Consider the following 121,896-nt stretch of genomic DNA (forward strand, 5'->3'; position numbering starts at 1 on the left):
CACAAATGCCTACTCCAGTGCCTCTTTCTTACTATTTTATAGGAATTTCTGCAACAAAAGTTGAACCTGCCTCAACTCAGCCAACCTGTTGGATTTGCATGTGTTTGAACCATTTTTTAGAGCAGTCTTTCCACTCTTTCATTCATGTAACTCCAAAACATTTGATACGAACGCATGAACCTCTTCTTCAAGTGTCAACAAATGTTGGCCTCGTATTTTTTGTTTCATTCTGCTAAAAAAAATCGATTATTGAGAATATGCACTTGTTTTTTGGTTGTTACGAACTAAAGAATGCAAGCGGTAACAAAAGTTTTTAATTCATAGAAAAATATGTATTGTTAATATTTCTTAGTTTTTTTAGAATTCTGAAAGTGTGTTGCACGTTATGAACGTTAACATTTAGTTTAATATTTACGGATAAATCATTCGTATGAACAATTTTAAGATGAATATGCGCATAAGAATGTAAGTGAACTATTAGCCAAGCATGACTCCATCCTACTTACATGTGATATGACAATCTTGCCTATCTAACTGGCGTAAATTAGTGAATAGACGTGTGCCAATGTATGTTGTGGCATTCCATTATTATTATTTTTCAATAACAATGCCTTCTATAAAAATAAAGAATGCAGATTTTTTTGCCAATTTTCTTCTTTTGTTTTTGCACAGTAGTGGATGGATTGTATTTACTATTGTAACATCGCGTTTTTTTTTTTTTAATTTGACGGTTTTGGCTATTTTCTTCCACATAAAAAAATTCAAGCACTCGCTTTAGGGAGAAAATGCACAAGACCGCCCCTGAAAGTACATGGTTCAGAAGTTTGAAGTTTTAATAAAAATTGGTGGAATCTTTAAATGGAACAAAGTTTGAAACTTGGATTTATATGGGCTTCGTAGTAGAATAAAAAAAAAACATTAAAATTGAATAAAAAACAAATACTTTGTAAAAATTTGTTTATAACAAATAAGCCCCTCGGGTATAGTAATGTATGAGGCCGAAAAAGTAATTATGGTGAAATATAGGAGGGAAATTTTCTCCCTTGAGAAGCTTTGTTCGCTGACCACTTGAAATATTAATATTGAGAAATGCGGGTGTCAGACAAAGATAGATACATGCTCGCAATATTTTGTACTCCTTTCGTGTAGGCAAAATATATGACGTTCAGATGGTGTGACCCAAGATAGATCATAGATTACAAGGCTTGGCCATCCGAAGCAAAATTGTTAGATTAACTTTGGTTGCCACGTCACCGACGACGTTGCAGCAGAATTTTGCTCGCCCATTCATACGTATTCAAAGCACACGTCCAATCAGGCAATTTTCAGAAGGTGACAAAGTAACATGGGCGGAGGCTGCTTTAATTTTTTTCGTGTCACATTCCACACAATCTCAGTTTTTTCGCAAGCAAACCGCCGGAAGCAATCGGCTGATGGATTCAAAATCGCTGAGAGCCAGTTAACGGTCTGATGTTGGCCACACGTCTGCATTCTGTACATCGCGGGTAAACCAACGTCAGACCGTTTTGAAGGAATCATCTGATTTGCTGACATCTGAAAACTACTGATGGGAAGAGCGTAAGAATACATGTGAAATGAGCGGACACAATTCAGTTGCCAAGTCCCCGATGACGTGGCAGCCGAAGTTACTCGCACAATCTTGTAACCTCGTAATCTATAATCCTTGCTTTTTACATATTTGATGCAACGTTGCACAATTTGTACACCGTCAACTAAACGGTTTGCGGGCTATCTACGGTTTCCGTACAATTTCTTATACGCTTCTTTTGTCAATGCAGGACTAATCATGGTAGACATTTTGGCAAAAGAAATGCAGAGATTATATATAAAACTAGCCTATTCCAACGCTAGAGCAAAGCGTTAAGGTATTTTAATAGAAGAACGGCATCGTTCAATCACCCTCTAGTAAGACCGATGAAACAGATCACCTGAGGGTAGACGGTAATTCCTTTCAGGGCACGAGTTATTTCGAAAATAAATCCACAGACTTGGCCATGAGAATTTCCCAAACTGTCCAACTTGCACGGATAGTGAAGAAATTTTAATCACGTCTTGTTCCAATGCCCACGCTATGCTCTCTTAAACGGAGAAAATACCATATTCGGCCGCCGTAGCCGTACCATTCGGAATTCACAGAGAGAACGTTGGTTCGAATTTCGGTGAAACACAAAAATTAAGAAAAACATTTTTCTAATGGCGCTCGCCCCTCGGCAGAGAATAGCAAACCTCCGAGTGTATTTCTGCCGTGAAAAAGCTCCTCATAAATATATCTGCCGTTCGGAGTCGGCTTGAAACTGTAGGTCCCTCCATTTGTGGAACAACATCAAGACGCACACCACAAATAGGAGGAGGAGCTCGCCCAAAAAGGGTGTACGCGCCAATTATATATGTACATAGAGGCGAATCTATTTAAGGTGGTATCGGTAAATCAGCTGATTTGTTTTTTTTTTCTTTCGCCGTGTCTATGTGGCTTTCAGCTCAGAATGAAACAAGGCGAATTCATTATTTGTTTTCTTCTTGGCCAATACTTTACTTTGACAATCAAAGGTACAAAAACATTGTTGTTGGTCTAGTGACACCACCTTTAATGAATGCGTCTTGTGTTATGGTGAAATCAACTGATAACTGATATAGAATTTGCGTACATGTAAAACATATTCATAACGATTGAAAGAGCGCGAAGTTTCGTAGACGCCAACAATAATTTGCCTGTGAGTTAAATAACTAAATAACAAACTAAATAATTACGGAAGCACTGTAATATATACCTATGTACATAAAAATATTTGTACGCTTCATGGCGAAAATGTGATTAGCTCGGGAAGAAAATATAATATTATTGAAAATAGAAAGTTATTGATATTGTTATTCGTTAACCTAATTTGAGTGAGTTAAGATGTTGAAGCAACAGTTCGAGAGGTTGAAAAGTTAGCGAAATGAAGAAGAAGGCGTGTGAAATTACATATGAAATTACTTTTCCCTTTCGATATATTTCCGATTTTTCATAAACTGTTTCGAAGCCACATCAATTCACGTTCTTGAACGGCTGCACTGCCGTACGAAAGAAGTGCACCCTCGAGACCATTTTACCTTCCTTTTTCCTTACTGGCACACTAAGGTTTCTCTGGAATTATAGTATAATGTGAAATATGGAATATATTCAAAATTGTCGTGGATAATACTCCAACCATTTCTGTGATGTGTGCCTTGCATTTTCCAGAAGTGGACTTTTTCTGTGATATCTGAGGAAGAGAGGCGGCCTGAGTAAGCACTGATCGTCTTCAATTTACTTTCAAACTTGTGTCAGTCAACTGCACCACTAATAAATTATTTCACAATTCAATTAACCGATTTGAGTACAGAGCAGTATACGAAATCGCGAAGGCAATGTTGATCGCAATCGATATCGATTGGGGCATCATGCATTACAAATAAGTTTATGTCGTACAGATAGTGACTGGACAGAAGTGCGCGTTTACGCATTTCCTGTGTGCCATTCAAATCCCGAAGAGCTCCAGGATTTTACCCCGATACAACGCGCCAACCCATTCCTCGTACATACTGGTCAAACAAGGCACTCCAGAATTTGCCCACCCTCCTTATAGCCCCGATATCATAACATGCGACTTTTTCTTATATTCCTAGGTGTGAGGTATAAAATTCCATTAAGTATGGAATATCACATTACTCAAATGGCCACCTTGTCTTCGCTGGCTTCAAGCGCTCCAATTTCTGTTTAATTTCTGATGATTTGGTCGGCGTTATTTCGGCAACAGTGTCTCGAATGTTTTATTCGAGCTTGTTCAAAGTGATTGGCTTCGTTAGTCAAGACTAAGCACTTGGTGTAGTCCCAGAATATAATCGAGAAAGAAATCCAGTCGCATGGCCGCTGTAGACAATTGGAACCTAGTTATCAAAACTCTCCTTTACAACTTGGGGCGTTAAGTCCTTGTATGGCATGTAGTCTTGTTGAAATCATAGCTTGGAAATATCGATGTTGTCGATATTTCTGCCGCAGAGAGTCGCTTAACCTGTTAAGTGATTGTGTCGCATATATGCGTCAATTTCAAAAGTTCATTTTTTAGTTAATGTCGTATATGTACATCATGCCGAAAAAGGAAATTGCATTTGCTATGAAATTTAAAGTTAAGCAAAAAACGAAAATTTCCCTGTTATTTCGACATTATAAAGTAAGCATGAACACTGAATTTCCTGATAATCGTTATCATAATCGTTCAGCCAACGCGCACGGTGAATCCAATATCTGGCTGAAAACCGATTTTGCATCGACAGTCTTCGCTTGAAATTAATTCAGCACAGTAAATCGAGCTATCTAAGAAAAACTAATCGCTTAACAGGTTAACACCGCTCTATACCGAGACTGTGTCTTCTTCCTCATTTCGAAAGAAGTAAGGTTTGGCGATGCTGCTATGCCATAAACCGCGCTAATCAGCCAATCTTTATGAATGAATTGACGCATAGTCGCTGCGATTACGACAATTTCGCTTGTTGACATAGGTGCTGAGCCATAAATGGATCTCACCCGAAAAGTTGATTTTTTGGAAGTTACCATTACTATCATCACCTTTTATAAAATTGGGCCGACTGGATGGTCATCGTTGGATGCAGTCAAAGTAGCCACTATATGCTCTTAAATTTATAAGTTAATAAAACCAAAATATAGGCAATCTCATTAATTTTTTGTTTTTATTTTATTTGTCAAAAACACTCATTTGCTTTTTTTTTGTACAAAATAAATCTTGCAAGCAATGATTGGTTGTGAGTAAAATAATTACTTCGCTTTAAACATCAAATTCGTGTAGTCGCAATGTAAAAGTTGATTTCATTACAAACCATTTTTGCGAAACTATACCATTCGCTATAGCTTTAGAAGTGTGAATGTTCGATTATAAACAAACCATAAACGTAAATGTAAAGAGCCAATAGTAGATTTTTCTTATATTTTGACTTCTATAAACGGTTATTACCACCAAAAAGGGATCTTGGAATTGCTTCCACAATAAATTTACGCAATGAGTACGATTTTATCAGCCACTGAAGGTAAACGTAGTTAGGGCATTGCACTTTTAATTCATTATTTTTCAAGTAGGCACGCTTCTGAATGGTCAAAAAAATTAAATTTATTTACATGTTGGCTTTCAGTGAAAGTCCACATACATAAACACGCCTTACTTCATTTTGGATAACACTTTTCTTGCACGATTCTGGGAAGCCTCAACAAAATTTCGATTTTGCAAAAAAGAAAAATGTAATTTTTAAGTAAATTTTATTTAATTGCTGTTGATACCCAAAAGCTATAAGTGCTTAAGTGAAATCAATGCTAAGACTTTGCCACGAAAATCTTCGCTGAGTGGCCTCCAAAAAATGATGTCGAAAAGAAAAGACCGATAAATAAAAAAAAATTAATAATAGTACAATACAATAAATGTTTTAATAATACATTTGTATATGTAACATATGCATGTATGTGTATGTATTTACACATGTTGTGTGAATGTTCGTATGTGCATATCTGCGTTTGTTGTGCAATGTATACATTGTTTACGATTTGTCATTTCGTTGTTCGCACTTTTTGCAAGTTGTCAACAAAATAATTCAAAAGTCAGTAAATAATTATTTTGCTATGCCATTCGTCAGCTCTTATCCGTTGAAGCTGCGCTATTTGGTATTAATATTGGCTGAGAAGCAGTAAAAAGTTTTTGTACCGCTGCAGTAGTTTTCGACTGTTTTTATTTAGTTTGCTACAAATACATTTTTAATTAAAATGGGCTTTTAAATTACTTGATAAATGCATAACTACATTATTTTAAAAATCAATTTTCGGATTATTAAATCATAAATATTTTACCCCCGGAATTTTAAAATAAAAAAGAGAAATTTATTGTAAAGCACAGAATATTCTGCGGCTTCATAAAACATAGAACAATAGTTTTTAAACATATAAACAAATATACAAGTGCGAGGTGTGGCATTTTAGTTTTAATAAAGGATAAATAAATTAATTTACGAGGAAAATTTAAATCTTGATCTTCATAATAGTTTTCATCTAACTCCACATAATAATTTTAAAGTTGCTGCCTCGGTTAGAAGCACTGTGGTTACAGCTTCCTTAACATCCTGTTCGGTGCCAAAAAGAGTTCCATATGATTATTTTATTTAAATTTATTTTCTTATCGTTCTTACTATGGTTAATTAGTAATCGTACTTGTTTTTTTTTTTCATTGTAAACCGTAGATCCTTTAAAAACGTAGTCGAAAGGAGTAAAAGCACGTGGCACATGCCGCCAATTTACAAGTAAAGTTTTAGTTTTACGCTCTGTATGTATGTATTTAAATGATTGAAATATTTTGATGACGCGCTTAAACAAAATTTGTGAACGGTAAAATTATCAAAAATTAACTAATTATAGTCCTAATAGCTACTAGCAAAAAGTTAACAATCAATCAGATCTAAATTAGCTTTCCTTAAAGTAGTTGAAAAGCAGATTTTCTTGGCATCAGGTGTACTCAATAGCATCTGAAAAAATCTTGCATTCAGGTATTTTAAAAACTGTTGCCGCTACTAAAACTATTTAAATTTAAAGATCAGTCCGTCGCACATGCGGATCGAAATTTATAAGCAAGAGGCAAACAAATAAAATGCATTGTTGTTCTTGTGCATGCTTCTCAAGTTCTGCCTAATCGGTTAGTCGGCTTCGGATCAAAGTGAAAGTTCTTATTGATAAGTTGATTTTAAGAGGCAGACGAATAGCTGGTCGAGTACCAGCACAAATTGTTACAAATGTTAGCACAAATTTTACGTTTTTCGGGATCAAGTCTGTATAAGTATGATTGAATCAGTCTCAATCTCCAACCATAGCGCAATTATACCAAATTGTTTGCAAAGAATTATGTGAATTATAAAAAAATAAAAGCTTTATTTAACAATTCCACGAGTAATTGCTGTCAAAGCGTCCCCGCGTATTTAGGAGGATGTAAGATTGCGGTACGAAAAAGATATGTCCATACGGAAAGATTAAGAAACATATTTTCCACTTTATATTATAAAGTCACAAGAAAATACTCTTCTTATTAGTTTATTACTCTAGATTAAATATATTTATATATTGTGTATTACATTTATTTACTGTACCTACATTGTTTGTTTGTGTAAAAAAAATCACTATAGGACACAAAAATCGCTCTTAAGAAACAAAAACATACTCGCTTGTAAATAACCCTTGGTGATTTTTTAAAGTTCCGATAAGTAAGAGTACATATTTACTCTAAATAAATTTCCTGAGAAATCTCCACTAATACAGGAAAAAACTTTTTATCATATGAATAAAAACCAAGTGAGGCTACTTATTTTTTTATGCATACAGCGAAAAGAAATGGTTTCTTTGTGTATTGAGTGTTTCCCCATTACAATATGTTTAGACTGTTGGGTCCATAATAAATAAAAGAAAATCTACACTTAACACATTGAGTGCCATGTTGCCCGTTTTGGTACACCTAATACTTCCTAGGATTCCATGTGGAACGAAAGCGTACGACAGCGATTGTTTCACGTTAAACTTTATGCTGCGCTTCCATGCGACACTGCTTGGAATTTTTATTTTTAGAGTAGGATGGTTGTTGTTGTAGCAGCATACACATTCCCCATACTTACATACGGGGAATGCTGCTGGAGTGACAGTCCTTGGCCGGTTATAAATCCGCGTCGTTTCGGTAACGTAGAGCAGACTGTCGTGGAAACGAGAGTAGGCTGGTATTTGCAAATGCTTTTGGTGCCATTTTTATAGCGGTATGATAACTCTTACAATTCCAGTTCCGTCATACAGAGTCACGTGGTAAACGGTGACATACGAATAAAACAGTTATAAAATTCAAAGGAACAATGAAGCAGATCGGGGATCACTATAAAGGCAATACATACTATTTCACACTGTTTTCTAATAATACTGGCTAGGCCTCTGGCAAAGGTTTACGTTAAATCCGCTTGGCACTCAATGTATTCAAATGTGTCAATAAGCAAGACGTTAAATACAGTCTGTGTCAGAAGAAAAGAATCTTCCCGTAAACTCAACCAAACAAAAATGAGTGAGAAGTACGCGAGGCATTTCGAGGCGGTATTTTTATGCACGCATTCGAAAGCGCCGAATTCGAAAAGGCCGCGGCTGCAAAAGTTATTAAAAAATCAAAAAATTAAAAAAATAATCAGCGGTATAAGGTGTACAAAAATGTTGATGACTTTTCCGAGCGCGGCTTGAAGCGAGTAACGACAAAAAAGCAGGATAAAGTGATCGTCCAACTTTTTAAGCGGGACCCTTCTTTTCGACTACGCCAAGCACGGTCAGTTCTTGCTAAAAAGGCAATAGATGTGAGTATTAACACCATCGAACGTCGACTGAAGGAGGCGAACATATCCTACCGTCCCACATCATCAAAACCACTGCTCTCAGAAAAACACATTGAGAAACAACAAAACAAGCAACTGGCGTCACAGTATTGGTCTGGTCGTAACAGTCCCCTGACGCCAATCCCATTGAAAATGTGTGGGGAACTATGAAAACGCATCTTGCGGGAAAGCCAGTCCATGATTTAAAACAACTCGTGCGTCAAGCTCGCAAAATCTAGTCCTGTTTGTCGACGAGCTACGCAGAAAAGCTGGTTCAAAGCCAGGCTATACTGGACAACGATGAAGACTACACGGCTTATTCAGTAATTACGACTCGTAGTTTTGTACATACTTTCATGTAAAAAAATTGTTAATACAGTGCACTCGCGGTAACTCGAATAGCCGCTAAGTCGAACGACGTGCTAACTCGAACACATTTTTTCCCTTATTGACTTCTTTGTAACTCGAACAATAAAAAAGCGCTATAACTCGAACAAAAAAACAAATTTATTTATACACACATTCTTTTCAAACATGTACATTTTGTACATAGATACATATGTAATAGTATATGTATATAAATTATATGTATACTAGTGTATTATCCATATGAATATTTCCGCGTTAATATCCCGTTAGTTTTCTGGGAACGACATCTTGCATTGACCAAATTGCTTTAAATTTGTCATTTGTAGTGTATCAGTGCACGTGAGTAATGGATCGTAAAAGGTTGAAGTGTTTAACATTAAAAGAGAGGGCTGAAGTCCTTAACAAAATTAAACGTGGACGTAGTGTTACTTCTCTAGCGAAGGAATATGGGGTAGCCAAGTGCACCATAAGTCTTATAAAAAAGAAAGATAAGGCAATTTATGGCTTGCACTAACGCTACCGGCAACCATAAGCTTAAACTTCTCATTATTGACAAAGCAAGAAATCCTCGTGTTTTCAAAAATTTTAACTGTCCGGTGGAGTACAAAAATTCCAAATCAGCCTGGATGACTTCGGCGATTTTCAAAGACTGGTTTCATAATTCGTTCGTGCCGCAGGTAAAATCCAGATTCATTAAAACAATTTTTTTAACCAAGTTAAATGACTTTAATATTTAGGTAAGAAAATATTTGAAAGATGGGGGACTACCTGAGAAGGCTCTTCTTCTAATTGATAATGCCCCATCACATCCCAACGAAATCGAATTAAAGTCCGAGGATGGTTTAATTTTAACTATGTTTATGCCGCCGAATGTGACACCATTGATCCAGCCAATGGACCAAAATGTAATTCGTATAACGAAACTATACTACAGAAATTTTCTACTGGCTTCCATTTTCAACAATCGATCGAAAAATCGATATCGATGACTGTGTTTTTAACATAGCACACTCAATTGATAAGTCGAACAAATTCGATAAATCGAACAGCGCCTGTTTTAATTAGTTCGAGTTATCGCGAGTGCACTGTATATATATTTTATACTGCATGAATAACCGCGGTTATGGTTAGTTAGACTCTACTTAAAAAAAATATGACCTAGAGATCGACTATGCTTTATTATCTTCACAACATTTCGTCTCAGCCTACGTAGGGCTTCAAAGTCGAGTTTATGTTTTGGTAGAATAGAGTTTTAACAGCTGCTACTGTGCGATGCCGTTTATTTAGACAGGTGTTAAGTAGAAAATCTATAATTTACTAAATATAATTATATTTATTTCGCCGAGAGAATCGCATACAAATTATTAAAATTCACAACGTACTCGTGTACATGAAAACGTATAACCATTCTAAATGTATGAATTGAAAAATGTTGTTGGGTTTTTGAATTGTGCAAGCGTGTCCAGCGATGTGTGCTGTCAGTATTTATTTTTGTTGCCGCAGCCTTTCTAGCTAACCTTTAACTTTCCTTATATCCCGAAACGACGTTGTGGCCAGAGATTCGCAGCACCTGGATATGCTTATCTACTATTAGGAAGAGGGCATTCTATGAGGGGTTTATCTCAGGCTTTAGGACGAAAATGTATTAAGTGCTTATTGAGTGTAACTTAGAATAGCGATATCCTTTTAGACTTTTATAAAATTGGTTTTTTGAATTAACATGTAATTGTAAACCGTTGACTATAAAAATCGTTAGTAACAGTACCTTGTTTTTTGTACTGGAAAAGGTCAATGCAGGTGAAAAGTTTACTCATCAATACTATGTTTAAAATATCAATATTTTACCTCATGATACAATATGTATTGGTTCAGTAATTGTAAAAGAAATGTAATTGGCTATAGTAACATAAGGCAGAAATTCGAACGCGGGAATCTTGGAGACACATTAGGGAAAAAGAAATCCATTATTTTCTCGGTGGATGGCTGTAGTGATCGATATCTTATAAAGTAGCGGTCAAACAATTTAAAGTTTATGTTCGTAGTCAAGGTGATAACTCACTCTAGAAAAAATCGTTTGCTGTTTTTTTTTTTTGTTTCATTCAGTTGTTAGTTGCAGGGTGTTGAGGGGGAACGCCACTGGGGTGGGTCAAAAAATAGTCGATTTTTGAGAATTTTTTTTTAAGTAGAAATGATTATTCGAGGATCGGACAAAAGGCAATTTATTATATATGTATTAAACTATGTTGATGTAAATTTTCATTAAAAAATATTGAAAATTGACAAATTTATGTAATTAAAGCAATGAATAATCATCTGAAATCGAAAACCCCAAAAATTTTATTAATCTACACAATAGTGGCTATCGTTGTACGTAGCCGTTTTTTATTTCTTTTAAATTTGAATTTCGATGTGTGTTTTTCACCATTTTTTTTTTCACCAAAAAAATAGTTATTTTCAAAATTTTGAAAATCAGCTACGTACAACGATAGCCAATGTGATAGCAAAACTTTTGAAAAAGAGAAAATTAAAATCGGTTGATTAGTCTTCGAGAAATCGTTGCCACCGTATCAAAAAAAGTCGTTTCGATAAAAACGCGTTTGAAATAAAGCATCGTATCGTAAGCGCTACGGGGCCGAACCGACGGGCAGTCACTTAAGTGCACATAGAATCGGGAATAAAGCGAAATTCGCTCTAAAATTTTTACCATATTTTCTTGAGTAGTTATACTAACAATTTATGTAAAAAAAAACATTTTTTTGAATATTCACAGTGACGTTCCCCCTTAACAATGGAACTCAACAATGAAAATATTCGGTACGTTATAGCGTTTTTCTTTGATAAAGGCGAAAATGCAAGCCAGATCGCTGAAATTGTGAATGGCGTTTATGGTGCCAATACTGTAACAGCTAAGCATTGCCCAGAAGCTAGAGATCGACCATACAACAGGCTTAAACCACTTGCGCAAATATTTTATGTATGCTCAAGATGGCCGGAATAGTGAATTGATCCAGAGACAAGGTCAAAAACAAACAATCTGATTCTTTTACGTAGTATATTTCGAGCAAAAATTTCCAAAAACAAAAATTCTTAGAATTGAATGAGACAAACTTTTTATTACAAAACCTCAAAAGGCTGTGAAAATTTTAACAAAGGTGAACTTTAAATGATATCATGCGCTGCCGTTGGAAGAAAAGAAGTTTATTTTAAAAAGCTTAACGTAAAACGATAGTAAAAATTTCTTGAATTTGGTACGTAATAAAGCGTTTTTCAGTAAGAGCGCTTCAACTTTTTTTTTGAATAAAACACAAACGGTTTGACTTTTTTAACTATTTTTTTTTTATTATCGAGTTTGAACATATACATTTAAGTATGAAATTAGATTTCTTTTACATGACCACCGCGTGCACGTTTTACGAAGTCCAATCGTTGAACACAATTTTCGACCACTCTTTTGCATAAATCGGCCGAAATTCCAGCAATTTCACGTTCAATATTGGCTCTGGCAAATCGTCGCCGGCTTGTTACTGTAGACCAATGACTGCACATAACCCCAAAGAAAATAGTCTAGAGGCGTCAAATCACACGAGCGCGGCGGCCATTCGACCGGTCCATTTCTGGAAATAATGCGCTCATCGAACTTACTCTTCAACAAATCAATTGTAGCGTGTGCTGTGTGGCTTGTGGCCCCGTCCTGTTGAAACCACATGTCGTCTAAGTCCATACCATTCAATTGCGGCCAAAAATAATCGTTTATCATGTCGCGGTCTGGATTTCCATTCACAGTAACGTTGCGATCGTTCTCGTCAACGAAAAAATATGGGCCAATTACGCCGCCGGCATGTAAACCGCACCAAACAGTGATTTTTTCGGGATGCAACGGTGCCTCATGAACCACGTGTGGATTGCTTTCTGCCCAGTAACGCATATTTTGCTTGTTGACAAAGCCATTGAGCCAAAAGTGAGCTTCATCACTGAAGACCGTAAAATGGCCGTAATGCTCTTAAAGTAGCAGCAACAGAACGATTATTTTCATAAAAAATTTGCACGATTTGCAATCGTTGCTCAAGTGTGTAGTGTTCCATAATGAAATGTATACTAATGAAGTTTACAAATGACAAGCGAAAAATAAAAAATATTGCGTCGTTCGCCCTCCCTATCGGAAAAAAGTTGAAGCGCACCTATTGAAAAACGCTATAAATGCTGTATTTTCAATTTTTTCCCCGGAGAAGTTTATTGCAATTTCCGAGCATCGCAAGCAAATTTTAAAATAATTTTATTATGCGGAATTAGGTTTCGTTTTCTTACCGAATTCCATACACATGTGCAAAGAAAAGAAAAACCTTTTTTATTGTAATATATCACACAAGTGTAAACTACCTTAAAGTTATAATTAATTTTTGAAAATAAACAAACACTCTCGCATTACATTTTTTGTTGTTATTCGTTCGACACTCGGTCACATTTTAATACAATATGTTTCTAAAGTATGTATACTCGTATAATTACAAGCACAACTAATTTTTAATGTGCAATACAATAACTTTTCTTGGTGGAAGTCAGATTTTCAGAATTTCACAAAAAAATGGTTAATTGACTATATTATACTATGAGTTAACGGTATCTACCTGAAGAAAAATATTTAAAATTTCCAAGTTTTTTTTTTTGTAACTAGTTAGAAAAATAAACTAACTTCAGGGTTTGCATAACACAATTAATATGATGGTGATTTGCACAAAACTTGCAAAGGAGTTGTTTACTGAACGAGGTGGTGCGGCTTTTTGCGTTTCAGCCTTACAAACCATTTATGTTGGTCGGTGAGGGCTGAGGCTTCGCTGTTGACATGATGAGATAGCCTATTTATATGAGATAGGGCATTTTATTTAATTACGACGGCAACTGGTTCTATGCCGAGATCGCTGATGCGTACATACCAGGGCGCGTTAGTTACGCATCGCAATATTTTATTCTGGAACGTTTGGATTTGAAGTACATATGTTGCTGGAGCTTGAGCAAGCCCATAGTTGTATCCCATACGTCCAAATTGGTTTTAGTATTTGCTTGCAGAGAAGTTCTTTATTGTATATGGATAAAGCGGATCTTTTACCCATACGCCAATACATGTTCTCTTTTCTTCTTTACGTGAGAACTCCATCTGAGTTCGGTGACAAGAGTCATACTCAGGTATTTAGGCGTGTTGTTTGATACGAGACTTACGCTCCATTTATATACATATAGTGGAAGATATCTTATTTTATTGTACGTGAAATCAATATGAACGGATTTGGTTTCATTTAGTTTTATACGCCAAGAAACTGTCCACTCATAGATTCTGTTTAAATGCTTTTGAAGATTTGCAATTGACTCAGTTTGTGTATTTCGAACTGATAATATAGCGGTGTCGTCTGCAAACGTTGCTATGACGCAGATCTGATTGGTAGGCAAATCTGATGTGAAAACTAGATAAAGGATGGGCCCCAGAACGCTACCCTGTGGGACACTAGCTTTAATTTCTTTCAGGTCAGAATACGTGTCGGCGTATTTAATTCGAAAGAAGCGATCGGATAGATAGGATTTTAAAATGTTATTACATTAATTTGGTAATAGCTCTTTTATTTTGTTGAGAAGACCATCGTGACATATCTTATCGAAAGCCTTGAATACATCTAGGAAGACAGCCGAGCACGCTTTTTTCTTTTCGAAGGCATTTTCTATAATTTGAGTTAGCCTGTGAACTTGATCGATTGTCGAATGTTTTGGGCGAAAGCCAATTTTAAGCGTTGGTATCAGATTCCTCTGCTCAATAATATTGTTAAGGCGTTTGGCAAGTGGTTTTTCCAATAGTTTGGCAAAATGGGTAGGAGGGATATAGGCCGATATGATGAGACGTCGTGTGCTGGCTTTCCTGGCTTGTTGACCATGATCACCTCGGCAGTTTTCCAGTATATAGGGATGTGTTTCAATCTGAAGGTAGCATTCATAATTTTGGTTAATTTAATTCGAGTAATTGTTGGGAGTTGTTTTAGGATTTCCCTGGTGACGAGGTCAAATCCAGGTGCCTTTTTGAATTTTATTTTTTTTATTTCATCACATAATTCAGAATCCATTACTGGAGGAATTTCGTCGTGATCGTTGAGGTAACATGATTCCATTTCAGCCGCTCTTGATACGTCGTACGGCTTGAAGATATTTTCAAGGTTTTCGTAGAAGGTATAAGTTTTCTCTAAATTGGTTTTTGCCCATGTGGTATCTGTTTTTCTTATTGATGGATATTGTATAGCTGGTTGTAAAAATCTTTTCGCGCATTTCCAAAGTGAGTAATCGGTGCTGTGTTTATTTGTTAGCCCTTTTAGGTAGTTACTATGAGAGCGGTTTTTTCCAAGTAATAAATAAAATTCCAAATATTCAGAATTCTTAATATTTTTCTACTTTATTACGCATATCTCTCTCTCTCGTTCTGTAATCCGTTTTGAATCAATATTTTAGCTCATGGACCAAATTGTTTGATTTTAAATTTTTTCAATGATTTACTAAAAGATGGAGTGAGAGCGTCCAAATCCGAGTAAAAAACACTCCTATTATAGATAAAGCAACAACAATGCCCTTAAAAAGGATCTGGCAGCGCTGACGAAGAACACTAAAGAGCTGAAACCAAGGCGAATTAAATCCACCTTGGCTGAAACCTTAAGAACATAGAAACAGCTGAGTAGAGTGCTGAGGAAAAACTTTTTGCATAGCGGCGTTGAAATATATAAACAGTTTTCAGCGTGATAACATATTGAACTTGAAACGTCATTGTGCCACATATGCTCGAAAATTGTACATCTCAGTTTTCATGTATATTTTTCCTTTTTTCCTATTTACTGACTACTGATTGCAAAGCATGCACGATACATTTATGAGGGCTCGTCTGAAAGCTATTGCGAACAAATGATAGCCGGAAATTTTGATTTGAAAACTAAATCAACATCCGATTGTGTGCAACTATCACTGATAAGAATTTTACCGAAGTATATACACGAGTTCAAAAAAAAATGTTATTTTATTAATTGGATGCGAATATTTTTGCCAGTATAAACGAATATATATATATCTCACATTTATTTACATACTTGCTTGGCATAGACGTGCGTGTTCCCGTTTTTCCAACAAAGGCTTTTATGATGTGTGTCAAGTTGAATTTGCGTATTCCAGGCCCAACAAATTAACGCGCGAAATATAATGAAATGATTTAAGCAACAGCTAGTTTTGCTATGCTGCAAGATTAACCAAACACTTTTACACTTGATCAATATTTATTTTGTAACCTTGCATATGCATGTATGTATAAGCACTTGTTTCGAGCTGACTCCACGGAATAATTTTTAAAAAGCTGGCAAATATAACTCCAAAGAATTGAAAAACTAAAATACCGTCCGTTTATTTGTTGTGCAACGTAAATGCCAACAATAAGTTATGCCTCTATTCTGTTCCGCTTTTTTTAGTATTTTGTTCGTCAAGAAGCAGAGCAAAAAAACAAGTAGTGTCAGTGAATTCTCGGCATAGACTCCATACTCTCTTCGTCTGAGTTTCTGTTTGTTCATTAACTACAACTGTGCTACTTTACAATTATTCTTTTTGCATGACATATTTTCTACAGCAAACTTCCTGCACTGTAAAGTACATTCAAGACAAGTGCACCGTGAGCTCTTTATTGTTTTACACATCACTTCATTAAAATTAATTAAGAAAATTTAGTTTCGCTTTACTCTTCACGTTCAGCGTTGCCGTAGTGTTAAGCAGGGTTTATAGAATGGAATTTGTTTATCGCTAACAAAAGGAAGCTAGACGTCTGGCAACACGACAATAGCTAAAAGCAATGTACAAAAGATATATGCTGAAAACAGTGAACGACGTAAACGTAGTCCCCTATCAGGTGTTAGGATCAAACTAATGAGAACCCCATGTAAATGAAAAATTCCTTCTTTCCGTATCGTAGATTTTGTCTCAGGATTTTTAAAAAATCCCGTAGAACCCTGTCAGCTGATTGCTCTCTCACCACACAGTGTTGCCAAGCAGTACATTTCGAAATCATTTACAAAATAAACTAAGAAAAATTATAATTTTCATTAAAATAACCTAAAAACACTGTTGAATATTATTAATTATAGATAAATGAACTATTTGCATTTGTTGGTTTTGGCTTTGGTTTATTAAACAATGAAAAATTGTAACTGATAACGCGGATGTGTGAAAAAGTATGTAAGCAAAAATATCAATGGCAACATTGTGTAGATACAACCAAGCACATACACACACAAACCGATGTATTGTGCAAAATGTAACTAAAAGATCGCAGTTGCTCTTACGGGATGAGTTTTTGTGCTCGTTAGGGGCTGCGGTAAGGGACTCCGTACGTCGTTCACTGTTTTCGGCAATACACTAAAAATGCGGCAACACAAAGTGGAACTAACGTAAATTTTAACGTCCGTGGTTAACACCAAACGCGATTCAAGCAACAACTGAAGAGAAAAAATGCGCAACGTCCATTATTATATGAGAGAATGTATGCGCTGCCAGATTCGATTGAAATATATTTTGTTTGTATATGAAATGTCAACTTTAAGTTTTAAGGCTGTGTTAAGGCGAGTTTGTCTAAATTATTACTTAAACAAAAGGAAATTCTAAATCAGTGTGAAGTGCCGGTAATGCAGCGAATAGAATAATTAAGATTATTTTTGAGCATATTTTTCAACCTAGATCGAACTGTCAAATTTGTTAGAGTGAGTATTAATTGTGTAACGATTTTTTAGCAGTTTTTATAATATTCGTAATGAAGTGACACAACATGTATTATATTGCTAAATAGTTCCACAACCACCAAAAAAATCATTCATTTTTACATATAGTATATAAGTTTTTAAATAAAAATTACAATATGTTTCCCTAAATTTCATACACGTCCTGAAAGTGTCAATTTTAATATTAAATATATGTATTTTTGAAACAAATTATATGCCATTGCATAGGATTAAACAGAAATGTACAATTCAAGGAAATATCTTATAGGAACTGTATCCCCTATAAGTTCACTGTATCTCTTTCTGTGACTGAAGAGTTAGTCCCATGCACGTTTGCTGTAGCAATAGCTCACATAATACATTACTTTTCTTTTTTACTATCAAGACTTTTAGATAATTTCGCTGAAGGGACAAATATAAATTCAGATCAATTAGCATTTATTTTTATTAATCTTTTGCAATCAACATATCCATACATACACATATACATATATTCGGTAAACTTTGATATATAAAAATTCTCCCATCCATCTTAAGTCTGGAACTCACTTTATTTTGCTATTCCAAGCATTCCAGGCGCTATGCCCTGATATGGAATAATTTAGCTGAAATAGCGCTGAAAGCGGAAGCCTTAATGTAGCTTTTTGCAAACCAATACCATAAGTAGTAAAATCCCCTGGGATGAGTTCCAACTTTTTAAAAAATGTTACACTGTTGAATTCTCTTCATAATCTCTGCAGAGAAGTGTTCAACTCTTATCAAGTAATTGTTGTGCTACCAGACGTAGGGAAAATATTTCTCATAGTCACAGACAGTTAAATCAGTTTGTAAAAGTTTGTCAATCATAGATATGTTAAAACTAGTTCTTAGCTAAAATGAGAGAGAACGAAGCTATCCATATGAAAAGGAAAAATTTACTTTTACTCGGCAATATAAAGAAATATGAGTATTTTAACAAGGGGAATCTATTAAAGGTGGTGTTGGCAAATCAACTGATTTGTTTTTTCTCTTTCGCCGTGTCCATATGGCTGTCAGCTCAGAATGAAACAAGGCGAATTCATTATTTGTTTTCTAGCTTCCCAATACTTTGCTTTGACAATCAAACGTACATAACATTGTTCTTTGTCTAGTGACACCACCTGTAATGAATGCGCCTTGGTATTTTAATTAGTTGACCCTATATATGTATCTATGCAGCGCTTGCAAAAACTCATAAATTCTCTGATTAAGAATCATATTATTTCATTAGTATTTTAATTTAATACGATGGTATCGATTACTTTAAATTTTTCATAACTTTCACAGCAAAACATGAAGTTGAACCAGGATTCAACATTTAAAATCACGTTCTCTTCTAAAAGATAAAACTCTGAAATGGTGTTCATTATAAAATACAATTTTAATCGTAAAATCTTTTTCTAACTTCTCTAAAACTACTTGCTATTGATTTAATAGATGCAAAATCTTTTTCTATGATTGATGTTCAAATGCAAGAGGAAATGTTAAATTTGGTGTGGTTGTTTTATTTCTCTACGGGTTAATAGATGTCGCTTTGAATACTTTTCAAACAATTTGTAGAAAAACAACAATCGGGTCATATAAAAATAGAGAGAATATTGAATTCTTCGGTTTTGACAGTAGATCCTCTTTGAAAGCGGAAAAATTTGGCTTATCTTTAGAGATGATTTGAGGGTAAAAACCTGTCTTAGTTGTAGGTACAGAGTTTTTCAATTAGGCGGGTCGAAATTAGGGTGGAATAATAAAAGCTTAAGTAATATGGTAGTTTTCTCTTTTATTTTTCTGATATCTAACTGCTTTTGCTATTATCTTTAAGTTACTTGCTTGACCCATAATGCATATTAGAATTATATGGCATAGGACGGATAAATACACATAAGAATTATATAACATAAAACGTAGAACTGGTTGATATTTATTTTAGTGATGAAGTAATATGGTAGTTTTCTCTTTTATTTTTCTGATATCTAACTGCTTTTGCTATTATCTTTAAGTTACTTGCTTGACCCATAATGCATATTAGAATTATATGGCATAGGACGGATAAATACACATAAGAATTATATAACATGAAACGTAGAACTGGTTGATATTTATTTTAGTGATGAAGTATCTGCCAGGGCTGTCGGAGTTATTCGTTTTTGCGTTCTGAATGTGGAATTTTTAGCATATCTTCGTTTGTGTGTGTTAGTAGTCTATGAATATGTTCTGTGCTGCATTCTCGAACGACGTCTTCCATAAATTTAATTTTGAGGTCCCTGGGTATATCGTCATTTCAAATTTCATATGAGTTTATGTCAGTTTATGTCAACGTATGACATATATTTATGTTGTAGTTGCTTGTTGTTGTTCTTGTAGCAGTAATAGAAGCCCCGTCAGTGTAGGGTATATCACCGGTCGTCTTCGTCTGGCTCATCTAAAGGTAGGCCCAGGAAACATGCTGTTTCGACAGGTTGGGCCCAGAGGGAGAGGGGGGTTAGATTAGTAGGTTTTAAAGGGCATGTGAAAAGGTAGGTAGTCTCGTGCGGGGTGCCTTCACATGCCTGACATATGTTTGGTATGTCGGGGTCAATTCTGGATAAGTAGGAGTTTAACCTGCTACAATATGCAGAATGTAATTGTGGCAGTGTTACGCGGATCTCACGGAGAAGCTGGAGCTCTTCATCTGCTTCGGTGGATGGCATTCGGTGGACGGGAGCTTAAGAAGGTGGTAACGGTCTACTAGGATAGTCCTCTCGCAGGGGCGGTTTTGGTCAAGCTCACGGTTTATCTGAGCGTTTATGACGGTGAATGCAGTGATGGTGCTATGCACTCGTCGGAAACCATGCTGATGTGGGGCTGGGGCCAGGTGTTTCGTGAAGAGTGGGAGTAGGAGAGTTTCAAGTGTCTTCACTACTGGGGAAAGGAGAGTTATCGGACGATAAGATTCCCCTTGGTTGGCGAGCTTCTTTCCACTTGTCAGAGATAATGAGAGTGGCCAAAGACAGATTGAATACCCTTGTGAGAAATCCTACTCCCAATGATCCCAGGTGCTTCAGCATCAGCGGGTTCAGTCCGTCAGGGCCAATGGCTTTTGATGATTTTGATGTGGTGATGGCCTCCTGAGCCTCATCACTGGAGAAAGCAAGTGGCGCACTCGTCAGTTTGTGCAGCCGTCTGATGGCACTACGCTTGGTTCTGTCAGCCGGAGGATGCAGTGTAAAAAGTCGACTAAAATAAACGGTTTTCCAGTAACAGGTGTTACTGGTGAATGGATTACGCTATCGAGAGATGATTAACGATTTTTTATGGCCGGAATTGGATGGCATTGATCTGGATAACGTTTATTTTCAACAAGACGGCGCTACGTGCCACACAAGCAACGAAACAATTGATCTTTCTTTAATACCTTGTGACATTTTTCTTTGGAGCCACGTGAAAGAGAAGGTCTACAGGGTCGATTCAAGAACTCAAAAATGGAATTTGTGAGGCTATCGGGGATATAGGGTAGCCAATTTGCAATTCGGTTATGGCAAATTTCATGAAAAAGATATTGCCCTGTAAGCGTGGTCGTGGTGGTCATTTGCCCAATGTTATTTTCCACTATTAGCGCATACCTTCCTCTTTATAATGAAATAAACATCCGATCATTCATATTAAAAAATAGCCTTTTTCTTTGAATATCAAAATAACACCTCTTTTTAAAAAACCCTTTAGCTCGCGCAACTCTTCGGGTCCGACGAAGTGTAACCGTTGAAAGTGATGTTGTTGTGCTTCGTTGGGTTCGACAGGGACCTAACGGCGGACCAGAGCTTACTCGCACCAGTAGTGAAATTGAAAGACTTCCGGTGCTCAACCCATTTGGTTCACTTATGTAGATCTACCAGTTGCCGGATCTCCAAATTGAGATCCCTTATGCAGGGATCCCCGGCATCGACCTGGCGTAGGTAGTCACGCTCGTTTGCTAAACTGGCTGCTTCGGCTGGGATATTAGGACGAATGTCCTTGAGCCTTCCAGCGGGGATGAAGCGAGCTGGAGCTGCTGTGAGCATCTTGCGGAATGCGCATTCGCCTGCTTCAACCCAATTAGCTTTGTTAAAGTTAATATAGGATCGGTGATTCGCGGAAACAAAGTCGACAGGTCCTCAATCAAGACAATAATGGACAAGTGGTCTGATGCAAGCGATAGCATAGGTCGCCAGGTTATGTTATTTATCAGACCAGCGCTAGCTATTGTTATGTCAGGCGAGCTGCTGCAATTGCCCACTACCCTGGTGGGAACGTCGTCGCTGGGTTGCTCGCTGTCCTTGCTAGAGCTATTTCTGCAGCCTTTCCTACCGCAAAGGCTTCTGCTTGAAAAATACTGCAGTGGTCAGGGACCTGTATTGGCCGCCCGATGTCTAGGACTGCCCAATAAATCCCTGTACCTCCTCCGTCCATCATTTTCGAGCCGTCAGTAAATATATTAAGCGTATTGGGGCTAGGTTCTTCTTCTATTGTTGTTCGGAATCTCTTCACCCAATTGTATTTCGGAGTCATATAGTCCGTATTCTATGAGCTATATCCGAATATTTTACAGGTAAATTCAGCCGTTGTGTTAAGTCTTGCGGCAGATCTAGCAATGTCAATCGGTGGTAGGTCAAGTATTCTTTCAAGTGCTGCCGTAGGAGTAGTTTTAATTGCCCCTGTAGTGCAGAGTTCACCAAGTCGTTGAATACTTTCCATAGGAGTTTTATGTGTTGTTTTTCTTAATAATAACACTAGAGCAACGTAGAGTAATATTGGCTTTATTACAGCTCCGTAGCACCAATACATTATTGAAGGAGATAGATCCCATGTAACTCCCAGCATTCTTTTACATGCATATAGAGGGTTACTGGCCTTTTTCTTCCTCTCCAATATGTTGTGCTTCCATGATAGTTTGCTATCCAAAATTACTCCAAGGTACTTTGCATGGTCTTTAAGAGTCAGTTCTGCGCCGCTTAGCTTGGGGGGTGCCAATTGGGGATCTTGTACGTTCTAATAAAAAGTATCTTATCCGTTTTATCGGCGTTTAGCCCCAAGCCTGTTTGAGTTGACCATTGATGTACTGTTGCGAGTATGTTATTCATTATGTCGCTCACGGTATCTAAGTACTTAGCTGTCACTATATACTATGGCTATGTCATCTGCACATGCTATTAGTTTAGGAGCGATGCTTTCAAATTTCGTTAATAGCTCATTAGCTGCGAGTAACCAGAGAAGTGGCGATAGAACGCCCCTTGTGAGCCTAGCTTCGTTCAATTCTGCAAGTATTATTCTACAACCTAGAAGGTTCTTTATCCATCCATGAATAAACAGCGGGCTCTGTATTTGTTGTATCTAAGCCCCTTAAAATGGCTTCCCTCGACACATTGTTGAATGCACCACTAATGTCTAGAAATACTCCTAAAGCGTATTCCTTTTACTCTAGAGCTCTCCATACCTAACACTAGTGAGTGTAACGCAGTCTCTGTGGATCTGCCTTTAGTAATGTGGGGGTCGAGGATTTTCTCAAGCGTTTTCAGAAGGAATGAGAGTATGGGGTTGCTTTCACCTGCTTTCAGTATAAACACAACCCGTGCTTCTCTCCAGAGCATTGACACATAGTTAAACCTCAGGCATCCTGTGTATATCGCCTTTAGCCATGGTATCAGCAGATTGTCCATCCTTTGGAGCGTGGCTAGAAAAATTCCGTCTAAACCTAGAGATTTAAATGAGTCAAACGTGCTTATTGCCCACTCTATTTCTTGCGTTGTAATAATGTCTTTCGGGATGTTTACTACGCTATTTCTTACAGGCTTCTGACCTAAATAGTCTATACATCCTGGAAAATGCGTACTGAATAAATCTTGTAGTGATTCTTCATAATTATCAGTCCAGTCTCTTTTGGATTTACGTATTAAGTTAGACATAGTCGGGTGTTTTAATAACAATTTTCTGAGCCTAGCAGCTTCGTTTGTGTTGTTGACAGAAGTCTTTCCATGACTCTCTCTTGACTTTACGCTCCTAGTTCTTGTATGCTCGTCGTAGATCATTATACGCTTCCCAGCAGGGTTCATTATCAGCTCCTCGAGCCAAGCTTATATTTCCACCAAGGTGCCTGTGATCTGCGTTTTAAGCGTAGAGGAGTGCATTCTACGTGATATGCTTTATTAAGTGCTCTTGTTATCGGTCTAACACTCTCTCCCAGTTCAACACAGGAGCTGAACCTGCGAGGCCTCAGTGGTTTTTCAATAGCACTTTCCTAAACAGATTCCTGGTGTGTTTCAAGGATTTCTGAAGGTTTTGCTCTTTAGATTGGGCGAGAATGTTATTTTGAATTGTTTGTATTTCTGGTCGGAGAAAGATGGCGTTTTTAATACTCTCCATTCGTCCACAATCGTAGAGTTATTCGTAAACAGAGTTAAGTCTAGAACATTTTTGGGGGTAGGTGTAATAAATGTTGGTTCCTCTCCCCGGTTTGCTATTTCTAGGCTAGTTTGTAAAATAAAGTTAAGTAGGTACTCACCTCTATGGTTTATGTCGGAGCTCCCCTAGAGAATGTGATGAAAGTTAGCATTGGAGCCAATAACTAGAGCTAGCTTCCTTCGCTCGGCTTCCTTAACCAGCCTACGAAGCTTATCCGGCGGTGCTTCCCTCTTGTGTGACATATAGCAGGACCCAAGAAGTAGTATTTCATTCGTGCATCCCTGAATAGTCACCACTGTCAGGTCATCTGTGGAGAGATTGGTATTAAAGTAGGAACATACACTTTTCTTAACAAATATTACTACTTTTGCCCTGTTCGTAGAGTTCGGGCAGGATGTGTTTTAGTTTGGTGCGTCCAGTCCAGATACCACGTTTCCCGAACTGACCCGTGGTTCCTGGACTAGAGCCATGTCGAAGTTGACCCCCTCTAAATTTTGAAGGAACTCAACTGGGTCTTCCTTGCATTTGTGAAAGTTAATTTTAAGGACGTCATCATCAGTATTTAGTTCCTTCACGGGATTGGATACCTGCTCCAGCTCACCCACCTTCTCGTCCAAGATGTTAAGAAAGGTTTCGAGGATGTCTTTAATGCCGAGATCCTTTTCCACCTCCCCAGTCTTGAGCCTGTATTCGTTTTCATGCGTGGGGTTGCGTTTTTTGAAACAAAGGAACACACTCCTGCTCCACGCAATTTTTCCAAATCCTTCGTACAAAATGCCCTCCGCCGTATTAATTATCTAGAGGATGTAGTTCTGGTTTCCCTCTGTGCTCGCTGAGTTAGCCACTTTCAACACCTTCCAGTCGTCGGTAGGTACATTTTTGTTCTGCATTTGTAGTATTGCATGCTCCGGGTTTACCGTGCGCGGTATTAATACCTTCGCCTCTGGTATCGACGGTAGAACAGCTGCGAACCACTATTTCAAGTGCGACACCTTCCCATAGACCTTGAAGCTTCTTCACAGCTTTCTTAACCCATGTGAGAGAGGGTTCGTCCTTGCTTTTTATGATTTTGACGTCGCTGAACCATCCTGCCCAATCGAATGTAGGCATAGATGTGTTCGGATCCGCGTCCATTCTTGCGAAAAAGGGTTCCAACAGCTTCATTTCCACTGATTTCAACTGCTCCTGCGACATTTGCCCCAGCGGGTTACCACGATTAATAAGTGCCACAGACAGGTGCTTTTTGGCAATCTCACTCACGTGTTGCAGCAACGTTTTTGCACTTTTTTTGTGGTAGGATGCCCACCTTTACTTTCGGTCGATCGCTGCATTTTTTAGGCCAGTCTCTCCTCAACCTTATTGGCCAACTCCTTGATACAGCACACTCAGCGCGATTTGCAAAGTGAGCCCAGCCCTTGTCAACTTTATTTTTAGCCCATGCCAATCGTTCCTCTTCAGTTTACGTCAGATTGGTCATACCATACATCGGTCGCAGATTTTGACCACAGCTTTGTAGCGTGTTTTTGCTTTCATCCCCACCTTGGTTGGCTTAGCTCTACATCCTTTCTTACTCACAGAACTGGCACGACTACCTGCTCGACAAGGCAAGCGCAGTAGTGTAAGTAGTATAAAGGGGAATTCAAATGGTCCACCACGGCAGCGCTCCATGCCGTTGCAAGGCCACAGTTAGTCCCTAAGGCGACACGGTGTTATGGAGGCGCCGTTAAGATACAGCCGATCTGGTGAGTCCTCTGGCTGGAAATCATCCAATGGGCACGGGGTTGCATAACACCTTGGATTAGGGGGTGGGCAAGGTGAGGAAATAATGAGATGCCGGGGGTTCAGGAATAGCAAGGGATCTTCGTCGGTACGGTTATCTTCGCATGGGGACTGCATGGCCACCAATTTCGCCGTAAAGCGGATGGAAGGCTAGCCAATCCCCATATGGAGCTTCCCTCTTAGTCCGTGTTGAGTTGGTCCACATGATATGAGGGGTCAAACCTTAAGCCTAATCCCCGTGGCAAGGAGACCAACAAGATGAGGATAGGTGAGCAGATAAATATGCAGAAATCACCATCTGCTCCTCTTTTCTGAAATCAATATGTTGTCAATATGATCAAAATATGTCTTTACTTTTACTTAGGGAAGCATACATGGTATCATAAATTTAAAGCTTTAAAGCCGTTCTTCCGATTTTTTTATTTATAGAGTTATGGCGTTCTTTCAGCAAACAAACGATATGATCTCAGCAAGTTGTATATTTACATATGTATCTGTGTATACTATATATGGTATGTGGGAATATTTAATTTACTGAATCATAATAAGTAAATACATATACAAACGAATTTATTGTGAATATATGTACATAAATAAGTCTAAAAAAGTAGATGCAGACAGTTATTAGCGAACTATGTATTAGTACTTACATATACATACAATGTAACAAAACTACAAATTAGTTTACTAATTACACTGTGCCAGCTCAAAAGAGTTCAAATAAGTTCGATAGTTGGCCTCACTTAATCTGAATGCAATGGTGTTCCGGTTTCGTCACATTTGCTCCAGTTTTCGAGATAAATGCCTTGAAAATGTCCTTCGAGGCCGCTAGATTGAAAAATTTGGTAACATACATATGTTGATGACTTTTGTATATTATAATATAGTCCTGTGGAAAATTTTATCAGAATTGCTTACTTATTTACAAAAAAAGTTAAAATTTAACCAGATTTGATAACAAAGAGTTAAAAAGCCCCAATTAAGAAATACCAACTATCAAAACCATTTCGCAAAAAAAGGTAAAACTTCGCGCACAGGGTTTTTACTCGTACTCGAAATCTTAAAACAAATGTAACAACTAAACTGGTTAGTTCCGATAAATAATAAATATTACAAGCAAAGAATTATGACCTGGCAATAAGAATCCATGGAATAAAAAAAGCGTTATAAATTATTGTTAATTATTGAACAAAGGTAAAATTGTCATTAAAGACAAATCATTTTATTCGAAAAGGCAACTTTGTTTGGCGCCGAGCATACTTTAATAAAAATAAATACATACACTTCTGACAAAACAACTTACATCAACATAACATTTTCTATCTAATAAGAATTAAATTGCTGGTTGTTAATGCAAAATTTAAATTATACTGTGCAACAGCACTTTTGTACCGGAAAAGCGGTCATGAGTAGACCACTTTTGCAGAATAAAATTATAGCCCTCGCCTCAGTTATTTTTTTTAAATGTTACATGCGAATAAGGTCAATTTTTGATAGAAAAACATTATTTGATCTTTATTTTTTTTACAAATTTTGTGAAACATTTTAACCTCGTAGTGTATCAATTTACAGGTCAATTTGATTTTTGTTTTAAGAAAAGTAACTGTACTTTTCGGATTATAACGACACTTTTACTAGGTTGTTCAATAAGAGATGGCGTTAGTACTAGCCAAATTTTTTTTGTCACAGTATTTTCTAGAATTTTTCTAAATATTAAAATGTATTTATGTATCAATGTAATATATATAAGTAAACTTTAATGTGTAAATATGTATGTATTGTTATATATATATATTTGGCCGAGCTCCTCCTCCTATTTATGGCGTGCGTCTTGATGTTGTTCCACAAATGGAGGGACCTACAGTTTCAAGCCGACTCCGAGCGGCAGATATTTTTATGATGAGCTTTTTCATGGCAGAAATACATGACGTATGTTTGTATTGTTATGTAAAGAAAAACAGGCAAAGCCTATAATAAAAGATAAAGAAGAAGAAAAAATCAAGTATCGTGCATTGATTGCATTTTTATTTTTGGAAGGTTTAAAGCCAAGGAAATTTATGAACGAATGTTGAAAGTATACAAGAACTTTTCTCCATCAATTAGTATAGTAGGTAGATGGGTTGTTGAATGTAACGTGGCCGTACAAGCCTTGAAGAAGATCCCCGTCAAGGACGCCAAAAAATAGCAACAACAACAGAAATCGTAAAAAAATACAGGAAATCATATTGGAAAGTCGCCAAGTGACTGAAAGAGATTTAGTAGAAGCAATAGGCATCTCTTTGGGCAGTGTAAGTAGTATTTTGACTGAAGTACTAGGTTTCAGAAAGCTGTGTGCACAATAGGTGCAATGGAACTAACTGGATCGAGTGCGATTTTCTCAGATTTTCCCCGTAGCCAAATATACATATGCGTGGAAAGCATTTTTTATCAAATGCTGAGGTCATAACAACTGTGCAGGCGTATTTTGCAGCCCTTTCAGATCTTCTCTTCAGGTATGGAATTCATAAATGGGAATCTCGTTGGAACAAGTGTATTGAGGTTCAGGGAGACTATATACGTGTGAATAATAAAGTGTATTTCAAACCATGAAGTTGTGTTTTCCCCCGTAAAACTTATTGAGCAACCTAGTATGTCCCAATAGAAAAAAATTAAATTTTTTGTAATGTGCTATTAATTACTTACGTATGATATGTATTAAAATTTAAAAATTCATCTAATAAAAGTTGAATATTAAAATCATGACAGAGCTTGAAAAACAAAAAAAAATCCCTTTTTTAATGGGTACATATACTATGAGGATCTCTCACGCGTCATGAAAACCAATAAAATACTTTAAAGCGAATGTTAATGTTTTTTTCAGACCGAAGACACGGCCACAATTCTAAATGGTATGCAGGCATTTCCATTTCCAGAAAGGTAGGCGCCAATGATGAGCTACTCCTCATTAAATAAACTATATACCAATAGGATTGACCAGAAAGTGGAAATAATGACTCATCAAGAGAGAGTTTCTTTAATATAATATTGTGATCGATGATTTCCATTTCAAATATGGTCACAGTTATCTAGTGAGACTAACAGGATGGAGCAGAACATCTCTTGCTTAGAAAAGTATATACTTATACTTTCACATAATGCAATGCCGTGCCAGTCGTAGTCTTCCAATCTCCTACTGATACTGAAAATGTGATCGGCGAATTATCTTTGTGATTGATAATCATACGCAGTCTTTCGAAATCAAGCATCAAGCAAACAGAAGGATAATGCGTCTGGCAGGTGAAGGTACCCCGCCCGATACTAACCACCTAGCAGATACCCACTTTAACCTACTGACCTGACACCTCTCTCCGTCCAACCTGCCGAAACAGCATGTTTCCAAGGCCTTCCGTTAGATGAGTTAGACAGTTAGACGATAACGGTCGGTGACTACACCGCACTGGCAGTGCAGGTGTTATAACAGTGTGGTATCCTCTCTCCTTCCTACTCAACATCTCTGTCTTGAAATCGCACCAAGCACTAGGGGAGTTTCACTGATCTCTTTTGCTGATGATTGTTCGATATTGGCGTTCGCTGGTGACATTAATGGCTTATATTTGAAGATAAACGGTTGTGTCTGATTTTTTCACTGCGCCTAGCCTAACATTCTACCCTCGTTCCTACGACAGCCGGTTCTACGTTACCGAAACGGCCCGGATTTATGTCCGTCCAAAGACTGCCACTCCAGCACCTTTCCCCCCATACATCTTGTTACAACAACAACAATAATAACAACGCTCTGCCCTACAAAATGCACGACTATTCTATACCACACTGACGAATGAGATCAAATTCCAACATCCAAGTTGATGACCCAGCAACTCCGACTGTTAATTAGCCCAAGTTACTGGATGTCACTCTCCTTCTCGCCGCATGCAAGAGCTATCACAACTTAAGTCCAAAGCTCCAACATGATCGTCAAATCGCTAGCCGATAGCACCTGACGCAAAGAAAAATAAAAGTTGCTAGCAACTTTGCTAGCCGATCTGATCGCCCCGGCCTAGAAGTGCGCAGTGGATGAAGCTACAAACCTATCAAATACCGAATTCGGCTTCTGAGGTCTTCTAAGTTGAGGGGCATAAAACAATTCTCAGCAAGCAGTTTCTGCTTGGATGGTACTGCAAGTAACTGCTGAAAGCGGAGACCCTTCCGAGACCTACGTTCCCCCTGATATTCGGTTCTAGGTTATCGGAACAACCTGGATTTACTATATATCCGGCCAAGGACTGTCACTCCAGCAGCACACCTCGTACATGTATGGTGAATGTCTTTGCTGATACAACAACAACAACCTTCCTAGGGGCGTTAGAAATCATCTCATCCAACTTACACGATTTGCTTACACAGATCTTAGTGAAACTCATAAAAACGGGTATAGAATTATACACTGAAATATTATTATTATAATTGAAAAGATGGTGACCAGGTTTCGATCACACTACAAAAATTGTTCAATTGAACGCCGATCCTAAAATTTTAAAACAAAGAGTCTATTTAGTTTGTAAGTTCTTTATTTTAATATTTTATACAAATATACTACTTGGTAACTTTTAAGCTTTTAACCCGAAACATACACATACATATTAAAAATGTAAAATCCTTAATACAATATTCTCAAAACTCTTTCAAACATTTTTTTTATTGCAAACGTTTACCAAACTTTTTTGTAGAAATAACAACTTTTCAAGAAAGGATTTTTTCTAATTCTTTTTTCAAATTTTTGCACACTTTTCTGTGTGCTTCTGGCAATTTCTTTTAGTGTTTAGTACGTTCGTCACAACTATATTTGCAAGTGGAATCCAGTAAGAGTTCCACGTTAGCCATTATATGTTAGTGTATAAAAAATTTTAACTTAATTTGCACATTTTTTATAAAAAATACGCTAAAAACAAATGAATCTTTTTCAAAATGTAAATACACAGATGAACTTTGCGACCTCGATGAAAGAACCAATAATTTGAATAATAAAACATGTACTATTGTTAAACAATTCGTTGCATTTATGCAGTTGAGGTAAATACTGGTTAGGGATGATACATGAAAAACTGGTATTTTTGAATCACTTTAAGTAATATTAATATATCTGCAGTATTTCTGCATTGTCTTGGTTTTTAGTATTGAAGGAAGCATGAATTTTTGTATAACGTTTTTTTGTAGTTAAGTTAATCCTATTGTAAAAAACGATACTTTACAAACAATTTATCTTGACTACTTGAGCTGAACGAAGCACAACAGTTTTCAGATTTGAAGAAAAATGCTTTAGAGATCATCTAAATGTTTTCATGCTTGTTGATTTACCAATTGCACATAATTTGCTGGGAAGAGACCATAACGGTTCTTGCATAATCCACGCCACCAACCTTCATCGATCTATAAAACCAAGACTTATATAAATAGATTTTAGTAATTTTAATTAAGCTTTCTTACCATTTCGATATGAGTGATTGTATCGTCGGGATCAAATGATATTTCGTCGTCATCAGCGGCTTGGTAATCATAGAGAGCAATCGCATGGATGCCCGTGTCTTCGATGTAGTCAGCTAAATTATCGGAATTGGCATAAATGGCCTCTTCAGAAGCTGCATCCGGAGCTGCTGTAGGAGCGGCAGTATTGTCAATTGTTGCTACTTCCTCTTCTTTCTTAGCGTTTACTGGCGGTGATTGATTGATTTGATGTTTTGATTCTTGTTGCTGCTGATGTTGGTTTTGTTCAACACTGGCCCTATTCTCGTAGACTGGTTCTTGTATTGGCGATTCTGGGGACGATAATTGTGGTGGTGTTATTATATTCTGTATTTCAATAGAAGGGATGACATCAGGTGGTGGTCGGGTAACAGTGATATTTTTTTGTACGTTATTAACGGCCAGTTGAACTTCTTGGTTTTCTTGTTTCTCTTCCAATTGCTTAGACACTTGAACAGGCTCGGCTTTTGGAATGATTATAGGTTCTTTGCGTACTGCAGTAGGATTTTCTGTTGTCGGTGATTGCATTTGATTAAAAGCACTAATTGCATTGCTGATGCCACCTTCCCGACCCGTCGAAATCGACGATCGACTGCCCTTTGCCGGCGGAGCTCGTGCTTCTTCTGCCGCTGGTAGTGGCGTATTTTCAATTATAGTTCTTTTAGATGCTTCTTCACGATCACGACGATCTTTTTCTTCTCGCAATCTCTTCTGTTCATCAGTCCGCTTACGATTTTCTTCTTCTGAGTTCTTAGCTAGGTTCTCAAATTTAGCACGTAAATTCGAAGGCTTGGCTCCTTCGATATTCGGTTTTACTTTAGTATAAGTGGTGCCAATCTGTTGCTTTTCAGCATCATCGAATCCAGCAGCCGACTTATCCATACGATCTTTTTGTATGCCGAATTTACCTCCAAAACCCTAAAATTCAATAAAAGCTCATAAATATTTATAATTACATATATGTATTGTAATTTAACATTAAAAAAAGTAAGCGGGAGATAAAATTAACTCACAACTTTATGGTCCATTTGGCTTTCATGCTTTTGTGGTGCTTCTTTATGATCCCAACCCATAGCAGATTTATCTTTACGGTCCTCCTGAATACCAAATTTGCCACCGAATCCCTTCGAATAATCTTCAACGAAAATAAAATCGATTTATTATTCCTTTGAGTAATTTTTCCATATCTTGCTTACCTTTTTGGGACTCGTGTTTTTCTACTTTTTCGACGTGGTCCCAACCTACAGCCGATTTATCTACTCTATCGGATTGAACGCCAAATTTGCCACCGAAACCGGTCGCATAGTCTTTTTGAGAAGCATGTTTTTCCACTTTTTCAATATGATCCCAGCCTGCTGCTGACTTATCGACACGATCTTTCTGCACCCCGAATTTCCCACCAAATCCTTCGCTGTAATCTTTTTGAGAAGCATGTTTTTCTACAGTGGAACGGTAATCGTGCCCAACCGCTGACTTATCCATTCGATCTGTTTGGACTCCAAATTTTCCACCATAACCATATCCTGGATTTTGCTCCTCTAATTCCTTTCTCTTTTTGTCTTGATCTGCCTTTTCAGTTTCAAAACGTAATTTCTCCATACTGTATGCATGTTACAAATGAATCATTAAATATGTACTATTATACTGCTTTACACAAATGAGTAATCAAAAGGCAACTTACTCGATGGCACCTGCTGTTCGCCCGCTTCCCTCGACCGTTTTCGATCCCCATCGCTGTTCTTGTTCGCTAACATCGTTTACAAAGTCCGGATCTGTTTCCCAATCGTCATTCGCCTCCGGTTGAGTATTCTGGAGTTGCAGACCTGCTGTGGCTTTCCACATTTTGCTCAAATTTAACTGTTAAAAAAGTATTATGAATTAGTCACTTAAAATAATGGTCATCACTTAACGTTATGAATGAAAAGCAAGATAAGGTTACAATCAAATTTGCTCCATATTCTTTATCTATAGGGAGTGGTCAGCCGGTTTCACATTTCATGAAATGTATTGATAATAGTTTCTAATATTTATTTATTTGCGGGATGGTTGCTATCTACAGATTTATATATTATGTTTTAATTGAACTCGTACAGTGCAATATATTAATAAAAACTTACAAATTAGAGAAATATTTTCCTACCTAAATGATTCAGTTTTGTAAATGTAGCAAGTGCTTCTTCTTCACTTTTGACAGCTAATTGTTGTAAGACATACTGAAGAGAAATGGTGCATTGACAATTGGAACATTGATGAAGGACCCAAAAAGATATATTATTAAACAGACCCCGACCCACAAGCACTTTCAAACGGATTAAAGCTATATGTTATGGGCGATAATGCACGGAAAAAATACTTAGTCGTACTCGCATAAAACCTCTAAGCAAGTGCAGACTTGTGTACTTTCATAAGTGATCATCTCCATGGAATACATTTTTATAGGTTTGAATATATATGTATGCCTAGTTAATCGAGTGGCAATAGCCTTTAAAGTGCAATATACACTCATACAATAACTTGAAATTCTCTAATTCGAATTTCTCCGAATTTCTTCTCACATACTTCTCTAAGTCGGATTTTTTAGAGGAAATTTAAAATTATGTTGTTGTTTAGTTTTTCAATGAATCCCTTATTTGGGGAAGCACTTGTGCCATAGTAAAAAGATTTTTAGAGGTGTTCTTGATAACATACCGTTATTCTTGTACTTATCCATTGTAAAACGAAGAGGTTTTCTTTTGTAAGTATCTTCTTTTTCACAGAGTCCATGTGGCATTATGAGGCACTGTAGCACTAACTGAGCAATTTCGGATCACAGCGGAATGGGAAGGGGTGATGAGGGTTCTGTGACGGAAATTATTCACCGATGATAATGTAAGAGATTACTTTAGAAGTTTGCATTTATATTTGCAAACCACCACTGACGATCATTAATGTTCTTACGACAATCGGTTCTACGTAACCCCAACGGCACGGATTTATATCCGGCCAAGGACTGACAACAGCATTCCCCGTATATGTATGGCGAATATTTTTGGTGGAACAAAAACATCATTAAAATACTTTGAATAAATTAGAATAACTATTTACTGAAATATCTAAAATTAAAGTAGGTTTTTGTTCTCTGATATCCGATAATTTTAATTCATTAGAACTTTTACATATGCATTTAGAATAAATTTGATTTCAAATCAATAAATGTGCTCATTCTTTAATATGTATTTTACAAATTACCATTATCTTAAAAAACAAAAAGTATATTCTGTAACTCAAAGCATCCATAAGTCAAACATTTTCATTGAATAGTGGGGATTCGGATATAGAAGCTTGACTGTATATGACATTCCTTCTGGGTATTTGATCCAATTAAATTTGTTACTTTGTTATATATTGGTTGTTAAAAGAGCATGGAGTAAAAGAAAGATAAAAAAACAGATCAATTGCTGCAAATAAATAGATTAATTTGAGTAAGTCGTTTCAACCATCAGTATATGCCGAATTATTTTGCTCGATTCCTTTTGTTAGTTTTTAGAAAAGAAATCTTTTATTTTTATAATGATAGCAGTTCGCTGAACACGCTCAATCGATAGCATTTCGATAATTTGTCAAATAGAAATATCGAAGTGGAATGGAACAGCACTTCCGTCGCACGAAGCCAATATTCGGCCATTTCTTTCCGTGCGGTTCTTTAACATGACTGGTTTGTCTAATAGGGTAAGTGGCGGTATTTTCATGGGAAAATGGCAGCAAAATGTATTAAAAACTCATAAAAATGCAAGAAAATTGTGCGTTATGTCGTTAACTTTTCGCAACTATCAAATTTGATCCGAAAAGTGTTTCAAAAAGTGAAAAATCAGCTTGATAATCGTTTGTCAAACCCGAGCTCGGTGTTACACGTGCCTATTTGATTCGTGGAGGAATATTTGTGACATCTAAAGCTTACGAAAACGTCTACGCTTTAGAAAAATAAGCTTCATTATTCATTAATGTGAATAAAACATGTATTTGTGTAAATTGTTAACAAATTACGAAATATATTGCTTGGGTGCCTAAATATGCATTTTGTTGTGATCTAGTTTTTAACTTAACCTCATTTTTATATGATTTTAATATTGCAATGTTGTTTTGTATACTTTCAGGCCGTTGTTATTGATGGTCGTGGCCATCTGGTTGGCCGTTTGGCCTCCGTTGTTGCCAAATACCTGTTGCAAGGTGGTAAAGTAGCTGTTGTTCGTTGTGAAGAGTTGAACCTCTCAGGACACTTCTACAGAAACAAAATAAAGTACTTGGCTTACTTGCGTAAACGCTGTAATGTAAATCCTGCTCGTGGTCCATATCATTTCCGTGCCCCATCACGCATCTTCTTCAAAGCTGTGCGAGGTAAGATGCCAGTAAAAGTAGCTATAGCTCGCTGCTACTATTTTGTATGATGAATTATATTTTCCTTACCTACATTATTTGAATAAAATCATGTAACAAATTAATAACTGATTCCTAAGTATACATTATTGTAGATATAAACATATTTCAATGTACTCAAACGTTTTTTTTCCATATTTCAGGTATGTAACAAACAACGAAAACTTATTGTGACGGTAAAAATATTTCCAAAACTAGTGATGAAGGATATACCTTACCTACATTATTTGAAACAGAAATGTAACAAAATTAAAAACTGAAACACGATTTAAAATATTATTTCTATAACTTAGATTTACTTTTTTAAAATTTGCGATAATTTGTTTGTTTTTAGGTATGATTCCACATAAAACAAAGCGTGGTCAAGCTGCACTTGCCCGCCTGCGTGTTTTCGATGGTATTCCACCACCATACGACAAGCGTCGTCGTGTCTGTGTACCAATTGCCATGCGCATCCTCACATTACGTTCTGACCGTAAATACTGCCAAGTTGGACGTCTGTCACATGAAGTCGGCTGGCATTACAAGGATGTTGTCAAGAGCTTGGAAAGGAAACGCAAGGCAAAGTTGCGCGTCATCTTGAAACACAATAGGATCATGAAGAAACTAACGGTTAAGGCTCGCGAAAATATTGCGAAGGTGGCCGAACCATTCAACAAGATTATTAAATCCTACGGATACGAAGTTTAAATGCGTATCGTGATTGCTTGTATAAAATGAGTAGAGATTTTTTAATAAAAGAATATCTTAAGTAAAAAATATACCTGGCTATTATTATTCAACACTTTAATTCACTGCTTAAGTAAATAGCTAAACCGGTTAAGCAAACATATATCTCAATACGTAGAGCAAAGACATTATTTGGGATAACTTGATAAATAATTTACTGCAATGTTAGAGTTCGACTAACTTCAATGTTGTTTGGTATATAATTCAGAGCACTTTTCTTCGATTTGTGGTACACTTGCTTAACCACTCCTGTTATATTGCGCCAAACTTATTGATACTAATGGTTGTAAAATATGTCGGCTTAGGAAAAGTTTGAATTGCTATTTGACATTCAGTTTTTGCGATAATTTTCATATTCACCTAATCAATATTCTTTTTTTCGGTTATTATCAACTAACGCGCAGTATGCGGTAAATCCTCCAGGTTCCTTTCAGTAATCTTCACGTGCGGATGTAGCTTACCTTTTCCCTATCTGTTCTACCCTTCTTTTATTAAAACTAATATATACATTTTGGTTTAATTACACACCGCCATTAGTTTATTACACATCAGATACGTAAATTTAGTAATCATCGACCTAAATAAAAACGAAAAATATATTGTACAAAAGGAACTAAAGCGTATTACATCGAACGAAAATTGTATTTGCTTTATGCATCTATCTACTTATCTAGGGCACATGGCATGCCTACCACCATCGACAGGCATATTCATCCCCGTAGTAAATGTGGCCATGCCACTGGCCAAAAAACAAATAGCATTGGCCACTTCTTCTGCGTCGCCTGCTCGTCCAAGTGCGTGTGTAGTCTTACAGTGTTCCAGGAATTTCTCATAAGCATCATCATTCATACCAGAACGTTTATGTAGGTTGGTAACTACGACACCCGGATTAACCGAGTTGCAACGCACTCCCTTTGGTGCAAGTTCCAGAGCAACACAACGTGTAAACTGATCAATTGCCGATTTGGATACGTTGTAAGCTAAAACATTAGGAAAAGCACGTAAACCGCAAACGCTGGAAACATTAACGATATTGCCTTTTGTTTTAATCAACTCCGGTACAACGAGCATAGTGAGTTGATACACTGAACGTACATTTACATTCATCATCCTATCGAACTGCTCAAGACTGGTATTCTCAATGCTACCACTCTCGATGATTCCAGCATTGTTTACCAATACATCAATTTGACCAAATTTGTTCAAAACTTCGGTTATGATAGTTGACACTGCGCTCTCATCTGTCAAGTCTGTCTTTATGAGCAACGGTGCTGATGAACCATCACCTACAGCAGCATTTTCACACTTTCCTTCTGTTTCTTTAAGATTTTCCATATTTCGTCCAACCAAAGCCAGTTTTGCACCTAATTTGGCGAACTGAACAGCTGCAGCGGCACCAATCCCAGAGCTGGCACCCGTGATTAACACAACTTTATCCTTGAAATCCATACTCCCATTAAAGACACAACGCAGCGAAATTGTGAAATCGTCTATCAGATAATATCAAATAATAAAAAAATACTCCAAGTACCCAAGAATGATATAAACAAGATTGCGCCCATCAGAGCGTACGTGTCGTCACGTTTGCTGAGTTGTGCAGTATTGCCAACCATTTGCTCTTCGCAATAAATTTAGTGCTTTTTTATACCGAAAATGCGAAAATTTTGAAGTTTCGTGTTTGTTTCTTTTTGCGTTTAATTTAAAGCTACCGAATGCTTCAATGCTATCACTAGTAAAATGCTTCATACATATAAAGCTCGTTTTTCGATTGAAGGCATTTCCTCGCCGGCAGAAATGCATCCACTGTTTGCAGAGCGCCTCATCCTTTGGAAATATAATATAAAAAAGCTTATATCACACGCTTTATTGAGGTTCTTACTAGCACAATTTTTCACTGCACATTTCATGTTTTCTTATTTTTCACTTATACGAGTACACTTTCACGAAATATCTTATTTTTGCGTAAATATTCACTAAAACGTTTGTTACCGTTTGTTCTTATTAACGCACATTTCAAATAAGAAACGAATATTCATAAACATCAACAATAACCGCAATCATGGGCAATGTGACCAGATCTCTGAGAAGATTTTAGTGCTAATGAAAATTTTTTTACTCTTATAAAATTTGATAATTTGAAAGTGCAAATTTAATTTTTGGCTCCATTTAAGGTTATGCAAAAATATTATTTGCCCCGCTCCCAACTCTTCTTAAGATTGAAAACCTTTTTACACATTTTAAAAAGCCTTTGAATTTATTGAATGCGAATTAAAACCTTAGAGGTGTAATTGTTTCTTCCGGTCATAAATCTTTAGTGAGACATAGGACATTAAGAGTTGTATTCATTGTAAAAATAAGCCACAAACTACCAGAAAATACTAAAGAAACCATACTGACATTTTTACAAAAAGAGTACCTTATCTAGTTACATAACTTCAAATATAGCAAAAAAGCCGTTCCCTTAACAAAAGAGTCTCGTTTAAGAAAAACCTCATAAATTAAATTGTACATAAGCATGACATATTTATTTAAAAAAACCCACATTTTAAAGACAATTTGTCACGCATACAAAGTTCTTTAAGTGATTCAATAAAAATTTGTTGGGTTATTTTCTTTGAATGGGCATTTTAATGCGTTTTTATATCCAAAGCTAGGCAACACTGCAGTAGCGAGAGAGAGATTTGACTGCCGAAAGCAGAAGAACACCAACAACACTTGCACTCGCGGGCAATGCCACCAGATGTTAAAAAAAAGTAAAGCTAAATAAAACTGAGTGAATTATTTAAATAATTATTAAATAATTATTAAATAATTATTAAAACATGACATTTTAATTAGAACAACTAGAAAAATGTCATGAAGAAAGAACTAAAACTCCGAGACACAAAATAATAAAAATAACAAAAAAAAAATCATAAATCAAGTTACGAAAATGGTAATCTGGCCATACTGGAGCTAAAATCACGTAACTAGTTGTCAAATTCGCTGAGCGCAAAGTAACGGGACCACGATGGGCGCCATCTCATTATTCTTTGCATCATGCCAAGTACCGATTAGCGGTTATCAAGACAGTGCCACAGTCATCCACTTGAGAAAAGGGCATCTGAACCATTCACATTAAGCATAATAATGCAACTACAGCCCAGAAAAAATGATAATACAGAGTGCTCACATAATTGCAAACAATAACCACAGTAATTCGGCTTTTCGGAATTTGGCATTCTCATCAGATAGGTGAGAATGAGTTGATGAGTAAACTCACTATAACTGCAAAATATGCGACGTGAGCCAAACGAACTGTAAAATGATATGGATTCTAAGTAACAATGAAAATTCTAAAAACCGTAGCTAATTTTTTTATATCCAGTAGTATCTAAAATAAAATTTTCTGAAACATCTTAAAATCAAGTAGTCTTGTTAGTTTCAGAAATTTCTGAAAATGCTAAAAACGGTCGCGAGTGAACAAAGAACTGTTTTTACTTCAAAATACATTATTTAAGAAAAAATACTTCTTGTACCTATGGTACTTTGCCGTAATTTTTTTAGGGTTTTCAATAATGAATGAATTTTACAACTTATGAATGATGGTCCATGCCGGATATATGGAAGTAAGCTTTCCAATAACCTAGCCCGGCTGTGTGGTACAATATTGATGTAATTATTAAAAAAAATATTTTTTTTGATTGTTTTACCCTTCATTTGGGGGCTTTTTAGATCGATATCATCATTTATCTAAATTACCTTTTTATTATATGCAGGAGTATGGTTTTTAATAACAGATATATGTATGTACCTATTATGGTGTTTCATTTCAATTTATTTGTACGTGGGGCTCGAGAAGGAATTTCTAAATTACTTAAAATGTCATTTACACATTGTTTAATAAAAATAATAAAAAAATTAGTTAATTTAAGAAAACTATTATTTTTAAAAAAGTAGGGAAATGTATGTGGACTTAAGTGAAATCAACTAAAAAATTGAATAACAAAATATAAAATAAACAAATTATTTAAAATTAAATAAAACAAAGAAACATTAAATTAAATAAAACATAAAAATTTAAATTAATTAATATAAAGAAAGTAGAATAAATTAAAACACAAAAAAACGTTTAATAAAAAAAAAAAAAATACAAACCTATAAAATCAAACCAAAGCATTAAAATAAAAAAGCAAAAAAAAAAAACAACAGCAATCACAAAAAAATATTAAAATAAAACGTAAGTAAATAAATAAATAAAATTACATACATGAAAATAATAAATTAATATAAAATAAATAATGTTTTATTTAATAGAAAAAGTAATAAAGTAAATACATGATCTAACCCTATCAAACTCAAAACTTGGGTGTTCAATCAAGAACTGGAGAGTCCTTGCCGAAGATTCGTGCTCGGACCACAGGTACATTGAGTTTCAGTGTGGCGAGCAGGCACAAATGCCATTGCCCTCTAGAAACCCCAGAAAAACAGACTGGCAGAAGTTTAGGGAGGCGCTTCGGGACCTTGACGTTACGCCACCAAGACTTCGAAAAGAACAGGCCATTGAGGCGGCTGTTGAGAAACTCAACGCTGCCCTAACCGAATGTTTTGAGTCAGCCTGCCCAATTCGACCTCTCCCTAACCGGGCTTCCTTGGTGGAATCGAGAGCTCCAGATGTTGCGGCGTGAGTCGAGAAAACTTCTAAACCGGGCCCTCAAGACTAACCTTGCAGAGGACTGGGAGCGATACCGTGATGTTCAGAAGAACTACAAGAGGCTTATTCGGGAATCGAAAAGAGCCTCATATAGGGAATTCTGCAGCGGTATTGAATCTTTGAGTGACACGGCGAAATTGGTTAGGATCCTGAAAAGCGACCCAACTGCAAAGCTGAAGGCTCCTTCACGGAGCGGCAAAGTGAGACACTCAGCTTGCTGATGGAATCTCACTTTCCTGGTAATCAGATAAGCGTCAGCCGGCAACAGCCCTTATTGGCTTACATACCACGCTCTTGGAGGAAGGTGAGGGTCGCTTTCATCCCAAAGGTTGGAAACGACGACTACACCAGCCCCAAAAGCTTTAGACCCATCAGCATGACCTCTTTCATGCTGAAAAGTCTCGAAGGACTGGTGGAACTGCGCATACGTCAGAAGTCGCTGAAAGCTCACCCTCTGTCTCTATTTCAGCATGCCTATCAGAGTGGAAAATCGTGCGAGTCGGCACTACAAAACCTTGTTGCTAGGGTAGAGCTGGCCATCGACAGGAGGGACTACGCTATGGGCATCTTTTTAGACATAGAGGGTGCGTTTGATAATTCCACTTTTGACAGTATGTGTAACTCTGCTAGTAGGCACGGCGTAGACTGGATGCTAGTAAATTGGATTCGTTCGATGCTGGCCCAAAGAATCGTTTCGGTGCGAGCAGAGGAAGATCTGCTGGTGTCATCTGGGGTTAATAGAGGCTGCCCCCAAGGCGGTGTGCTGTCTCCATTGCTCTGGTGCATGGTAATCGATCCTCTACTCACCACCTTAAACGATTCGGGAGTCTACGCACAAGCATATGCGGACGATGTTACTTCTTTGGGAACAGGCCCTTCGCGTATGAACATCTGCAGGAAAGTACAGAAAACCCGCCAAGACTGGTATTGTCCTCTTTACCAGAAGGAGGAAGCTTGATGGACTCGTTCTGCCAAAGATAAAAGGAGTCACAATCCAAGGAAATTAAATATCTTGGAGTAATCCTCGATAGTAAGCTCCTATGGAAATCACACGTTGAAACAAAGGCATCCAAAGCATTGACAGCTTTCAGGCAGTGCAAAGGTGTCTTTGGGAAAACGTGGGGTCTCTCTCCTAGCAAGGTCCTATGGATCTACACGGCTATGATAAGACCCATTATCATCTATGCATCAGTGGTCTGGATGAGTAGACTCTCTCTAGTGGGAGTCAGGAGGACCTTATCGAGACTACAACGCACTGTGACCATCTGTTGCGCCGGAGCTTTTCCGACTACTTCAGGCCCGGCACTAGATGCTCTGATTGGTTTACCACCACTTGATGCTTTCATCCAGGGAGAGGACGTGAAAGCCATCTGCAGACTGAAACACAAAGGGAACTGGTACGGCCCTTGTCCTGCATTGGAACACAGAGAAGGCATGGACATCGATCCAACGATTCTCTCCATGCCCCTTGACTCCATGCCATCAAGAGTCGTACTTGAAAAAAGATACAGTGTAGTGCTACCAGAGTCTCAGTTGTGGGAAGACTCAGAAAATGAGCCCGGCAAACACTGTTTTCGAATTTTTACGGATGGCTCCGGCTCTGGGGTCTACGTGGAATCCAGCGGGACAAAACTGCACTTTGCTCTTGGAATGCATGCATCTGTGTTTCAAGCGGAGGTGTATGCAGTTCAAGAAGCGATGAACTTTGTTGTGGAAAAACGATGGAGAGGCAGATCTATATGTGACTGCAGCGACAGCCAAGCTGCGCTTATGGCCTTAGACAGCCCTCCAACCACATCAGGGGTAGTCAAGTCCTGTAAATCCAGGCTGAACTATGTCGGTAGACATAATAGAGTGATGCTAACATGGGTCACGGGACACGTGGGTATCGCGGGTAACGCGCGATGGGCTCTAGCTCTTAGCTAAGATGGGCTCTGAGGCCAACTTCTTTGGGCCAGAGCCCGTTTTGCCACTGCTTTCTGCGGCCATCACAGCCACGGTTAGCAAATGGGTAACTACCACCCACAAGCGAGCTTGGCAGGCTGAGAGAGGCTGCAGATGGACTAAACTGATGTTACCTGTCATGTCCGATCGACTGTCGCAAACCCCTCTGTTATTAAGCAGAGGGGAGTGCAGACGGCTGGTTGGACTGATGACGGGCCACTTTCTGTGGGCAAAGCACATGGAAAGGTTGGGCATCTCAGACAGTGTACTCTACCGAGATTGTGAAGAGGAGGATGAGACGGCGGACCACTTCCTGTGTGTCTGCCCCGCCTTCGCTCGAATTAGGTTTGAGGTCTTTGGCACTGATATGTTAAGAAGCGACCATCTTGGCTCCTTGGCACCACAAAATCTACTCAGATTTCTTCGGAGATCGGGTAGATTTAAAGAAAATTAAAAGGGAATCCAAGTGTAGTACAATGGGCTCAATTAATGTCCGAGTGCTACACTTGCTAGTTGTCCTGACAAAAAAAAACAAAAAAAAAAATACATGAAAAATAAAATAAAAAATTTATCTAAAATTGCATAAAACACAAAATGAGTAAAACATAAAATTAAGCCATTAAACAAAATAAAACTAAAACAAAATTATAATAAAAAAAATTAATAAAATACGATACGAGAAAATGTAGTAAAATATAAATATAATCTAGTAAAGAATAAAACGAAATGAAATAAAATAAAGAACTGCGAAGCATCAATAAAATAATAAATAATAACTGTTTTGTTTTGTTCTTTAGCCCAAAAATAAAAAAAAAACTTAGTTAAAATTCATTATTTTTTTATTTTAAGGCCTAATTAAGATTGAAACAGATTTGGATAAAATACGCAAATTTTGAATTCACCAGCATTTTAATACCATTTTTGAAAACGCGATTCAACGCGGTGTCATGGCGTGTCTTCCACCATCTACGGGTACACTGTGCCCAGTGATAAAGCTAGCCAGATCACTTGCTAGAAAGCATATCACATTTGCCACTTCAACCGGTTGGCCATAACGTGCCAGAGCATGTGTGTGTTTTGCTTTCTTTATAAATTCGTCATATGCCTTCTCGTCCAAATATCGTTTCTGCAAATTTGTGTATATGACACCGGGATTTATACAATTGCAGCGTACTCCTCGCTCGCCCAGCTCCAATGCTACACAACGCGTAAATTGATCCACACCCGATTTGGAAATGTTGTACGCCAAAGTGTTGGGGAACGAACGCATGCCACATATACTTGATGTATTCACAATATTACCCTTCGTCTTCAACAGTTCCGGTACCAATAAAAGGGTTAAGTAGAATTGGGAACGCAAATTTGTATGAATCATACAATCGAACTGTTTAAGGCTCGTGTTTTCAATCGTGCCATCCTCCATGATACCAGCATTGTTAACCAGCACATCCAACCTTTTATACTTATCAATCGTCTGCTTTGCTATGCATTCGAGATCTTCAGGTTGGCTAACGTCGCCGACTAATTGAAGTATTTCACCTTGATCTTTGGACTTGGCGTATTTCAAACAATTCTCTGCTGTTTTTTTAAGTCCCTCTTTGCTTCGATCCACAATTGCGAGTTTCGCACCCAGCTCCGAGAATTTAACGGCTGTGGCAGCACCTATTCCTGATGCTGCGCCCGTTAGAAGCACAACTTTATTGGTGAAATTCATAAATCCACTTTTGGGCTCAATGGACTGTGAATCTGTGAGTATGATTTTTTTAAATGGACCAAAAGAATTCGATAAACCTTAAAACTGATATGTACACATATCTGTAAGTACATATGTATGTAAAATTTGGAAAAATGAAGTTATGATGAAATTTTGTAGATAGTTTCATAAATCAATTATTTGTTGTAACAGACTAGAAATCAATGACGATGTTTCCGTCGGAAAATGATAAAGTACTTAAGTTAGTTTGAGGAAAAATTTGAAATCGAAAAATGCTGTCACGATGATTGATTTCGTTTGGGTTGTGGAAAGCAGATGAGTCTTCTCATCTCTACTTTCCGCATTTGAACGATTAAATGCATTTCGTCGGTCCGGGTTTGACACTTTCCTGAGCATTAATTTTTTATTCTAATAGCGATTGCTACACCACAGGCAACCGTAAACATCCGAATGCATTTATGCTATGACAAATATTATTCTTGACACCGTGAAAAATGCTAACCCATAATTAAAATTTTACATAAAACGTTTTAAGTTAATTAATTTTATGTTTTACACTGTCGTTTATCGGGTAAAGCCATAATATGGTCAGCCTTGTAGCAAAATAACTGGCTAATAATACGTTCACATATAAGTAGATGATCTACTTTTTCGTGCTTAACTCAAAATCCGTAATTAAAAAGCGCGATTTCCTATATAAAATTTCTCTCCCAAAAACTGAGATTATAAAATATATATACATATATATGTATATAATTGGCGCGTACACCCTTTTTGGGTGTTTGACCAAGCTCCTCTTCCTATTTGTGGTGTGCGTCTTGATGTTGTTCCACAAATGGAGGGACCTACAGCTTTAAGCCGACTCCGAACGGCAGATATTTTTTATGAGGAGCTTTTTCATGGCAGAAATACACTCGGAGGTTTGCCATTGCCTGCCGAGGGGCGACCGCTATTAGAAAAATGTTTTTCTTAGTTTTGGTGTTTCACCGAGACTCGAACCTACGATCTCTCTGTGAACTCGGAATGGTAGTCACGCACCAACCCATTCGGCTACAGCAGCCGTTATAAAATAATCCTAGATAATAACGATACTTTTTGACATACAACCTTGTGTTTTCTGTATTATCGATAATTATTATTACGAATGTAAGGAGAAACATCAAAATAAAAACTAAATGAAATGGATGCCGGGAAAGCAAACAGGTCTGTAAACATAATTCTAATAAAACTTGTGTTAAATATTATTAATTATGGATTCATTTTACAGAAAAAAGCGGGAGTCCACACGGATTTCCACCAAGCAGCCAATTGCGCAAATAATGTAACTATTCCTTCTCCCTGTATTTTCTTCATATCGTTAATAATAACTAAAGAAACCAAAAACACCGAAATATTCCACCAAAATAATTTCTATGAAGAAAAACCTCTGAAAGCAGTATTGATAGCTGATTGTCAATTTTGCAGGTAATCTGCCATATGTGAACGGGTAGATTAATTTGGTGGACTTATAGATGATTATGATTATGAGTATTATAAGTTCCTGACTTCACCGATCATATCGCTTAAGTGATGAGCTTAAATTCTACGCAGCAAAATCCACTGCTACATGGACCAAGGAGAGAGAGAGGAGACCAAGGAGATCCATTCTAATTCACATATCATTAATTCCAATTCATTAAACAATACTTTTAAATTTACGATGTTTTACTTAAGTTTGTTAATTTAGGTTAAGTTTTAACTAACATGAAAATTAAGTAGAGATTAACTGAGTTTGGATTGTTAAATGACGAGACTCAGTGATATTGACGCCATCGGACTTAATAACCGCCTAACAAAACAATTGTTAGTTATTTCTTTCTCCTAAGCCTTTCGTTCTTCCTAAGATGCATAAAGAAACAAAGCGAATGTTTCTGGTGGAGAATGAGGACAATACGAAGTACCTCCTGTCATCAAACAAACAGTAGGAGTAGTCGCGTATTGGCACAAACGTCACAGTTGACAGTGATGATTTTGAAGTATTTAGTAAGAGATTTCGTTTATTTATATTAGAAAAAAGGGTTAACACCGATAATAATGTCAGCTTTGAAATTCAACGGAGAATCTCTTGACAAAAAGTGCTACTTTGGGCTAAATAGGCAATTGAGTAGTAAAATCCTTTATTGATAATAAAACTAACACTTTATAAGTCTCCCATCACGTCCGTTCTATTGCGCAGATGCTTGACGATTACAACATCCGATGATGTGACCCTTGCAATGTTTGAGATAAAGATTCTGTGGAAGATTTATGGGTATTTGCGCGTTGGCGACGGCGAGTATCGCAGGCGATGGAACAATGAGTTGTATGAGGTTTACTGCGACATATACACAGTGCGGTCAATAAAGATGCTGTGGCTTCGCTGGCTAGGTCATATCGTCCGAATGGATACAAACGCTCCGGCTCTGAGACCATTCGATGCGGTACCAGCTGGTGGTAGCGGAGGAAAGGAATAATGGCTGACATATGCAGTAAGTTAAAATTAAAAGTAAGTAAAATTTCGTAAAATATTTGCGAAGTTGCGTGCATACATATGTAATTGGAAAGTAATACATACAATTAATTTAGAACATGTATGGATATATGTACATAAATATGTACATACATACATATAGCAAAGTCACGTAAGCATCTGACGTTGACGGTCAGACAGCCACAAGCAATAACTTTTTATTATTAAGAGCGCCCCTAATATTTTATCAAATGTCTTCTATACTACTACACATACATATATCAATTCAAATTTATTAATCGATCACCAAAAACAAACATTCTTATGTATGTATGTATGTATAAGGGTTTGTAAATCATCCAAAGTAAACAATCGTTGAAATGAATGTATGTATACAATGAACGTAAATCAATACGTACTTATGTTCGTATGTCTAACCACTTAGACCCGATTTACATGAGGAGACATCTGGAAGGGAAACATTTTGTTCAAGGGCGAAGGACGGTCGGGGAAGAGAGAAGGGATTTTGTCTCCCGTACTCGGCGACACGCTTTGCTCTTCTTATTCGTATTCGCAATCTTAAAGCAATTTTTGGCAGTTGCTTCATTCGTTTTCTTCTTTTGTGAAAGAAAGTTCTAAGTTATGTGTTGGTTTTCAATCAAACGGAAGATAACAACGTTGACAAACATCCGAACGCTGCTTGGGAAATGCACGATTATTTTTGCTAGTAAAGTAGGTATAATTTAAAATAGTTATGGGACATGTTTATGTTGATTTCTAATTTTTCCCTGCATTTCTAGATACTCAAGTTAATTTTAAGTTAATTATTTACATATGAAGTATTTTTAATTTAATTTTTTTTATTCAAGTATAAGAATTTATAAATATATTTCAATAAAAAAAAACAACAAATTATTTATTATTTAACCAGTTTGCCTTTTTCATTCATATATTTAAGAAACTGTTGCCGAACGCTCTCTGCTTTACATGTAAGCGCGTGCTAGAATACATCCGAACCAGACGATGCTAAAGTATTAAATGTCAAAATGTCGCGGAAACATTTTTGCCCGCGTGTACGCGAATGAAACATCAAAAGAGAATTCCCAGTGTCTCCCTTCCAGATGTCTCCTCGTGTAAATCGGGACTTAATGTGCACAGATTTGTATGTAAACAAGCAGTAAATTTATTATAGAATACATTTATTTTTGGCATTAGTAAATAATTGGGATTATGTATGTATTTGTGTGCGCTTCGTATGTACCCTGCAGTAAAAAATTGGGGCAGCATTAAGTCTTAAGCATTCGTCTTTTACTAAGAATGTTTGACTTCATTCGAACTAGACGAAACGGTTACCATAGATAATACGGTTACAGAGTGGCACTGTTTGTGGCCCGGTTTGCGCTAGTAGCGCCAACGAATTAAGGGAAATTAATAGAAAACAAGGTTAAGCCATCCGTAGTAAAATTGTGAGAGCAATTGGGGTTTTGTCAGCAGAATTGTGCCCGCTCATTTCACTTGTAATCTAATAATATATATCTAATAAATATACTCGTAATAAATATATATGTATTATAAGTACATTTACATAAAGCTAAATATTTAACTCTTCTTCTTCTTAATTGCCGCTATAACCGCTTACGCGATTTTGGGCGAGTTTAACAGAGCGCACCAGTCGTTTCCTTCTTTTGCTAACCGGCGCCAGTTGCACACACCAAGTGAAGCCAAGTCCTTCTCCCCCTGATCTTTCCAACGCAGAGGAGGCTTTCCTCTTCCTCTGCTACCACCAGCTGGTACCGCATCAAATACTTTTAGGGCCGGAGCGGTTGTATCCATTCGGACGACATGAGCCAGCCAGCGTAGCCGCTGAATCTTTATTCGCTACGCTATGTCTATGTCGTCATAAAGCTCATACAGGTCATCGTTCCATCGCCTGCGATATTCGCCGTTGCCAACGTGAAAAGGTCCAAAAATCTTACGCAGAATCTTTCTCTCTACCACACCAAGCGTCGCTTCATCGGATGTTGTCATCGTCCAAGCTTCTGAGCCGTACGTTGGGACGGGCATGATGAGAGCCTTGTAGAGTGTTAGTTTTGTTCTTCGAGAGAGGACTTTACTGCTCATTTGTCTACTTAGTCCAAAGTAGCACTTGTTGGCAAGAGAGATTCTCGGTTGGGTTTCAAGGCTGACATTGTTATCGGTGTTAATGCTGGTTCCTAAATAAACGAAGTTTTTTACAACCTCGAAATTATAACTGTCAACAGTAACGTGAGTGCCGATACGCGAGTACGCCGACTGCTTGTTTGAAGACAGGAGGTACTTCGTTTTGTCCTCGTTCACCACCAGACCTATTCGCTTTGCCTCTTTACCCAGTTTGGAGAAGGCAGAACTAACAGTGCGGTTGTTAAGGCCGATGATGTCAATATCATCGGCATACGCCAATAGATGTACGATCTTATAAAATGTTGTGCCTGAGCGATTAAGTTCAGCTCGTACGATGCTCTCCAACATCAGGCTAAAGAAGTCACACGACAGCGAGTCACCCTGTCTGAAACCTCGTTTGGTATCAAACGGCTAGGAGAGGTCCTTCGCAGTTCTAACGGCGCTGCTAGTGTTGAGTCATCTTGCATTGCCGTATTAGTTTTGCGGGGATACCAAATTCCGACATCGCGGCATACAAGTAAATCCTTTCCGTACTGTCGAATGCAGCTTTGAATTCGACGAAAAGATGGTGTGTGTCGATTCTCCTTTCATGGGTCTTTTCCAAGATTTGGCGTATTGTGAATAATTGGTCGGTGGTAGACTTTCCAGGTCTAAAGCCACACTGATAAGGTCGAATCAGTTGGTAAGTTGGTGGGCTTCAGCCTTTCGCACAATACGCTCGCTAGAACCTTATAGGCGATATTTAGAAGACTAATCCCGCGTTAATTGGCACAGATTGCAGGATCGCTCTTCTTATGGATAGGACAGAGCACACTTAAATTCCAATCGGCAGGCATGCTTTCATTGGACCATATTTTACATAGGAGCTGATGCATGCACCTTACCAGCTCCGCACCGCCATGTTTGAATAGCTCAGCCGGCAGTCCGTCGGCGAGCGCGGCTTTGTTGTTGTTCTCAAATCGTAATCCTTATTTCGTTTGCAGTGGTCGTCATCAGCATAGGGAGGTCTCATCCGAGGCTTTTTGTAATCTTTTCATTGCGGGGGATTTTTAAGTGGCGGCTTCATCGCGACTGATGTCCAATGTGGGTGGACCAAGACAACAAATGAAAGCATTATTAGCAAGCGTCTGCAACTCGATCCTGTTTTACGCTGTGGAAGTGTGGGGCGACGTAGTGAAATATCCCAGCTACTTGAGACAGGCTAAACGGGTGTATAGATTATGCAATCTTGGAATCATTAGAGGCTACAGGACCATACCTGACGAAGTAGCAGGGGTAATAAATAGCAGGCAGAATCCCCCTCGATATAAAGGTAAAATGCACGAGACAAAAATACCAGCATGCAAAAATGCGTGGATATCTGGTAACAAAGCCTCACTGAGGGACGCCCTACAGATGATCGACGATATCGCTTTGCAAAATTGGCAGACCAAATGGAACAAAAGTGGGAACGGAAGAACCACTTTCACTATGATCCCCGACATACAGAAATGCATCCGGAGCAAAAAAATGAAACGTTAACTTCATGCTGACACAGTTTTTTACTGCGCATGGTTGTTTCAGGCAGTATTTGTACAAATACAAGAAAAATATGAAACCCCTGAGCATACCCTGTTAGATACTCTTGATGAGGAACGAATCATGTGGCGCTGAAATATCGGCGAGAGCATGACAGGTGCTGACTCAAGCAGGTGTCTGCATGGGTGAGACCTGTTGCATAAACCTGTAAACTAACTAGCATCCGGATAATTGTACCAATAATGGAAAGCACTAATATAAATGCAAAGCACCAATATAACTTTATTTAACTTCAATTGATTATGATAAATTACAGTGAGATGTATATACCGCGTTTTAATTGAAAGAAAATTATATGCTGACAGATAAAAAGGTAGTGAATACAAAAATGTATCGAAAGTAACTTTAATTACCGATAATATAAGTTCACAGGAGAATTGCCACTTATGAACTATTATGGCTAAAGATTTGAATGCATAGATAACTCCAACAAGACCGGTGGTAGCACCCAAGCAGAAACTGTTTGTTGAGTAGTTTGTTGTGCTCCTTTAGCGTCAGCATCTGTGCCTCGTTGCGAAGGTGTTGAAGAGGGGACATCAGGAGGCAACCTGTCGCTGTCCAAATAGCTGTGTTTTGGCAAGTCTGGAACTTTATCCACTGCGAGTCACTGGTTCCAGGCGACCAGAGAGGCGCAGCATACTTTCGAACCGGCCAGTCAATTGCCTTAAATGTCGATAGCAACAATTCTTTGTCTTTGCCTAAAGTGCTGCCGGTAAGCGATTTGAGGACCTTCTTGCGATTTTAGACTTAAGTGGCAATTGCAGTTGTGTTACACCCAAAATTTTGGGGTTGTTAACAATCGGAATTGGTGTGCCATCGACTTTTACCTTGAGTTGCAGTTTGACCTCCTTTGTCCAGGTCGCAAAGAGGGTCGCCGTGGACTTTGTGGGGGAAAGTTGGAGATTCTTCGCAGTGAAAAAGTGAGAAAGATCGGTCAGTTAGACGTCCCTTTATCGGCTGGGGGAGCTTCGACTTATAAAAGTTGAGCAGCAAGGGTGAAAGGACACTAACCTGCGGAACACCTTGCCTGATATTCCTCTGTTTGAAGATTTGGTCTCTAAAACTCAGATTTTGATTGTCAAATCACGTGGATGTAACTCCCTAAATTAATTCCTTCTGTTAGTCTTGGCAACGAAATTTTATCGTATTATTAGATCAGCATAGACTGCTGTAATTAAGGGGGAAGTCTACTGCGAATTTTTCAAAAAATCGATTTTTTTTATTAGCTTAAAAAATACTTTGAACCTTCTTAAATAAGGTACAATATGTGTTACAGCTGGGTAAATTTTTCTTCGTTGAAATTTCGACCTTTTCCCGAAGCGCTCCAAAGCGCGTACCTGCTATACTGAAACTTTAAACGCATTTTTCTCGAAACTAAGTTTTTGTATACGGTGTACACGATATCTCGAGTTCTGATAAATGAATCAGCTTAAAAATTTAATTATATATTCTCTGTAAAATGTTATAAACAATAGTAACATCAATTTTAGGCAAAAAAAAAGAAAAAAATTTCAAGAATTTTTTTTTCAACGCCAAAATTGTTTATCGACATAATCCTACGTCAGACAAGAGTCAATACTATGTATATGATAACAATATTTTGTTTTTTTGTTTTAGATCACCGAAACGTAAGATTTCATGTACACCGTTTAGGCACCTAAGAAAAGCGGACCTGCGCTTGCAGAAGTGCCACAGCGGCCATTTTGAATATTTTGACTTAAATTTTTTTTTTCAAAAACTTAAATATATAATAAAGATAAGAGTTTAAATAGATTTTATGTACGAGCAATATTTTGTTAGAAATAAAATCCGGAAAATAAGCCTGTTTTTTCCCTTGTCACAGTAGACTTCCCCCTTAAGAGTCAATAGCTAACAAGCCAGAATGTCCTCAAAGTCTGCATTTGTAAATTAGAAATACTGCAACACTGTTATGCTCCTATTAAAAAAAAACGAATCCAAAAAATTATCCTCAAAGTCGAAATATTTTTTTTGATGGAATTCGATTAATATTCTATTATTGCTTTTTCTGTAGAACTTCCAATAACAGTCAATTAAAGCATCAAAGAATCCATGAACACTCACATACATACATACATACGTAGATTAATATCATCAGTGGTTAAAAGTATATGTATGTATGTATGTACTTGTATTCAGGTGCATGCATTGTTCGTATTTGTTACTTACGTATGTACATATGTACATACATATGTGTGCATTTACTCCAATAAAGTGTGAAACTAAATATTATTTTTTTATTATAAAATATAACGGTAAAACGTTTTAACATGTGATGATGCTATTCTAAATAAAAATAATGTTATAACTAAGTAACGGTACAGACTTTTACTTTTGAACACACGCAACTCCTTCAATAAGTATCCACTATCAAATGCAATTATTTCAGTTTATACATACATATGTACATACAAATGAATGGATATGTACATATTGTATGTGTTACGATTTTATTGCCATCTTATCGCGCACACATGGCATGGTGTCCGTCGTCGACTGGCAAAGTTGCACCGGTAATAAAGCTTGCCATACTACTGGCCAAAAATGCGATTACTCCAGCCACTTCTTCCTCCAGGCCCGCACGACCGGAAGCATGTGTTATCATAGACTGCTCTAAAATTGCTTCGTACTCCTCATCATCCATGCTGTCACTTTTCTGAACATCTTTTATAATAACACTGGGGTTGACCGAGTTACAACGCACACCTTTTGGCCGTAATTCCAGTGCTATGCAACGCGTAAATTGATCCAACGCCGCTTTGGAGATGTTATAAGCGAGTATGCCGGGAAACGAGCGGATACCACTTATGCTTGATACGTTCACAATGCATCCTTTAGTATCGATCAGATGTGGCACCGCCAACGAAGTTAGTTGAAAGACAGCACGTATATTTATGTCCATTACACGATCATATTGATCCATCGTAGTTGTTTCAATATTGCCAATCTCAACAACGGACGCATTGTTGACAAGCACATCGATGCGTCCGTAAGTGGCCATTGTTTTGTCAACAATATGCCTCACTTCCTCCTGCTTGGTCATATCTGCATGCACTATCAATGGCGAATGTTCGTGTACATCAATGACTTTGTCGGCCACCTCACGCAAACTTGCTTTATTATGCCCAACAACAGTAAGAAGGCCACCCCACTTGGCGAATTCCATGGCGGTGGCAGCACCAATGCCAGAATTGGCTCCAGTGATAATTATAACTTTATTTTTGAAATCCAAGGGAGATGGTGGCGGTGGAATCACCACTGGTTCTTGTAAATCAATTGAATGGTTGAATTTTATTGGAAACATTTTGTGCAATCACTAAAAGATATGTGTATATATTATACGTATGTATGTATATATTGTATTTTTGCACGATCAGGATTACTATAACAAACGCGGAAAATACGAACAATGCTCGACAATAGGCAACGAAAACTGTAAGCCATAGACTGAACAGCTCTCACCGACGTGATCGCGTTAGGTCCACCAAGTCACTTGTCTTTTCTTGTTCTTCATTTGCCTAGCTGTTCAAGCGGATAACATCCAAAACACGATTCTAGCCGTACATACATACGAACATGCATGCATACATATGTGTCTAAGTATATATGTATGTAACTACATGCGTGCGTATATATATGTATATAAATGCCTCAATGTGTCTCCCGCTCGCACGCCCACTGGACTTTTCTCTAGGCCATCAGTGATTCTCAAACGTTTTCTGTATTGCCAGAGTCATTGGGGGTAGACTATACTCCTTTTGAACTTAATATTTAGTAATTTACTTAATGGTTATACAATAATTTGCTCAAAATAATCAGCACATCGAACCACTGGCTTGATCTGGTCATTTTTGATGTGTCTGCATCTGAGCTGTCTAACAACTATGCGAATCCGTGGGGTAAACCTAGTGCTACATAGGTTGGGAGCTGCTGAAAACAAATACATAAATATGTATGTACGCAGTACATACTTATGTACATACATGAACCATTGGTGGGAGCGAATTTTTACACTCCCATTTGTTAATTCTGTGGCCACACGCATTAACTGCCTAAGTCGACTTTTCAAAGTACATGCCCTCGACAATCTGTTCTTCGTTACCGGAACGACCCGGATTTGACTCAAGTAAAATTTTGACAAATCACTTTTGGATAAATCTATGTATCTAGATAACGACCTCAAATTTGGTTAATACCAAAAATTAGCAGCCGGCCCAAATTAAATTTTACTTAAATTTTCACAGGTGTATAAAGAGCGATTCGGACTGAATTAAGCAGTTCGTTACTTGTTTAAAAGATACTAACTCCTGTTTAGTATACAGGTACATAGTGCTTTTTATTGGAAACATGGTTTTCGACTTCGGCGGTTATTTCGAATGGGTACAGAATTGTGTTTGGCTATTTATGTGCTCAATAATTTGTAGATAAACTTGTTGTTTGGCACGCAGATTTCCAAAGGCGAAAAGAAAGAAAATTTAGTGTTTGTCGGAAAATGTTTTTATACAGTTATAAATGTTCGCGCATACTTACATATGTTCTTTAGACCTAAATAGATGAGTTGCGCTAATACAAAAAAAAAATTTAAATCAAATTGCACACACAAGCGATCACTAGAATACTTCTAATCTCATGTACTACATACTATATATGTACGAGCTTTCGACATTATTTTTCTCGTCGATAAATATGTACATATATAGTTGCAAAATTTGCTTAAATAAATGGGGCTTACCTAATCCGTGGTAAGACGCGACAGACGTATCGTGTTCTCAAGTCCTGTCCCTTTGAAGCCGACTCAAGCGGGTGGAGTTTCCACTACAGCTGGCTCTACGTTAAGGAACGACCTGGTTTGCCACTTTAGCAGCATCTCCCGGAAAAGTAAGGGAAATTTTTTTCAAGTGAAGTCTTCATCCTATCAAATAACATTTATATGTTTAAACCACAAAAATTATAATTCTCTTGAAAAGCTAAAGAAAAGTATTTTGAATTTAATTATAGGCCAATATCATTAATTCCTAATGTAGCAAAAATATTTGAAAAAGTAGTGCATAAAAGATTACTTTCCTTTCTTAACAAATATAATAAAAATCAATATGGCTTTCGCAAAGGAAAATCAACCAAAGATGCATTAGCTCATTTTGCTGAATATATATTTATAAAAATCTTGATAATAGTAAACCAATTATTGCAATATTTTTAGATTTAGCAAAGTCTTTTGACACGGTTGACCACAAAATTCTAATACAAAAATTAAGCGATATTGGTATCCGTGAAATCGCCTTGAATCTTATAAAAAATTATCTTACTGGCAGAACACAATGTGTAAAGGTAGATGGTACTATTAGTAGTGAAACGATTGTGGATATTGGAGTCCCTCAGGGGACAGTATTAGGACCTTTATTATTTTTGATATGCATAAATGAAATATATAGTGCTGTACAATTTAGCCAAAAAAAAACCCTCACAATATAATATCGTATGCTGACGATACAACTATTCTTATAAGTGGCGATACTTGAGAGGATGCTGAATTAAATGCAAATTTAATTGCAAATAAAATATTTACATGGATGTGCCAAAACAAGTTATCTGTGAATATTAATAAAACGGTATTTCTTACTTTTGGAGTTTATAAAGATTCTGTACCTGGAAATATTAAAATATTTATGCATAATCATGATTCTAACAGTAAATGTAACTGTATTCCAATAACACGGGTTGAATGCACTAAATATCTTGGCATTCTAATTGACTATAAGTTAAAATGGGATTTTCAAATTAATTATTTAATAAAGCGAAATAGATATTTAATCTTTGTGTTTGCCAAATTAAAATATATATTAAACAAAGAACAATTATAAACTATTTATTATGTCCTATTTGAGTCAGTCACCTCTTACGGTATCGTAGCTTGGGGAGGCGCGTACAAATCTGAACTATATAGGATTGAATTAGTACAAAATAAAATATTAAAAATAATATTTAAGAGTTAACAAAATACAATAACAGATAATTCCTTAAAGATTAGCAACATTCTTTCGATAAAAAAGTTGTTCTACTTTACAGCTTTAATACAAAATTACAATAACTTATTTCTATCAAGGATAATAAATACTAGAAATAGAAAAATTGAGCACATAAAATGTAAATTAAGTATTGGTTCAAAATGTTACATAAACTATAGCATTAAAATATTTAATCAGCTTCCAAAGAGGTTAAAAGCCTATGATGTATTTAACGACAAAAATAAAAAAGATATAAAAATCTGGTTAACAATAACTAATTTAAACCTATGATATTTGTTAATATCTCTTAAAAATATCACTATCTCTTAATATCACTTTAAAAATTAATTAAATATTTAAAATAAAAATAAAAAAATTTATTTTATGTTCTTCATAGAACCGCTAGATGTTGTAACATAAAGTTAAATGTATGTTACGTATGTTACATATAAAACTTATTTTGTAAAATATCATATTACGTTTGTAAAATTGTTATTATAAATGCTACTAGCCTACGAACAGACTTTTAATAGTCTGTGTAGGACTTACAGTTTATTGTAAATTATAACGTATTATTATACTAGTAATAAATAAATTCAAATTCAATTCAATTCAATTCAATTATATTCTCAATACTACAATACAAGGCACAAAAATATACTAATTTCAACCAATAATAAATGCAACGAGAAATCAATACGTTTTGTTTTAGTATGTGTACATTTCGTAGGTACATTAACGTGGACACATAGCATGGCGGCCACCATCTACTGCTAAGCTAACGCCAGTTGAGAAAGTTGCCAAGTCACTGGCCAAAAAAGTAATAGCATTTGCTACTTCATCTACTGTACCAGGACGTCCCAGAGCGTGAGTAGTTTTTGAATGTTCCAAGAATTTTTTATACGTTTCCTCATCCATACCACCACGTTTATGTAGGTTGGTCACGGTAACACCAGGATTTACGCAGTTTGCACGAACACCTTTCGCAGCTAGTTCGAGGGCAACACACCGTGTAAACTGATCTACACCCATTTTAGAAATGTTGTAGGCTAGCACACCAGGGAATGAACGTATACCATTTACACTTGAAACATTTACGATATTGCCCTTCGATTTTACCAGTTCCGGTACAGCTAACATTGTCAGGTGATACATTGCTCGTAAATTGGTATTCATCACACGATCGTACTGTGCCAAGCTGGTATTTTCAATACTGCCCGTCTCAATTATACCAGCATTGTTAACTAAAACATTCAGTTTATTGTATTTCCTAAAAGTCTCTTGCCAGACAATTTCCGTATCAGATTCCTTGGAGATGTCTCCCACCACCAGATGTGGATCCTTACCAACAGCGGCACACTGCTTTGCCACAGCTTTCAGGCTCTCTACATTACGTCCGTTGATTGCCAGTGAAGCTCCTAATTTGGCGAAGTTTACTGCAGTAGCAGCACCAATACCGGAACTTGCTCCTGTGATGAGCACTACCTTTCCTGCAAAGTTCATAGTTAAGTATCGAGGATGATGATATTAATCACAGCTGGTCTCTGGGAGCTTGCGTAAGTTGCAGAGATAAGCTTTGTTTTATTTACTCAAAGTGATTTTTATTAATTATCTGCTATTGTTTATATGTCCACATGCATATGTTCTTATACGGACATGATCAGCTGTCGATTGTAGAGGTTATCACAGGGTTGTTTTTATTCACATTTTGGAAATATGCAATATCTATGCAATAACAATAATACCATAACAAGATTGCAGACAGGGTACTCGCTGTCGTTAGCCTCTTACTGGAAAAGGTCGTGCGAGCCGCAGAACTTAATCGCACAATTTTTATAAGAGCGTACAATTGTTGGCGTATGCCGTATGACATTGACATCATAAGCCTTAACAACCACGCTGTTAGTTCTGTCTTTTTCAAACTGGATAAAGAAGCAAAGGGAATGGGTGTTGTGGGTCACGAGGATAAAACGAAGTAGCTCCTGTCATCAAACAAACAGTCGTCGCACTCGCGTATCGGCACCCACATCACTGTTGACATTTACATATGATTTCGAGGTTGTAAAAGACTTCGTTTATTTAGGAATCAGCATTAGCACCGATAACAATGTCAGCTTTGAAATCCAACCGAGAATCTCTCTTGCCAACAAGTGCTACTTTGGAGTAAGTAGGCTATTGAGTAGTAAAGTTCTCTCTCGACGAACAAAACTAACACTCTATAAGGCTCTTATCATGCTCATTGTAACGTATGGTGCAGAAGTTGGACGATGACAACATTCGATGAGCCGTCCCTTGGAGTGTTTGAGAGAAATATTCTGCGAAAGTTTTTTGGACTTCCGCACGTTGGTGACGGCCAGTATCATAGGCGATGGAACAATGAGCTTTACGACGACATTGACATAATGCAGCGAGTAAATTTACAGCGGATTCATTGACTGGGTCATGTCGTCCAAATGGAAACAAACGCTCCGGCCCTATGAGTTACAACCGGCTGATAACAGAAGAAGAGGAAGACTTCCCCTGCGTTGGAAATATCAGGTGGGAAAGGACTTGGCTTCACTTGGTGTTTCCAACTGACCCCGGTTAGAAATGACAGGCCCGCTTTGTTAAACTCTGCCAAAATCGCGTAAGCACTGATATGTTTGTGAAAAATATTCTTAAGAACGACAGATTATAAAATAGCAGAAAACGTTTCCGGGAAAAAGAAAGCGCGAATGGATATTATCCAGATTGATATGATGAGCGTTAGATTGTCAAAACAGGATCCCAAGAATAGTGCTGCTGAAATCCATTAAGAATTATTTGTTCACTTGAAAAAACAAATAACGAAAAAAAGCAGTTGCGCTTCGATTGTCAGAATCACGGCTTTACGGTCGACTGGCCCGAAAAAAGACATTAGTAACAGCAACGCAGCGACAACGCCGAATTGAGTTTTCTCGAGAGCACACGTCCTGGACTCAAAATCAGTGACGTTATATTTTATTCAGCGATGCAACGAAAATAAATAGACGGTCCAGATGGTAGGAAGTACATGCGACAGCCAAAACGTGCAAGTTCGTCCCACTAAACATAAAGAACGGTGGGACTTAATAATAGGAGGCTGATTTTCGTGGAACAGTGTGGGGTTAAATCATCATATTGAAGGTATTATGGATACGGATACTTTATCCGAAAGAAAATTGACCGGTGATTTGAAAATTTGAACAAGACAATGATCCAAAGCCAACTTTCGTGTGACAATTAAGTGTTTTCCCCAAGACAATTTTATCGTTCAGGGCCAAGGGTCAAGCATAGGAATCCATTCCTGTTAGGTTTAATAATTCCAATCAAAGGAGCTGTGCAGCAGTAATAAAGCAAAACGCAAAACAAAATATCAGGTCAGTCCATAAGTTTTCATGTATTTTACCCATAATTTCACTTTGTACGATTTTTGCATACAAAAAATTATTCGCGCAATATAACAGAACTATTAATATTTTCTTTGATATATTTTGCATTCAACAAGTGATTTTAATCGCGGTAAAAATGCAACAACTGCTGCTGCAGAAATAAACACTGTTCACGGAGAGCATACCGTGAGTGCAAGGACTGTGCAAAAGTGGTTTTCAAACTTCCGAAGTGGTAACTGCGACGTGGAGGATGCCCCGCGCGCTGGTCGTCCTGAAGTCTTTAACTCGTTCGCAAACGCCAATGGTTAGATAAAGATGAAACACCAGAACCGACCCCTAGAGATGGCCTTCACTCCAAGAAGATTCTCCTATTGGGTCTATTTGGTGGGATGTGGCCGGTCTTTATTATGAACTTCTGGAACCAAACCCGACGATAACTGCTGATTATTATTCCCATCAGCTATCAAACCTGAATGAGGCACTTAACAAAAATCGACCGTCTAAAAAACTTATGTTTTTCTTAGATAAAAAACTGCAAGACTGAAACAGATTGAAAGCATTTTAAATTTATAAAATAAAACCTAATATGCAAAACATTTTAGGTTGTTATTGAAGAAAAAATTGATTCTCTGACTTGAAGTACCCAATGGCCCAAGTCATGGTATTAGTACCGTTAACAAAAAAAAATGGTTAATTTCAAATTCGTGCACCGTTTATTCTAACATCAAACAATAACTATAAAATATTATAACAATTTTTCAAATATAAATGCAGTATAAAATATTTCCGGGTACACATCATCGTGGGCACATAGCATGACGACCACCATCCACAGCCAAACTGACGCCAGTTGTAAAAGTGGCTAAGTCACTGGCTAAAAATGTGATAGCATTAGCCACTTCATCTACTGTGCCAGTACGCCCCAGAGCGTGGGTGGTTTTTGAATGTTCCAAGAACTTTTTGTACATTTCCTCATCCATACCGCCACGTTTGTGTATATTCGTTACTATGACACCAGGATTAACACAGTTTGCACGAACACCTTTCGCAGCTAGTTCGAGGGCAACACACCGTGTAAACTGATCTACACCCATTTTAGAAATGTTGTAGGCTAGCACACCAGGGAATGAACGTATACCATTTACACTTGAAACATTTACGATATTACCCTTCGATTTTACCAGTTCCGGTACAGCTAACATTGTCAGGTGATACATTGCTCGTAAATTGGTATTCATCACACGATCGTACTGTGCCAAACTGGTATTTTCAATAGTGCCTATCTCAATGATGCCAGCATTGTTAACCAAAACATCCAGTTTATTGTATTTCTTTAAAGTTTCTTGCCAGACAAATTCGGTATCAGATTCCTTGGATATGTCGCCTACTACCAGATGAGGTTCCTTACCAACAGCAGCACATTGCTTTGCCACGGCCTCCAGGCTCTCGACATTACGTCCGTTTATTGCCAGCAAAGCTCCCAATCCAGCGAATTTTACTGCAGTAGCAGCGCCAATACCGGAACTTGCTCCTGTGATGAGCACCACTTTGTCTTTGAAGTTCATAATTGACACTAATTAAGATGGCTTGGTTAAGAGTTACGTAAGTTGCATAGAGATGTTAATATACTTATTTACGTCTCGATTACTAATTGGCCAATAAAATTAATATTTTAATTGGTATTATTTAAATTGTGCAGCTGAGAATTATGGTTGCAATTACAGAGATGTACGTTTTCAGAATATAAGGGTTAGGCTCTTCGCACGGCTCGTATCGTATTCGACACGATTTGTTTTGTAATGCAGCGACGATAACATGTCATGTGTACATATCCGTGCGCATTGCGGCTATCTATTGTTAAAGTAGGAGTTGTTCCGTGTTAAAACACGAAATTCTTTTTTATCAATTTCTTTGAAATCAACAAAGTACTCGTAGAGTCACTCTTAGCACAATAACTCCCGAACTTATGAAGAGAATATCATGTAATTTGACAGTTGCTCTTAAGGTTAGTATTAACGGAATAAGAGGTACCATCTATGTGCGAAAGTACGTTCACATATGCATTAATTACTAATAAATCCACAAAATTAATCTACCCGTTCACACATGGCAGATTACCTGCAAAATTGACAATCAGCTGTCAATACTTTTGTGAAAGGTTTTTCTTCATAGAAATTATTTTGGTGGAATACATATTTCGGTGTTTTTGGTTTGTTTAATAATTATTAACGATATGAAGAAAATACAAGGAAAAGGAATAGTTAATTTAATTGTGCAATTGGTTGCTAATAATAAACAGTTGGAGAAACTCTGCAAACGAAATTTACTGAGGTTACACAAAATTATGGCAGCAATACGTCTTCGAAATTCGATATTACATTTTATAATAAGTAATATGAGGACAAAGCGTTTATGGACATACGCTTTTTTCTGTAATATGAAAGCATAATAATAATATTTAACAAATATTTTATTAGAATTATGTCTACAAACGTGTTTCTTTGCCGGCATCCATTTTATTTAGTTTTTACTTTGACGTGTTTCTTTACACTCGTAAAAATAGTGATCTGTTACACAGAAAACACAGGGTTGTATGTCAAAAAGTATGGTTATTATTCAGGATTATATTATAATCTCAGACTTTGGGAGAAATTTTATATGGGAAATCTCGCTTTTCAATTACGGATTGGGAGTTAAGCACGAATAAGTAGATCAGCTACTTATATGTGTGTTATTATGCCCGGGACTTTTCAGTCATGTGTTATATAAATATTTTTTCTGTAATAAGCGAAGTTAATACTTCCATGGTATTCAATGGTATGAAATAACAAATGTTAAAAAAAGAAAACAAATGGAAAAAAATAATTATGTCTCTTCACATAAATATATAGACAACTCTAGTTGTCGTTGTTGGTGTAGCAGTAACTCTAGTAGACAGCTGGTGTTGACAAACATCAAATAAAGGGTTTTTCAATAAGGGCGGGTAGATGTTGAAATGGAATAAAATGGCGTTTGCTGTGTGGCACGTAGCGCCGTCCTGCTGGAACCACATGTCGTCTAGGTCCATATGGTTCAATATGGGCCATAATAAATTGGAAGGTACACTAGACAGGGCTAGTTTACTGGGGCGGTTGCCCTTGGTCGGTAAAAAATCCGAGTCATTCCGATAACGTAGAACCGGCTGCCTTGGGAAATTCTGTTAAAAATATTGCTGCTGTGGCGCAAAGTGTTGCTGAACAACCTTCAACATCGATATCCCGACGTTCTCAACAATTAGGCATTCATAAATCGACAGTTTGGTGAATTTTATCTGCAGAGGTGGACATTTAAATGATGTCTCTCTTCAGATATAATTCTTAAAAGCCGTATTTTGAATGAAAATAGGAAAACCTGAAAGAACCTAAATTTTTACATATTTTATTTTAAAACAACATCTACGCAGATCTTTTGAAATACCCTATGTATTGAACTGTTCATAAACATATTAAGGCAAAATATTAGTCTCTTCCGTCCCCCTTCTCCCAGGCAGTACGTACTAAATGCATGTGGAGGATGTTTTATGCTGTTATAACATCAGAATTTTCTACTTATAAACTTCAAAACATAAGAGACGGATTCTTTGTATTTATGCATTTTATAAGTTGGGCTTGGTGTGGAAAATTTTCCAGTTCCAGTAATTTTTAAGACAAAATTATAAATTTTTAATGATTTACTTAGATTTATTTCTAATAAAAAAAAAAATGTATGTATGATGGAAAATCGCAACTCACCTATAATATAACCAAAGCATCAGGAAACCTCACAATATTCATTGTATATAAGTATTTATTAATATTTTCTTTTCCTTTTATTATAATATCATCCATGGTTAAATCAACTTTTCTTTAAACTTACATATGTAGGTATGTCACTCTTAGATCAACTACAGTGTGCAATTCAGTTATATATTGTATTCCTTTTAATATTTTTAATACTTAAATACAAGTTATCTTCACCCCCTCTTTTCATCCTTCTTCACCGCCGTTTCCATTCGATTGCATGGATAATAAATATTAGGCTCTGCACTACACAACTGTTAACCCATAGAACATACCAAAAGCAGGAATTTGTATTTGTCCAGAATCTTACATAGGGGTTTGTTTTGTATTGAATTATACGTATTTATGTATGGTGTATGCAGATGTGTAAATATGCATAATTTGTTTACTTATGAAGTTAATTTCTTAAAAAAATATTTTTTAGTTTTTAATTTTCCTTTGCACTAATTATGCCAGAATCAAAATTTTGGATAGAGTTACATACATTTGGTTTCCTTGACTTTACAAATTATGTTCTTTGTTCAACGCAAATGAGTTACCGCATTCATTGTTAATCTTATTCTACAGTTTTATTACTACAGCATGACATGAGTCAACGACATTTTTTTTGTTTTGTGTTTTCGGAACGCCAGACGGATGCGAGCTCCATTTAGAGAGTTGCTTAAATCCCCTCGAATGACATCATATAAACATAATGTGCTTCGTTTTCAGCTCAATTTTAAGTACAAGAGTAGAAAAACGGCGTTATGATGGATTTTTGCCTGCTGTTTGTGTGCGTATGCAAGTTTCGAGAGTAATAAAGTATTTTTTAAGATGTGATTTAGATTAGATAATTTTATAAAGGATTACATATGTTTGCTCTTCATGTGTTGTAAACTATTTGGAAGATATATTTAATTTTTTTCTTTTATTCTTTTTATGTTCTTATGTTTGTAGTAACTGAAATATACTTGTTTTGATTAAGTTTCAAAATAGGCATTTTATATTTAACACATGCAACGGAAAGTTAAAAAGTATGTGAACTTAGGTTTTTGTATGAAGTGTGGCAAATAAAGAACAGCTCAACAAATTATGCAACAAATGCAGCGCTGCATTACAACATTCAATCATTTGCTTTTCGCCGAACTGAAAAATGGAACGATTGAACAACATCAGACATACATGTGATTTATTAGCGAGGCTCTTTATTTTGCACCTCTTATTTCTCGGCATGTATGTTCTGAACATTGAAATATGCAATTTAGTTTGTAGTTAATGCAAGCGCTGCCAAGATATGGCCGCTGCTATCAAATTACTTTCATTTTTCTTACATAAAATTGAAAGTGAAACATTCTGAAGAATTGCCTTTATAACCAAGGAGAAATAACAGCTTACTGCATAGCGTGCTAATATTCACCATTTTAAAGTTTGTGAATACACCATAAAAAAAAAAAAGGTCAAACAAAATTTCTGCACGCAAAGTAGGAATTACAACTTTTTACAGTCAGTAATAATAATAGAAGTTGGCTCGTTAATTGGCTAAATCACTTATATTGGAGAAGCACGGAAAAAAGCCTAAGCATTTACCGCATTTTTATGGCTATAGACGCCTTAAAAAATTAGAATTTTTTAAATGGAATTTCACCTCCCTTATGTAAATTCATAAATACAACTTTATATTCGAATAAATTATATATCATGCATATTACAGAACATTTGTACGGAAAATCATAGCAATTGCATAGCAACTACTTCGGTTTTTATATCGCCCAGTACAAGATGTTTGTTACACACAAAAAATAATAATAACACGAACAAATTCTCGAGTTTATAAAATCTGGCGTTTGCTGTTAGGTTTTTTTTTTTGAACCAGTTCTTATTTATCCATGCGTATTTATCTCATGTTTTGGATTACGATACTCTTAGTGCAAACGGGCGAAATATTATGTTACTTTTTAATGAATTCGATTTTACTTTTATTCAATAATTTGCTATCTTAGTACGAATGGTTGGCGTGAAAAGTTAAAAACAAATAAATAGCCTATGCAATAATACAATTCATTATACATAAATTAATTCCTTTCAGTTTGATTTTTAACAAGCAAATTACGAGTTACAGAGATTGTACAGTTACCTTCATTTGAAGAGAAATTCATATTAGTAAATTCACAGCTATGCAAATTGTAAAGAGAGTATACAATTACAACTACAATACATTATACACAACAACTAACATAAAATCGTTTAGTTTTATTATGCCTCCTTCCACGTATATATTTTCGAGGTATTATTTATGTTATAATGTATGTTTGTGTGTATTTGTGGTTTGTATGAATTAAAATGAAGTTTTTGCAATATTTGCTCACATATTCCCATTTATTCTCATACAAAAATTACTTAACAATTATTATATATGTAGCAAAGAAGAATAAAATAGAAATAAGTTGTGAAATGTAAGCGTAGATGTGAAATGCAAACGAAAAAAAAAAAAAAAATAATAATAATATAACTACAACATGTCTAAATATGAGAGCAAATTCTTAAATTAATCACACAAACGTTTATGAATGACTGCGAACTGAATGAATGCTTTTCTTAAACGCAACAGACGGTTAAAAGCACGCATGCGTGCATATGCCGCCGACATTGCTTGCTAATCAGGCAACTTAAATAACATTAACTAACGGTTAATTGTAATGTAATGCAATGCTATGCTCCGTTCCGTTTTGCTCTTCGGCCTTGGCGCTCATACATAACAAGTACAAAAAAACACATACATATATCGGGCGAGAGTATACGCACGTCATAATGTGACGAATGCGACAGTTGATAGGTCGCTGCGCTGACGACGATGACATTGACACCGACGTCTCCCGCTTAAACCACTTAACTTCCTTGTCCATTAATTAGTTCGTCACATATCTTAACCAGCTCCGCATTTTCTCGCGATTTTTGCTGCAATTGCTCGTTGATAGAGGCGCGTGATATTTCCTCCTTTTTGAGTAATGCTTTCAGTTTTGTGGATTCGATACTGTGCTCTTTGTTTAGCGATTCGAGCTTTTTATTGGCACTGCGAATGGAGAAGAAATGGGATTAGAGTAATTCTAGATAGAGAAAACAAAACCGAAATTTAACCAAAACAAAAAAACTTCACTCACATTTCTAGCTGTTGCATCGCATGATTCTTCATTTTTTCATACCGTTGTTCTTGTAATCGCAAATTTTCCAGTATCTGTCGCTTTTCTGCCACTAATACTTCTTCGTTGGACTTCAACTGCAGCGTCATCTCCTTACTTTTCCCATATTTGCTGATCATAAAGGAAAAGGAAAGAAAATGGTGTTGTGACTTGAACTGTTAAATGACAAAAACAAAAAAAACGTGTGCGCATTCTTACACATGCAGATCGGCAAATGTCGTTTCGAGTGACGTGAGATGCTGATAATTCGAGTCGCGATCCGCTTTCGCCTCCGCCAGTTGTTTCTCGTAAGATTGTATTAATTCCTCTTTCCCGGCGATTAGTTCAGCAATTGCTTTTTCGTACGCTTCAATGACACCGCTGTGCCAAAAAGATACAAATTTTATATATGAGTACATATTTATGGTAGGTATATCGGAACTGTTTGTTTAAGAAGCAAGTTAGACACTATGCATACACAAGTATGTGCCAAGAAAAAATGCAAGTGGGCGCTAGACACATTAAGAACTTACGTCATTTTAGTTATTGTTTTGTCTTTTTCTGTTATCCGCTTGATTAACGCCTCCTCTCGTTGTTCAGCGTCTTTTAATTTCTTTTCGATATCTTCTGTTTTGAGTCTATAATAGGCAATGAATGGAGATTAATAAAAAAAAATTGTTTTTATAATTTTGGCTAATTAAATAAAAAAGTAAGGCCGAATTACAGATATGCCATATAAAAATACATTGTTTTTTCTGTGATTACGAATATACGGATACAGTCTTAACAAGCAATAGCTTAGGGAAATCACCCACATACAGCGAAAAGCATTTATGACAATTGTTTGGCGCCATTGCTTTTATTAATTGCTCTAAAGTTTAATAAATCATGAAAAATTATCACTTACACTTCGTTTTTAATTTTCTTCTCGAGTTCATCCATTTTGTAATTTATTTGTTTTTCATCGGGCTGTGAGCTGTTATAAAAAAGAAAATATATACATGAGATTGGTATAGAATACTATATTCTTTTGTAGGACAAGAAATAGAGGCTTGTTTTGCAATGATGGAATGTATGACCATTTTTAATTTTTTTATTTGGCCAAATTTCATAATGTTGGGTTGACGTGCGACTAAAGAGGTACCAAGTGCAATGAGGGTCTGACATCTGTAAATTATAATGTGGTCCACTCAATTTTAAGGTCGAGAGAACGAAATTCCGCTGGTATACCATAGATATAGATCTCTCTGCAAGAGAAAGCGGTTACCTACGTTGCCGTGCTTTCGCAGGCGTAAAATTTTTGCAAGGAAAGCATTATGCTGCAACAAGAACAACTAATATAATTTTTCGTTATTAGTGAAACGGTTTGGAAAACAGAAAGAGTGAGGGCGCATGAAAGCGTCATTCGTCTTCCTAGGACCGAGTGTGTAGTTAAAATACTTCAAAAATAAAATTCACTTTTCGAATTTATCTGCGTCATGGCGAAATGCTGCTTTTTACCTCAAGGAGACCTGTTGAATACTGTGATAATACGAGTTAGGTTTGGCACAGATTTCTGTCCGTTAAATACCATAACAACCATTGCTTCGATTTGGCAAGTACAGAGTTCATTTACCCACAATATTGCGGTCTAAATTTGTATAGTTCAGAGCATTATTAACACCGTTAATGGCCATTGGTGTTTTTTTTTCTAATATTTCCTTGAAAAAGGTCGAGCCAAGGAGCACCAGGAGATTTGGTGGCTCCTAAAACATTCAGGCTAAAAAGCCCATTGCATTTAATATTTAGATTTGCTTACTTCGAATTCTCAAATGATTTTTTGCAATCGTTATCGATATTCATATCCTTAATCACGTCGACACTCATATTGGCATGCTTCTGCATGTAAAGAAAAGAATGAGAAAATAATTATTAAATCGAATAAAAATATGTTTCCACTTTTATATTTACATTGAAATTTGTCGTTTGTTGTTGTTCCTTGACTTGCGATTTTTCAGATGAAACTTTAGCCGTATATTGCTTTAATTTGGCACTTTCTTCTTCGTCTGTTGTGTTGAGACCAAGCGCTTTTTCCTTATTATCTGCCTCGACAACAAGCGATTGATTATTGCCACTTAATAATGTTGAAGCCGATGATGAGTGTTCGTCCTCTTCGAGTGTAGGACTTAGATTCGCGGCTAAGTTATTGCCCAAAATTTGTTGCAATATTTGTGGTGATGGTTTTATTGGCTGTTGTTGAATTTGACTTACAGGTACTGGCATACCAAGTAAAGGATCGAATCTTAATAATATCGAACTGCGGTCAATTGGGGCGCTATTATTGCCTTTTGTAAGTAGATAATCAAAGTCGGATGGATTCAAAATTACTGAGTTTTTAAAGCGTTTTACATATTGGACAACATTAAAGATGGCACGTGCATGACAATTATACAAAAGAGAAAATACAAATAGAAATTATTACTGATATGTTGAGTTATAGTTATGTATGTAAATAATACTAAACTGTTCTTTATCAATGGAGAAAGTGAAAAAAAGAAAATTAACAAATAAATAGTTATAGCCCAGCCACATGGAACAGGAAGTAGCAGTAGAGCAAAAACAACAAAAGCAATGCACTTTGTTTGTTGTAGGTCTTTTGGTCTCTAGAATGCCAAAATCAATAAACAGAGATTGCCAGTTAAGAGTAATTTAAATAAAATTTGACAATTTAGAGACCGAAAAAATAGAAAACAAGTCAAATCTCCTGCTCCACAGGTACCAACTGTTCATGTGCCTTGGCTATAGCAAGTTTTATGAAGATATTTTCTCTATACAGTCAAATACACTGCGATAAATTCAGATATAAACCAGTTTAAAAGAGTTTAAATACCGTCGAAACTGAACATTGACACCCGGCGCGCGTTTATGCCAGACTTCAATAATATTCAAAATCTTGCTAAGGTCAATTCCAATGCTTATATAAAGTTATGTAGAGTTTCATAAAGTTGTGTCACACATATGTACATGTATACACATTGGTCATTAAAATAGGTACCCCCACATTCATATGGAAAATGTAAATTTTTCAATTAATAATAACAGATATTCAATAGCATGTGGTTTTTATTTCATTGATTAATTAACAAATATGAATAATAATTCAAGGAACTTTTAAAACTTAAACTAATGACAATTGGAACAAAACTGATATACAGTGCTACATTTTCGTTTAAACGCATTGCATTTTTTTTCGTTTACTTTAGAACTGTTTTAAGATTACAACAATAACAACAATAAATATTCTTCCAAACTATTCGTTAAGGTAACAGTAAACCATCCTCATGGTAAACACTGACCGATACCCGTTCCTTTATTTGGCAAGAGAATCCACGAAATTATGAGTAGCGCAAGTCATTTTAGTTTTTCCGCCACTTCGTTCTGTGGTTTTTTTTGGAATTAAGAGCATTTACAAGAAAATTTTCGGACCGTACAATTTGGCTCAGCGATACATTTTTTCGGCTTCGCCATTTTTTCGCTTTCGAAGATTGACAACAAACCTCCGCTCCTCAAGTGTGCAATGTTACTAAATGAACTAATTATTTAGGGGGTTATATACCTTGTGTTACACTAAAAAATCGAAAAATTATGGCATATTCTAAAAGTACATTATCTTAAAAATATAAATTCAAAAAATCATAAAGATCGGAGCACTAGAACAAAAGTTACAGGAGTTTGACTGAATAAAAATTATCCATAAATGAAGTGCACGTAAAACTTTAGACGCGACTATCTCGAAGTCGTGTTTTTTGAAAATTACCGTCGCGGTGATCATTATCAAAAACTATTTAACCGATTTGCATAAACTTTTTTTTAATTATTCTTTTTTATTACACTTTTTATAAATATTTACATAGTTCGTTGGATTAATTTTTTTTTAAGTTTTCAACCCCTCAAAAATCGTTTTTTCATATCGAGAAAATTTTTTTGTGGGTGAATAAACCGTTCAGATACACTAAACAACATTTTTCTACAATAATCATTTAATTTTTTTGATTTCAGTTCAGCTGCTCATGCGCTACCGTGATCACCGCAAGCCTCTTCTAAAAAACGGCGTTTCGGCGTTTAAATAAAAACACCAAAATGTATTCTTCGAGAGTTACCCTTCAGTATAAGATATACCTCATTTGAATAAAAGTTCTAAATCAGATTTAAAAAAATTATGACTATCGTCCATTTTTTCGGGCTCACAAGGTATATAACCCCTTAATTTGCTGTTGACGTTACACTCCATACTTTTCAGTTATCAAAGTGCTTTGTTTTTAGCTGCCACGCAAAATTACACTTTATGAAAATAGACGAATCTGTGCAACCGATGAAGCAACTGAATATAACGGGTATTTTAAAGTGATGCACAAGGAAGGCACAAGGAAATCGATAGAAAAAGGCAGCGGTCCTATTTCACTGACAATGTCACGCCTATTTCCTAAAATTTTAAAGAAACGAATTGTTTTCCCTAATACCATTACGTATTTTTGGCATTTGTGACAAATTAGAGCCCGATATTGCTCATTTTCATTTATAACTTCCCGTGGGTCAAGTGCAATGCGATGTAAATGCGATGATCAATTCTCACTGCATTTTCTGACAAACGTGATTGGTGAAATCCAGAACAGCTGGGAAGGCTTGAAACTCAAGCTAATTCCGGCTAGCGAGATTCCACGAAGATTCCAAACATGGAGTTTGAAGCCAATCAATTAAGGTAATTAATTGAAGGTACGGGTTCAGGCGCATAATCGCTCGGTGCTGATGACCGATTGGTCGATCATCAAAGCGGAGGCTCCTCCTTATAATTACAGAAGAGAGTCTGGGACCACTGGAGAAAGTGGAAAACAAACGTCGGTTTGGCATTAGGATGGCCCAGCTCAAGATATTCCTTTCTGCGAAACCGGAAGAGGAGCAGGATGAGGTCGATGGTGCCAACGAACTGCTGATTGGCATGCAGTTAAATGACATTGAGTCCGAAGGTTGGGTTTAAAGGTTGTCCAAATTAATCTGCAGCATTCACAGACTGCAACGGACAACATAACCGTTCTCCTGGCGGAGGAGGACGTGGACATCGCATTAATTCAGAAACCGGGTGCGAAGCACCAAGGTGAAAGGTTTCACTAGGAAAAACTACAACAGTAACTAAACAGAAAACTAAGAAACAGTAGCTAAAAAACACTTAAACACATTTTTAATTATATTATATAGTTCACAGGATGTGACGGTTGTTGAGGTGGAAGCTACTGACGAAGTCAGAATAACACTTGCCTCTATATACATGGCACATGATAGACCAGGACCGCCTGAGGAGCCCGTAAACTTGTGCAGGAAAACCCGAACAAAACCCTGTTTCTCGGATGCGATGCCAATGCAAGGCACGCTTTATGGGTAAGCTCCGAAACAAACGACCGAGGTGAGTCTCTTTATGATTTCATAATTAACACTAAGTTCTCGGACACTAACTGTAACCCAGTACGGAGTACTTCAGGGGATGGGAGGAAGGGATCGACGTAACTCTATTGTCTGAAAAAAGCTCTGTAAGGTTAGATAATTGGAGGGTCTCTAATAAAAGGTCTTTTTCGGATCACAGCTGGATCTTGTACGATCTGGATCTTAATGTTGATCCGCCCTTACCGTACAGAAATCCACTAAGAACCAACTGGAAGAGGTTCAGAAACATAGTAAATAAAAGGATAGCTGATGGCCTAGTCGCTAATGCTTTTTAATTTCATTGTGATTGTAATTCATTACTTTTTCAATTTTCTAATAAAAAAAAAAAAAAAAAAAAAAAAAAAAAAGGATAGGAGAGACTCCCATCTACCAAATAACTCTCACCGAAAACCTTGAGAGTAGGGTCACAACACTGGAGAAGGCATTTAGTAGGGCCTACAAAACGTCCTGCCCCATAAAATTTAGCAAAAAATCCCACCCTCCTTGGTGGAGCAGTGAACTCTCAAAACTAAGGGAAAAATCTAGATCAATGCTTAACCTCAGCTACTCGACAGGAAATTAAGAATTGTACAGAGAGAGTCGGAGACAGTACAAGAAGGCAATTAGGGCCGCCAATGATAAGGTAGCTGTAAAACACAAACTAACTGACGCAGAACTAACATTATACCATGGCTGCGTTCTTGGATATAGAAGGCGCATTTAACAATGTTAGTACAGATGCCATCCAACGGGCGTTCATAGACTTAGAAGTGGACAATTGCATCAGTAATTGGGTCATCTCTATGCTAGAAACCAGGATCATCAAAGCTAATATGGGTAATATCAGTATAACCAAGAAGGTTCACAGGGGCACTCCACAGGGGGGAGTATTGTCTCCACTTCTCTGGTTATGCATTATTAGCAAAGTCTTAACAAAACTTAATAGGGGTGGGGTAAAAGCGGTGGCGTACGCTGATGATGTGGTGTTAATGGCGTCCGGACTGTGTCCTAATACGATCAGTGGGATCATCCGAAGGGCGTTAGGCGAGCTTAACTCTTGGGCCACAGGCTGTGGCCTAGGTTTAAACCCGTGTAAAACAGAACTTATGCTTTTCACCACCAGATATAAGGTACCCTACCAAATATTAAAGGACAAACTCTCTCCCTATCACCCAGCGCAAAGTACTTAGGGGTAATTCTGGACTTCAAACTAAGCTGGAAATTAAAATCTTGAAGAACGGGTAAGGAAGGCAGAAATTGCTTTATATGCCTGTAAACGTATGCTTGGAAGAAGATGGGGTCTTCAACCTAAGCATACATTATGGCTGTATAAGACGGTTATACGACCTATTTATCGTATGGTTCGGTAGTTTGGTGGAAAGTTCTAGGGAGAGAGTACAATACCAAATTACTCGGCAGAATACAAAGATCAGCCTGTGCAATAACGGTCGGTGAAATCAGATCATGTCCTAGAGAGGCTCTCAATGCACTGACACACGTTATTCCAATAGACCTACATATTAAGAAGACGGCAACCATGAGTGCATTTAGGTTAAATGAAGCGGGTCGCTGGAGAGAAAAAACGTATGGTCATGCTAGTCTATTATTGTGACAAACTCTCGATGAGAACTAACTACATCGTCCCGACGGTAACATTCAATAGGAATTTTGCCACTCTCTTTCCATCTAAGAAAGAATGGAATAAGAGATTCTCTACAAACAACTTCGACACTACAGTCTATATGGATGGCAGCAAAGTGGGCTGCGGTGTTGGAGCTGGTATATATTCTCAAATACTTAAAATTGAGAAATCTGTGCGGCTCCCTAATACCAGCAGTGTCTTCCAGGCGGAAGTACTGCCAATTGGGAAAGCCTGTAGGCTACTAATCACAGATTTCTCTTTTAAGGGCAATATCACTACTCTTTCGGATAGCCAAGCTGCAATCCAGGCACTGGGTTCGGCTACTACAACCTTTAAAGTGGTGGAACAAAGCAGGAATAGCCTCACGATCTTGAGTGAAAACCATAAAGTTACCTTAATGTGGGTCCCGGGACAGCGGAACATTGAGGGTAACGAAAAAGCAGATGAACTGGCAAGAGGGGGAACTGTCATGAATAATGCTCTTGCAGAATCGGTATTCACACCATTAGGTGCAGTCAAGAGTCCAATTTCCCAAAAATACCTCCGAACCGCGGATTGTAGGTTCAAAGACCAGACGAAATGCAAAATTAGCAGAACGTTATGGCCCACCTACAACCTCAAGCAATCGTCGGCATTAATAAGAATGAAACGACTGGACGCCTGGAGACTAACGGCAGTCATAACTGGCTTTGTGTCTACCGGAGAACTAGCAGCCAAAATGGGTATCCCTCACAATACATACTGTCACAGTTGTAAACAACCGGAGCAAAAGGAGACAATCTTCCATTTCCTCTGTGAACGCCCTGCCCTAAGGAAGGACAGAATGTTAACCCTGATTCGAGAATCTCGAACAACTGTCTGGCTTAGACGTCAACAACCTAATAAGGTTCTTAAACCGCACAGACTGGATATAGTGCTGCTGTAAATAACCGTTAAACAAGTTGGTAACGAGGATGTGACAACAAAATGGTGATGAAGCGCTAGTTCGATTCTGGAAGAATCACAACTTTAACCAACCAACTTTTAATTAGATTTACAAAGAAAAAACCTTGCGACTGGGAAGAGTCAAAAATCATTGCCGTACATACACCACCCATTCGGCTGTGGCGGCCGTATGAACTATACCACGAAAATATACCACAACATATCTTGATTTTATTAATTCTTCTTTTGTTTGCAGTGACGCTTTATTAAAGTAAAATTCAGTGTTTCAAATTGGTATTAAGCCAGAGTTTATTCTTTCCGACGACATCAAATATAATTTTTTTATTTGTTTTTGGTTTCAGTAGCATTTTTAAATATGGACTGCAATTTAGATATGAATGCAATGAATCAATGTTAAAATTGAGTAATTTCTCCGAGACACAAGAAAACAAAATCATGAAATCAAAAAAGCAGTAAATTTCTACTTATTTATGGCGCTACGAGCAATAAAACCGAAATAGGAAAATTGATCAGAAGCTGAACTAACCGATTAACCGAGCAGCAGCCCCATGACTGGATACAGGTTAGAACGTGAAAGCACGAAATCATTCAAATGTTGAACTGCTTTCCAATTGTCATATCTCCTACATATTCCACAAAATAAGAAAAAAGGCGTGTGAGTTTAGCGCGTTGAGCGTTTAGCAGTAAACGACTCCATCGGCATTGGGCGATTTATAAACTGCATTATTATTATAGCAAAGTTTCATCAAAGTTGCGGGGTAAAGTGTATCAAAACATTGGCTAATGCACCGATGTGGAAGGACTTTAGTCCCACAATGGACTTGGGAAAATTGAAAACAATTTACATAAATCCCCATAATAAAAAACATGACATTAATAATATGTTCTGAAATATGCAACTAGATCATTTCGGTTAATTTTTTTAGGGATTACTTGAATTGGGCTTCAACTGTATTTTAAATAATAAATCTAAATTAATAAGGGCCATACAGCTGCGAATAACACTTTGCAAAATTATTATTTTTTTAATATTTATTTATAGCAATTTGAAACTCATAGTTGCAACTCTTCCGTCCAACATAAACTACGAAGAAGATGAATTGAATGCTCATCGCCGTATTCTATGCAAAATCAATACGCCTCCTTTCAGTGGAAAGCGGTGAAAATCTTTTGCTACACTGGTACTTTTTCGAAAGTCATACAAACTGTTTGTTCTTGTTGTTGTAAGAGCCTATAACTATTTTTTGTCGCCAACTCGGACGGTGATTGATTTCTTGTGGGCGTATACACATATGCACATATATGACAACACAACACATAAGACATACAAAATCCTTTTTATATTTACGTTCCAGCATCACATCTCCAACCAAACGAAGGTCATTAATATTCGTAAATATATTGCAGTGAAGGAAAATCGAAAAATTTGAATGTCAACAAACAAGTGAGAAATTATAACGTTCATCAACTAACTACAACAATTTCAAGAGTCATGTTCCAAATCGCAAATAAAGTTCATTCTCTACACATTTTGCTTAGGCCAATGTTTATTTAATTGTAGGACAAATCAAGCGCAAATATTATTAGTATTACTAACACTTTCGAAAATAAACAAACAATTATAAGAGCAGCTAGATAGCCAGTCAGCTAACAAAAAATGTGACTGAGAAGGCACACCATATAGTCTTCAATTCACCAGCGAGATTATGTTTAAGAGCGTGTACTTGGCACTTCTTTACTCAGCATTCGGATTCGGGAGCGTTGAGTACAACGTAGAAAGCTAAGCGAAAACGTAGTATACAAGAAAAGTCAAAACGAAGACAGGAACGTAAAGAAATGAAAGGCATGAAATTCGTTTTGTAGGAAGAGTACGATGATGATGATGAACGTTGTCGTCGTCAATTGACTTGGCACTAACAAAAGAGCCACCAGCGAAAATAGCAAACAATCTGAATCTCAAATGAGTGCCATGGTGCGACACACTTCATGCCAAAAGTATGAATTAGTGATAAAATAAATAAATGTGTGATTTCATACATTCACACATGTACATACATACGTATTAATAATCAAATTAATTAGTGACTCCTCCAATGTGTAATGGATTCCGCGGAATCTTATAGGCTCTTGGATTTTCTGAGTAAATGTAACAGACAATTTGTTTACAATAGCATACATTGTGATAAGTTAGCTGCATTTTTCCCGCAAGCTGAAGAGTGACTCATGCAAATAGTTAGTAGTGAGTCGTAGGTCTACCGATCGCCTATTTTTCCGCCCTTAAGAGTGTATATGCACACGCATATGTGTACATACATACATACATGCCCAATGGAAATGGTGTTGCCCACATTTACAACACCTTACAACCGGAAAAGCAGCAACGTGTAAACACACGGAAGAAGGGGGCTATATGGCAGCAATTTTCTTTGAAGTTAACGCGTAATTGTCTCATTATACGTTTTTTGGCTTATTCTACATGGTCAACCTACTAACTGTTTATTGGCTGGCTGTCGTTGAATGCAACCCATTTGTGTATATTATTTTCTTTTTTTTATTGTTATTCCACATTTCTTCACTTTTCCTGCACCGCCCGCCCCCAAGATTTTCGACTGACTAACCGACTAGCTATTGAAGATTGTGGTCAAACGTTAGATGAAAAATAAAATAATCCAAGTTCCACTTTATTTCACTTCGCACTTAATAACCACTTCGAGCAGACCGTAAAATCGAAACAGAAAACAAAAAAAAATTAACTAGCAAACTCTTTGAAAAATTCACGTCGTCTGCAACACGCATCTGTGAGATACTTTTGTTAATTTCATTCCTTAAACAATTTTCAATGGCTTCGGAACACTCTCAAATACTCTTAGATGTGTGGAAATTAATTCTGTTGTATTGAAAATCTTCGTTTAATTACTTTTTGTAGCTTTTGATATATTTTCTTCGTGGAAAATTCTCAGCACAAATAACACATACACTCCATTGATTGAGACCGCAACGACAATGAAGGAAATTGAAATACAAACGTCATAAACGCAACGCGACGTCGACGACAAAACTCGAAAAACTAAAAGGCAAAATTCTCCACGTAGAGTTGGTTTCTCCAGCAAGCAAGCAAGTAAGCTGTCAGGCAGCCACCAACCAACCAACCATCTAGATAAGCGAGAGCTCGACGATTTGTTTGTACGAATATGTCGGTTTTGCTGGATGGAGTTGAGTTGGCGGTTAGCTTTTGTATGAGCACCATTTGGAAATAGCGATAGTATTGTTGAGCGCGCTCTCTGGCGTACAGTGTGTTTGAGAGATAGCGGGCGTATATTGAGAGAGTGCAGTACCATACAAACGAAGGAGTGAGTGAGTAGTCAACAAGCTGGTGTGGTTGTGCATCAATCCAAGGTGTTAGTCTTAACGCGTGCATATGTATTTATATTCATGTGATATAGATTTTTAAAAATATGAAAAGGCTTTCCAATATATATGATATGTCATTCGATGATTCAACTGAGAGGTGTGAACGTAAATACTAGTGATTTTCGAGAGCACGCTTTGTTTGCTCTCCCAATAATTTATCTCACCTCTCCCACACGTTGACTTTACGACTGATTTTGTGATAGGTTTGTCATCAGGGTTGCTTTTTAGTAGTATTTAACAGATACAAGTAGCAGATAATATTGTGAGGGATTTAAAATAGTAAATCAATTTAGTTAAAATAAAGCTTGGATCTTTTATTGCAATAAATATTGGGTTGGCAACTAAGTAATTGCGGATTTCACTCAGCTTCAGTTGAATTTTTAGGTTTGCAGACGTAGTATAAATGTAAAACACATTTTGTTATTTGATAGTTGGCAATACAGCTGTCAATCATTAAAAAAAGGTTTTTGATCGCTTGCGTAGTTTTCGTTTAGTGTTCGTTGAAAAATGGAAAACCAAAACGAACATTTTCGTCATATTTTGCTTTTTTCTTTCCACAAAGGGAAAACCGCATCGCAAGTTCATAAAAAGTTATGTGCTTTTATGGTGACGAAGCCTTAAAAGAACGGCAGTGTCAAAATTGGCTTGCCAAATTTCGTTCTGGTGATTTTTCACTCAAAGATGAAAAACACTCTGGCCGTCCAGCTGAAGTTGATGACGCCCTAATCAAGCAATATCGATTCGGATCGTCACAGTACAACACGTGAGATTGCAGAGGAGATTCATGTATCACACACATGCATTGAAAATCATTTAAAACAACATGACTATGTTGAAAAACTCGATACATGGGTTCCTCACGAACCGAAAGAAACGCATTAACAGCTGTTTGAATAACATGTGGCTAACCTTTTAGGGTTTAGTAATTATGATCGAATTGTAAATTATTAAAATACATTCAACTAAGCTTAAAAAATGACCACTCGAAAGTTTTTTGGCTCGCAGATTAGAAATACAATACTAGTCTTTCAAAATGGTTCAAATGGTTTTGACCCCCACTTTTTTCAAAACCATGACGTGACGTCAGAATAGTGTTTAGAACACAAAAATACATCCGAAACCAGTATCATATAAAAAAGGAAATTTCATAGACCTCTGTTATTTGCAAAAAAAAAAATTTAATAAATTAATCTGTAAAGACTAAAAGATAAAAAACAACTGCAATAACAAGTGGTTGTGTATTTGCAAACTTTTGACAATGCTTTTCTTATTGGATTAAAATTATCCAATATACGACACGTTTCAAATACTCCTTGGCCTAAGATAATTTCAGTTTACTTATTTAAAAATTAAGCTGGCCTAGTAAGACAAGCTCCATATTAAATGGATTTTTTTCTGGAAGAATGGAACAAGGCCAAGATCACAATAAAGACCGCATCACATGAGACATATTTCCGAGTAATGGAATCTGTGGTGGCTATCAAAGTCAGAGAGAAATATACAAACGTGTTTTTGAAATTATATTTACTTAAGTTGCCTCTTAAAAGTCTTGCTCTGCCACTATTCTCAAAAATACCATTATCAATAAATTTAGAAGTAAGATTAAAAAAGTTATTCCCAAATTGAATTAACAAGATTTACTTAAAAAAAAAGGTGTGTTGGAAATTAGAAACAAAGTATTTTTTTTAATGTATAGTTCGTTTGCGATATGGCACGCCAGTACTTTATTACAACCTTCGAGTTTTGGGCAGCAAAATCGGAAAGAAAATCAATCATAGATCTGGATTATAGCAGATTATACTCTAAGCAATAAAATTAGTTCCCCCAATTTGCGGTCCGTATCACAGCCACATTGGTCGATTTCAATTGACGCTTCGGATCAAATGATTTTCGAAATTTTTCATTTCCACAGCAGCCATCTACCCAGCTGTATCATATGTATACAGAAACGAGTCGAGATTCATGAAAGATTGCAATAGAAGTTAGCCGCGCCTTCAGTAGTTCAGTCGAGGTTCGTATTAGGCTGCGTTCGAAGTTTTCGCTGAGCCGCAAACTCTCTCCCGGCATGCATAAAAATGGAATCGAGTACCACTGTTCCTTTTCAAAAGGATAGCACTTAAGAAAGTGGTTTAATATGAAATGCGTAGACGCTCCCTACAACGGAAACAAACCAATCCCATGAATTTGACCAAACTTTACATATGCACACTTATACAAAAATATTTTCTTTTTAACTTCATACAAAAAACTTTAATTATTAGCAAAACAGCAAACGTACATAAGAGAACTAAAAACCAACACACACACATAAAAGCTCACGCATTCAATGTGATATCATTTAAATACAAGTATATATGTACATATGTCATAGAGAGCAGAGTACAAAAGAAAAACAAAAAAATAAGCCCTCAAAGAAACAACTGCTGCTGCTGCTGTTGTCATTGACTTTAAACTACCACGCGTTATGTGAAGGAATCACTGAGTCGAAGTAGCTACAGCGGAAGTAGCGGACGGCACATTCAAAGCACCGTTGCGTCATTACCATATTGCAGCGCACCACAATTACACCGTTGGGAGCTGCGGTGAGATATTGCATGGTTGGTTCGTAGTAATTTAAAGGTGAGAAGGAAGCAGAAATGCCAACACAAAGCATGTCGACCAATAATGTCAATATAAAGTTGATGTGAGTTATATTACATATGGGCGATTTGTATTCATAATAATGCAATCTGAAACCATTTAGCCATAGAACGAAGACTGAACTGAATTTAGTTTGATGCATAGAGTTGTTCTAGAGTAGTACTTTGATTTATTATTCTTGAGTGATTTTGGCTGTCAAATGAGGATCTCGCAATCGTGTTATTTTATATTTGAAATGAAGCACCCAACCAAAAAAAGTTGATATCAAAAATAAAATTAGGAGATATAGACGGATCATAAAGCTGGATCGTGCGAGTAGATATGGGTATAAAGTTATACTATAAATGAGATAAAACAGAGATAAATAAAATAAAAATATGCGCTTTCAAACTTATGCGCACAAGAGCCACAGCTTATTCAAAACTAGAGCTACACTGCTGCAGTGGGAAAAGTAGAGTGTGACTTGTAACGTGCGACCACTGATTATCTGCACTTAGAAAAAATACGTAAAAGGTAGTTTAAAATAAACTTTCTTCCGAAAAATTTAGCTACCATACTTTAACACAATACTAAGCAGACTGGTCTGAAGAGGTACTCTTCAGGCAGAGTTCTCTCCCCTCTCCTTTGGATTGGCAGTGAACTCCTTGTTGCTGACTCTAGAGAGGGGGTTGCCACGTCACTGCTTACGCTTACGTCGGAATACTATGAGTAGTTATAATCAAGAAATCAACTACACTTTACTTAAATCCCCCTTTGAAAGGTTCTTCAAGGCTAACATCTCGTCAGGAAGAGAGGAGCAAACTCAAATACCATGGCCTCTCTTCTCCATAAATGTAAATTTTTACACGGATGAATCCGAGATAGAAAATAAAGTAGGCTAAGGAGTTTTTTCAAAAGAATTAGGACTAGAATTACCAAGTAGAAATCTTAGCCATAAAGAACGTAACTGTGTACCTAAATACACACGCCGTAACAAAAACTACGATAAATATCTGCACGGATAGCAAGGTGGTCATCAAATCAATGAAGGTAGTTATACTAAGATCAAAGGTTGCTCAGGAATGCCTGATATTATTGCCGTCTTTAAGGTCAGTTTTATATTGGTGCAGGGACATAAAGATATTGAAGGAAATTGCAAGGCCGATGAGCTAGCCAGAAAGGGTACTAATCATCCACTGCTTGAAAACGTAAGTAATATTGGAATTCCTATGGCAACTTCCAAATTAAGGATACAAAATAATAATCTTCAAGAGGCCAATAGCTCATGGAAAGAAGAAAATACTTGTGTTACAACCAGGCTAATTTTGGCCGCAAATAGATAACAAAAGGTCATGAGTTTTAGAGACGAGGAAGAGAACTGTAGAACACTTCTTCCGTAATTGACCAAACTTAGCCAGAAGTAGAGAAAGGTTGTTAGGTAAACACTCTTTTGACTCTCTTTCGAAACTATCCCCTATGCTACTACACATACTACGCTTTATAAGAGCATCTAAGTGGTTCCATGATGAATAAACACTGAGGTTCCCGTGTTGTACAGTGGTACCACAACAGACCTACACAGTCTAAGTGAGTTGCCTATTCTAAACCAACTGCCACAGAAACCTAGCCTACATTCAATAGCTCCATTGCAACGAATACGATCGATTCGACTGATGGTATTTCCGGCAAGTCATTGTACAACATTCTTCGTTATCTTATTCCGACAATATTTAATACGATTAATTCATTCATATACATTATCGGCATTCCAGTTCTTTTCATAGACTTTGGTTTTCAGATAATTCCAAAAATTCTCAATACAGCCATTATTTTCCATTAGTTTTTGAGTAAGCTAGCGTAAAATAAAATTCGTCGTATTAATTGAACTCGCGGTTGAAGAATTATCGAAGCACTTTATTTTCGCGATTAGAATTTGTTGGTTAAATCTTTTCGGAATCGGTTCATTTTTTTCTGTATCGAATATCTCTTTTCGGCTTCGACATGTTAAATATTCTGGTCACATCTTGCTGAAAAGGCTTGTCGTTATCGTGGGAATATTTTGTTTGGGTCTTTAACCAGTTGTTGAACAGTTTTGTTTTTTTGTATGGTCAAATTAATCGCAAAACGTTGCAAAATAGACTATACCTTTATTTTTGATTACGTTAGGTTAGGTTGACCTGGCTAGCTGAAAGCTATCACATAGACCTATTGGTCCTTAGTGGTACCATATGGAGCTTGACCCTAAAGTTTTCTTGTACTAGGCTTCTTGTAATAATCCTGCGTCTTTTGCGAATCTAAGTAAGCTCTGAAGCTCTAACCCCGAGAGGCATTCAGATCTCTCATATTGTAGAGCTCCTAATGTCGTTTAATGTCTGTCTGAACTACTGGGGACATCAAAAGGCAACCGGTCGCTGTCCGAATGCCAGTGTTTGGGCCTGTCTAAAGCTTTATCCACTGCGTGTCACTGGTTCCAGGCGACCAGACAGGCGCAGCATAGTTTAGAACCGGCCGGCCAATTGCCTTAAATGTTGATAGCAACAATTCTTTGTCTTTGCCCCAAGTTACACCCAAAATGTTGGGATTTAGAGATTCCCTGTCTTTTAGTTCATTGCAAAATCTGCAGGTATCATTGTTTGTGATTCCCATCTTGTATGCGTCTGCCGCTAACAAATTGGGGCCTGTCACATTGGGGCACAAACTTGAAGATTCCAAAAAAGCAATTTGTGCGGAAACGTTAGTGACCCGACTTTAAATAACCAATTTCTAATGCCATATAGTCTATTAGACATTACCGACTGTGCCATCAAAATCAAATAATGGTTTGAAATTTGGAGGAAACCATGTGCCAGACGATAGCGAAAGGGATCACAAAACTAAATCTTTTTGAATTTCTTGTTTCAGACGACCTGTATGAGCTAAATCGTGCAAAAAAAAAAAACCGTTAAACCCGAAACCAATCTATTGGTTGTCACACACAAACCACTCGCCTTGAAGATGCACATAGATAGATGTATGTAGAAGTTGTATATTTTGTCAAAATATTTATATTTGCATTTCTTTTAACCGCTACATTAAAAAGGAAACTCAAGTCGTAAAGTGACATTTAGTTTTAATCAATAGGATGACTTGTAACAAAAAAAAAAAACAAAAAACCCACTTCTAACAAAACTCATCGGAGGACATGATAATTTCAATTACTTATAGAAAATAGTTCAACTGGTCGGAAAAATGTAAGGAAATAGGTTAAGGCTTAGGGAGGTTAGCTGGCACCGAACTACGGGGCTACACCAGGTGAAATACTTAGTGGGAGGATACAACCAAAAGAGGTTTAAAAAAACTCATAACCCTCCCCAAGGATAAACTGCACATGATCGGGACAATCCCAAGAGACTCCACTGCACCTTCTCTTTGGATGTGACGCTACTGCAGCCAGAAGAAAGGCACATACGCTCAACCTAGCTCTGTCTCAGGTTGATTATGGGAACTAGGTCTGGATAAGGTACTGTGATGAGCAGAGGACACAAAAGACCACGAGGTCGAAGTGCAAGCTAATCTAATCTAAAGAAATGGTTGATGATCTATAATTTTTTATGAAGTGGTTAATTATTAATTATTTACAAAAACTTTAGAAAACACAATTCATACCTTTTAGGGATTTGTCTATTTTCCTTTTTCTATAAAATTACTATTTGTAAATGAATACTTGTGTAAGTGTGTGTGTCATGCATTTATTTCTCATGTGTTTTTTTTTTTTTGGTTTGGTATCATGACGACCAAACAACGGGCTTAATAAAAATGCAAATTAGCCAAGGGGTTTCTCTCACTTTCAAGTTCATGGGTCGTTATTTTTTGCGAGCAGAGGGTCACAACACCGCCTCCCACAAAGGTAGCATTACTCTCCAAATATGTAAAGCGTTGGCCTTGATATGTTTTTTTATGCGGATGCAATGAAATTAAAAGTAGAATGGTATGCGGCTATAGTCTGGCAACGGTATCCAAGAAACAACTGCCGGTTATTTATTGTTTGACTTTACAGTGTCAGGTAGGAAGGAGTTTTGTGAGCGTAATATTCTACAATGCACAAAGAGCGAAAAGTGAGTTGAGTGGGGGTTGTAAAGTTACTCCCTGCAATGCAATTAAATGCAAACTGCCTTGGAAGCACAACAGGGAAGAATGTAACAAAATAGAAGAAAAAAATAAAAAAATGTCGGTAGTGGAATGTTTCTGTTAATATACATAGAGTGTAGGAATAATGGGGTAATGACTACATTTATGACGCATAGCAAGTGTTTTGCCTGGATAACGCAAAAGGTGATATCATTGACCTCTAAGATTTGAACCATATGAATTCAAGCAAAACGATAATTTATGAAGATTGTTAAATGAAAATGTGACATGAAAATCGGTTAAGACTTACAATCATTTCCGTTCTGGAATTGCTCACTTTCGAATTCTTGCTGATCTGCTTCCATGTTTAAATCATTGGCGTAGGTACCAAAGGTACTTGTTGAAGACGGCAGCTCATCCATTGGTGAGGGTGTACAGTTTCCTGCAAACACATCCTTCTCATCACTGGCGTCACGTTTTGTTTGCTCTTTTGCCGACAAGGTTTCGACCACATTTTCCCCATTTTTGTACGCATGTATGGAAGGACGTTTTTGTACCACTCGCATTGGTGGCGATGACGTGGATGATGCTGGTGACGGTGGTAGTGGCACCTTAAAAGCCTCGTCATCCAACTCGAGCTCATGCGTATGCGTAGCGCTTGTAGGTACACAGAAAGCTTCTTCTACTAGTGAACGATTTTGTAATGTTGGTATTGGTGGCGATGTGTTTAATGGAAGCGCGTTTCCATTACGATTTTGCAGTGTAGGTATTGGTGGTGAACTAGGGTCTGTCGTTGTGGGTGATTGTACTGGCGTATACGCTGAAATCGTGTTGGTTTGGTTTTCATCATTGGTTGAAACTGTAGGTAATATGTCGTCAATATCCATAGGTACATTCACTTCTTCATGGATCGAGCTTTTAGATAATGGAATAGGTGCAGATATATTGTTACGCCGTCTATCTTCAGCCTGAGATTTCTCTTCGATTTTATTTGCATTTACCTCAGTGTTTGGTATAGTAAATGTACGCCTTTTATTGTTCTCATTTTCACATTTTTGCGAAATGATCTTTTCTTCTTCTGTCACAGTAGCAGACGCTACAGTAAAGGTACGAGGTTTGTCAAAGTTGTCAGTTAAACTAGCATCTTCTAAAGGTGCAATGGTAGCAGATGTTGCGCTGCTGTTGGATGTGCAATGTGGCTCAGTATTCAATTCAATATCAGTAGATAAAGTATCGTTATTATGGCGAGTTGAACTTGCTTTTGACGTTTCTTTTTCGGTTGTTGCGGCCCGTGCTGGTTTTTCGTCTACAACAGATGTTTTTCGTGAACCGAATAAAGTAAGTTTCGGCTCACTTGCTGTTGACTTTTTACGTTCGATTTCAATGCGCTCCGTATATTCGGATTTCTCCAAAAACGTCATACTTTTTGGTGAAACAGCTGTGGGAGAGCGTGGAAACTGTTTAAGTGAACTTTCCTTATGTTTAAAAGGGAAAACAGGGGAGGAGGCTGAACTTTTACTGCTGTTTGTTGATGAATTCATATCTAATGACAAATTCAAAGCATTGTGTGAGCTAGACAAACCTTTATTGCTCTCTTTCATTAAAGATTTTTTTATTTCACACTCTTCAGTGGGATTCTGACTGACATTTATTGAATTAAGGGATTTTGGAGAAATCGTAGTTATGGTTGCTTGTGTAAAATCAGCAGTTACCTCGGATGCCTTTTCAGTACTGCTGCTATCTAAGTTGTTTTGCCCACAATTAGTGTTTTGCCATGTTGAAGTAGGTAATTCGGCATTTGCATTTAATGGTACTTCATGTTCAGATTGTGTAGTTTCAATCTCCGGTTGAGGCCCTTTGGCATCTTTCAGAACACCCTCGCTATTATCAGCACTATTTCTTGAAATTTCTATAGTATCCGCAAGCTTGCACTCGGTCTCCTCGGTTTTTAATGGTGAAATATTTTCGTCGTATACGCTCGATGTGGGCAATTGACTCCGTTCAACGTTTATATTTTCTTTTAATTCAGAAAAACTCATATCCACATCCATAGGTTCTTCATCACAGGTGTCATCTATTAGATTTGTATTTTGCTCCGTTGACAACACTTCCCCACTCGTAGCTGAAATCAATGAATGCAAGTCGCCTTGGTCACTCTCACTCTGTTCTGGTTTATGGATAGTTAAACTTAAGGGATCCGCCAATACATTTGTAATAGTTGCATTTCTTGAATTCGCAGCACTAAAATATGACTCTATTTCGGAATTTTCAAAACTATATTCATCAGCCATACATTCATATTCGTTATTAACACCGCTAATTTGATAGGATTGACATTCTGCGAAGGTTTCATTGTCCGATGAGGTAGCCGTATCTGGTTCAATGTTTACCTCTAGGTGTTGAATAGCTTTATTGTTGGAATCGTCTGAAAGAGAAATGAGTAGAGAAAGAAAATATATGAATTAAAATGTAGAATACTTTAAAAAAATGAATTTAATGGGTGAACAAAATCGAAGTATTATAAAATATGTTAACACGGCAATCGGTTTAGCCGTATCGTTATTGTTTTTAGAAATGCTGCAAAAGTGCCAGATATGCGTAAAACTAAATGTTAGCTCACGCAGGTTGTGTATATGTGATCATCAAAGAAACCGGCAAGTGACGTCATAATATTTCACATTTTGGGAATCATATGTATGCTGTTAGAATCTAAAAAAAAATTACTTTTGAATTATAGACATACCTTTCCCTCGAGCACATGCGCTCTTTTCATGCTCATTTATGGCTGCAGTCAATGTTGGTATGAGGCCGTCTTCAAAAGTTAGTTTTGCGCGGTCTGAAAGTTTAAAAAATTCATTGAATATAAATAAACGAAATAAAGTGAATAAAAAACTACTTTCAAGAAAAATGTAGTACTTGAATTTCTACAAAACACAGCAAATATTAAAAATACTCAAATATTAATTTCAGGATTATTAACCGATTTCGAACTTAGTGAAAACACAAAAGTCTAGGCGCAAATTATTTCCAGCCCCTTTATTGGGACAAATTTTTGTGATCGAATTATTTTTAAAAATTGGTACACCAATTGGCCGCCTAGAACTTGTGCTAGACTTCTCTGGAATATTTTAAACTGATAAATCAGCTTTACTCTCAGCGCGTAATTAGCAAGGTCAGAACGTCCGAATGATTTCCAACCGGACCGAAATTAATGACATCAAATTTCAGGCTATCAAAGTTGAAAAAATATTTTCCATTTCACAGATTCTTTGTGTTTTATTTAAAAACAAAGTTCTGTTTTCTAAAAAAAAGCGCCTGTTATTTATTTTAATCCATAGTCGCCGTAGTCGAATGGGTTGATGCGCGACTACCATTCGGTAGTGCCCTGTATTTCTGCCACGAAAAAAGCTCTTCATGAGAAATCATCCGCCGTTCGGGGGGCGACATAAAACTGTAGGTGCCTCTATTTGTGGAAAAAAATCAAGAAAAGAGCTCGGCCAAACCAACAAAGGGTGTAAGCGCCAATATATACGTTTGCCACAGAGTTAAATTAATTTGGCCAGAACTTTGTCCCGAAGCTCTCATTTAGCTCATTTTAGCTCTCACTTTTTGCATCCGTCTGAGAAGCTATAAGGCTTGTTACTTCATCAGGTCAATTTTCGCACATGTCTCTGATATATCCTAATGTATCTTTTTGTGTTTGAAAAATAAAAATAAAAATATAAAAAAATAAAATAATTTTTTGGTCTCACCTTCCGTATTAATATTCACAACAGTAGGCATCTCTGACACTTTTGTTCCATTAAAATCGTCTTGAACCTCTATAAGAGAAACAAATTAGGAAACTTGCACAAATACAAAATGTGTTAAAGTATTTTACATACCGCCGGACTTATCCGCTTGGAACGACACGAGGATGGACGTACTATAAAGGTCCACTATCGGCTCGATATCGGAGCGATTTTTCTCACTCGCTATTATTGTTGAGGAGCAGGCATTATCAGCCACAGGTGCCATAGCAGCTGATTTAAGTGGCGGCGATTGAGAAGGCAATGACTCCTTTGACGGCGATGATTGTGTGCCTTTTAGATTTGCGGATTTCGAACAGATTGCGTTGAACTGCAACGAAATAAAACACAAGTGGAAGTTAAAATAGAAAAAACGAAAAAAAAAAAACGAAAAATTTTCCAATGTCAGCAGCTAATGTGTGAAGTTCACGTTTTGTGGCCGTGAAGAAAATTCGAAAATGAACTACACAGCAAAGCCAAGTAGTGTAGCAGTCAGTAGTGCTGCATCCTTCTCGAATTTTGCTGGTGTACTGGTACTGCGCTTTTGGCAGTGAAATGTGTAAATATGAAATAGAAATAAATTACGAAAAAAATCACATAAAATCCAAATCAAAACACTAACAAGCAATGGCAGGTGCTACACAACTTGCACATGAAGAAATTTTATTCTACAATATGAATATGCGAGGGCCTGCTCTGCTTGTCCCCAAGCGTTTGCAGCAGCCAAAGTAAAGTGTTGAAGCAGTACGTGTACAGAAATACTACATTAATGTGGGCTTGTGTGTACATATATAAGTATAATATAAAATGTGTGCAATTTCGTATATGCAGATTGGTTCACTGAGCTGTCATGCCGCCACCGATATCTTTGAATCTGAAATACGGCGCAATTTGCATTCATTTGTTTTTTTGGTTTTTTTCTTGTTTTAGCCTTTTCTTTAAGTTTACATATATTTTTTTCTTTTTATGCAAATTTCAAAACTGTATTTCGTATAAATTTCACAGGCAGCGCCGCCAACTACCAACAGTTTAGTTCACTGCGCCTAGACCTGGGCAACGTGTCGCATCTTCTTTTTGCAACGTCACTCGTTTCGTTACACTTTTGTGGCACAATCTGTGGTTTTCTGCAGCAAAATGCAATTAGTTCACCATAATGTAGTGGCGGCGTTGTGGCATCTGTCAGTCGGCGGTCGGCACACAACAAATGTATGTGTGTACTAGGCACGAATTGCATTTTGTTGGCTTTATATGTACAATGCGACAAGTGAGCGCCAAGCCCAGTCCCCTTTCTTTTTTATTTACATATGCACATATTTACATATACATATATACATATTTGTTTTTTATTTCTTCTACTAAATACTATTTCTTTTTTTCGGTGGGTATGGGAAAATGTGCTCGAAATTCAATTAGCAAAAGCGAGACAAGGTTAAAGTCACACACGAAGTACTTGCATGTATAGGTAATGCATCTACATACTTATATATATAGGGATGTGGATACATACTTATGTACAAACGTCGGCATGTATCTGATTATTTTCCCTCATTACTGACCAACCACACAAAGGAATCAGGTCGAATCGAATACAACTCAGAAGACCTCCATAGAGAAGGGAAATTATTGGACATTAGATGAACATGACCAGAAAATGGCTCTGGCTACTGCGAGTTAGCAGTTGGTAAAATGAGGTACGACAAAATAACAATTGGTGAATGATGAAATTTGCTTTAACTTGATTAGATTTTGTGCTGCTGCATGCACCTCAATGCAGTTATTATATTAGTGCCTCACGAAAAGTTACAGTTTTTTCAGTTTTTAAAAATATCTTTTCCAAAACGCCACCTCAGATGATAAGAGAGCTTAAGATTAAAATGTTTTTGATTTCATCAAAGGAGTAAACGGAGCGGTGTTGATATTTGCGAAAAAAATTGCGAGGGAATCAATACATTTGAATTCAAAGATGGAAAAATCATAAAAGTGACCATACATGAAATACTGACAAAAATTAAGAATATAAACAATAAAAAATCTCCAGGCTACGACAGAATTAATGGACAAATTATAAAGAATCTACCCGACAATGGAATTAAGTATCTAAGGAAGATATTTAACTTGTCAATAAGACTCAAATATTTCCCTTTACCTTGGAAAGTTTCTGAAATAATTGCTCTGCCAAAACCAAATAAAATGCCCACAAGCCTTCATCAAACAGGCCGATAAGTCTCTTGCCTATTTTGTCGAAGCTGTTTGAACAACTAATTTATGACCGCCTTGATCCCCTACTACAGGGTGGGCCATGTGAAATTTGCTTTTTGAAACGGCTATAAAAAACAATTAATCAAACTTTTTTTTTATTTTGAAGATTGAACATTGTCGTTTATGAATGAAAAATAATATCGTTCAAATGACTGCCACGACTGGCTTTACAGTAGGCCATTCAATTACCCCAATTTTTAAGCACATTTCGATTGTTTGGGCTCCATTTTCATGAATGGCAACTTCGATTTCGTGTTTTAAAGCATCAATCGTCTCTGGATGGTTCGCAAAGCATTTGTCCTTAACGGCTCCCCACAAAAAATAGAACAACGGGCTTAAATCACAGTTCCGAGGCGGCCAATTGATATCGGAATTTCGGCTGATTATTCGGTTTTCAAAAACGGTAGCCAAAAGTTCGAGTGTAACTTTAGCAGTGTGACAGGTTGCACCGTCCTATTTAAACCAAATGTCGTCCATGTCATCCTCTTCGATTTTTGGAAACAAAAACTCGTTGAGCATGTCACGGTAACGCTCGCCATTTACTGTAACCGCGGCTCCTCGCTCATTTTCGAAAAAAAAAACCGCACCAAACAGTGACTCGTTGTGGATGCATTTGCTTCTCTACAGTAACGTGTGGATTTTCTGAGCCCCAAATCCGACAATTTTGCTTATTGACGTAGCTACCGATGTGAAAATCAGAAAAGAAGAAGAAGACTCACCACTTTGGAAATAGGTTTTCAATATTTCCCAATTTTGTTCAAGCGTATAGCGTCCCATTTCGTAAATGTCAAACCTTTAAGTAAATTATGAACACATTTGACATGTCATTTGTGTTACCATTCTCAAAAAAATAGGTGGTTCAAAAATCAAACGCTATATGGCCCACCCTGTACAATCTAACCACATCATTCCCTCTCATCAAATTGGTTTTCGGCGAAAACATTCAACGATACAATGATACAACAGGTACACAGAGTAGCCAAAAAAAAAAACAGGAAATTGACAACAAAAATTATTGCGCCGCAGTGTATCTTGACGTGGCTAAGGCCTTTGACAGTGTATTGCATCCCGGACTATTGCACAAATTTAAAAAAAAAATACTTCCAACTGACTATTATCTACTTTCGCGAAGTTATCTTAATGAAAGATATTTTTATGCTAAATATCAGGACGAATGCTCTGATGTACTACGTATGGAAGCAGGTGTTCCACAAGGAAGCGTTTTGGGGCCACTCTTATATTGTACATTATCTATACACTTGATATACCCTGCCCAAGTGACGACAGCATGTTTGCAACCTTTGCTGATGACACCGTTTTAATGACCAATGAACAAAAACATAAATGTTGCCACAAATAAACTACAACAGCTACTTAACACAACGCTGGCCTGGGACAACATACATGGGCAATCGGAATTAACACAGAGGAAAATATCCAAGTAATATACATACACAAACAGAAAGTGTGATCCACTATGACTATAAATAATAAAGTCATTAAATATCATACAAAAGCCAAATATTTAGTCATAATAACTGATGCAAAACTGACCTGGAAGGAGCATACTATATACTACAAATAGGAATTGAAGTTAAAAACAGATTCAGACAACTCTACTGGCTACTACGAAACGACTCGCGACTTTCACTTGGTAATAAATTGTTAATCTACAAAACTCTTATAAATCCGATCTGGAAATATGGCATCAAACTATGGGGAACAGCAAGCAAATCAAACCTTAAAATAATGCAAAGACTACAATCAAAAATTCTAAGGACTATCACAAACGCAGGCTGGTACGTAACCAATGACGATATACACAGGGACCTTAAAATTAAATTTATGGAAGACGTCATTCGAGAATGCAGCACAAATCATATTCACAAACTACTAACACACACAAACAAAAATATGCTGAAAATTCCACATTCAGAACTGAAAAACGAAGACTAAAATGAATAACTCCGACAGCCCTAGCAGATACTTCATCACTAAAATATTATAAATATCAACCTGTTCTACGTTTTATGTCATAATTCTTATATGCATTATCCCTCTTATGCTGTAAAAAGAAATGTACTTTAAATAATGATTTAACGCTTATATTTCCATAATTGTTTTAAAAATTATTATTACTAAGAGTCGAAAGTTGGTAGATGTAATGAATTGGGAAAAAAATTAAAGCTTCATCGTTCGGTATAATTTTAATCGTCCAACAGACTTAATCCTAAAAACATTAATGTCTACAAATAGGTGCACATCTTTAACCAAGGCAATAAAAATTTGTTCACTATCATTTCATTCTTTGTGAAATAAATAAGTTATTTAGAAAGCCACCGAGCAGAGTTCCGCTTATAACAATTAATGCATTCTTTAATTGCATCTCGCGATCACACCCGACAGAGGGAAAACTTTTAACATCTTACTGATAATAAGGGATTGCCTCTTAGAGTCATTTGATTAAACCCGGGACTTCGGACAAAGTGAACCCTTTTCGCACGTTTTATTTTATTTTAATAGAGTAGATGGTTCTGGTAGCACCAGAGTTGTTGTTGCTGTAGCAACATTTTCTGAACTGTTATCGTCGAAATTATCTAACCCCAGGAAATGTGTTGTTCCGACGGCGTTGGTTTGTTTTTACGAGTGTTTTTTTTTAAGTAAATTTTTAGTGGTTTCACGAAATTGAGTGACTCACATTAAAAGTAGTGTGTGCTGACTAGGGAAAAAAATCCTTGGAAGTCCTCCGAATAGTCGCGAGAACTGAGACCTAGATACATATTTGAGTGCGATCCTGAGATTCGCAAACTGTCGGCAGTGGGTGAAACAATGGTGGACTGAAGTAAATGTTGATCGTTTTTTTCGATACTTGCAGCATCATTCACCGTGAATATATATTTCCCGGACACACATTTTAGGTGTGCTGCCTGAACTCGTCGAGAATATTGCCGAACCCATCCTTTAACATCGACATCGTCCCCTGTGGCTTTGCCTTATTTTCTAACATGAAGCCATATCTTGGGGCCGTACGAGAGGTTAAGGAAGCTGCAGTCGTGTTGTTGGACAGGTTAACTTCGGAGTATTACTAAGGGTGTTCCCAATCAAGGGGGCTCCGTTGCAGTCGCCCTTCAGAGTTAGATGAACACTTAAGAACTTAATTGCCATCTAATTGCGGCCGCCTTAGCCGAAAGGGTTGGTGCTTGACTACCATTCAAAATTGCACAATTGGAAACCTCGGTCACGAAACACTATTTTTTCTAATAGAGGTCGCTCCTCGGCAGACAATGGAGAACCTCCAAACTTGCGATTTTAATGCATCAGAATGAACCGAAGCGTAATCACATTGTGCTATTGTAGTTTATCACATTTTCATTAGTATTAAGCAGCTTCATTTTAATGCAACAAATTCGATGAATTCAAAATCGATTAGCAATAACTTTGCCTTACCGCTTGAGGATTTTTTTTAAATATATAACACACTAACCTAAATCAAAACAAACGAATCGATCTCAGCGTAATTACTACAACTAATTATAGCCCAGAGTGCGTGTGCGTGTGTGTAGGTGAATGCCGAAATGTCACATACCTCAGACGACAATGCCCGCGTCAATGGCGGTGGTGATACTGATAATGGACGATTGGGTGAATGATTTTGGCTCAGTTCAGCGCTGGTATGAAGATCGCCCTTATTTAAATTGTCATTGATTTGTATGAGGAGCTCTTCGATTATGTTGCCAGTGGTTGTCGATGGATTTGAGCCACTGCCACTGCCATTGCCGCTGTTCGTGCTGGTTTGTAATGAACGCGACATGGCTTGAGTAGGTGATTGCCGGTTGAGGGGTGGTGAACCGGCGCGTGTTGCCATCACCGTCGCTGCAATGGGACGAAATTCTTCGTCTATGTTCAAGGTTTCCAGTATATTTGGTGCCCCCAGGCAATCGTTCAATGCATTTGCTATATGCTGCTGTCGCACTTCTGGTGTGATGGACCGATCAAAGGGCAATAGTGCTGAATATGAGTGTTGTGGTGTGGTAGGTCGTGATGATGTTGTGGTTTGTCCTTGATCCGTTGGCGCAGGGGACATAGAGTCCCTGCGTACCAAACTTATTGGACGCTTTATAAGATTAGAAATGAAATCCATTGTTGTTGGATGTGAACTTTTATAGTACTGTCTTTTTGTTTTTATGCTTTTATTTTAACGATTCGCGATAATTGCGCGTAGTTGTAGAGCAAATAATTTGTCTCGTGAAGCGTGCGAAATAACAATTAAAAATTTTCACATTTACATACACATATCTTATGCCCTTCATAGAGTTTATTAATTTAATGTGTCTTCAATTATTTTCGACTGAAATCATTTAGCACACACGATTGATTCACACAAATTACGTTCGTGTCTGCAGTGTGTGGCGCCCCGCCTTCATACGAAACGCAAATCTTTCGCCACAGTTCTTGAATGTCAAAAATGGCTAAATAATCACGCAATTAACGAAATTTGGCTCGATCGCTGGCGGTCACTTCAACATGCACCATTAACTTCGTCTATATTTTTGCAACAATTCACACTTTTACTTTTTGGAAGAATTCCAAATTACTTTATTTTTGTGCTGTAATTTTTTCTCCTTGTTTGAAGCAAAATATCAGTTTTGAAAATTATGGTGCGTCTTCTTTGCTACGAGCTCGACAAAAATATTCAGAGTATTTTTATACGATCGAATAGTTTATACTCGAGTGAACACACTTATGTACGTACATACAGCGTCGCGTCGGGTAAGCTGTGCGGCCACAATTAAACGCGAACTAACAACTGAATGGCTCGTGAGTTGTTCCGAGGTGATGTTCCTGTGGCGCTCTTGCGGGTGGCAATTTCGACACCATCGCCAGCTATTCTACTGAATGTTTGAGTTATTGATTGCGACCATGCCTCGCTTACGATCAGCACGAGCACCATCAGCACCGATCTACCTATGTGTACATCGCTCTGTTCAATGTTCGAATTAAAAATATTTTCCACAACTTTTCACTTTGAGTTGCTTTTTGTTGATCTTTTGCTCACTTTGCTTTTCTTTCTCAACGAAAAACAAAAATATTTCTATCGAACAATTGATTGGCAGTGATGGGAGACGAGATCACCAATACTGTTGTGTTGGATGCCTGGTTGCTTTTCACTGTTTCGCTGCTGTTTGTCGTTAGAAGTCATTATATCAGCATTGTTCGTGATTGTTTAGCTTGTGAGTTCAGTCATTCATTCAGTTTGCAGGCATTGTTGCTTGTTGTTAATTTGAGAAACATTGAATGCGCTGATAAAAATTCCTTTGGTAATGGGCTCATTATCAATGTTTGAGAAGCAGCGTTTAGAATTAGAAAATATTCCTGATTCGAGTGATCTACTTTTCTTTAAAACAGAACTTTTCGGAAAACAATTTTAAGATTTTAATCGACCAAGTGATGCCAATAACTCAAGCAACTCGGGAAGAGCAGCGGCATTGTTTATTTTTAAAGTCAACATACGCCGAGCGAAATATGTATAAAAAAATTGTTTACACGACCTGTCTAATTTCTTGTATATTTATTTGACGCTGCAACTAAATGGTTCTTCCATAAGAGCATAACCATTTTGTGTTTAAACAAAACATAGTATGATTGAGATATCGAGCTGAAATTTACTAAATTTTCTACTTTTTGATATTGCAACCAAAGGGTTTCTCAATAGGATATAACTATTTTGCATTTCAATAATATGTGTATACATACTTACATAAGGTGGGCCAAATAAGACCTGCTAATCTTAAGCACAAATAACTTTTTTATTTTTTGATATATTTATTTTTCTCTTTTTGTAGGTTATAATTGAATTGTTGGAAATTTATTATGGAACCTACAGTACAACACAACGCGTTAAAATTATCGAGTTTTTCTATTCTTGTCAACGGATCATTGTTTTAACGTAGCGTAAATATCAGCAATAATTTGATGTCGGTTGAAGCGCATTTCCATTTAAATGGTTATGTCAACAAACAAAACTGTAGATTGTGGGGCTCTGAAAATCGAAGGGCAACACACCAACATCAGTTGCACCCATTTAAATACACTGTTTGGTGCGGTGTTATGGCCACTAGAGTTATCGGTCCATATTTCTTCGAAAATAAGGATGAAACGCCGGAATCGATTTCAGGAGCTTATTACAGAACATTGATTGAAAACTTCTTGCAGCCAATGGCGGAGCAGTATCTTAATTTGTGGTTTCAACAAGATGGAGCAACTGCTTGGCAAACTATGGACCTGCTGCGTGAAATTTTTGGCGAACGACTGATTTCCAAAAATTCAGATTTCCCTTGACCACCTCGTTCGCCAGATTTGCCTGCGCCCGACTTCTTTTTAGAACACAAGGTATATCTTAATAAACCAGAGACTATTAGCCAGATGAAGCAAAATATTCGAGACGAAATACTGAGCCTTCAACCAGAAACATTGTGTGGTGTAATGGAAAACGCGTTAAAAAGAGCCAATCTTTGTATCGAGAAAAATGGTGGACATTTTCTGATGTAATATTTCATACATAATTTCCATAAAATATATTCAATGTAAAAAACAATTAACCAAAATAAATGATTATTGCAAAAGTTTTTGTGGTTAACATTAGTAGGTCTTATTTCGCCCACCCTGTATAATTTCGATGTAATGAATGAAGGAACCTACAGTTTTATGACGTCTCCGAATGGCAGATGGTTTTTTAGAAGCTTTTTAATGGCAACCATGCAATCACAGATTTGTCATTGCCAAGAGGCGACTGCTGTTAGAAAAAATTGTTTCTATCATTTGGTGTTTCATGCCCGCGGTTTCGAATCCGAGCCCTACCGAGCTGCAGCGACCGCCGATGTACTCTGATATAGCATAATAATATACATATTGAAATTAAATACATTCCAGGCGTAGTACAAATTTTAAATTTATCACCTGCGCAGAGTAAGTAGTGAACGCTTTTAAAGTTGAGCCCACCGATTCAGAATCAAAGGTTTACGAAAATTTAGTATACCAACAAAATAAAAAGAAAATATTAAGAAAGGACAAAAGTTTGAAACCAAAACACATATGTACATAAGAATATTTAACCCTAGTAATAAAATACAATAAAAATACCTATCCAGACCGTTCCCACGATAGTTGGTTCTACGTTACCGGAATGACCGGGATCTATATCCTCGCGGCCAAAAACGCGTAAGCAGTTATCGCGCTAATTAAGAAAAGAAGGACTGTCACTCCAGCAGCATTCCCAGTGCATGTACATTGTGTAAAATAAGTACCCGGAATTTATAATTTAAACTCTCCCGGGAATACCTGACACTTCAAATTTGGTTTTTTCATGTTGGTACACATGTCCTTGAATGCACAAGCCTTATTAGAACGGGATCTATTACTTAGTGTGTTTTATTCTGCAGTCAAAGTGAGTTGATCTTTTGTTTACTTGGCGAATTTTACTCAATTTTTTGCAAAAAGAGCATCGGAAGGAGGTCTCTGAAGACATGGTTTCCCGAGCTAATACGGACCCTACGTTCATGAAACGCATAATAACTGGTGATGAGACATGGGTCTACGAGTACGATATGCAAACCAGTCAGCAATCGTCTGAATGGCGCTTCGAGAACGAGCCGTATCCAAAAAAACCACGCCAAAGCCGGTCAAAAGTGAAGGTTATGCTCACGGTTTTCTTTGATTACCAAGGCGTGGTGCACTCTGAGTTCCTTCCAGAGGGCCAAACGGTTAATAAGGAATATTATTTATCCGTTTTAAGGCGTTTACGTGAAGCCATTCGCCGTAAACGGCCCGAATTGTGGAAGGACAATTCGTGGATTCTGCACGACGACAACGCGCCATCGCACCGAGCCTTGATTGTACGCGAATACAAGACCAAAAACTTAATAAATACTATCGAACAGCCACCGTATTCGCCAGATCTCGCACCCTGTGACTTTTTTCTCTTCCCAAAACTAAAATTGCCACTTCGGGGAAGGCGTTTTGAGTCGATTGAAGACATTAAAAAAAATTCGCTAAAGGAGCTGAAGGCCATCCCGGCGCCGGCCTACCAGCGGGCCATGGATGACTGGGTTGTTCGTTGGAATATTTGTATCGGCTCAAAAGCAGCCTATTTTGAAGGCGATCCAACAAATAATGATGAATAATATGAAAAAATGTGTTTTTTTTTAAATTCCGGGTACTTATTTTACACAATGTATGGTGAATATTTATGTTGCCACTATAACAATCACAACAACCTCTCCAGATCGCAAAAAATTTAATATGCAAAAATTACATTATGTCTACAGTTAAATGGTACAGACATTAGGAAAAATTACAGAATATAATTTTTATTTTGTTTTTAGTATAATGCGCTTAAGGGTAAATTCCAATAATATTGGGTATGAGAATAAGTTTCCGCCCTCGTAAAAGAGGTGTCGCTGCTGATACTATTTTTGTGTTCTCTAGTAATATATTAGTGATTTGAAGGTGTATATGTGAGGTCTCGATCGCAGTAGTTGACATTCGATTGAAGCGTAAAGATCCTTTTTTATCTGTCGTCAAAAATGTCTACGTTTGTCTCGAAAAAAAACAGCATTTGCGGGAAGTTATGCTTCATTATTACCTTTCGAAGAAAAGTACAGCTGAAACGTATTCGACACGTGATCAATATTTACGGTAATCACGCCCCATCAAATACAACTTGTAAAGAGTGGTTTCGACGCTTCAAAAGTGGCACTTTCGACGTAAGTGATAAAGATCGGGAAGGGGTACCATACAAATTCGAACATCCTATACTACAAGACCCTTCTAGAAAGAAAAGGTTTTCTGCATCGCATCGTCAATGGCGATGAAAAATAGATTTATTATGATAACCCTAAGCGTCAAAAATGTTGGAGCCCACTAGGTGAACCAGGTCCATCGACAGCATTCAAGCCTGCCAAAGGATCGTAGGGGACAACTACTGGCAGAGCAGATAGACGATTCGACATTCAGCACTGTGAACGACGACGCCCCCACCAGGGTAGTGGGCAATTGCAGCAGCTCGCCTGACATAACAATAGCTAGCGCTGGTCAGATAAATAGCATAACGTGACGACCTATGCTTTCGCTTGCATCAGACCACTTGCCCATTATCGTCTCGATTGAGAGACCTGCCGACTTTGCTTCCGCGAATCACCGATCCTATTTTAACTTTAAAAAAGCTAATTGCCGTTCTTCCCATTCGCACCGATGTGCACGCAGGCGAACGCGCAATCCGCAAGGTGCTCACAGCTGCTGCGGCTCGCTTCATCCCTGCTGGAAGGCACAAGGCTCCTAATTTCCCAGCCGAAGCATCCTGTTTAGCAAACGAGCGTGACCACCTACACCAGGTCAATCCCGGGGATCCCCGCATAAGGGATCTCAATTTGGAGTTCCGGCAATTGGTAGATCAACATAAGCGGACCAAATGGGTTGAGCATCTGAAGTGCTGCAATTTCACCTCTGGTGTGAAAAAGCTCTGGTCCACCGTAAGGTCCCTGTCGAACCCGACCAAGCACAACGACAAGGTGGCTATCACCTTCAACGGTTGTACTTTGTCAGACCCGAAGAGATGCACGAGCTATCGAGCCGACTTTTTGCACTGCATCCCCCGGCCGACAGAACCAAGCGTCGTGCCACCAGATGGCTGCACAAACTGACGAACGACAGGGCGCCACTTACTCTCTCCAGTAATGAGGTCCAGGGGGCCATTAACGAATCAAAATCATCACAAGCCATTGGCCCTGACGGACTGATCGCGCTGATGCTGAAGCACCTGGGACCATTGGGATTAGGATATCTCACAAGGGTCTTCAATCTGTCCTTGGCCACTCTCATCATCCCTGACAATTGGAAAGCAGGGAGAGTGTTCCCACTACTGAAACCTGGGAAACCCGCCAACCAAGGGGAAACTTATCGTCCGCTAACTCTCCTTTCTCCAGTAGTGAAGACACTTGAAGCCCTCCTACTCCCACTCGCCAGCATGGTTTCCGAAGAGTGCATAGCACCACTAAACGTCATAAACGCCCAGATAAAGCGCGGGATTAATTAACCAAAACCGCCCCTGCGAGAGGACTGCCCTAGTAGCGTTGGACCTGAAGAAGGCTTTCGACACAGTCAGCCATTCCACGCTACTAGATGATATTTATCAGTCTACACTCCCGCCAGGTCTGAAGAGGGGGTCCGCAAACTATCTGAGCGGTCGTCACTCGTCAGTGATCTTTCGAGACCAAACATCAGAACAGAGGAAGATTAAGCAAGGTGTACCACAGGGTGGAGTCCTTCCACCTTTGCTGTTCAACTTCTATATCATGAAACTCCCCCAACCTCCAGAGGGAGGTAGGAGCTGGAGGGTTGTGGGTCGTTGGGGGAGTTGTGTTGCTCAAGGGGGCTCCTTACCGTTGAGGTGTTGTTGGTGACGGTAGTTGGAAGTGCCGGCACTAAGGGCAGTAGCGCCGTTGAGGCAGGGGCCTTGTGGACCACTCCCTATGATTCTTAAGGCCTGAACAAGTCTTAAGATGGCACCACCCGTTGCACTTGTTCCACCTAACCGAGGTGGAGTGCGGGTGGAGCCGTTTGTGGCAGATGCAGCAGTAAAATACCTCTGGTCCAGGGTTGGGTTCGATGTCAGCCCTGAAGAGAAGCAGGGAGCAAACGTGCTGCTAGGGATTGCTCCTGTGACGAAAGATTGGCGGTGGGATACGGTGCACTAGACAGGGCTAGTTTACTGGGACGGCAGCCATTGGTCGGGAAAAACCCGAATCATTCCGGTAACGTAGAACCGGCTGCCATGGGAATGACAAAAGTTGCAATTTTGTTGGCCAGTGTAATAAGCCAATTAATTAATTGGCAACGAGAATTATAAGATGGAATCGGTTCAGAAAATTTTGAGGAGTACAAAGCAAAATTTAGGAATATTTTATGCACTATCCAAAATCGATTTATATGAATATTGTGATACGGTCTCCAGATAACAGCAGCGTATTCCAATTTGGACCGAACAAATGAAGAGTATAGAATCTTGAGTATATATGGGTCAGAGAATTGCGAAGAATGAGTGTAAACAAATGCCAGCATGGCGAGATGACTTTGAAATAATATAATTTATATGCAAACTAAAATAGAGCTTTTAATAAAAAAACATGCCTAAGTCCTTAATCACGTTGACCGACTGAAGAGTGGTATTAGATGAATGATACTATGCAATAAGTGGCTTAGGTCTTACGATCTATTAGTATGAAAAATGTTATTGATCCGTAATGGGTCATTGTAATATCGAGCTACGATCGGCCCCAGCAGAACATAAAATTCTACCGATTTTATTACACATTTTATGTTAGATTTTTTGTTGCGACATCTGTAAGTTTTATATTACCCGAGCGATCCGTGATTATATCCCGACTGGGTAATTTTTATGCTGTATGCTTATGTGAGAGAATGCGAAGGCCGAAGAAGAACTCATGTAAATGCACCTGATGACTGAATTTATGCTAAAATCTCTGCTGAATAACGAACCTTTTTTGTAGCCGGCTTGATGAACCTGGCTTTTCATAAATTCATTTGTCATATTTTTATACCATACTTATGATGTGAATAAGTTCTCTCTAACATCGGACAATAAGTCCTATTAACTTTCTTAATGTTTGTTTTTGCCGTGTTTCACTCGAAATACTTATTATTGCGTTAGACAACGAAATAGCGCAGTTCTATTTCAATTATTAGTTGAGAAAATAAGCTAATTTTTCCGTCAATTCTTGCTTGTTAAAATTGCAAATATAAGTGTTTCCTTTATAATCATTTTGGGGACGAAAATGAGAAGGAGACCTCACAGCTCACTTGAAAATGGTATACCATGCCATCACATGTATTATTACAGACAAAAATATGCTTAGAAGAAAGAAAGTTCTGATTGAATTTTGAGATCGTTTCCAAATTTGTCATTAACTTTCTAAGCCACCAGTACTTCCTAACGGTAAAATGTTTGCATCCACCAAAACGAATGCTTCTCTAAGTTGTCAAGAAAGTGTTTTCATAACATATATCTATTTTCGACATCGTTTGATAAACTGTGATTTGAATAACTGTTATCTGTTATATAATTAGTCATAAAGTGATTTGTTGATTAAAATATCAAATCGTACGTAAATTGTAAAGAACGCAAAAATGCCTGGAAAACGGGAATCTTTTGAGCTGATTACAATATACAATAGGAAATAAGGAATGTTTTATTCAATCCGACAAACAATTTATAATATATATAATAAATCGTGCAAAAAAAATAATGTAGGCTGGAACCAACATCCGAAAGTGGAAGATCACGGAAAATATCTAACCACGTCGAACGTATTTTGTTGAAAGAAATAGCCGCAAGCCCACAGATTTCGAAAGAAATCTTGATAGTGAGTTTATAGATGAATATGGGGTCGGAGTGAAAAAGTCCATGTTTTGCAAAAGTACAATTATACTTCATGGGTTGCTTGAAAGAAGCCTTTGTTCTCTGCACAGCAAAGTAAAGAGCAGTTATCTTTCGCTAGAACGCACTTAGCGCAGTCAGATAGCTACTAGGATGATGTGATATTCCGCGATGGACCCAATAGAGTGTGGAAGCAGTGATATTTGGCAAACTTTCAGTCACGGTGTGGGGATGCATGCCCAATAAGGGAATGCGTGGTTTGGTGTTTTTGTAAGATAAGATGGATGCACGACGATATTTGAATATTCTGATATTGTTGGAAAAAACCTCAGTTTAAATTCTATCTGGGCAACGATCCAAAACTTAAAGCTCATATGGTCAGAATGTGGCTTCGTCTTAATTGCAGTAAAGTATTGGATACATCAGCCCAAAGCCCATATTAATCTAATAGAAAATTTATGGGCATACTTAAAGAAAATAGTTGCAAATCAAAACTCTAAAAGTCGAGCTGACCTCAAAAACGTTATTTTAGAGGAATGACACAAGATACACCAGGACTATGATGTTCAAAATAGATTAATTCTATGAGAAGTAGATTATAAGGTACTATAGATGCTCGGGGTAGTTATACAAAGTACTGATTCCCATTTTGTTTTTTAAAACATATAACTATTAATTGCAAATGTAAGTAAGAAGCCGTTCTTGACTGCTGTGTTTTAAATGTATATTGCTTTTGCTTTTTATTTTTTAACGGCATAACTTTATTTTCCACTATTGGCTTATGAATTATTTATATTACAATAGCTTTCTGAAGATTTGAAGTCCATCCCAATTTTTGTTGATTTTTGGTAATTATTTACCGTGGCGATGCATTTTCTCTATATGAAAAAGAAAAAACAAATGGAGAGGATACGCAACACTTTCAGGAGGAAAAATTATCAAAGAGCAACGAGAATTTTAAGCTAATTAAAACTTTCATACAGCTTACACCTAACGTTTGTAATAAAAACTATTTAAAAAAAAATGAAAGAGAAATATTTCAATAAATATGTACCTGTACTTATTTTAGCCCAATTGAAGAAAACTTAATAATGTTTATGAAAAGCGATTACGTTGATAATTTATTTTACATTCCTTAGTTCACAATCACCAATACAACACCAATACATATAAAACACATGTACCACTCAATAAATTTGCAACCGGCAAAATTGGTAAGTTCAATTTAAATGCAAAAGCAAACAAATAAATTCATTGAATTAGCGCGATACAAAAACAAAAACTATTAAATGCAACACAAAATGTAATGCGATGCGATAGAGATACGACCGACAGCACAGTGTTTCACCGAATAACTATGGGCAATGGCAGGCAAACAGGCAGTCAATGGTTTCTTGAGAGGTGGGAGTGTCTCGGCAGTCTTTTGACAAGACTACACAAGATACCATATGTAAGCTTATGCATGTATACATACACACATATAAACGATAAAATGCAGAAAAAGTAAGCATACACAAGCAGACAACAAAAGAAATGCACTAGATGCCAAGAAGATGAAGAACTAGAAAAACGTCATAGTGTAAGGAACACGAGTAACGCTTGCAACACTTTTGAGTTACCAAGTGAAGCTAGTGCTAATAAATAAATATATAAAATTATAACGTATGTATGCCCATGTACAGTCTGTCTAATAGAAGCGTGACCGCTATAACTTAGAAAGTATTAATTATTAACTAATTTGAAATCTGCATTGTATGGGCTCATAATATTTATGAGCCAAATATATAGGTGAAATGGTTGAAGTACCAGACTGGCACTTTCCAAGTAGCACTATGAGATCAGATGCACGTGGCATTTTTGGACCATGAGGCTACGTACATAGAAACACTGCTTCAAATAGGTTTTCATACGTGGAACTAATTTTCTAAAAACAACGTATGCTTTCTACAATAAATTTCTCACAAAACTAGGAAATGTATAGCGCTCAATGCGAAAAGGATACACCTATTTAGCAACATTTAATTTTTTTTATAATGGAATTTTGCCGGTCACGCTTCTATTAGACAGACTGTAAGGCGTATATATTTAAAAGTATGCAAACGGAGTGCAAAGGAGGAAAGAGGAAAGAGCAAAGCAGGCAAGGGCAAGCTTCTCCAGACGCACAATTAAAATCGAGGCAGCAATATTATTATAATATCAACAGAAGTATGTTAGATGTATCCATGGCTAATTAAATGTAACATTGTTGTAGTAATTTTGTATGTGTTTTTTTTTTATTACAAATTTCCGGTAAAGTGTATTTCATCTTCCGAATTACCAAACAATTTTGTAACAAGTCAGAAAACAGCAGCTATGAAGACTTCTTTGCATCGTTCATCAACTATCTTTGTATATGGCGAAAGTCATCCATGAATGCCCAACCTAGAAATCAATCATAGCCTACTGCCGACGGAGAACTTCAGCTACATCGTAAGAACCAACTTACAGTGACAATTAAGTTCATATTTCTTGTTTGTAAAGGAACTCCGCATAACTCTAACCACATTTTCACTTGCTACTCCGTTAAAACCGCTCGTTTGTTCGCCCAGTCGATAGGTGATATGGACGATGATAACTTATGGACAATCCATCCTAGTCAATGCGCGGTAAATAATATACTTACAACTACAACGACAACGGTGATAGACGATAAAATTTCGAAATTTGACGTCAAATTCGTATAGCACAAAAAAGTGGGATACAAGGAGGATGTAAATCTTTTATGAGTGGTTGCCGTATACACGGTTGCCCATATTCGACAGACCCATGGGGTTTTTTTTTAAATCAAAGAAAAACACAATTTTTTTGATGTTGACGATAATAATCATTTTATTTGGTTCAAGTAGATTTGTTGACATCACTTTTTGAATATGATATCGCACCCTAAATACAAAAGGGGCACAACTCAAAATTTTCCACACTCGAGCTTGACTTGTTTACAGTAGCAGAGAAAACAAACTATGTGACATATCACGCTGAAATTTGCCATGTAAGCTTATAACAGTCCTACCAAAAAACAAAAAATTTATTTTTGCCATATGTCATCCGCGGACTGTTTTATTGATAACGTCTCGTTCATATTTGAGCAGAAGTACATTTTGAGTTGTGACCCTTTTGTATTTAGGGTGCGATATCTCTCTGATATGGCCGCTCTGAGCCTGTACGGCGTATTGTGCCCGTTTTGCAGCATTTTCCATAGTTTTCGGCTGGAATAGCGGCTATTTCCTCACGGATGTTGTTCTTGGGCTCTTCTATGGTCTTTGGTTTATTAATATAAACCTTTTATTTTAAATATCCCCACAAGAAGAAGTCAGGTGGCGTTAAATCGGGCGAACGCGGTGGCCAGTCAAAATCGCCATTTTTCGACATCAAACGACGAAGAAACAATTTCTTCAAAAAATCGATTGTGGTGCGAGCTGTGTGTGGTGGAGCGCCGTCTTGTTGAAACCAGAACTGCCTCATACGCTTTCGACCAAAAACTGGCATCACAAAAGTGGTTATCATATCGCGATAACGCTCCTGATTGACGGTAACAGCGTGACCATCTTCATTTTCGAAGAAAAACGGCCCAATAATCGTTTTCGCACTAACGCCGCACCACACAGCGACTTTTTCGTCGTAAAGAGGTACCTCTTGAATTTCGTGAGGATTTTCAGTGGCGTAAATACGGCAATTTTGCTTGTTTACCGTCCCATTCAATAAGAAATGAGCCTCATCGGACATGATGATTTTGCTCTTCTTCTTTTGACTTCTCTTGTTGAATGTAAATTTCAACAATTTGGGAGCACTCGCGTGGCGTGTACTGTTCCATGGTAAAAATCTGCCAGGACTGACGCTTCCAACGCGGTATGTCATTAAGCGATCTGACGTCTCTGTCAAAAGATACAGGGTTGCCAGATGGGTCCGTCGAATATGGGCAACCCTGTAGTGTTTCTCCATGGCCTACCGGCTGGGTTCAGTTCCTGTTACAGTTTCTAACAAGTAGAAAAACACAAGAGTAATTCTGTATTTCAGAGCCCTCTGAGTATTTCTCAAGGAAGTTCAAAGGTCTTTTCAAAAATGATCGTTTAACAGAGCACACAAGTTTATAGTTTGTTTAAAAATTGTTGAGGACCTTCTCTCTTAGAGAAATTATTTCATTTTATTTATTCTTTCAGATAAAATACTATTTGCCAGAAACTCAATCGATAGTCTTTGAAATATAGTAAATACCCAGGTAACTTTAGCTAAGTTGGAGCAAATCATCACAACCCGACAAGACAAAGTACTTATTGTGCAATCCCAACAAATACTAGAAACAGAAACCTTAAAGAATTGTGTAGTTCTCAAGTTAATATCCAACATCATCGCTAACTTTGATGGCAAGTTGAGGTGAACTTGAAAAAATAAATAAAGACAATAATTAAGTAAAAAATCAATAACAAAAAGTAAACAATGTTTTCTTCGGAAATTATTACAAACTAATACTCCTTAAAAATAATTAAATTTTTTTTTGCCGTTTCAATTAAAAAGGTAGAAACTATATTACTATTTTAATTTCAGTATTTCAATATGTTTGAGACCAGTTGGAGTTCAATGTGAGAGCAACTTGAGAAATAGTCCTATTTTCACCCAAAGGAAAATGTATTTTTTGTTGAGAACGCTATGATTTTTCATTTTAGATACGGTAGAGAAACAAGGTTGAAAATTTATAAGAAATATATAAGCTATCCACTTACTTAAATCTAAATGTTTGTTGGGATTGGATAGTTGGGAAGTGCTTCCCTTACAATAGTTCTTTCTCTTTTTTACTCTCGAAATATAACTTTCACAACATACAGTACAAAAAACTATATAAATGAAATAATTTCTTGTGAGACATCAATATGACTATTGAGAGAACACGTAAGTGTCCCCCGTAATCATACTCTTATTAGGTTGGTAGTTTCATGTAAACCAAATGAAATTCACTTTTGCCTTATATTGCCCCTATAATACTTAAAGATCATAGCGAATCTTCATAGACGGTTACTCAAGGCCATTAAGATTCACGCCAAACTAAGGGCCTGCTTGAATCGGTATGCATAGGTGACCACCATGACATGAAATACCTATTGGAACACTCGGAACTTCGTAAGCCATAACTCGGTTAGAACAACTCGGATTTAAATCCGGCGAAGGACTGTCACTCCAGCACCATTTCCTGTACATGAATGGGGAATGTTTATGCTGTTACAACATGACACCAGTTTTCTATATTAGTTCCCAGATTTGCCGCGTCCACCCCTTGAGCAATAAAGCGCTGCTGTTCTAGCAACAGTGTTCGAGCCGGCAAATGTCAAAACATTTCAGTCGTTCAAAATATTACAATGTTACAAATAGAAGACATGTGTCAAAACTCAACAACATAGGCCACGACAGCAGCGTGCCAACGAGCGAAAATTAAAATGGAAAACAAGTAAAAAAAAGTAGAATTTACGCATTGGAATCAGACAGCTAAATATAGTAGCGCCAAACTGCAACATTAGGTCGAGAGCCGGTCGCAGCACTGCATCCTCTTGTCAAGCAATAAATTGTAAAAACAATAAAAAGCAAGACACAACAAAATACCATGTCAAGCAAAAGCAAAAGCAAGAAGCAAATGTAAAGAACCAGAGCGAGTCAATACGAGTGAAAGGCATTGTGGAGAAAAAGTCTTTTTGCAGCGGCCCAATAGCCGAGGCATATTTGTAAATGTAAATGCATCAACTTGGGCCTTTGAGCACGCGACACACGCAAACGTATGTACATGCAGTAAATACTTAATACATACATGTATACATACATATGTGCACACAAAGTTATATTATATATGACATAAAATTACTATGCACAGTTCGTTCAAGGGAGGAGAATTAGAGTGGCCGCGTGAAAATGCATTTGCGACAACCGTGTGGGCACCCAAACTGGAGGCCACTGTTGATACTGTTTTGGTCTTATTCTTGACGTATTCTCGGTTGCTCCCCACGCAAACTGGTGGCGAAAATTTAAAGCAAGCAGCGACAACAGACGAAGAAGAGAGTGGTGCACTTTGTTTAGATCAAGTTGTTGGAAATCGTTGCGTTGCAACTACAGCGTTTCATTGGGTTCTAATGTTTTTATACACTTATCTCTGGTACAACATCAAATTTATGTCGGTCAATTAATTTGTTGATTTTGTTTTCATTTTTGCCTCGAATCGTTTAGTCAAACGACAATATTAGAGAAAGTAGTTAATTGAGTGGTAATGTTTGGCTGCGTTCAGATACAAACCCCTTTTTAATTCGAAATTTCGTTTCGAAGGCAATAGGGTATTTTTGGGATGAGTTAAAAAAAATTTAGTTTTAGATTCTCTCCCGCCCAGAACTGGAGAAAAAGTGCCAAAATACGAACTTTTCTAAACAAAAATGAAAAATTATGTTAGATTAAGGAAACGTTTCAAGACGATTGAAAAGAGATAGAAAAATAGAGTGGTTTGTAATCAAGAAAATGTAACTTAATAATTAAGTCTGTAAAATTAAATGAAACCGAGCGATACCGCGATATGTGCAAACTTCTGTATGCTCCCAACCGTGGTTTGTACTCGTAGACACACATCAAGTCAGCTATGATTTTCATAAACCTTATAAGCTAGTTGAAGATATCAAGGCAAGCAAATTAAGCCATAGCGGATTTTGGATGTAGACAGACCACATACCATTGATAAATCGCGTGAGTCGTGCGCAACGGGGATCACTTGGTACGGGGATTGCTCTTATTGGGAAGAGCAAAATGCAATGAGAATTGTTGTATTACGCGCTCAGTGTACGCTTTCAAATGACGATTTTATAAGCCATTGGAGAAGTGCATACATGTACCAGGCGAGTGAAATAATAAGCAAAAAGTGGCATACTCCAGGTGAATAGAAAATTAGGCATAACTTGATTATATTTTCCATGATCGAAGACACTATGAGTGTCAAATATCTGTCAACAGCTATGGAGTGTTTGCTTCTCGTATTATCAAGGAGCCAAATTGGACACACATCTACTCTAGTTTTTACAATACGATAATCTGGACTGCATTGTCGGAATGGCCCGAATTTTCAACACCACATTCAAATGCATGGGGAATATTTTATGCTGCTACAACATACTCAGCGAATTTCGGTTTCAGACGGATTAGGCCACGTACAATATTGCCCGCGAAATTACCGATTAAGATTATCAGCAGAAATAAGCTGGTATGCTGGCGTCTAATAGTGAAAGATCTTCAGAACTTCTGAAGGTTCTGAGGAACCTTTTGAAGTTACTATCCAGCGCAAATATTGAAAAATTAGCTGTAATTTTTCCACATTAATGTAAGTGAAATTATTAACCAATTTAAAAATCGCATATCCTTAATATTTAAGCTTTTGATTTCAAATTATAAATACTATATTATTTCGAATTTCTTTAGAGAATAGTTTGGTTTTGTTGATTTTTGTTATGCGATTACTTTTTGTAAAGATTATTTGTAAGCTATGATATTAATGAGAGTTAATTTTTTGTGTTATTAATTTATTTTTTTTATTTTATTAATTCTGTTTTTTAATGGAGTGTGGCCGGGTGTGTTTCTTATATGATTGGGCCATATCAGTGCGGCTTCAGATCTGGTAAGTCCACCATAGACCAAATCACCACAATACGCCAAGTCCTAGAGGAAACCCACGCAAACCAACTCGACACGCACCACCTCTTCGTCGATTTCAAAGCCGCCTTTGATAGCACGGATAGAAATCAACTCTAAGCCGCTATGTCTGATTTTGGTATCCCCGCAAAACTAATACGGCTGTGTAAGATGACGTTGCGAGCTACCACAAGCGCCGTCAATTTTGGAAGTAACCTCTCCGAGGCGTTCAATACCAAGCGAGGTTTCAGACAAGACGATTCTCTATTTTGTGATTTTTTCAACCTCTTGCTGGACAAAATCTTTCGCACTGCCGAGCTGAACCGCACTGGTACTATCTTTCATAAGAGTACTATGCTACTAGCATATGCCGACAACATCGACATTATCGGCGAAACCAACCGCGCTGTATGCTTGGCATACTTCAGTTTAAAGAGAGAGGCGAGCAATGTGCGTCTTGCGGTGAATGAGGGTAAAACAAAGTACCTGCTGTCCACACACACAGACTTTGTCTACCTTGGGACCAGTATTAATAACAGAATTGACGTCAGCATGGATGAAACGGAGAATAACTCTTACCAACAGGTGTTACTTTGGGTTCAGTAGGCAACTGAGAAGTAGAGCTCTCTCTCGAAGGACTAAGCTGGCACTCTACAAAACGCACATCATTTCCGTCCTAATACATATATAGCGCAGAAGCATGGACGACGTCAACAACGGATGAAAAAGTTTAGGGAGCCTTCGAGGAAAAAATTTTACGTAAGATCTTTGGCCCCCTCCGCGTTAGTGGCACCAGCGAGCGCAGGACAGAAACAGCTGGCGCGCCATTTTGGGTTCGGCCACAACCGACACACTGTTGTGGAGTCACATAAGTAATTAAGTAAGTTACTTATATGAGTGTAGTTTTCTATCTACCCTTTCGAACATTTATTTATTTTAACATTAAATTGTCAAATATATTTAGATTAAATAGAATATAACATTGCCTTTTACATAAAACATCATTATTTACCAACAACCCTAAAGTATATAAGTTTTGGAGTATATTTTATATGCGGATATGTTATACCCTGTCCCATATGCATCCTCCTTGCAACATTTTGTCACCACCTCTCGCCGGGTTAGTATACGAAAATAAATTTGCGTTTATTATTACGCTAGAACTCTATACTGCTACTTAATCCAGGTGGGGCGAGACCTACAGATGACGTATTGTCGGTCAATATCGATTGTAACCAACCGTTATATGATTTGGTGAAAACTCTTAATGGAATTCCGAGTTAAGCAGAGCTTACAAAGTACGCATGAGTTGTGTCTGTACTACCAGAAGTACCCGGAGTTATATATGGCGAAAGGTGTCACTTTAGCGAACAAATATTGGTGAATGTTTTATGTTATAAAAACAACAATACCAGGAACACCCTGGACCTTCCGTCATTAGGCAAAATTACGTTCTGGATGCTGTAGCAGGTTAAACTCCCACTTATCCAGAATCGACCCCGACATACTAAACATATGTCCAGCATGTGAAGGCACCCCGCACGACACTAACCACCTTTTCACATGCCCCATCAAACCCATACATCTAACACCTCTCTCCCTCTGTACCCAACCCGTCGAAACAGCTAGTTTCCTGGGCCTGCCGTTAGATGAGCTAGACGAAGGCGACCGGTGATTACACTACACTGATAGGGAAAAGGTACTGCTACAACAACAACAACAACAACAACAACAACCTTCCGTCATTGATTTAAGTAAACAGATGGGAATTCAGCAGCATTGCTAAAAACTTTATTACAACACAAACGATAACAAAATACAACTTCTTTAAAGAAATCAGCTGAGGAAACAAATTTTGGGTATTTACCATATTTACGCTACAGGTAACATATGTACATGCATTTATATTTGCGAAATTGGTCGAAGTTTTTATTCTCTCGCAAGCAAAAAACTAACACCGATTTATATATCTTACTTGTCTATAATCTGCACCCTTTTTATAGCAGCACTATCGCCAAATCCTTTCTTACATTTCTATCAAATTTCACTTAATATTTAGTTAAACACATGCACTCATATGTACCTTAGAGCTTTGCTTTCCACTAGAATTTCCCATCTTTACTTATTCGATAATAAAATCCACATTAACTTCAATATCCATTACAGAGTTAACGTGCAATATTAAAACTCTATTTTCGAAGTATTCAAATGGAACTGCTTGCGAATGTACTCAGTGATTTAAATGAATTATTTTCATATCCGACAAATGCGAAAATTCATATGACGTTCGTTTTTGGCGCTGTGTACAACTTGGCGAATAACCGTTTCCGTCAAAACTTACAACCAACTGACAAAAAATTTACAGTAGCAAAAAAGTTCAGCGACAGAAGCAATTCGAAAACAAAAACAAAAGACCTAAACCATAATACTCATACAGTAGGTAGAGTAGAATGAAAAGCGAAAAGACCGCGCAGCGCCACGCTATTACTGCCAGATGCACGAGCTTGATCGGGTGGACGATCGCACAGATGGACAGACAGTAAGTCTGACGTGCGGCGCAGTATGGTGCGGTATTATTGGCCGTCGACAAAGTCAATGAAAGCGGTAGAAGCATTGGCGATGATTACGTTGCAGATCACTCATTCTCCGCTTTCATTCTGTACCCAATTACATGGAATCGCATTGCCCGTCGACCGATAGCAGCAAAAGCGGCCCTTCACTTCCCGTTCTGGCTGTTTGTCTACGCAACCCCAAACTCTACCTCCCAACTAACAGCCAGCTCACTCAACTCAATATTTTGTGTATGAAAATGTAAAAAGTTCGACAACCAAAAGCGTAGCATACGAAAATGGACAGACGATTAAAAAGGCATTCGCAGCGTCGTCAACGCAGCGGCTACTTATGATGTGGCACGCAAGGAAAAAATTATAATAAAAGTACAATAGCTATAGCTATGGCCCAATGGAGCCATAAGCTTTCAGCTGTAAAAAAAAATGTAAACAAATATATATAACTATGAGAAAAAACAGCGATATGTTTTGCAAAAGCAATAAATACAACACGAAAATTAAATGAAAGTAAATACATAAGCCACGGTAAAATACAGTCTCACCCAGCACGTCGACCAGAACTGCAAGCAAACTCAAAAGTTGGCCAAAAAGCCAATGCTAATGTGTGTGTCAATATACGCAAGGCATGTAAAGTGGCTTGCAACTAATTAGAAATGCCTCACGCTTAGTAATTTCTTTACTGTTGTAGCTGGTTTAAACAGGGTCAGATATATAAATAAATTAGTTGACGTAATAGACCTAGCCCTATAAAATACAATAATAAACATACACATAGCCCACAAAGTCTGCTTACACCCTACAAATATTTTTAATTTGATTAAAAACAATATAAATTTATAGTTGAAAACATATTTGATTTATGTAATCTTTCATTACATTCTAAAGCTGCAAAAGCAAAAGAAAATAAGATTCCTCACTTCATTGTTTATATAACGGTAAGTAATTGCAACAACATACTAATATAGCAAGCAGAAATACTGCTCGCTCCCACGACAGTCGGTTCTACGTAACCGGAACGACCCGGATTTATATCCGGCCAAGGACTGTCACTTCAGCAGCATTCCTCGTACATGCACGGGGAATGTTTATGCTGCTACAACAACAACAACTGCGTACATTTTCTTTTTAATAATAACGTTACTGTACTAAGATTTTGTTTTTTTCGTGTTTGACACAAGTGTGAGTAAACTAACATTGTTATTGTTGCCCCAATCTCATCCAATGGCTGTTTCGACCGGGTGTGACTAAAGGGAAAGAGATACGTTACATGTGAGGTTCAGTGCTCTGGACAGGGCTAGTTTACTGGCTTTGGTTAGGTTAAACTCCTACTTATCCATAATAGACCCCGACATACTCAATATATGTCCGGCATATGAAGGCACACCACACGATAGTAACCACTTATTCACTTGCCCTTTTAAACCTATTCACCTAACACCCCTCTTCCTTTGGACCCAACCTGTTGAAACAATATTCTTTACTGAGCCTGTCGTTAGACGATAACGATCGGTAACTACACCGCACTGGCAGGGCCTACTGCTACAACAACAACAATAAGATGTGTTAAACAAAAATGAACCCTTTGCACTCGAGAGGCGACTCTCGTTCACTTCGTTTGGTGCGGATATTCGATGAGCAATCTTATCGGAAGTTGATATTAAAATATAAAAGTTGTATATGTTACTTTAAGTGTGTAATCATTTTAAGTTAGAGCTAAGCATTTCCCGAAAAGCGCTACGAAACGCTTCGAGTTGCTGGTGAGTCCGCGCGGAAATTGCCTCGAGTGCCAAGAGTTAAAAGTAAGTCAATTATTATGAGGCAATAATAAAACGAGATTTACATTGAGACAGCTCGATTTCGTATTGGCTTAGGGTAAATTTTAGGTCTCAATTCGTAAGCAAATCGCAAAATTAATAAGAACCAGCAAGTTTACATGGCGCGCAATTCAAAAAGGTTAAAGGAATCGAAAATTGGGAGTTATATTGCGATCCAGATACAGTTAATTTCCTTAAATTAACTTGATTCTGATTAAACTTTTTCACTACAGATTTTTCAAAATTTTGGAATTTATCCAGTAAAAACTTGCAGCTTTCTTATGTATGCACATAACTGTAAAAAACACTGATTTTAAAAATAAAATAAAATAAAAGTCCAATAACAATTTTTTATTTTATTATTATTTATAATGGGTGTTCTTTTTAGAGGTTAGGTTTTCAAGATGAAATAAAACGTATATAATTTAATGTTATGGCCAAGAATTTAGCTTTATTATATTATAAAGATAAGGGTTTGCCATTATGTTTTAAAAATGATTTCGGGCAAGTGGCCGCCGCGGCTGGCTCGAATAAATTCCAGCCGAGAGGCCCAATTTTCGACCACTTTTTGCAGCAATTGGGGCCGTATGTCAGCAATAACGCGCCGAATATTCTCTTCCAAGACGTCAATCGTCTCGGGCTCATCTGCGTAGACAAGCGACTTCACATAGCCCCACAAGAAATAGTCCAGCGGTGTTATATCGCACGATCTTGGAGGCCACGCCACAGGTCCACGGCGCGAGATAATGCGCTCACCAAAAGTTTCCTTCAATAAATCGATTGTTGCGTTGGCTGTATGGCATGTAGCGCCGTCTTGTTGGAACCAAAGGTCGTCCACATCAACATCGTCCAATTCAGGCACGAAAAAGTCATTAATCATGGCTCTATAGCGCTCTCCATTGACTGTAACATTATGGCCGGCTTCATTTTTAAAGAAATATGGACCATTGATTCCCTCTGCCCATAGAGCACACCAAACAGTGACTTTTTGAGGATGTAACGGCGTCTCAGCAATGGCTTGTGGATTATGTTCACTCCAAATGCGACAATTTTGCTTATTGACATACCCATTCAACCAAAAGTGAGCTTCATCGCTGAACAAAATTTTCTTGTGAAAATCGGGATCGGTGGCCATCTCGTTTTGGGCCCAAATTTGCACGATTTGCAAACGTTGTTCAGGTGTAAGTCTATTCATTATGAAATGGCAAACCAAATTGAGCATAAATCAAGTGACAGCTGTCAAAAAGACCATCTACGAAAAAAGTAGTGCCAACTTGAAAACCTTACCTCTAAAAAAAAACACCCTTTATTTTACTTTTATTAGACCAGAACTTTTTGTGATTGAACTAGTTCGAGTCTAGTATTAGATAATACTGATGCATGTGCTAAATCGACAATTTGTTGGACATCGTTATATTAAATATATCATCGCCAATTACCATTCAAAAATGATAGAACACGATCCACTTCAGCTGCAGAGCAAACTGGTAGTAAGATGCTTGTAAGTAAGTCCAACAAACCTTCTCAAATGAGATGCTATAGAGCGAAGGAAAAGATATTTCGTCCAGATGCGGCAGAAAGAAATATAGATACGCTCTGCCCAACCCAGCTCTACGTTTATTTCGTTTATCTACATATTTCAAGCCTAAAATATAATTACTGTTTTTACAGACCACTTAGAGCTAATATGAGATTAAGTTACTATAGATAATTGTTAAATAAATGAAAAAAGAGTTTAGAAATTTATTAAATTCATTTTTTGAAACCGAAAAGTCAAGAGGAATAGAACTCGAGATCTCTCGCATAGCTCGTACATGCATTTCAGTATGTTATATTATAAAACAACTCAACAAAATAATCTGCAGCTACACCCACCCAACTCTGTTTTTACACGGTAGACATGTTCCTTAGAAATACGTGGAAAAAAAATCTTGTAAAAACATACATGCGACATATGGTAAATTTGGCGATGTGTTGCACAACTTTAAAACTTGGTGTAAGATGCAATAACCAGGGCCGTGGAGAGAGTATTCGGGCCCCGGGGGAAACTTGAGATGCGGGCCCCTTCAAATTTTTTTTATTTATCAAAATGCGTATTATGTTATAGTAATATAACATTTAAACATTGAAAAACTCACTGATAAAATTTTTGATAGAATTAATTATGAAATATTGATTAAAATGAATTTTAGAAAACTCTTCAGCAGATCTTTAATTCTTTAATTTAATTCTTTATCAACGTAAGGACAAATTGCTTTAAAGAATAACTACGTTTCAAAATTGGTCTTCATTTAAAATACAACTATCTTAATTTTATCTAATCATCACTATAATTATTAATTACCTTATAAATCAGGAGCATAAAATGTTCCATTTTAAAAAGAGCTCAATAATATATACTTTTGTATCACCATATTATATTTATTCTTCGTAATCGTGATCATAACATTCGATATGGTGACACCAAAAAAAGTCTGTGACGGAACTCTGGTAGAAGTATTATTTAGCATAGCAGGAAATTTCTTGGAATTACCCTCGAATCCGGGCCCCTCTGAAAACTCCGGGCCCGGGGTAAAAAGTACTCGATCCCACAGTGTACAGTGAAAATTCAATTCATAAGTACAAAACGGGTTGGTGTCGAAATTCTGTATGTACAAAATTCTAAAAACAAAATTCTGCTTTTTTAAAATTCTGCTTTCTAAAATTCTGCTTTCAAAATTCTGTATTAAAATATAATGCTAACAATGTTAAAGAGGTAATGTAATTATTTAATTTATTATTTTATTATTTATTATTATATTTATTATTTTTTATTATTATTCGAGATATTAAATAAAAAATAATAATAATAATAATCTTTTCTTCAGTTTCGATAGAATCCACAGTATTTTTGCGTAGAACTCCTTTTCGCGTGGGCGGCCTTCGGCCGCGCTTAAAAAAATAACCTTCATCAGTCCAACTCCGGCTACGCAATCCACCGTATTTTTGCGTAGAACTCCTTTTTGCGTGGGCGGCCTTCGGCCGCGCTTAAAAAAAATAACCTTCATCAGTTCAACTCCGGCTACGCAATCCACAGTATTTTTGCGTAGAACTCTTCTAAAAAAAACGAACAGCTGCGATGAATTATTAAGAAAAGAAATGAATTAAGTCACACTACATATTTAAAAAAAATTCCAAAAAATATTGTAATTGGCTAAACTAAAATATTGTTAGCGCTTAAACATATAATATACATATGTATATTTATGGAATAATTGTTTATTTTGTTACTTCTTGTATGACGAAAATCACTAAACTTGAATAAAGCAGAATTTTTCGCATTAAACATGCAGAATTTTGAAAAAGCAGAATTTTAAAAAGCAGAATTTTAAAAAGCAGAATTTTTTGCAATTTACAGAATTTTGTCACCCAGAATTTTGTAATACAGAATAATGACACGCTTCCGTACAAAACATATAAAAATTGAAATTGAAATTAGTAGCAACAATTTTGCAACTATTCGTCGCTACTTGATAACACGCGTGCACGATTATTACTACCTGGACCGAAAATGCTATCATCAGTTGATACCATGTCAGATATGCCCAGCCCATCTGCCAGATTTTATTTGATTAACTGCTTCTGTCTGCAATGGAGCGCGTAAAGGTCAAATAAAGATTATTCAATAAAAAAATTATTCAAAAACAATGTACAATACTTGTTATTCAGCTAGACGCGACCTAAAGATTACGTTGAAACTTAATGCACAGTTGGACTTGGTTAGTTCTTCAATAAACTTAATGCTCTTATCTTTTACGAAAAATGTTTACTAAATAAGACATCCTTTTAGGAATTATGTTTTGTTCACAAAAACTTTTTTTTTTTTTTGAGATTCGCTGAAGAACGGAGATTCCATGTAAAAAAATTTATTAGTGACCCTTGTTATTTTAAAATCGTGTAAAAAGAGAATTGGGTATATTTTAGAAGAAAGAATAAAGAATTCCATTCATAACTTTATGCCGCATTACAAAGCAGTTTAATAATAGATATAAAATTTACAAAAATTATGAATATATATGTATGAGTGTATGAATATGTACATGAGCGGTAGGCGTATGCTTGTAATAAATTTTTATGCAGACTTGAAATATATTAATATATGAATTACAAAAGGTGTTGCGTTTCATGCTCTAGAATGGTGATCTTAATTAATATGTATTACCACCAGTTTGAGTTGGAAAGCTTGTTGATGGCAAAGGCTATGCCCGCGTCCATTGAAAAACAAAAATAATCATATTTTATATTTTATATTTATATTTAGGTCGAACCCATATCATTCGAAAAAAAGTAAACTATTTATTCAAGCAATGTCAGAATCGCCAGTCTAAATCCACCGAAATATTGCTCTATATATGGCACCTTTTCAATTTCCTACAAAACCAACTTATGTAGTAGCCCTTTTGTTCGAACCCGTTAAAACAGTACTTGGAATATCCTTCATAGTTTTTTGTTTGTTTGGTTTTAGAGTTTTACTACATATTATTACCAATTTTAGTAAGGTTCGTTTGACTAAGCAACTACGAGCCTGATCAGACTCGGGCGAATGTTAAATAGAGATGAGAATGGGTCTGAAAATGCATGCATTTGTACAATAAGTTTAGTAATAAGCTATATATATTTGGCGTACATGAATTTGGTTTTTTTGCTTATCATGTTTTATTCAGAAAAATTGGTATATATGTATATTGTATTTTATTCAAAGCTATCTCCAGTAGTTTAAAAAGAATCGTTTTTTTTTTATGAAACCGCATCAAGTGCTGGAAGGAAGGAGCGATACCTGGTGAATACAGCGATATACAATTGATAACCTTTGCAATTGTGATCGGGTGTGGAATCGCAGAAAGATTACTTTGAATTTCTTTTAGAATATTGTGCCTGCCAAAGTTGTTATATGTACATATGTACTAGGCAATTTCTTAATCGAAATGCTTGTATTATAGAAAACTACGGTATGTAATTCGAATTTAATATGTAAGTGTAGTACAAATACATATGCGACAAACAGACATCAATTTATGAGTATTTTATGCTGATGAAATGTGCTGACTACAAATTGTTTTCCAAAAAAACTTTCAAGTAAAGCGCGCAGCTTTATTTTATATAACTTACCGTGTTACTATCTTTATTGGAATTTAATTCCTTTAGCACACCGCGACTGCTATTTCCAGTGCTGTTCAAGAACTTCGGCGTTTCTCCGCTGCCGTTGTCGCTACCAGAAGTTCGCGCTTCTTTATTTGTAAAGCCTTCCATTTTGCGGGTTTATGGTCACAAAATAAAATATTTAACACTCTTTTATATTTCGATTGTTTATTCTAGTATTATGTTAACACTTGCAAATATCTATAACAAAATATATGAATATGTTTGCAGAAATACAAAATAATGATTTGCAATCAGATTCACTTTTTCAGTTTCCCGTTTCAATTTGATTTTTCCCTAATACAAATGCAGCCAACTTGAACCTTTAGAATGGAGTTGCCAATATTTTGGTTATTTATTTGAAGATTAACAATATCGGCAATAAAAAATGAAGTATGGAAATTTATGAAATATTTTCGATTTATACAAGTACAGAATAGAGACTGCTCACCCCGCAACTAACGAAATAGAGGGTGTGGTTCCCCTTTTGCCCTAATTTTAAAGGTATATAACTTTTTTCTTCAATTATATATATATTTTTATATATATCTATACCACCGACATAGATATATACACATATATTAAATATGTTGAAAGACA

General features: G+C 37.1%; 9 protein-coding genes across 24 annotated transcripts in view; 1 reads left to right on the forward strand and 8 right to left on the reverse strand.

The window, feature by feature from the left end:
* Positions 1 to 17,316, reverse strand: part of LOC128871776 (protein Malvolio) — a 73,134-nt gene extending 55,818 nt beyond the window's left edge. For 5 of the 8 annotated variants that reach the window (XM_054113837.1, XM_054113838.1, XM_054113839.1 and 2 more), the window contains exons 1-2: positions 17,136 to 17,280; positions 15,900 to 16,636 (exon numbers count right to left, since the gene is read on the reverse strand). In XM_054113837.1, coding sequence (XP_053969812.1) covers positions 15,900 to 15,910 — 11 coding nt within the window. In that variant the 5' untranslated portion in view covers positions 15,911 to 16,636; positions 17,136 to 17,280. Of the gene's footprint in view, positions 1 to 15,899; positions 16,637 to 17,135 lie in introns of all 8 variants that reach the window. The other 3 variants (XM_054113833.1, XM_054113836.1, XM_054113835.1) reach the window with 3 other exon arrangements.
* Positions 17,317 to 30,301: 12,985 nt separating this feature from the next.
* Positions 30,302 to 34,139, reverse strand: LOC128871778 (src substrate cortactin). 4 transcript variants are annotated; one of them, XM_054113841.1, is made up of 6 exons: positions 33,960 to 34,139; positions 32,953 to 33,128; positions 32,468 to 32,871; positions 32,285 to 32,406; positions 31,236 to 32,189; positions 30,302 to 31,178 (listed from the first exon to the last, which is right to left on the reverse strand). In XM_054113841.1, exons 1-6 carry the CDS (start codon positions 34,032 to 34,034, stop codon positions 31,089 to 31,091), a joined length of 1,821 nt encoding a protein of 606 aa, XP_053969816.1. In that variant the 5' UTR covers positions 34,035 to 34,139; the 3' UTR covers positions 30,302 to 31,088. The 4 variants fall into 4 exon arrangements, with proteins under 4 accessions (XP_053969816.1, XP_053969817.1, XP_053969818.1 ...); XM_054113842.1 differs by lacking the exon at positions 33,960 to 34,139 and adding an exon at positions 33,412 to 33,512; XM_054113843.1 differs by lacking the exon at positions 33,960 to 34,139 and adding an exon at positions 33,389 to 33,487.
* A 761-nt stretch (positions 34,140 to 34,900) lies between these two features.
* On the forward strand, positions 34,901 to 36,445 carry LOC128871780 (60S ribosomal protein L13a). The gene is made up of 3 exons (XM_054113846.1): positions 34,901 to 34,979; positions 35,405 to 35,645; positions 36,019 to 36,445. The coding sequence occupies exons 1-3, from the start codon at positions 34,959 to 34,961 to the stop codon at positions 36,372 to 36,374; spliced, it is 618 nt and encodes a 205-aa protein (XP_053969821.1). The 5' UTR covers positions 34,901 to 34,958; the 3' UTR covers positions 36,375 to 36,445.
* Positions 36,446 to 36,918: 473 nt separating this feature from the next.
* On the reverse strand, positions 36,919 to 37,970 carry LOC128871779 (3-oxoacyl-[acyl-carrier-protein] reductase FabG-like). Its single transcript, XM_054113845.1, has one exon. The coding sequence runs from the start codon at positions 37,860 to 37,862 to the stop codon at positions 37,080 to 37,082; it is 783 nt and encodes a 260-aa protein (XP_053969820.1). The 5' UTR covers positions 37,863 to 37,970; the 3' UTR covers positions 36,919 to 37,079.
* A 5,901-nt stretch (positions 37,971 to 43,871) lies between these two features.
* LOC128871781 (3-oxoacyl-[acyl-carrier-protein] reductase FabG-like) lies at positions 43,872 to 45,104 on the reverse strand. Its single transcript, XM_054113847.1, has one exon. It carries the CDS (start codon positions 44,762 to 44,764, stop codon positions 43,985 to 43,987), a length of 780 nt encoding a protein of 259 aa, XP_053969822.1. The 5' UTR covers positions 44,765 to 45,104; the 3' UTR covers positions 43,872 to 43,984.
* An 8,119-nt stretch (positions 45,105 to 53,223) lies between these two features.
* Positions 53,224 to 54,522, reverse strand: LOC128871782 (3-oxoacyl-[acyl-carrier-protein] reductase FabG-like). Its single transcript, XM_054113848.1, has one exon. It carries the CDS (start codon positions 54,310 to 54,312, stop codon positions 53,470 to 53,472), a length of 843 nt encoding a protein of 280 aa, XP_053969823.1. The 5' UTR covers positions 54,313 to 54,522; the 3' UTR covers positions 53,224 to 53,469.
* A 3,097-nt stretch (positions 54,523 to 57,619) lies between these two features.
* On the reverse strand, positions 57,620 to 58,706 carry LOC128871786 (3-oxoacyl-[acyl-carrier-protein] reductase FabG-like). Its single transcript, XM_054113857.1, has one exon. The coding sequence runs from the start codon at positions 58,514 to 58,516 to the stop codon at positions 57,749 to 57,751; it is 768 nt and encodes a 255-aa protein (XP_053969832.1). The 5' UTR covers positions 58,517 to 58,706; the 3' UTR covers positions 57,620 to 57,748.
* Positions 58,707 to 61,096: 2,390 nt separating this feature from the next.
* Positions 61,097 to 62,171, reverse strand: LOC128871785 (3-oxoacyl-[acyl-carrier-protein] reductase FabG-like). The gene has a single exon (XM_054113856.1). It carries the CDS (start codon positions 61,965 to 61,967, stop codon positions 61,200 to 61,202), a length of 768 nt encoding a protein of 255 aa, XP_053969831.1. The 5' UTR covers positions 61,968 to 62,171; the 3' UTR covers positions 61,097 to 61,199.
* A 2,038-nt stretch (positions 62,172 to 64,209) lies between these two features.
* Positions 64,210 to 121,599, reverse strand: LOC128871783 (transforming acidic coiled-coil-containing protein 2). Of its 6 annotated transcripts, none has more exons than XM_054113853.1 (12): positions 121,267 to 121,599; positions 89,438 to 89,672; positions 89,306 to 89,374; positions 88,297 to 88,389; positions 85,864 to 87,978; positions 69,326 to 69,741; positions 69,174 to 69,253; positions 68,283 to 68,351; positions 67,909 to 68,013; positions 67,595 to 67,756; positions 67,358 to 67,507; positions 64,210 to 67,269 (listed from the first exon to the last, which is right to left on the reverse strand). In XM_054113853.1, the coding sequence occupies exons 1-12, from the start codon at positions 121,405 to 121,407 to the stop codon at positions 67,086 to 67,088; spliced, it is 3,819 nt and encodes a 1,272-aa protein (XP_053969828.1). In that variant the 5' UTR covers positions 121,408 to 121,599; the 3' UTR covers positions 64,210 to 67,085. The 6 variants fall into 6 exon arrangements, with proteins under 6 accessions (XP_053969828.1, XP_053969827.1, XP_053969825.1 ...); XM_054113852.1 differs by lacking the exon at positions 121,267 to 121,599 and adding an exon at positions 95,187 to 96,474 and having other exon boundaries at positions 69,326 to 69,699; positions 85,891 to 87,978; XM_054113850.1 differs by lacking the exon at positions 121,267 to 121,599 and adding an exon at positions 95,187 to 96,474 and having other exon boundaries at positions 85,891 to 87,978.
* Positions 121,600 to 121,896: the final 297 nt, after the last annotated feature.

The sequence above is a fragment of the Anastrepha ludens genome, chromosome 2, assembly GCF_028408465.1.
Source record: "Anastrepha ludens isolate Willacy chromosome 2, idAnaLude1.1, whole genome shotgun sequence".
Taxonomy (NCBI): domain Eukaryota; kingdom Metazoa; phylum Arthropoda; class Insecta; order Diptera; family Tephritidae; genus Anastrepha; species Anastrepha ludens.

What these genes read in the sequence shown, in the direction of transcription:
- LOC128871782 (XM_054113848.1), bottom strand. Translation starts at nt 54,312, where the DNA reads ATGTTTCCAATAAAATTCAACCATTCAATTGATTTACAAGAACCAGTG.
- LOC128871781 (XM_054113847.1), bottom strand. Translation starts at nt 44,764, where the DNA reads ATGAATTTCACCAATAAAGTTGTGCTTCTAACGGGCGCAGCATCAGGA.
- LOC128871783 (XM_054113849.1), bottom strand. Translation starts at nt 95,741, where the DNA reads ATGGATTTCATTTCTAATCTTATAAAGCGTCCAATAAGTTTGGTACGC. An exon ending in CCAAGCGGATAAGTCCGGCG is followed by an intron (nt 89,375 to 89,437) that starts GTATGTAAAATA and finishes TTTCTCTTATAG; the next exon opens with AGGTTCAAGACGATTTTAAT. An exon ending in AAATCATTTGAGAATTCGAA is followed by an intron (nt 68,352 to 69,173) that starts GTAAGCAAATCT and finishes TTTTTATAACAG; the next exon opens with CTCACAGCCCGATGAAAAAC.
- LOC128871786 (XM_054113857.1), bottom strand. Translation starts at nt 58,516, where the DNA reads ATGAACTTTGCAGGAAAGGTAGTGCTCATCACAGGAGCAAGTTCCGGT.
- LOC128871785 (XM_054113856.1), bottom strand. Translation starts at nt 61,967, where the DNA reads ATGAACTTCAAAGACAAAGTGGTGCTCATCACAGGAGCAAGTTCCGGT.
- LOC128871780 (XM_054113846.1), top strand. Translation starts at nt 34,959, where the DNA reads ATGACTGGTTTGTCTAATAGG. An exon ending in TGACTGGTTTGTCTAATAGG is followed by an intron (nt 34,980 to 35,404) that starts GTAAGTGGCGGT and finishes GTATACTTTCAG; the next exon opens with GCCGTTGTTATTGATGGTCG. An exon ending in CTTCTTCAAAGCTGTGCGAG is followed by an intron (nt 35,646 to 36,018) that starts GTAAGATGCCAG and finishes GTTTGTTTTTAG; the next exon opens with GTATGATTCCACATAAAACA.
- LOC128871779 (XM_054113845.1), bottom strand. Translation starts at nt 37,862, where the DNA reads ATGGATTTCAAGGATAAAGTTGTGTTAATCACGGGTGCCAGCTCTGGG.
- LOC128871778 (XM_054113841.1), bottom strand. Translation starts at nt 34,034, where the DNA reads ATGGACTCTGTGAAAAAGAAGATACTTACAAAAGAAAACCTCTTCGTT. An exon ending in GGATAAGTACAAGAATAACG is followed by an intron (nt 33,129 to 33,959) that starts GTATGTTATCAA and finishes CTTTTTTAACAG; the next exon opens with TTAAATTTGAGCAAAATGTG. An exon ending in CAATCACTCATATCGAAATG is followed by an intron (nt 31,179 to 31,235) that starts GTAAGAAAGCTT and finishes TTGGTTTTATAG; the next exon opens with ATCGATGAAGGTTGGTGGCG.